Raw genomic sequence first — 140,988 nt, 5'->3', positions numbered from 1 at the left:
TGCCTCTCTCTGTCTCTGTTCTTCTCTTTGTCAAATTTTCTCTCTCCATTCTAATCATTAGTTGATTTCCCTCCTCCTTCAGCATGAACCTTAACTGACACTAATGAAAAGACTGGTCCTTTGTAATTCTTTCTCTGCCATGAAAGAGGGGAGAAGGTGATGGAAGTAGACTAGGGCAAGACAGTAGGGGAGAAAGGGAATATGGAGAAAAGAGAAAAAGAAATAATGCCCCACTTAAAGGGAGATGGGTGAGAGAGTGGTGACAAAAAATAGGAAGACAAGGGGAGCAACATGGAACCACAGGGGGAATGAATGTAATGTTTCTGGAAAACGGATGCTTGGACAAGAATGTTGACAAGTGATGCTTGCATGATAAAAATCACAATGGTCTGGACTTTTTATAAGAAAGAGGAACTTGAGTGGATGTGTGATTTTTTTTTTCTTTCTTTCTCTGGCATAAGGTGTTAATCATCGGCCCTTATGGGGGCCATTTTGCCCAGCAGAAGGTCTTTGTGTGCAGAGAAGATGGGATGCCAGGGCTGTTTGAAAAACAGATGTCTTCATTAATGGACCTAATCAAGCTGTTCTGTTGTCTCTGTCTGCTCCTCCTTTATGACGACTACGGAGAAAACAGCTGGGGTGCTTGAAAAGTCAGTTATCTGTCACTCAGGTCGATGCGTCCTGTGTGCAACACAGAAAGGAAAGCAAAGCGTGGGCATTCCCTCCCCCCATCTGGGTAATTTCTAGTAATTGTTAGCAGGTAGCTCAGGCGCCAGACATGTGGCATTTTGGCACACCAAAACTGGCTGAATTTCTGTCACCTATTTCTTAAGCTGAGGTTAAGTGGGAGACAGAGCTGATGGAAATAACACCCCTTTGTTTTAACAAATATATAAAGAACACAGTGTGATACAATTGGAGTGAAAATCATGAATAGTAGCTCTAAGTGTTGGTGTAAGTGTGCCTTTGTTGGTAAACCATTAGTGTGTCTCGTTGTCTTGTTTTGGAGAACAAAGCACTAACAGCCCTCTGTGTATGACAGCTCCACAGGTTTCTATCAGACATGAATGGAGGCCAGATGTTCCCCGCTCGTGAATAAGTGACATGGAGTGATGGGTTGTGTGCTTGTGCTACCTTAGTAATCAGCCTTTTCTTAAAGGGCTGGAATGCTTTGGGTTGTAAGTGGGTTGGTATGTAAACTTGTTCTGGTCTCAATCTCAAATAAATAAACAGTAGTGCTAGTTAGCCTAGTAGATCTGTGGGTTATGGGCATGGTTATGTTGGTTGTTGTTCTAAGGAAATGTATATTGTTAAGTGTTAATATATCTGTCCTTGATAAACACTGAATATATTTGGACAGTAAAGTGATTCATCAAGAGGCATTATGTTACAGTGTCTAATATGAACTATGAATAGACTAGTAGCACTTTTATCATGTCACATCAAATCTCACTCTCTCTTGTTTGACATGCAAACACAAATAAGCAGTTGCACAAAAATAGAAACATCAATGGCAGCTCATGTCTTCAGAGCTAATTTCCTGTCTGCTAGATGTCTGTCCACTTATGGCTGTCTCTGTCATGTTTTTTGCATCTTTGTCAAGCTAAAGTGACAAAAATCTGTTGTGTCATTGATGGGATGAGCTATTCTTTCATACAGTACAAATCCAACCGACTGTGGCGATTTTGGTGAACAGAAAGTACTCAGCAATCAGGTAGTGATGCACTGTTTGAATGTAGAGTCAAACTGTAAAAGTCAGACTATAAAATCTACTATAACATGGGTACAAAAGAAAGGGCGTTTTCGATGAATAAATCATACATCGGTCTTTAGGCAAGAACATGCTTGTTTAGGGCTATTTTGTTGAGATAAAAAAAAATCAATAAAATTTGATGTTAATTTCAGACCACAGTGTACAGATAACAAAATGATTAGCCCCCCCTATGTAACTCCATATTTTTAAGTATTTTCCAAGTGCTTTTAAACAGCAGTAAACAGCACTTGGGAACAGTGCGTCCGAGTTTAATTTTGGATGCTCACATTATTTTAACCTTGGACACAGAAACAAAACTATATCACAGAAAACAAAAGACTTATTACGTAGAAATTATTAGCCCTCTAGAACTTAGCCGCTGGTTGAGGCATAGCACAATGATGTGCTTTATCCAAGTGATGTTCAGAGTTTGTAAAATTAAGTCAAAACAGAGGGCTGTCTCCTGATTCCATACAATGTAAAAACTTCAGTAAAGGTTTGAGCTGTCACTAAGAAAGCATTATGGTAAAAACAAAAGAAATCTTGAGAAAATAATTGTTGATGCTCACCAAGCAGGAGACAGATATACAAAAGTATCACAGCATTTCCAAGTGTCGTGAACAGGGGTGAAAATTATCAAGAAATTCAAAGAGAGCCACACGGTACAAAACAAGCCTGGCAGAGCTAGGAAGTGAAAGATTTTAAAAGACTCTGTAAAGAAAGCTAGTGAGAAATGTGTCTTAAGACCACAGAGCAACTGCCAAGACACTAGTGAATGACTTAGCCAAGTCAGGAATTGTAGTCTCAAAGAAGACCATCACTAGAACACTGCACAGGAATGGACTGAGAAGAACTCCACTTCTGCAGAAGAGACACCTTCAAGCCAGACTGAAGTATGCTAAGGACAACCTGGAGAAAAATTCTGCATACTTTAGCTCTTTGGCCATAGAGATATTGCTTGTGTTTGGAGAAAGAAGGGAGTAGCATACGGCGCAAAGAACACTGTACCCACAGTGAAACACGGCAGTGGAAGTATTATGCTGTGTGGATGCTTCACTGCGTCTAGAACTGGGCATCTCTTAAAGGTGGAAGGAATCATGAAGAAAGAAGAATATGTGAAAGAAAACCTCAAGCAGTCATCAGAAAAAATGGTCTGGATTGTCACTTTGACTTCCAACACAAAGATGACCCAAAACATGTCACTTCTACACAAAGCCCTGACTTGAATCCCACTGAAAATCTGTGGGGTGACCTGAAGACCAAGGTCTATGCCAGAAGACCATCCAATCTGGAGGAGTTTGAGAGAATAGCTGAAGAAGAATGGATTCCTCAGGAGACGTGTCTGAGACTTGTTGAAAACTACAACAAAATAGGCAGCAAACAATGCCATCCCAATACATCAGTTTTTGTGACAACCAATACACCAATGCTGTTAAATTTTATCACACTGTCCTCTTACTCTTTACCCTGCTGGACCCTCGCTTACACCAATGAACTTCCTGTACCCTCATTCATGTCATAGTCACCACCATGAGAAGTCATAAAGTGGTGGTATGGTAAGTCAGGTTAGCAGGGAAATCTGTAAAGAGTTTCTTGTGCTTGATAATTGTATCACTAGATTGGGGAAGGCAATGTACTGCCCTGCTGATATTTAGTCCCACCCACTGAGTCTATAAAAATGAGTGAAAGGGATGAAACTGCCAGAAGCAAACACAGTTTTTAAAAAGTCTAAGTTCTTGACTCTAGAGGAAAACGGGCAAATCAGAAGAGACTATTTTTTTGATTCAGTGATGGGATAATGGGCCAAATGACTTATTTAGAGCTCCAACAGCCACCCAAACACTGAAAAAGAGCAATCTTGATGAAAATTTTCCACTGTCAGTGTAACAGCACCACCTGGTCTTATCTCTTCCTCAGATGGCTGTGCACATTTCTGATCCGCAATAAATTGTCATAGCTCCCCCATTCTCTCTCTCTCCTTTTGCTTACTTTTGTGTGCTTCTCATTTACAGCCTTTTCTTTCCATGCGTCTGTCTCAGTTTTGCTGGAGATTTAGAGGTGTGAAATGTGTTTCGCTGGCGAGTGGACACGCAGCAGAGTGTGGCAGTTGTGGTGTTACTAGACCTCAGGTGTGCGCGAGTTTGTACGCTTGTGTGTTGGTGTGCATGTCCCCCATTGAGGGGTGCCAGGCCACACTTTCATCCCGGCTTCAGCGGAGGTGCGGCCCGCTCCAGATGGGGCCATTGTACTGCGCCATGCATCAATAATTCACGGAGAGCCACAGAAAAGTGGCGGCGTGTGTCTGCCTGCTCAATAATTAACCAGGGAGGGAGAGAGGCATGTATGTACTGCCCAGGTCTCTCTCCAAACGCCCATTCAAATGGCCTTTGATGTTGCCGGCCTGGGGGGTCTTTGGATTTGTCAGCTCATTAAGACATCATCCCTCTTTTCCTTTTATTTGTTTTGTTATCTATGTGGCTGTGAGTGGGAGTTGAATCTGAGGTGTGAAAGTGGCGACTCACATTATGTGTGAGGCTGCAGTAATGACTGCTACGGTAGATAATGAGCTATTTTCAGCTCTGTCTCACAGTGCACCTTCTGCCACCCTCTTACTGTAGGTAGGACAGAGAATAGAGTCTTGTTCTGCCCCCATGCTCCTGTCAGACGTAGGTCGTGGTACACAAGAAGGCACGTTTTGTTTCTGTCTCCTGAATCTAGACAACTCCTTAAAGTAGATTCTTTCAGATGACTATAAATAATGCAGCCTCTGACTTCATCTTTTTTCTTTCTTCAGTCTTATCTAGCTTGATAAATAACTGTAGGATAGGATATTTTTTCACCAGGAAAAAGGAAGCAGGAGAACGAGTATATTATTTCTCTTCATGACAGGAGGCATGAAGAACAACATTTCATGGCATCCTCATGACATAAGCACACACATGCTGCCTCGCTGTCTCCTCCACACATCACTTCTTGTTATTCTCTCCATTTCACGTCAAGCCTAACTTTCCTCCAAACCCACATGCTCTTCTCTCACCCTGTCACACAACTTTTCCCCTCTCTTCCTCCCCTCTATTAAATGAGGGACTTGTTGTTGCTGCCCTGGCCTGTCCTGGTGGGTCAGATGGAGGAGGAGCCCCCCATCAGAGAGCAAGGTGACCCCTCACCCTGGACACAACCCCCATCCCCTCTGCCAGCCTATTTTACCCCAAACACACACGTGCATTGTCACCCTGACCTTCATGACCCACAGCTGCTGTCCTACATCTGCTCTACCTCGACCCTAAACCCCCAGCGGCCTGCATCTGTCCCTGCCTACTGGGTTGTTAGGACATCAGGTTTTTTTATTTTATTTCAAAGCACTCCCCTGTTAACGTTTTTCACTCTTGCATCAGCCATGCATAAAAAGCTACTTGAAAATTAGAATGTCCACCGTGTTCGTGTCAGAGAGCCGAGTAGTGATAGAGTACATTTAATGTCTGCTTATTAAATCTTTCCGCTAAAGGAGAAAAAAGCACTGCTGCCTGTTCTAGGGTTGTCCCGATACCACAATTTTAAACTTGGATATGTGTGAAATGATGAAATCAAATTATATGATATAATATAATATAATATAATATAATATAATGATATTAATAACTAACCTGACTTGCCAGGATGAGTGTTTCACTAGGATATATTTTACACCCATTTAGGGAACCTCCCATAAAAAATGTTTGGAGAAGACAGAACTTGAAGAAAAAGCTTGGAGGGAGATTGGATGAACATTCTGTCTATCACATTCATCACGAACTGAACATATGATACTGCAACTCCAGTGATTAAACTACATAGTTGAGCTTTACAGGCATGGGCGGTCAACAATACTGGAGCCACTAAGTGAGTCAAACTAATGAAGTGGAAGGAGAAGAGCAAAACATCTTTCTGACCAAGAAAATATATGAGTATGTCTTTTTTCTCATTTTTGATAAAGAAATACTGCCAAGCTCTAGCAAAGACTACCACTTCAGCTACTTCCAAGCTAATTGCCTCACTGACTGCAGCATAGTTCAAACTAGAAAAGCACTCAGAGAGCGCAGACCTCTGCCATTAGCCCTATCTCCCAAACTAAACTGAACTAAAACAATCCCAGAATCTTTAAGTTGAATTTAAATTTAAGCTTTAATGTTGCTACATCTGCATCTTCACATAAGAAACATACTGAACAGCTTTAGTTGACCTTAGCGACCATATCAGCTTGGTGTCTAAGCATAATAACATACCTAACTACAAAAGCACTCAGGGAGCGCAGACCTCCGCCAATTGCCCTATCTCCCAATATTGAAGAATCCTTTACAAAATTCCTGGATCCAGATGGTGATCCGGATCACTCCCAAAATCTAATCAGTTCTTCCTTATGCCATTTCTGACATTTCCTGAAATTTTCACCAAAATCCGCCCACAACTTTTTGAGTTATGTTGCTAACAAACAAACTAACTAACAAACTTTCTAACAAACAAACCCTGCTGATCACATAACCTCCTTGGTGGAGGTAATTACAGGGAAGCTTAGGGGAGCTTGGCTCCCCTGAAAGGGGAACAAGTTACCTTAAAAGCCTCAAATGGGATGTTTAAGGGGAGCTCTAAAAAGTTGGTTATTATTTTACCTTATGTACAGTAATTTTCCAGAAATATAGAACCAATAGTATAGATATCTCAATGTTAGGTTAATATTATGTTATTTTCTTGTTCATTACACAATAAATATAAAATTTTGACCATTTATCCTCACAAATCAACAAAATTCTGTGTCAGTTCTTGCTGTGGTCATTCATGCGTGGCAGCGGTGCACTGAAATAAGGCCCAGAGTTATGTAGGTACCTGAACTTAGCAGTGCATTTGTGGTTTTTCTTTAGGATTTTTGTGGGTATAACATCATGTTTCCTGTGATTGTCTGTTTTTGATGTATTTTTTGCTATGATTTTCTCTGATTAAACTTAGAAGTTGTTGTCGTGCCTAAATGGCAGGTTACTGACGGCATTAACTCCCTGCTGCAGAAGTGGCAATGCATGTGACTTGAAACACCAACGTGGTGCACATAGGAAAATGAAGCTCCCCCAAAAACCACAGTGTAATTTGAACACTGGATGGCAGCCATTGCTTACCAGCTTGCAGTACAACTCAACCATACCTCTAATTACTGCAAACTTATGCCAAGACCAGTCAGAAGAAGAGCAACATTTTTTCTGTCTATGAAAGCTTAAAGTGTGTTTTTTACTCTTCTTTTAGTAAAAAAAATTCTCTCCAGTTATTAAAACTGCCACCATAGCTACATCCAAGCTAATTGCTTTGCTGTCGGCAGTCATTGTTTACAAGCTTGCAGTGCAACTAAACCAGGCTTATAGCTACTGCATTATTATTTTCAAATGACGCTGATTGGACTGGTTCAGATTTGAGCTTTATAAGATGGTTCTAACTGGTAACAGACATGAAATCTAGCCAATCCATTGGCTTTTCAAGGTTAATCGACACATGTCAGGGGATAAATAGCAGCTTAAGGCGTTCACTGTTTGGTTATTTATTTATTTACAGAATTTCAGACAGTGTGCAAACCTTTGCAAACCACTGCCAACCTTTTTATGTAATAAATACAGTGCTCTTTTTTAACTTTTTAGAAATAAATGGTAAATGGACTTGAACCTGTTTGCACATACAAGATGACAGACTCTACCCATGATCCACAGTCACCCCAACAGAACAGGGCTGAAGGTGTGTTTTGTGTATGGTAGAAGTATCAGAGTATGGAACATGTGAACAATCTCACTTTTGCTTACTCCACAATAAGAAGGGTCAGTGTAAAGTAATCTGCAGTGTTGTCTAATGTAAAAACAAAGATGTGCAAAAGAGCCAGCAAGGGGAGACGCCAACTTCTTGTCTCTATCTGTCCTCAGAGACACATAAAAATGTTGATGGTGTTATTTGTGATGATGCTAAGAGTTTTACAGTCCGACCGGAACCTGCTTTCTTCTAGTATCCGTCAAAAGTCCCTCTGCGTAATGCTTGTTTTGCAATAGCCGGATGTCTGCTGTTTACCCAACTCTCACTGTGAGGTTTAATCCCTTTTGATCACAGCACCGTGTAAATACCATGACTCACTTTTTCTGTCCCCTGTCTGCCAACAGCGCAGTTTGACGGTGCTGAATGGGACCGCTCTTCATCGCCCACAGAGAGGCTGCGTCCTCCTGGGCCTAGGTCCAGCCCGCTGGCAGGAGGAGGGATAAAGTTTCGAATGCCACAGGAGGGACTGTCCATGGTGGGGGAGAGAGTGGACCCGACTCTGCCTTTGGAGAAGCAGGTGTATGTATGCGGTCTGCTGTTGAAGACAAAGCACTGACACTTATGAGTATATGTCAGTGTAGGCCACTCTCTGCTTATGGTTTAATCAGATTAAGAGGCTTACATGCTTTAATGTTAAGTGATTTGTGATAGTTAATAATTGAGTGTCTCTGTTGCTTTAAAGTTAATTAGTTTTTACAATCTAGGATAAAGAGCTTACTCTATCTTTAAAAAAATAGAACTGGCCATACAGTTCATTTCCCCTAGAATTTGCATGACTTTCTGTGTACAGCATAGATTAAGATGTTTATTATCAAAGAAATATAGGATTAATGCAAACACATTTTGCCTGAATCCATATGCTGAGCCATGAGCCATTTAAATACATGAAAACATAGACCATGCAATTATTTATTGTATGCATTTAAATACAATTTGCATATTTTATTAATCTCTGAAGTCTGTAAATGTTTCTGCATGCTCAACATGAATTATACCCTGTTATGGATGTGGTTTTAAATAACTGTAATGACAAAAGGTTGCACAGCCCACAAATTAAGAGCAAAGGCCATGTTATCGCCCCTTTTCATCTATTAAGGGTGTGGTCGTTATGAAACAAAATGGTTTTGTGTTTGAGCTAAGCAGCACTCATCAGAGCTTGAAGAGCTACAAAAGGTTAGAATAAGGACTAATTAAGTCAGAGTATTAAAAACGCACATTTACTCTGGGCTTGTAATTTCAGACATCATTGGTGTAATTTATGTGCAGTTTCTTTGCTCATACACCGCTGTTTTACTAATGAAATCCAAGCACATGACACCCCTTAAGCACACATTTGCATGTGCACAGAGCGTTGTGCTCTCAAACACATACAAGTGCACAAATTCACTTGAGGATGATAGTTTATTACTATGCCCCATTACACCCTGATGCTCTCTAAAACACTGGGAGTTTGTCTTTTTTCTTCAGCTCTGCCTTACACAGAAAACCCTCATCAGGGCCAGAATTTAGAGTTCATCTTATCTGGCAAAATCATGTCTGAGAAAATCTAAAAGGAAAATTTTAATTCGTCAAATATTTGGTTTTAAAATGAATACCTTCCAAAGCAATTACATTTCCATTAGCATCTGCTTAACTTTTGGTTTTAGAGTTAATTACCCCTGCCAAGGAGGTTATGTGATTGGAAGGGTTTGTTTGTTAGTTTGTTTTTTAGTTAGTTAGTTAGTTAGTTAGTTAGTTTTTTAGCAACATAACTCAAAAAATTGTAGGCGGATTTTGGTGAAAATTTCAGGAAATGTCAGAAATGGCATAAGGAGGGACTGATTCGATTTTGGGAGTGATCCGGATCATCGTCTGGATCCAGGAATTTTGTAAAGGATTCTTCACTATTGGGAGATAGGGATATTGGCGGAGGTCTGCGCTCTCTGAGTGCTTTTCTAGTTAGGTATGCTATTATGCTTAGACACCAAGCTGATATGGTCACTAAGGTCAACTAAAGGCCGGCTCAGACTACATGAATTCAGCCAGATTTAAGCCTGACTGCGACGTCGCAGCTCATTGTCAAAACTTGGGCTGGATTTTGAGAGTCGGGAACGACAAACCGTCTTGTAGTGTGACATAATTAACAACGCGTTCAAGACTCCTTACGATTCCTCACGACCACGATTCATCAAGACTAGCATGTCCGAATTTTTCGTACATCGTCGTCTAGTTTGACACACTGACCTGACTTCAATGATGTGAATCCTGACGTCTAACAAAAGGAGAACATATGCTCTTTATCTTTGCATTATCATTTACAAGATTCACCACTTTTATCCCCCTTTATTTCCTAAAACTATGTGAATTTTGTTTTTTTTTCACGTTATCACATGCATACCTTAAGTTCTATCTGAAGGAGAGCCGGTCCATATTGTCCTCCTCTTGATACATCCATACTTATTATCCATAATCCAATCTATCATTGCTTCTTATTTTCTTTTTTGGGGCAAAAGACCGCTACAATCACACGGAGCGCTCCTGTTGCAGAGTGATTGACACTCTTTGGCCAAAAACATCGTGTAGTCTGAGCCGGCCTTTAAGCTGTTCAACATGTTTCTTATGTGAAGATGCAGATAAAGCAACATTAAAGCTAGAGCCACTCTAGTAGATTCTGGGATTGTTTTAGTTTTCTAGTCAAAGTATAATTTTATATTCAATGTGCCGATGTAAGATGAGATACAAGATAAACTTTATTATCCCACAAGCTGCAGCCATGGACAACAGTCAAAAGCTTAGAGATTACACATAAAGAACATTTAGATATAAGACATTGAGTACCAATAAATAATTCCCCTAAGAAATCTAGAATATGAATATCATCATTGTATTACAGCTGGACATGAACAATTCACTGCCATTAAGTAGATAACCAATTTATTCATATCTTTATTTTTTTAAGAAAGGTATCCAACTTTTTGATGCATAGATAATATATTAAGATGGACAGAGCAACAGTTGCATGGTAGTTAAAATATTTAGACTACTCCCTTAATGACTATAGTAAAAGTCATGAGCCCCACCCACTTTATGTTAACAGATGGGAAATGGTTTGAACTAAAAAGGCAAAATATACTTTTGATTTCTTTTTTCAAGCAAGACTTTGTCTTGTTGGTTAGTTATCATGCAAATTCATCACCAAGTATAATTTTTTTTACATCGTTAAATTCAGTTTTTTTTATTTTAGCAAATAAGACTTTCATGATCAACAGCTTTGTTGACAAATGTGTTTCTTTGCAGCTTCCTCAGTCAAGCCCAAAACACACCAGCGCCTTCTGACATGTCCGATCACCCAAATTATTTTCGATGCACAAATCCGCACCAGCGGCCAGACGTTGGTGGATGGTCGTGCTGCTGCAGCACCTTATGCCACTGCTCCATTCCTGGTGTGCCTCGGCCATGGCTGACGGAGCGTTTTCCTGAGAGAACTGCAGTTTTGGCCATCTCTTCTGCCGTAGTAACAGCTCTGTTTGAGAGCACAGACAAAGAAATTTAGCACCATCTTTTGGCCCACGTGGCGTGATGTGCCGGTGTGTTTTTGGGTTTCGGACTAGTAGAGCACAGGAGGAAAGATGAGAAGAAATGTCACAAAATACTTCTGGTCAAGTCATTGAACTTTCTTTAAATGTAAGCACCTGCTTTGACATTTCATCTGCAAGTTAAATATTGTGGTTGGCAGAAGAGGTGTTAGTTTTGTTATCCCACCAGTCAGCTCCAATATGTGCCTTACTTGCCTTCAAATTCTGTTATCAGGCAATATGTCAGAGTATTTTGGTTTTACTTTTGTGAAGCTGAAGAAGACAAAGTTGTGTTGTCAATATTAATCTACAGCCAAGGGTTTCTTTTAAGCCTTAATACTAACACCACTAATCAGTGTGTTCTGTAGTTATGAAGTAGTGTAATTAGAGTTTTTTTTTTTTTTTTTTTTTTTTTTTTTTTTTGCAGTAAGACATTTTACAGTATCATGTAATCACACCAAGGTCACAACTCCTTTCATATCTCATTGTGTATGTTCTTATGTTTTCTTTTTCAGATGGTACCATGGTTCAATATCCCGTTCAGAGGCAGAGTCGCTGCTAACCTTGTGTAAAGAGTGCAGTTACCTGGTGAGGAACAGTCAGACCAACCGCTCTGACTACTCTTTGTCTCTCCGGTAAGACATGGACATACACACACACACACACATGAACACAGACTGACAGTATTAAGAAAATAAAACATGGGGATCTAGAGTATTGTATCCAATATGCAGCATCACTACTTAGTAAAGCTCTTTTGCTCATCTTTTTTACCCTGTGGCTGAGGCTTTACTCACTCTTTGTGCTTAGAGTGAGTGAAGCCACCTGAGCAACAGATCTCATATCGCAGTCTCCCCATCTTCCCATCTGTCTCCCCCTTCCTGCCTCCCCTCCAGCATCACCCCCACTCAAGATCACTGCGGCGCTGATTCCTCTCCCGATACTCATTTGCAGGGCACAATACTGCTTATCTGGTCAAATCTTTCCCTTGTAATTACGACCATGATCCATTGTCCCAGCCTTACACCACTCTCCCCTCATGCCTCTGTCCTCTCCTCATCCTCGTCCCCCTTCTCGGTGGCCTTCCTGCTCAGCCCCCAGCAGGCTTTCTAAGTGGTAATCAGGCAGGTAGAGCACACTTCAGTGCACACATCATCCTCCCCATAATCACTAATGAATATGAATCACCGTCTGTGGGCCACACAAGAAGGGAATACGGGAGAGGGGGGGCCAGGGTACCACTGTGTAGTGCTGACATATAAACAAGCTCATGCATTACTCATTTACATGAGTCGAGTGAGTTTGACACACACACACACACACACACACACACACACACACACACACACCCCCACTTGCTCATGCAACAAGGTCACTACCAAACCTGGCTCCTCAGTCAGCACACGAGTGGTTTCAAAAATCTCCTTAAAAAGTATACATAAAATCCATCATTCAAACATAATCACGCTTGTTTATAAATTCAAACTGGTTTACATACAAGTCAGTCTTTGGAGTCTTAACAAAGAACGGCCTGGGACTTTCAAAGTCACCTAAACTCATACACATCCAGCACAAATAACGACTTCCATACCCATTTATGGTCTAGTCAGCTATATTCACAAAATCTTAAATAAAACTCAATTTTTTATTTATTAAGTTGCACAGTGTTTATTTCTTGCACATAAAATTGTCTGTTTCAAATTCATATTTCTTTTTTTGCTGACCTCACATGCCACAGTCATCACATACCACACAAACAGCAACCCTTGGATGCAATCTTGGATCAGATTTTGCATCGGGGTCTTTTGACAAAATGTTAACTATCCTAAGAAATTCAAAGGAACAACATTAAATAGTTTTTTTCTGACTTTTCCAACTGATATGCCCAAAATAACAAAGAAAATGATTGTATATTCTGACTGACTTTTTGTTCCCAAAACACATCCAACAATTGTGATGCATGATGAAAACATCATTTACCTCATCAAAGTCTAACTTTTATGGTAAACAAGGTGTGCCATTGCAAAAATCTGTTTTATCTATCTTGAATACCTCTTGTGAGGATTATTCCTAAATGCTTGGATATGCAACATGCTAAAGCAAATTCTTGTGTGCAGAAGGTTTTTTTTATTTATGCAATCTGTAACTGCCCTTTTACATTTCTATAAACAAGGGGATTGAGGACATGGAAAGCCTTTGGGTTAAACCACAAAACATCGTGGTCTAGACAGTAGAATTAAACTATACTGATATTGGTCACTTTCCCGGTTTGGCTTTATTGTAGTGCTTCTAAATGCTCTTCTTACAAATTTGCTTTAATCTAATGTGGTATGCAAATTTAGCTTGACTCACAAAGAGACCTTCCCATGAACTTTGCCAGACTGTCCTTGGTGAGCCAAAACTACACAGTTACAATATTCCATCATGTCTGTGTCTAGACTAAAAGAAGCAGAAAGTCAGTGTTTATCAGGCTGTTGTGGCTAGTTTGCTCCACAAAAATATCTTTATGAAGGTCAAAGGACAGCTTGTTTTACAAAGGCTAATAACTCCTCAGGTTTGTAGAACTAAGTAGAATTCAAGAGCTGTTGTCATTGTGGCTTTCATTTGAATATGAGAACCTCACCTTGTGTTTATGGTAGAGTACAGAGTAATCAGTGTGACGGCTAATGAAGGCTGTTTAATTAATGGAGACAAAATGAAGAGACACTCCAAAGTGAGTTAGCGCTGAAGCAGACAGCCTTGCCAGATATTACCTCACATAAATATTTATGAAAGAGCACTGGTAGGTTCTAATGTGGCATGAGATACAAAAAAATTCCCCAAAACAAACAGGAGTGGATGAAAGCACTCATGCTAAAGCTCTGGGGCTCCAGAGGCCAGTGGGACGATTATACACTGCCTCTTATTTGGCTGTTTGTAGTCACCGAGAGCAGTTTGCTTTCACTGCTCTTCAAAATTTAATTTGGTTTACTAGAACAATGACAATTATAGTGACCGTTCCAGCCCTCGTCTTTTCCTCTGCTTCTATAATTAGATTTACATTATGACTGGCTGGCTGGCTTTTAAAGGGGAAGTCCTGCTGTGGCCGCCCAAAGGAAAGTGACAAGTGTGTTTCTCTCAGCTATAACACTGTATGTTTTTCTTCCTTCCATGTGCTGTTGTACCACCCTTCCGTCCATCATAATGTCCCTACCTTCATAATCTGGGACACAGCATTAAATCTTGTGCAGAATTATGCCCTTAAACTGCACAAAAGAGAATTGAACATAAATCCAGCTGTCTTTTTCTCTATCATTAGATGGCAAAATGTGTTGAAGGCAACATGATGTTTTATGAAACCCATTTTTCATGTCATTACTCCTTCACACTTTCTTCTTTAAGTTTCTCATCTGCTCTTTTTTTTTCTTGTCTCTTTCCTTTATCAACCCATTCTTCCTGTTTGTGCCCTCCCAGGAGCTGCCAGGGTTTCATGCACATGAAGTTCACACAGTGCAAAGATGGAAAGTACGTGCTCGGACAGAACAGCCCTCCGTTTGACACAATCCCTGAGGTCATCCACTTCTACACTACACACAAACTCCCAATCCGAGGAGCCGAGCACCTGTCTCTGCTGTTTCCTGTGCTCGTGCAGACACTCTGACTGACCCTGACCCTCTATCTTGAGCACCAGGACTTTATTGTGGGACACTTGAATGTTTTTTGAGCTCTCCTCAGCAGCTTCATCTCTTCTAGTTGGACTTCTTGTGATGATTCAACACACCTGGAGCCTAATGCCCTCAGCCACCACTGCTGTTGTACCTGTGCCAAAAAGTCTCTAACATCCAGGGGATTGATTCTCATAAATGCAATACCTGAACTTTAGGCTACCCCTCTCCCATCTCCTTGCTGAGCAAATATGGGGACTTCAGGACATTTTAAATTCTCCTTTTTTTACATTTCTTTCACAGCTGACTGAAATGCAGAGGGAGCTGTAGCTGGGAGAGAGAGTGTAAATTGTGAATGTACCGATGCCCAAGTTTACAGAAGACCTGCAGAAGATTGAGATTTAATCACTGCTGTTTCCACAAAGACGCCTCACTCACACTCTGTAAAATATTGCTGTTGTTAGGTGAAAACCTTGCTAGTCATGTTTCGCTGCATTTTCATGTTTATTACAGAACTGGTAAATTGAATTGCTGTGTATAAGATGAACACTTTACAGTGTCAAACCTTTTTGGGAAAAAAATCTAAATTTCAATATTAAAAATGATGCTATTTTTAAATATAAAAGGTTTTTACCGACAGCAGTTATATTTCAGGTGCTTTTCTACTCAAAGCCACAGCTGTTCATTTTCATACATCACATATCCATCATCCATCTGTTTTTGCTCCATCATACTGCTGCTCATTGACACCATTGATGGTATAGAAAGCTGGACAGTTTGTCTCCACCTTACTTGAGTGAAGCCAAAATGAAAAACATGCATTCAAAACATGTAAAAACACAACACAAACACTGTTCATGTCAGCACAGCACACAGCAGAAAAGAATCTTGTGTTAGTCTGAACAGTTACATGACTCCTCGTTCATTATGTTTCCTCAGGCCATTCTTCCTCTACTCTGCTAGTCTGATACACACAGAGCACTGTGGGGGCCACATCTATGAAAATGAATCCAAAAAAGTTAGCACTTCATTCTCGTTGTAATGATTATCTTACTTTAGAGACAGAAACTATGTTTGAGGAAGGGTCATTTGAGTTTTTTTGATTTAACAACAATAATAATATATTGAGGGGATGGACCCTGTGATTGATAGACAAATCTTTGTGGGTGCTTAATAGCAAAACCCCCCAAAAGTGATCAGTGTTTCTTGTAAAGTCTTATACTTTTTATTGAAGCAAGTATTAGACAGCAGTGTTTGGAAACAGAAACATCTAGGCCCAACGCTTACATCAACCTTTTTGAAAGGTCTGATCAAATGAGGATTGAAATTTCGTTTTGAGTTCTAACAAGGCCGAACTTTAGCTTGACTGAAACTGCAACGGCTCAGTTTAGACAGGTTCAACCAAAACCAGCAACACTTGAAAACATTCTTGTTGCATCTTTGGCCTGAACTTAAGACACAATTTACATGTGTCTAATATCTATATTCAGAAATACATGTGAACAGCACTGTGCAGAACTTTTAGGCATGTTTCAACCTAAAATTAAGGTAAGGCCTATAATAATGAGTAATCTTGCCTGAGGGCATCATAGGGCAGAAAGTAGGATTGACACAACCCAGATCATGCTCTGGATGTCCTTGCAATATCACCATGGGCATGGGAAAATAATATAAGCCCACACCTTTAGGGTGGAGTAAGACAGGGATGTGGCAAGTAAGCACAGCCTAGGGTACTGTCCAGCGGGTAGTAGGACTGCCCCGAGCCCTGGTCATGCTGTGAACATCCCAAGGGCACCTAAACCACCGGAGGGCCCTCAGCCCATCACTAGGGGTGAAAAAGCCCAAGAGAAATGCAGTTGAGCTTGACCGTGACTGCCCTCAAGCCCCTGGTTGTGGCACATGGGGTCTAGTGATAAATCCTTAGCACCCTACATGCCTAAAACTTATGCACATGACTGTATTTGAGATAAAGTTCTGCTTAATATAATAGTATTCTACTTGATAGTTAGCTCAAAAATGTAACTGCTGTATTTAACCATCACAAACTTGAAGCAATGGCAAATACTTGTTTTTAAATATTTACTTGATTACACACAGTAGAGGACAGGTGCTACATTTAAGATTTTATGAATCATCTTGATATGAATGATAAAATACCATCTACAGATCACTCATGGAGACCAAAATAATACGTTGACTGATCCTCTTATAAAGAATATCTCAGTCGTCCTCGTGGTCTTTGAATCTGTGTAGAGAGTTGCTCTCATTTGGGGGAGTGTAATGAAGTTGAGGCTTGTGCACTGTGCATTTTTCATTTTCTCCAAAGTTAATGAATGTTAAAGCAGCTGAAACCTCCACTATGTTCTTCCCCATACTCTTTACATTGTTGTCAAAAATAAAATTATACAGAAACTTAAGTTAAAAGAAAAATCACTTCTTCAGTCAGCTCTTATTCAAAGATGTTTATTGGTCTGTACTGCAGTCAGCTAATAAGGGCAGCTACAAATATTTGAAAGTCCATCTTTCTATATGATATTCACGTCTTTATTACTTGTTGATTGTTCATGGTAAACAACCAGAAAGCTGTATTGTATTGGTACTTGTGTTAACTTTTCTGGCCTGTGTCTCTTGTTGGTTGTTCATTGTGCTGGTAGACATTGCTTTATTTGTTTAAAGCAAACTGTCACTGCTGTCATTGTCTTTCCTGAGCTGTGGATTACATCTGGAGTAAAGAAATGTAATCAGAAAACACTGAACACTCAAAGAAAAAACTTGACAAGTGTTGGACAGCTGTCACACTTTCTACTTACTTTGGTCAAATCAACCGATGCTTGATGGTGAGGACATTTTGAGTTTTATATAAGCCATCTGGGGTGGTTTTTCATGTCTACTGCCAAAACTGATACCAGTTTAGAGCCAAATACACTTAAAACCTTCACAAATGACAAATTGGATAACCATAATTATTTAAGTCATTATTTCTTAATGAGTCTTTATTTAAGGCTTGTATTGATTGTTACATGTTGGATATTTTTGTCACTAGTAAAGGATGAGCGGCTGTTTAATTTACCTCCTGTGTCAAAGCATTTTATCTGTATTCAGAGTTTTTTTTTTGTAGATTTTTGATTCTACATAAGGATCTTTAAGTGGATCAGTGGTTTACAACCTGCAGAATGGAGGCCCAAGAAGGAAAAACTCAATTCTGCTTTACATATTCTTGATATTCTTAAATAGTCTGAACATGATACAAAAGGTCCACGAGGTAGAGTTATAGCTGCATTCATTTAGATGGTCTTTTGTTTGATTAAAATAGAAAGCACACCCAGATATCTAGATTAAATTCAGGAAATGATCAGACTTTGTACGGTAGCCTCATTTTCAGAAAGAAGGAAAAGAGACACAAAGGACTTGGCAGGATCGCGTGCTGCGCATACTCAGACGCACACACATTTGCTTTCCTTCATCCATTAACAGCAGGGCTGGGAGGGAGAGGGTGAGGACTAGGAGGAGGGGGTGAGGTGTGGCTGAGAAGGGGTGAGGCAGCCCTCATTATTTGGGCTGCGCTGCACTGAAAAGCACTGGGATTGCTTTCATTACTGAAGCAAATGAAATAGCAGAGGCTGATTACCCGCGTGACGGGGAGAGGAGACAAGCTGGATCACTCTCCATTTGGGAGAAAAGAGTGAAGGGAGGGAGGAGGGAGATGCTGCCTGGCTGTACTTCTCCAACAAGACTTGGAACAAGTGTGTTTGCGTGCATGTGTGGGTGTTTGTGAGTGTAAGCGAGAGAGACGGTGACACGGAGGGGGGCTGCTATAGTCCCATTTTTCAAACAAGGTTCCCTGGGGAGGGATATGAATAATAACGACAGAGGAAGTGCTGCATGTAAAAATCAAACAAATATCACACTCACATCTCTCTGGCTTTTTGTACAGCTCTTACCTTTTGTCTGCTTTTTACAGCATTTCTGCAAGTTAATTCTGAGCTCCATGGCACCATCCTCCCAGTATTTAAGAGTCTGATGCTTGTAATCTGTGAAATGTGTGTGTGTGTGTGTGTGTGTGTGTTTGGGGGGGGGGGGGGGTGTTTGTGTGCAGCTGTCATATCAGAATCAGTGTGTGTGTAATGTCAGACCTGGCAGCTATGCAGTGACGGCAGCTGTTAATTCATCAGACGGCCTCGGAGGATTGAACACCTGTGATCAGCACAGAGCCAGAGAACATGTGAGGAAACTACAAAACACGAACATACATGTAGAGCACACAAACAACAGCGTTTAATAGTTTTTCTGTGTTAAAAGTATAGATAAGCAAAATAATGGTGCTTATTTATGTGCATAGCTAACTGCAGGTTTGGATATAACTTTAATAAAGTGGAGTCAGTGTTCATGTAATAACATGTCTATAAGTGGTGACCACAAATAGTCAAATATTGGACTATTAGTTTGAAAGAGCCCCATTAGAGTGCCTATCCCATAGTCAAATACACCGATTTGCCTGTTTTAAACAAATAAATCATGATTTGTGGCCTATTTTGGTATAAATATCAACTTATTAATTATTCTTTTTCTTTGATTCTTAAAATAACTCATACTTTTCTTCAGTCTACTTTGCAACAGAGACAAACCACAGAATCCCTTAAAGGTACAGTTTGTAAAATTGTGAATATGAGCCACATCCTGAGTCCAGGAAGACCCTAATATCCACCATAAAAACTCAAAATGCTTTGGAACAAAGGATCACTTACCTTAACTTCCTCCTTATAGAAATAAATGACGTAAAACCATGAATATCAAGACATGAAGAATATGTTGAAACAAAGGAACTAATGGTGCTGACTTTTAAAATAAATATATTGACATTTGTCCCTTGAATCTGTGATTAAAACAACACTAAGATGTTATAAAATAATATGTGGTTAAAGGGCAGGTATGATAAAACACTGTCTTACCTCATTAAAGCTCATTATTCAGTTTCAACTGTTCATGTTTAAATAAAGCTATCAGCAACTTACTATGAGATATGAGCTCATATGAAAACACTTTTTTGGAAGTTATGTATCATGTTTACTCCATGTGCCACAGGATTAGAACGATACATTATGATAGAATATGATACAGTACAATAGAATACCTCACAATACCATAAGATACAAAAAGACATGACACTTCACGATATGACATAATGCAACACCATACCTTATAACAAGATACTATATGCTACTATATGTGCAATGCAATAAACAATACAATAAAACAAGCAACAACCCTAAAGCAACATCCCTAATGTACACTGCTCATAACAACAAAGGGAACACATACTCATCACAATGTAACTCCAAGTCAACCTGTCCAGTTAGTAAGCAACACTGATTGTGAATCAGTTTCACCTGCTGTTGTGCAAATGGGACAGACAACAGTTGGAAAGGAGAGGCAATTAGCAAGACACCTCCTAAAAGGAATTGTTTTGCAGGTAGAGGCCACAGTCCATTTCCCTCTTCTCATCCTTTCTGGCTGATTTTTGGTTACTTTTGCATTTTTTCCAGTGCCCTCACCACTAGTGGTACCGTGAGGCGGTATATACAACCCACAGAAGTTGCTCAGGTAGTGCAGCTCATCCTGGATGGCACTTTCATACGCACAGTGGCAAGGTTTGTGTGTCTCCTAGCACAATGTCAAGAGCATGGAGGACATACCAAGAGACAGGCCAGTACCCCAGTCTGTAGGAGGCCAACAACCCAGCAGCAGGACTGCTATCTGCTCCTTTGTGCAAGGAAGTACAGGAGGACTGCCACAGCCCTACAAAATGACATCCATCAGGCCACTAATGTGCATGTTTCTGCTCACACTGTCAGAAAAACTCCATGAGGGTTGTATGAAGGCCTGACATCCACAAGTGGGGCCTGTGCTCACACCGCAGCACAGTGCAGCCCGACTGACATTTGCCAGAGAACACCAGCATTGGCAGATTCACCGTTAGTGCTCTTCGCAGATGAGAGCAAGATCACATTGAGCACGTGTGACAGACGTGAGAGAGTCGAGGGTTGCCAACACTTTCGTCCATGACTGTGTTCTCTTTATTTTTTTTAACAGTGTATATTGCATATTACCCAGATTGTATCAAATGGCAAGAGCTTATACCAATATCTACTTATGTCTACTTCTTCTTTACTATTAACAGTGGTGGACAGTAACATGACAAATGTAAGTAATAATTGTACTTGAGTACATTTTTGAGTATCCACTTTCCTTGAGTATTATTTTGGGATGGGGTGGGGGGGTCACTTATTTTTACTGCAGTACATTTAAAAGACAAATATCATGCTTTGACTTCACTATACATCTATGAATGTTCTCATTACTCGCTCTAGCTTTGCTGGTGAATTTTCTTTTCTTCTTTAAGGACACTGGAGATCACTGTTCAGCCCTCTGGAGCTGATGTGGGACTAACCTTCTGGAAGACTGGCAAAGGGGGGTTCCCGCTTGACAACCACAGTCAGCAGGGACTTTAGGGACTTCTTTGTTGGGTGCTTATCATTTCTGTAGAGCACACAAGTGTCTTGTGTTTCCTTCAACTCTAAGACCCTACCCCAAACAACAAACTATGAGCATGTACTACATGTTTTCTGCCTATTTAGTGTAGCTGTAGCCCACTGCTGACTGTTGTTGTTGGTCAGAATTTAAAGACACATTCATCATTATGTAATGACCTTTAAGGGATTGTTTGGATAAGTGAATTATCAAATTCTGAAAGATTAAATACTAAGCCCTGAATGTGTGAAGATGTTTTATTCAACCAATATCTTTGTAGCTTTTTTAGTGTTAGAACTTGAAGAAGTGGAGCAAGGGTCAGGGACTAAAACTGACATAAGTTGCACAATCTCAGTCTATCTTGGGTGTTGTCTCCTCCATTTGCTGTTCCACACACCACACAAACCTCCAGGCTGCTTGCATGCACAGAGCGAGGGACACAGCCAGCTGTGCACACACGCTCAATGCCACTAGTGAGGGGCGGGACACGCATGTGAGTCTAAAAGGGTCACCGTCCTCCCTTTCACTTCTCCTCGGTCCCAGACGTGCTAATCCCTGCAGTTGTGCAAGGCGGGTGTGGAGGAGATGAATTGTGGGCCAGTGTGAGCAGGTGCGCGCATGCTGTCAGGCTCTGCCAGAGGAGAGTGCAATCAGAGAAGGTTTGGAGAGAAAGCAGCTGCTGCTGTTGGAGGATTTGAAGAGAGGGGTGGAATTTGGACGAGATTGCTTAACCACTTCTGCCATCTATCTGTTATGATGTGATGGTCATGGAGGAGTTTGCAGAGATTTATGAAGACTGTGAATGTGTGACCTTTTTAAATCTGAGAGACAGCATTTCATTTTTTTCTGGATAGAACTGAGTAAGGTAAAAGACATGAAGAATAGCATGATACAGAAACCTTCCCGAATACTAAAATCACATTCAGTCAGCATCTGAGACATCACTCACTGAGTAAGGTCAGAGAATTTCCTTTAATTCAATGAATGAACACACAAGGCTTTCAAGTATCAGCGTTCTTGAAGTTCATTCAATTTGTCATGCAAAGAAGCAGAAGGTCATCCTCTCAGGTTCCTTAAGTCAGCCTGTAATTTGCTCTTATAAGCTATAGTTTTTACATAATTCATTAGTCTGAACAAGACACATTGACCTCTCCTGTAGGATAAACTAACAAAACCAAACATCAACTGCTGGTGTTGAAAAAATGAGCCAATCCAGAAGTGAAAAAGTCTGCAGGGTCCACTTGAAGCATTTGTGCACTCTTAAGCAGAATTTCAATATTCTGGTTCAAAAAATAGTGTCAGAATTTTCATATGAACTGTACAAGGAAACTCGTCATGAAGACTAAAGCCTACAACTCAAAATCTTCGCCAATTTTTTCAATGAGAGGTGCACACAGTGACAATTTTTCACTTTAGCATTTTGTTTGTACGGTGTAGAACGTAACGATAAACAGTAGACCACACACTAACAGATTTTGTTCACCGACTATCAGTCATGTCTCTCAAAACTCCAAATCTTGCATCAGCCACACTAAATTTCTAATTTGTTCATCCCACCTCACGGTGATGCAGCAATCCATGCTTACACGTATCCATTCCTTCTTGCCGCTTGACCTTCTGCACCTGTGGACATAGTCTTACGAGCACATAAGCTGTTAAGCCAGAAAGAATGTCACTTCTACCTAAAAAAAATAAAATAAAGCAGACAAATGTGTGTTTATATTCGTTTGTGCAAGGCCTCTGTGCTTAGGTTGCAATGAGTGGTAACATTGTGCAAGGAAGACAACTTGAAGCATTTTAAGACAGCTCATGCTAACTTTGACACCTCTTAGCTCTAATTTTTGCCTTGAGAAAACTTTGGGATGACATCATGTTAAGAGCAAAGACATGGCACCCTTTTGTGGGCTTGCATTGCTCCGGCCTTTTTGGAGAAAACATTTTCAAAAAAATATCTTTAATGTCGAAGTGAAAACAGATGTCTACCGAGGAATGTCAATTAAAATATGTAATGTAAAATAAGTTACTGCATTAATATTTACCTTCTTCAAAGTCAGTATTTAGTACACGAATCTTTGGCTGCAATTACAGCACTGAGTCTGTGTGGATAGTTCTCAATCAGGCTTGCACATCTGGACACTGTAATTTTACTCCATCCTTATTTACAAAACTGCTCAAGCTCTGTCAGATTGCATGAGGATCAGGCGTGAACAGGCCTTTTCAAGACTAGCCACAAATTCTCTATTGGATTGAGCTCTGGGCTTTGACTCGGCCACTCGAGAACATTCACCTTGTTGTCTTTAAACCATTTCTGTGTAGCTTTCACTGCATGTGTTGTCTTTGTCTTGCTGGAAAATAAATCTTCTCTCAAGCTGTACTTCTCTTGCAGACTGAATAAGATTGTCGTTCAGATTATATTTTGCCACATTCATTTTACCCTCTATCTTTATAAGCCTTCCTGGACCGGCTGCCAAGATGCACCCCCACAGCATGATGCTGCGGCCACCATGCTTCACAATGGGGATGGTGTGTTTGTGGTGATGTTCAGTGTTTGGTGTCTGCCAAACATAGTGTCTTGCCAGATTCAATTCAATTCAGTTCAATTTTATTTATATAGCACATTTCATACAAATGTAAACTCAATGTGCTTTACAGAGGATAAAAACACACACAAAACCGAAAAACAGCAACAAAGATACACCATTGAGTCAAGAAAAACAGAAATTTCAGGCAAAATAATTAATAATGTTGGACACACCTTGCACCAATGTGTACAACATTTTGCACACACTAATTTTATGATCTCAAAAAAGGAGCAAATCCATGAACAAGTTTGCACACGATAACCTAACGGCCAAAGGCTTGAGAGAAAAGCAGTGTTTTATGGCCACTTTTAAAAGGAACTAAGTGTTTCAGCAGATCTCAGGTCAGCAGACAGTTTGTTCCAGAGGACAGCACCATAGTAACTAAATGCACCTTTGGCCAAAAAAGCACCATTTTGGTCTCATCAGACCTAAAAAACTTTCTTCCACTTGGCCATGGAGTCTCCCAGTTTCTTTAGGCAAACTATGTTTGAGATTTGATGAGTTCTGACTGGTGAAGAACCTGGGCAACTTGTTGTATGCTGAGTCTCTCCCATCTCAGCTGCTGAAGCTTGTAACTCCTTCAGAGTAGTCATAGGTGTCTTGGTGGCCTCTTTCACTAGTCTCCTACTTGCAAGTTCACTCAGTTTGTGAGGACGGCCTGATCTAGGCAGGTTTAAACATGTGCCATGTTCTTTCCATTACTTGATGATGGATTTAACAGAACTACAAGGGATGTTCAGTGCCTCGGAATATTTTTATATCCATCCCCTGACTTTTATTTTTTTAATAACCTTTTCTCTGAGTTGCTTGGAGTGTTCTTTTGTCTTCATGGTTTAATGGTAGCCAGGAATACTAATGAACCAGTGACTAGACAAATGACCTTCCAGACACAGCATCTTTATACTACAATCCCCTGTGACAAATCAACAGCACTCAGCTGATCCCCATTTCACTAATTATGAGACTGCAAACACTAATTAGCTTGATCTCTGTTGAATTAGGTCAGTCACTTTAGAGGGGGCGAGTATTTAAGCCATCACTTATTGTACATTACACTTTTTATTAAGTTGGCATTATTTTGTATAAACCTGTTTTCATTATGTCATTAAAGATGTTTTTTGTAACATTTTAGTTAAAAAAGCCAAGTTGTATTGAACATGACTGATTCATAAAATTAATAAAAAGGTAAAACATCCAATGCAATGTACAGAACATCAGAGAACTAAGTTAGGACCACTACTAGTGGCATGGATTTTAGAAAATAAATTAAAGCAGTTACAACTGCAATGACCATCAAGGATGTTTATGCTAGCGTCAGTTAAATGGGGTGTTATAGTAAATGAGAAAAACCAAAATGGTTTGATTGATTGACTGAGGCTATAAAAATTAGCACACATACTGTATATCCTGAAAGATCTCTCAGGCCCTTAAATGGGACCCTTTTAATGAACTGGACCTTATTCCAAACTAATAGATTAGCCCTGCTTTAGACCCTTCTTGTGTTTGTCTAAAAACAACATTTTTATAACCAGCTCAAAACATTATGTCTTTATATTCATTACCTGGATGTGCGATCAGTTTCCTCAGAAGAAAAACACAGTCTGACTGAAACAGACAGTTTAGTCTAAATGCAGAGATAAATGGACCTTTCTGCACTGTCAGATTCATTTCTGATCACATTAACCAATTAAATGATAAGCAAAAAATATGCAATACTTTTACCATTACAAAATGATAAAGATCATGATAAAAGTAATAAAAAATGGCTGCCAGCTTAACGAGTTTGCACTTTTGACCAAAAACTAATTTAAAGATTCTACCAGAGGGAAAACAGAGTGGAATTTTTGAGTATTTTCTGGTGTTCAAGTGACAAACAGAGGATCTATCTTTAATTAAAGTTTAAATGAGAAATCATTTTAAGCACTACAATCCTTCAGGGTACAAGTTGGGCTTAAAATGCCCCAAATTTCAGGCTGTCCCAAAAAGATTTTTTTAAATGCTGCTTTAGGAGAAAGAGAATGGCAGTAGGAGGACTAATCCAAGAAGCTAAAATGACTGTTGGATCAAAATAGATCTTGGTCACTGCAGGATTCCTGCTGTAACTCCTATTGAGTGTACTTGATCAGCACTAGAAAGGAGAATTGATGGCAGTGGGGTGCTGAGGGAGATGCTGGGAGGAGTGTCCACCAATCCAAGACCCAGCCAGCTCCTTCAGATACTCTCCTTCGATGTGACCTTCTTCCCAGCTGCTCCCTGGATAAAGCCCTCTGATCTCAGGAAGCTTATCACCAAAGTCCGCCCGGGTCCTCTCTCTCTTTGTTGCTCCTGTAATTACACTGTATTGAATCGCAGCGCTGAGTAGATATAGGTAGGGGACCAGAATCATTACACACCATCAACAGCAGGGGAGTGAATGGCTTCAGCTCAGGGGGGGCTCGGCCTCAAATGGGACCTCTCGCTGTTCTCCGCCTGGCCCTGCTCCACCCCCGAGCTGCTTCGAAATAGGGACTCGAGGATGGCAGAAGTGTTTCATACTGGCACATTCGGGGAGCTTGGACCAGATGGAGTCTTTGTTCTGTCCCTCAAACACACACGATAGCTCAGAAATACTCACACGTGTACACAACAACATGCATGCATGCATGCACTCTTCCTCCCCACACAGCAGCATAAAGCCAGGATCATGATGACAGGGGGTGGTGTGATTCTCTTGTCCTCTGTCGTGTTCACATTAGTCATATGCAAATAGGCATTGTGCTTAGAGAATGACACAAATCCAGCGTGTCTAAATCCTCAAAGAGAGCCGGTGACGGCTATTTAGTTAACATGATTTATTAAGGTGTCTGACCCAGTTAGCACATACCATTAAACGCTGTTTGTTTCAGGTGTGTGGAGTGAGAAAAGCTCAGAGCTGGGATTATGGCACAGAGACCAAAATGAAACTATTACTGTTGGATTTAACATGTTTGAGCTATGGTTGGAAGAATGATGAACCCAAAGTGTCTAATGGTACAAAAAACAAAAAAAGTTCAATATGTTGTTAGTTAGTGGGACTGAATTCAATTAAACTGCAGGGGTTTTTTTTGTTTAATTGTTTATTTTTTACAATTTTCTCAAATATCGTTGCTGTCAAGCCATAACCTCTTATCTCCAAAATCCCTACTTTTCAGTAAATGGAAAAAGCACCATATTTTGACACTTTTTATTGGTTTGACAGTTGTAAAAACCCACTGAAAAATGTAAAGGCTGAGCAATAGCACTGATTTATGAAAAAATAAAAATAATGAAAAATGGAGATAAGAGAAAATGACCCCAAAATGACTTATTGGTTACAATTAAAATTCAGATGGCATTCCTGGTAGGCATTTATTAGCTTTTTTTATATTTGTCTTTCTTTGCAAACCAGAAATAAACATTAAGATAATGTTAACCCTTAGAGGGATGAGTGACTGGACCCTACACTCTTCTATAAGTGGGTCAAAAATGACCCATGTTAGAACCAGTGTATTTTTATGCCCCTTTTGTCATTTTTGGTTAAGAAAAATCAGTTGTGTTATATTTGTGTTTTATTTTGTTCCACACAAGAATGATTTCATGTTTGAAATATTTATTTTATCACTTTTTAAACACTTTTAACATTATAAAACATTTCGAAAATTGGAAAAGAAAGTTACGAAACAACAAAGAACAATATCAGAGTTCATTATGTGTGTGTGTGCATGAGTGTATGTGGGGTGTGTTTAAAAGAGTATAAGCCTTTGCACACCGGGCCCCTTTTTTTCTTGTCTGAATTGTTTTTTTCGGGCAGGTTTGATTTTATGCGAATTTTCGCATCAGTCCAAGTCATTTAAATGGGGGAATGGTTGGCTCAGATTAGCGCCTGCTGCTTCCTCATCACTCGCTCTCTCACCCCTGTCAGACCCCTCCACTCTCTCTCGCTCTTTAGCACCGCAACCTCACTTTAAAACACCGTAGTTTCCCTGTATAAAATGTGAGTGTAAACCATGGAAATATGACATGGTTGTCCTTCTAGAACTTTGTCCCATCTCCAACAGGATGAACTGCTGAATCCCACACTGTGCATGCATCAGCGTTCTGTCAAACGCTGATGCATGCACAGCGCTGATGCATGCTGATCGCTCCGTCTGAAAGCGTCTTTTAAATAGACTTTTACCTGCTTTTAAGCAACTTTTTACATTGTTCCTTTTGGATGCTGACTTATTTCAAAGTGATCTTGTATTGTGCAAGCCATCATTACTCATCAGTTTCCTGGATCATCAGTTACTGGAGGAACAAGCACAGCTCACCCTCGCCTAACTGAAGGAGGGAAACCTCACAACTGTTTCTCTCAAACTTCTAACTATTGCTGTCAAACTTTCAACAATGGCAGTGTGTGGAAAATTTCAGCAGGCATACTCACAACTTAAAGATGACAACGAACAACTGAGGCTGGATCTCCGTAAGAAAGATGAGCTAATTCTGGACCTCTCCACGGTGGCTTTGGCCCAGGCCGACCACATTGCTTTAAACATCCTCGCAGTACCTGCTACAGCTCTCTGCCTCAATCTCCGGTGGGTCCGGCCACCGTCCAGTACCATGATGCCACTCTAGCATGGTCCAGCTCTGCTATCAGCAATGGTCACTCAGTAGTCTCCGTGACCCTCGCCGCTTTGAAAGATGACGACTTGATCACCCTCGGTGCTAAACCCAAGTCAAAAGCTTGCTTAACTCCCTTCTTAGAGCAGCCATGGGCAGCTGTCAAAAACAACAGAAGAAGCAGACCACCTTCCTCTTTGCCGGAGACTCTCAAACTGGGAAATAAATTCCAGGTCCAAAGTCAAAACTTTCTGCTACCCTGGAGCCTGTGTTAAGGATATTAAATCATCCACTATCCTCCTCTTTCAGAAACATCCAGAAACATACACCATTGTCGTCAGCACAGGATTTAACAACATTAAATTCCAGCAGTCTGAAAAGCTAGAGGCAGACATAACAAGCCTCATCAATGACATGCTAGACAAACAACGCATCATTTCCCGCCTGCTGCCCCCTCCCTGCTTTGGTGATGTCAAATTTAGCCAGGTCCACTCACTTCACATCTGGCTGAAAGGTTACTGCAGGTTGAGAGGAATCCGCTTTGTGTACAACTTCATAACCTTCTTGAACCGCCCTGAACTTTTTAAGCATGATGGCCTTCATCCCAATTATAAAGGCACATAGCTCTTTTCCAGGAATATCAAACTAACTCTGTTATCCTCTATGGGTTCATCATCTTCACCCTGACTTCCAGTAAGACCTATTATTCTGCCTGTTGCTTCTCACTGTAGTTCTGCTCCTGTTGTTAAGCCAAGTGTCACAATACCAGTTATAATAAGCAACAGGTACCCAACCAGCTTAAGGCACCATACTAAGACCTGTTCCAAACTTCCCAGGAAGGTAAATCTAAACAACCTAATGTAAAAGCACCCTTAGTCATCTATCAAGTCACATCACATCTCAGGTTAAAAACCTAGGAGTACTTTTTGACAGTCGCCTGAAATTTGACAAGCAGATTAGTACGGTCATCAAATCCAGTTTCTTTCGACTCAGGATCATTTCCAAGATTAGGACATTCATTTCACAGTCATCCATGCCTTGATATCTTCCAGACTGGATGACTGCAATCCACTTTATTTTGGCATCAGTCATCTATACACCTCTTACAACTTGTCCAAAATGCTGCAGCACGACTCCTCTTTAGATGTAAAAAAAGAGATCACATCACACCCATATTAGCATCACTACGTTGGTTACCAGTTCAGTACAGAATCCCTTAAAAATTCTCCTGTTTGTGTTTAAAGCCCTTCATGACCTCACCCTGAGCTAAATTAAAGAACTCGTAACACCTTACAGTACAGTTAGACCCCTCAGGTCATCAGCTCAAGGACTAGTAACCATCCCATGATCACATCGTAAATTTTTTGGTGACAGGGCTTTTTCAGTAGCCGATCCAACACTGTGGAACAAGTTACCATCACGTATACGCTCAGCTGATTTTGTGGACTGCTTCAAAAAATACTTAAAGACTCATTGTTATTCTCTTGCCTTTCCTGATAATTAATTCCTCCTGGATTTTTGTCCTTGTTTCCCCCTCGTTTTATGATCGCCCCATTTTGTGTATGTGTGTGCATGTTTTCTGTCTGAGACAGCTGATGTCCCTATGAACTGTGGCACTGTAAATTGGTGTGCACGTGGTATGCCCATATGTACTTGCATGCTTATGGGCATTTCACTATCAATTTGTCTTTGTCTTAAATGCACTTGCCATGTCATAATGTTCTATTTTGTGATTTTAAATATTCTCTGTTTAATTTTTCCTGTACAGCACTTTGTTACAAACTCTGTTTGTTTTGAAAGCGCTCTATAAATAAAGTTGACCTTGACCTTGACCTTGACAGATAAAGGCATAAGGTTGTTCTCACAGCCACCTAAGAGACTGAATTAAAAGATGCTCTCCATCTCTCCAACTTAAAACAGTTGTGACGTATGAGCTGGTGTCATATGAAGCTCTCTGTCAGGATGGATGGATCCAGTGAGGTTTTGGAGTGACAGAGCCACAGGCTCATCCTCATCCTCCTGTTTATTTTTGGCACCTTACAAACTATTTAACACTTTCAATTAATTTTCACTGTGGGTATAAATAAAACGCAGCAGATTCAGTGTGCAAGTTTTGAGTGTGTGATGTTTTTTCGGATAAAGGATCTGAAAAATTGCATCTACAAAACAGCTGACTGAGTGTGCAAAGGCCTTACATGTGTGTGGGTGTTTGGTCAATCATGACTGTTGTGTGAAAGAGTTTGTGTTTCTTGTTATCCATCATCAAATTTTTCTGTTTTTTATTTTGCAAAACTTGCTAGCTAACATTAGATAGATGTACTCTACTGTAAGTGTTGAGCGTGTATGTGTGTCCATGTCTGTGTGTGCACATGGACACACACACGCAAACACACACCCACACACACATGCGCACAGTCACACAGTACATACAGTAATGCTAGCTAGCTAGTGTTAATTTGTTATAGCATGATAATAAGACTCTTTTACTCCCTAGTCATGAATGTCACATCAAACACACATTTCTCAGGTTAAAAAAATGAAGATTATAGTTACATGTATCGGACCTTGCTGTGTAAAATAATCTATTTAAGGGCTGACACTTGTGATATAGTCTGTGTGTTCAACAAAATTTGTATTCCTGTCATTTTTGACCCACTTATGGAAGAGTGGGGCAGTAACACAAAAACTAGAATTTCATAAAATCTATAAAAGATAAATTAAAAATGTGATGATATGATATCAATAACATGTTTTTTGAGGAATAACTGGAATATAAAATGATAACTTTTCATAACAAAGATATTGCAAGAAAACAACCTCCCTGGGTCATTTTTGACCCACTTGTGCATCCAAGGGTTAATAAATATAAATTTCTAGACATTTGTAGCTGGAGAATGATGGTATGAAATGTGTGAAAATGGATTTCTGGGACTAAACATCAGAACTTAACATTTGACATTTTCTATCTCTCCAGATGGCATACAACTATTCTCCTTCCAAGATAATCCAAGAAAGAGAGTATTTCAACATTTCTGACAGGAAGCAGTCAGTGACCTTTAAGCTGGAAATGCTCGGCTGGTACTCGGTGTCCTCTCCGTCTTTTTCCATCAGATTTGCTGGAGTGGAGCAGACACACATGCCATAGCTGAGGTGAGGATGAAATGCCAGTCTGTCAAACTCTGGCTGCTCTTTGCTGTGCAATGTGGCATGAACAGCATGTGTAGCAATTTGACCATCCATCACTTAGTGTCACTTCACTTATTTACCTGTTATTAATTTAATTCATAATTTGACTGTTATGTTACCAATATCATGCCAATGTATTACTATTACAAGTAGGGCTGGCCCAAATAGACAGTTTTTACAAAAATTTGATTGAGGCATGAATAAGCCTCATTCAACTGCCAATCTCACAGTGTGACACCTGCTTATGAAACAAGGATCCTTTCATTCCAGCTAAATGTTTAATTTTGCATAGATCTGTCTGCTGTCTCAAAATAAATCAGTACCCATAGCCTGTTTTTTAAATCAACTTGTTAATAAATGTAATTCTGAAAATAACTCATTTACTTGTTCATGTTAATGAGAAGGAATCTCTTAAAACATTCATTCCACATTTGGTTTGAGTTGTAGCATCAAATGATTCACTTTGACTTAGAGATTAAAAACAAAGTCATGGGGAGTCTAGCAGTCTAAGGGGCTACCTATGTATGTGGGCGGCCCAGGTTCGAATCTGACCTGTGGCCCTTTACTGCATGTCTCTCCCCAATCTCTCTCCCATTTCCGACACTATGCACTGTCCTCCTCTATGGAATAAAAGCACGAAAGGCCCAAAAATAAATGTAAAAAAAAAAACAGAAGAAAATACGTGTTTGAGTCTGTCTACATTGTCATTTCTTAGTTTGCAACTTTATTTGCCTTTAGTTGACAATTAGTTTTGATTTTAGTTTTAATTTTGACTACACCGATTTGGCCGTGTAAACCCTGAGACGCTGACTCCCTTGTTAGTAACGCATTTTATATTGTATATAATGAACTTCTATAACATAAATTATATTCTATAAGTGGCCATGCTTTTGAGCATGTTTACATTTATCTACTTTGTTTTCATCCCTGTAATGAAGCACCACTGGATGAACAAAGCATCATATACACCAGTAATTCCCAAAGTGGGACCACTTACCCCCAGGGGCAGATCGGCAAGGCTAAGCAATGCACAGGTAGAAAAAGTACATGACTATTGTACTCAAGTAAAAGTATAGTTACAGGGTTCAAATTTACTTAAATAAAATTAAAAGTTGGGGTCTCTGAATCTACTAAAGTAAAAGTTAATAGTATTTAATTTGAGGTTTGCGTTAAGTACTGGGTACTGAGTAGCTACTAGGGCTGAAGGAGTTGGGGGTTGAGTTATCTAATTTGGATTTTTTTTTTTCAATATTGCATTTTCAGACAGGCATTTATTTATTAAGTTTCTTTTCTTATGTGCTTTTCATCAAACCCAAGCATTAAATCTTTCTATACTATAAGAACAAATATAAGATACTGTATATTAAACATAAACTATTCTTGTCTGTTGGCTGGGCATACAGTGCACTTAGAAGATATTCACTTCACTTTTTCCAGTTCTGTTATGTTGCAGCCTGATGCCACAGGCAAAAATAAAACATTTTTATTCTCATCAATGTCCTCTCAGTAACCCATAATAAAAACGAATATCATGAAATATAAATCAACATAAATATTTAGACCCTTTACAAAACCACTTGGAGTCCACCTGTGGTAGATTAAATTGACTGGACACAGCTGACAATGCATATCATAGAAAAAAAAATGAAAAGGGGTAGGGGATCTGAATACACTGCAAATAAATGTCCACATCTCCTGTAATTCACACAAACTTAAAATATTATGCACACTGTCTCAGTGCATATTAAAGTATGCTAACGGTGTTTAAACTACTGGCTTCTTCGCGGGCAAAACACGGCAGATGCGGCACTTCAAAGACCCAAACAATTAAGTTGCAAACTTTGACATAACCTTACTTATTAAAACTCACAGAAGTCTATTTCCATAAACAATCGTTACACAACTGTTTTATTTTGTTTACACATCGTTTGATCACAGGTTTTTCACTTTACTCGCCTGAAAATACAAGAAAACATCAGCCTAGCTTGGCATCATATAGTGAGCATCTTGGTCTACTGAACAGCGCGTGCGCAACCATGCATCAGAAAGACTACTCAGGTGACCCAAAAGTGCCTTTGTGAACTTTACTCGCTTTATTCAAAATGAATCCTGCTAATTCCCAACCAGTGTCCTTGTGCATTAATCTGTCAGGCTGTAACTGAACTGAAAAATGTAGTAATTCATAAAAATACAACATATAAGAAGGGATGTTCCTTGAGTCCCCAACACGTATATAAAAGACACAAGTCCCTAAAGTCAATCTGACAAGGGCAAGGGTTTCTCTTAAACACATTCTCTTTATATTTGTGTTCATCATGGTTGAAATAGAAGCCAACTTATTGTTAAAACCTCAAGGTTTCAGGCTGTCTTTTATGACAAAGATTGTAGGTTCTCAGACAGTTTTGGAGACTTTCTCCAATGATGAGTCATATTCAACAATAACAGGAAGTGAAATTCATGCAGACTTCCTTTCATGACTAATATCTACCTGACCTCACTGAGCTGGTAACCCTGAGTTAAAATAAATATCAAGAGTTTCTCTGCATTATTCATCACAGCCTGACCCAGGTCTACCTGTGAATGGGAATATGAGACCATCAATCACACCTCAAACCATTAGGATATTAAATGAGTGCAGCAGGTTAAATTGCATGACATTTCTCTGCTCCTGTCTGAATCTCAAATGATCTATGACAAATCAGAGAGCTAATATATTAAAATATGTATGACTGAGGTCTTTTTATGTGCACCCTAGACTGAGCTTTGCCTACACTTACCAGTTAGCTTGTGCACAGAAAATACCTAATAATGTGTTTCCTGCATGCCAATTTATGCAGGGGATCAACAGACACTCCGTATGTGTGTGAGGAAGCAGACAAGTCATTGATTTTAATATAAAACATGACACGTGTGAAAATCTCATAAAAGGGGAATAAGATTTTATTGTATTTGCTATATAATGGTATCAGGCACTACACCACCTTAGGAAGAAATGTAATTTACAGTCTACCACCATTAAATAATTCACAACCAACACTCCTATTCACTAGTGGTTAGGTGATGTGTGAGTGGTTTCTACATTATGCTGATGAGAGGAGAAAACGTCCATGACTGCAGTTATTACACACGTTAATTGATCTCAGAGTGCAGCTGATGCTGACCAAGGAGAGCTGAGAGCAAATATGAAACATGAGTCAATCGTGGGAATGAGCAACCATCTAGACAATCTTTCCTGCACATAGGCAGATTAGAAATCAATGATAGTAACTTTTTCACCCTGCTTTTTATGGAAGCCCTAGCTGAAATACATTCATACATTCTTTTACTTCAGCTTTCCTGTAATAATGATTTATTTTGAAGTGTTTTCTTGAGATCTTGGCTTACTGCAGAGGTAACAAGAAAACAGCGAAGGTTTAGTGTCTCATAACCCCGTAGAATGATATGTTCATTTCTTTCTTTATTTTTTTTAGATGTATTGTATTGATTTGTACAGTTTCAGTTGTCTATCTCAGTGTTAAAATTTCACATTAGGAAGGTTTATTTGGCCTCTCCTGCACATTTATTTAGTTGTTATTTTCTTCCAAATTTGCATGCATTGCATGACTTGTATTCATTGGTTTATTGTGTTTTCTCTTTGTTGTTTTTCTTCATAGTTCATATGTGCAATACATTTAAAAGAATTAACTTGTGATAACAGGAAAACCAACACTACACTGAGTAAGTGGCATAAGCAGGTGTAGATCTTCAGTAAACAACCACATTTTACTCATATCACAGAGAATGAAGTAAATAAAATAAATGGATGCATGCACTCTAGATGCTTGGTTCCCAACCTGGGCTCTGGAAACCCTTTAGGGGGGCGCCAGAGATTTTAGGGGGGTACAAGGTCCTGTCTGCACCTACTAAGTAGAATCAGGCTGAAACACTTACGAATAGTTCATATAAAGGTTTTTGGCTACTTTTATTTTAACAGCTATTTTGCTTGGATTCAAACAACAAAAGAATGAAAATTGATGTAAATTTTTCACTGTGTGGGCTCAAATTTTTTTTAGATACAAATAGGAAGGGGGGGTCAAAGCAAAATAGGTTGGGAACCGCTGCTCTAGATAGTTTTTATTCATTAGATTGCTTTCCTTCAGTTGAATGATGAGCATCACAGCCTCTAGAGGCCGCTAGTTTAAAACAAAAATCTTTTGGTCTTTCTTTCTCTCACAATACATCTCAATCATAGCAAAACAATAATTATACCTTTGTACCGTAGTGTTTTAAATGCACACAAACTATACTGAAACATGCTACTAGAAGTATTGCTATTGCAAATGTTTTCACAGAAAATAAATAGTTTGCAAAATTAAGTTGTGTTGACAAAATGCAGGTGTTTAAAGAGTTCTTGCATAAAGCACATGCATCAAAGTGTCCTGATTTTATACTTCTTTTTCTTTTGATGACAAAATAAAACAAACACATACACAATCTTAACAGTATTAACCCGTTAAAGCCTGAATACACAATTTATAGCCAGAAATTCTCATTTTTTGGAAATGAAATGTTTATTTCACTTTCTACTGAAATCCAGGAAAAAAAAAAATCCAATTTAACATGTATATATTTTTTTGTATCTCATTTGATACATTGGGTGTTTTTGGTAATTGATAATCCACTATGTATCAAATATGATACAACAGGCTTTAAGGGGTTAAAGTTAATTATGTTCCGTTGTTGCATAAGCAAGTTTTCACAGAACTGGGTTAAGCCAAGAGATTTAGTCCGGGCTTAGTCTGGTCCATGCCCTAGAAACTGTCCTGTGTATTTCATTGGTATTTCATCGCTGCGTTGCAACATCTCAGTCACTCTCGTGCTGTGAGAAATATTATTAAGGTTTGAATAGTGGCTTTAAATAGTTTTCACTGTGTTCAGGTCTTTACTTTCTTTGATAGAAAAAAATCCTTCATCATATTTATGCTTCAACATCCATAGTGCATAACCAAGAAGTGGCAGAGACAGCAGGAGTTCATCACCTCTGTTTCTCTGTTATAAGGCCTTGCTAAGGTGCTACCAATCAGAACTTGCTGAGCGGTGGCAGAGCCCCCGCCTTCACCAGCACAGCTGACAGTAGGTCTGCAGGTCCTGATGGGTGGGGCACAGCTGTGGCTGAGGGATCTCCATGCTTGCTGTCCAAGTTCACAGGTGGAGGACCCTTTCCTCTACCCAGAGTGGACTTCCCAGCCACACTGCCCCCTCCTCCACCCAAGCTGGTTTTGCTGTTCTCCGCTGTGGGAATGATGGTGCCAAGGTGTGGGTTTCCCACCACAGGAGTCCCTGTAGACTCCATACTGGTCTGACAGCAGCAGAGCAGCCTGAAGAAGGCTGCCCTCATCTCTCTGCTGGACAGAGTGTATATGAGTGGGTTAAGGGCAGAGTTCAGCACAGCCAGGGCAATGAACCAGTCCACCTGGTAGAGCACCGGGCATTTATCTGGACTACATCCGACATCCAATAGCAATAGCAGAAAGAGTGGGGTCCAGCACATGACGAACACACCAAGAACGATAACCACAGTCCGCAGCAAGGCCAGGGAGCGCTCTGAAGGCCGGCTGCTCACTCTGCGGCCGCTGGAAGTCACCAGCCGGTAGATCCTGATGTAGAGGATGATGATGGCCACCAATAGAGCACTGAACACAGAAATACAGAAGGCCACATAGCTCTTAGCGTAGAGCGGCAGCACTGTGGAGCAGGAAGCTCGGTTGTTGAGGCAGTTCCAGCCCAGACTGGGCAGAGCACTGAGCAGCACTGAAACAAGCCAGCAGGCCGCAAGGAGTCCTAGAAGTCTGCCACGGCCTGCTGTCTCACAGGGACGCAAACGCACCATCGTCATGTGCCTCTCTATCCCAATTGCAAGAAGGCTGAACGTGGAAGCACTGAGGGCCACGAACATGCTCCCCTCTCTGGCCAGCCACTGCACTGGAGTCAGGAAGAAGGTGTTTCTTCCTGAGGTAAAAATGTTAACCACATATGCCACACCAGCCAGCAGGTCTGACAGTGCCAGGTTTCCAATCAGGAAGTACATGCGGCTGTGGAAGCGTTTGTTCCTCCACAGAGCAAGCAGAACTGTGACGTTCTCCAGAACGATCAGCACGCAGATGAAGAGCAGCACAGCCTTTTTACAGGCCCCACCAGAGCGGGGCCGGTCCCACTTCCCAGACTGGTTATAGTGGCTGACGATGACAAGGTTCATCCCCTCTTCAAATATGTTCACCATGGTGCCTGCCCTCTTTCTTGGCCTTCCTCGATCACACAACAGAGGGCGCCACAGTATTCCACACGGACATCTTTGAGCCGCTTGAAGGACCTGTCAGTCAAATGCAGATTAAAAACGGAGATTAAGTAATCAAATTCATGACCATACATGTCCAAAAAATGACCCAGATTAACTTTAAGTATTTTATTGAGATGTTAACAAATCCTTATGAGAGCTTATAAATATTAAACATCACAACTACCTGGAAATTAATACAACAACCATAAATTACGCATGGCATTATCTTCAAAAGTAACGAAATAAATGAGATTAAATGTATTTCTTGCCGAAGTATACTTATAACCAAGGAGGCAGCAGCCACTTAGTGAAATAAGTACGCATGAGCTGACATATCAAACAGTAAATAAAGTTAAATCTACAAAATAAAAAGGATTATTTTTTAGATAATGGGTGTTTTTTTTACCCACCTGTCCCTTTTAAACTGCAGCAAATCCGCTATTCGTAATTCCTATGCCGAAAACGTATCCTTTTGGAATAGTTGCTTTTCTCTAAATCGTGTGCCAAAAATGTTATTCTTTCAGTATACTTGCATGTTTTAATTTAAAGTGTTATGACTCGTAAAGGAACGTAGACGCAAAATGTCCAAAGTAATCCATTAATTATGCTTTAGTATGCATGTAATGCCGTGGTTTATCCTCATAATTACGCACAAGCATGCCATCCCTCATCCAATAGCAGACACTCTTTAACTAACAGAACTTTGATGCTGAGTCTTCAACGAAGTAAAACTTTTTATTGTAATTTTAACACTATTCAAAATACAACAAATCTCCTTTTTTTGTAGTTCTTGCTCTGGATACGTTTCTGCACCTTAAATGGGGGAATTGTTGGAAACTGCTTCATCAACTAAACGATAAGAAAAAGCGCACGACACAGCTAAACTCTGCGCATTATGGACAATTCTTTATCAATGAAGTTACCTGCTGGGGTTCTTGGTCTCATCGAAACATCCCTGTGCCGTGGAAAAGTGCGCAGAACATTGGAGGTGTTTTCGTCTCCTGCGTAACGATGCGTTGGGGGTAAACTGTGAACACCCCAGAAACACTGTCTTCAACGTGAAATCAAACGCCCATGTCCTCTCCTTTCTTCGCGTGTAAAGTTTCCAGTCACTGAGGTTTTCCTCCAAACGTCCACTTTGTGTTGTGTCATGAACTTTATTGCGTCCTCCCTAAATTGTGACTCTGTCCTTCTCTGTGCGTCCTGCTCTCACCCTTCCCTCCCTCCCTGCCTGACTCCCAGTCGGTGGGGCGGGATCTTCCTCACCTCCCCGTTTAATTTTTACTGTTCATTATGAGTCAGGAGTCGAAGCTAGAAGCCGTGTCACTCTGCCAGACATTCTCCCATTGCCCATATTTGTCACTTTATATTCACAGCTTTGAATCTATAGGCTTAGTCTTAGAGACTTTGGATTATTTGGCTAATTTGGTGCATTGTGGTCATTTGAAGGATTAGTTTTTGTTTACTGTTGGACAGAGAGCCGCTGACTGTGTCAGACAAGAACACCTCATTTGTCTGTGTCATAAAATCGCAGCACTTGTCCCAACATAGTTTTCTGCCCTGAGGCCTTAAGTGCTCCTGGAGTTGTGACACTCCCTCACCCTATTTCATTTGCTCTTCTCTCTTTGCACTGGTTGTCTCTTAACTTCATATTTTACTCTGTCACATCTTTTGAAGGATCCTCAAACAGATTCTGTCCAAATCCAAATCATCTTATCTCATCTCTGACCACTTTTCATAAAGTGGATGTTTGTTTGTTTGCCTCTCCGTGGAGTTCATTCCCTCCACTGACAGGCCAAGAAGCTGCAAGCTGTTATGTTTCTGTGATTTGATGACTCATTGTTTTTTCATGCTCAAAGAAAAGATGACTGGGTTCCACTTTGCTCCTTCAGAGTGTGAGATAGGTCAGACCTCTCCCATTGGAGCCAACCAGAGCTGATGGGAAGAGAAGAGTCACGCTTTCCTTCTCCTTTTATGAACTTTTATGAAATGCCGTTCTTCTAAAAATTCTGTCACTGATAGAGAGAGACTAAGAGGCTGCACTCCCTGGAGTGAATGGATTCATACCCTCTGGAGTGAGTGTCCAGTTCAAATTAGGCTGGATCACAGGGTCAGGACCTGGCCTACCCGCAGAGTTTCCTGGGCCCCTGAAAACCCCAGAGAGTGGGCCCTCCCTGGTTGTGATTTATTGATGATATCAGTGAATGTGGGTTGAATCGGTAGCATTGGTGTTGGCATCCTGGCTAACAGTTACTTCACTTTGGAGCTGAAAAGCCATTATTCTGATGTTGATATTAGTGATACATGCTACTTTTTTAGTCGTTTCACCACTTACCCATCCATTATTGCCACTTCTGTTGCCACTTTTAACCATTTTTTCTGCTTTTTTTCCACTACAATTTTTACTCATTTGTGAAACTTTTTTGCCACTTTAACCATGTTTTACCCGTTTCAACCAATTTGCCACTTCTTGACTGCTTTTTGCCTTTTTTGCCACTACTTGCCCATATTTGCATTTTTTTTTTTTTTGCCATTTTCTCCCACTTCTAAAACATCTTATTATTTTTTTTCCATACTTCCGCTGTGTTTTGGCCTCTTTTTACTAGTGTTTGCCAATTTTTTTCCACTTCTTTGCCTTTTTTCCACTTTCAGCATTTTTCCACTTTTTGCTGCTTGTCCACCATTCTTTTCCATTTTTTCCCATTTTGTGGGATTTTTTTTTACCTTTATGCCACTTTCTTGCCTCTTTTCACCCATTTTGGATTGTTTTTGGCCTTATTTGCCAATTTTACCACCTCTTTTTGCCACCTTCCCCTATTTTTAACACTTTTCCTCATTTTTTGCAGCTTCTTTTTGCCACTTTTAACCCACTTATGTCATTTTTTGCCCATTTTAACCTATTTTTGCCACTTTTCACCCATTTGTGTGTCTTTTCAAACTTATCCCATTCTTTTCAACAAATTTGACCCTTCTACTTTATTTTCTGGCATTCTGACATCATGGCCTAGCTATGAAGTCTGACATTATTTCTCTAATAATTTAATTCAATATGCCCATCCATATTGTTAGCTTAATAAAAGTAACTCTTTTAAGAAGAGGGGTTTACATTTTAAAAAGGAGCCATCTTGTCCTGCAGCATTAATAAACACATTTTATTTTGCTTTGATAAGAGTGGTTATTATACAGGTTAAAATAAATTCATCATGACCATGATTCTGCTGACCTCCATGGGCCCACAATTTGACTGGGCCCAGAAAGCTCTCCCTTTTATCCCCCTTATGGGCGGCCTTGGTGAGGACCAGAGACATCACACATTAGATGATCAGTTGTTGCAGTTTCTAAATTAGAGGCACATTAATGAATAAGAATGAGGTAATTTTGTTACACCTCCACAGAATTCCAGTTTGATCCCTGTGGTTATTTTTCAGGCTTCCTACTGTTGTACTATTTGATGATTAAGACTATTGTGGAAAAACCCTACTGGCAACAAGCATCCTTTTAGCCCTGCTCATCTTTCCCCCCTTCCCCCTCTCCTTCTAGCTACACACTGTGTTCCAAAACTGAACCCACGTTCCCATCAAATTCCCAGAAATAATTATTCCAACCGCTGGATGGTGCAACAGCTGGAAACCAAGGGGTAAGGGCTTTTACTTCAAAGTTAGTGTTATGCTGTGCCTTTTATTACAGTTTTCCCATATGACAGTCACTGAGTTTAGGTTCCATGGTTTCAAATTCAGCCTGGGAGAGTGAGACAGCAAGAGGTCAAAGAAATGTCACCAGATGGAAAGGAAAGCATAAAAAGAAGAGAAGAGAAAGTTACAAAAGATAGGAAACAAAATGTGGAAAATTAGGAGGTCAGTCAGTCATATGGTCATTTTTTTAATCCAGGCTATATGTTGAATACAACTAATGGTGGGATGTTAGTCAGTCCATTTAAGTTATGTAGCTGCAATGACCAGGTAGCCTATACATTTTATATGCATTTAAGCAGAGATTGTAAAGAATTACAGATATAAAATTCAAGGTTTTACAAGGGATAACAGTCCGAAATAGTGTCATTCCCAGTCACTCTGCACTGTAAAACTAAATTGTAAAAGCAAAAAAATGAGTCGTGTTAACTTAAAAATCCCAAAAAACTTTTTCAGCTCTATTTTTCTGAGTCTAAGGAGCCCATTTTAGGATTTAAATAAAGAGTTCTCAATCAGTCTAAGTAATTTTTTTCATTGTATTCAAATTATTTGACAATCAGACCTGCAGAGTTTTCCCTGAATGCCTTTGGGCACTAGACACTTTTGCACCAAGAGTGAAGTCGCCCTCTCAGTTAGAAGAGTCCTGCCCATGGGGGCCGAATTCAATTTAGCAGCCCTTTCTTGGTCAAAATGCACTTTTTAGTCTTTTTAACTTTTTTGGTCAGTCAAATCATCTTTTTGGTTGAATCATGGTTCAGAATTGAAGTATGTGAAATAAGGGGAACTCGTAGTAGATGAGAAACACGTAAAATGAGTATCTTAACTTGAGTATTACTAAAAATAAATCCTTTCTACTATTTAAAAACATTTATGTAGTTAGTTAAGACAAATATGTGGAATATTTTCAACTTGTTTGATTTTACAGCACACTTTTTAAACTATTTGAAACACTTGAAAATGACATACTGTTAAGTGTTGTAATATAACACAGCACTGACATGACGTGACATGTTATATCTCATGGTAATTTCATGTGTTAAGAGCCTGGCCGCAGACATCAAACCTCCTGAAACACATTAGCACTTAGACTTCCATAAAAGCATGCACGTTGCCTATGTTTTCTTTTAAATTTTATTTTTTTAAACTGAGGTGTCTTTTCATTAAAACTAAACTTCACAGGGTGTATGCACTATACACTAAATGAACATATCATTTTCATGGATAAATTCTACACTTTGAGAGAGAAAATATGTTCAAAAGTGCCAAAATATTCCAGCCTTGCTGCATTGGGCTCCTGAAATGCTTTGAGTGTGGCTTCCGTCTGTTGGAAGCACAAGCTGGAACAGATCTACACTTTTAAAACAGGTTTTCTCTATCACTACATGAAATAAATCAAAGTTAAACCAATATTACTGTTGTCCTGTATGAGGTTTTTTCAAATTGGAAATAATCACACATTTGGTTTGCTATTATCTCTATTTACAGATTCTACAGAGAGATGTTGAATCTGTACTTAAGCGTTCTGGCTTCTGTTTGAACAAAATTTGTAGCACAGAGAGACCAGACATTAAATTACCTGACTATCTAAAATGCATCTGAAAGGAAAAATCTGCATTATGATGTTATTTATTTTAGGAACTCTGATTCACCTTGGGTATTTTTAAAGAAGATGACGAGATTGTATGTTGTGTGCTTGCAGCAGTGCTTGTTCAGAGTAGCTTAAAGTTATACTGACCATCCATGTCTGACTGCATGGGATGAAAGTGTCTCTAAAACAGTGCAGAAGAAAATATGGTTTCGGGGAGCTTATGTGTTTTCTTTCCTTTTTTTTTCTATTTGCCCATGGCTGCTTTGTTTTTCAAACTGTCCATCTCTTCTGTTTTGGATTCTTTGACTCTGTTGGTTCAGAAAGGCTAAAATAGCACAAAACAGGCCGGGAACTGGCACTTTGATGGATGGCAGTGCAGGCAAATGGAGACTGACAGCATAACAGGAGCTGATAAAAAGAACAGGAGATGTAAAGCGACAAGACAGAGCAGAAGATGAAGGGTTGTCTCTCACACAATCCCTCTGGTATCACTGATTGTGAGAGGTTACATCTAGTCTGGCCTTCATGCATACATCAGCTAAATTAATGAACGACCTCCAGTAATGTTGACTTTACCCTGAGCTGCCAGAGATGTACAGCCACTCTGACAACCCATTTATAACTTAATGAAAACACCCCAAAGGCCTTTGCTCTGTTGTTCCAAGCTGGATACAGACTTCCTGGATGTTTGGTTGTGGAAAAAGGAAATGTGGCTACAGGTCACCAGATCATGAAAAAATTAACCTTTTTGCCAAGTCTTGTGGAAGTCTTTTCACCGTTGTGTTTTTGCATATGTGTGTGTGGCTGCTGTTTGTGTGTGTGTGTGGCAGCGTTGTGAGTCAGGGCACTCTGACGTAGGCTCAGATGTTGATGGAGAAGTTTTGGAATGTAAAGTGTGGTGGGAACGAAGGAGGAGCCACGGTGCTGGAAAAGAAAGGCCTCTTGGGCCATCACTCCACTGCCCTCCACTCCTGCACTTACCCACACCCACTGAAAACTTTCTGCATGAATCAAAAAATGAAGGTTTTCTCAGATTAACAAGTGAAAAAAGGCATCATACTTCAATTTGAAATAGCCACACATCTGGGGGTCCCACCTCTTGACTAGTTTTAGCAGTCACACATTTTTGGGACCATCAGCTCACCTTTTTAAACAAAGGAAAGATAAGAAGCTTATGTATTAACTCTTTAATTTAACAACTTGTACACCCTTTCACCGAATAACTCGTAATGATTCATGGGCTCTTAAACCACTTGTTTGTTAGATATGTTTGGATGTGGTTGGCCAGAAATTACTGATAGCAGTGGTACAAAGGAAGACAAACAAACAAACAAAATATCAACAGCTCTGAATGTGAGAGAAAATGTGTGGAAAGCTTCAAACCAAAGGTAAACTCAAAGACAATTAGAAATTAGGTGTTTACTTTGAAGAGTTTTCTTCTTCTCGGATATTTCTGCTTGGTTTATCTAAATGAATAGAGAAAATCTATTAACTTATTGTTGACTGAATACTGTGCTCCAAATTTATCTATTTTACATCTCGTTCATCATATCATGTCATTGAATTTCAACTTTTACTCCTATCATAATTACTATAGCCAATGAAAACCAAAAACAGGACTGTTATCTGGTGCTGCACACTTCTTATCCTCTGCTGCCATGTTTTTGATTAGGACAGTCCTCAACCTTATACTTGTACAGGGGGAGTTGTGTTCAAAATAAACAAATAAATTATTTCTTATGGTGTACCCCAAGTTTCTGTCCTTGGCTCCATAATTCTTTTGTACAAATTGATACCAAGACTACTGAATGCTACCTATTAAGGTAGCATGGCGGCGGTACGTACTGATGCAGCGGCCTGGCGCTCCATCACTAGCAGCAAAACAAAGCCCTACACTCATACCAGAACTGACAGTCTGTGTATAAGAGACTGCTTCTTTGACTACTGCAACGGAAGCCTGCCTGCAGAGTTTGCATCATTCCTGACAGAGATTATCTGGAGAGCATGACACCAACAGCTGGGTGGGGAGGAGGCAGAGAAGGCGTTGTGCCAGAAGGTGGAAGCGGGGCAAACTGCAGGCTAGGCTAAAAGCAACCCCACACAAACCTGCTGTACCAAGCATCTGCGCGGGTCGCACAAGATTTCAGATGCTGAGTCAGATCATGACGGTATGGGCTATGAAAACAAGTAGCAGAGCCTCAGTGAACCGATCTCTAATGTTAAAACCGGTCCAAAGACAGGTTCATGCCACATTTTTACCAATCCAGGGCTCCACGGACTGATGCACTCGGACCGCTGACGTCAAGATCGGTTAACAGATCCATATCGGATTATCTTTACACCACTACTATCTATCTAACAAGTCATCTGATCCACAAAATTTTAGCATCCATATTCATTGCTATGCAGATGACATCCTGTTTTATATTCCTGAGCCCTGTTTAATAATTTGCAGGTAACTTTAAGAAATAATATACCACATGCTTAAAATGAATGAGTTGGATAGGGACTACAAAGAGATGAAAATTTGGATGGACAAACAGAGTTTCTTTCAAATATCAATGCAAATACAACCACTAGACAAATGTTTTTAACCAAAAGTATAGCTTTGACAAAAAACAGTTAAATAATGTCAATATCAAGGTCCTAACAATTTTTTAACAGCATAACAAAAAAATAAAAATGACCAAGACACCCCCCCCCCCCCAAAAAAAAAAAAAAGATATAAACAAGTGCGTAGTGTCATGGCAACAACCCTGAAAAACAAGTACTCCTGTTTAGACATTTGCTTCCTGTCCCAAACTAGCAAGTGGCTGCCAAGGATTTTATCTTCTGTTGCTTCTCTTTTTGTCCAAGATGCAACACCACCTCAACCAGACCACTCTGCGTGGTCTGATACTCTCTAGTGTCATCAGATGAAAGTTCTTTTTTATAAGAAATACACATAGCAAAAACTCAAAATAAACTTTGTAACTAAAATCAAACAGAAACCAGATTTTGTTCACACCAGACCTGTGATGGGAATTTCATCTCTTTTTAGTGATCATTTGGCTCACCTCAACAGGAAGAACCAGCTCTTTTGGCTCACAAACACTTCTTCATTTTGGTACCAGTTTGGCATGCGGTTGATATGTGTGATGGTATTTTACTCAAATTTCCTTATGCAACTGTGATCTGGATCTTATCATTATAAATTACACATAAAAGAGCCGGCTCTTTAAATCAGCACGTTTACGTACAACACTTCACTACTCAAACAATTCATCACAAGGTAGCTCACAGTCATGTAGTCATTCTCTTGCACACCTGCTTGCCTCTGCTGGTCGAAAGAGTGACCTCCTCTCTTCTTATCAGCCATGGCTGTAATTCCTTGGTCGAGGAATAAAGCAAACAGTGTTTTTGCTTTATGTTCAACAGCCATCAGACGCAGGCCTCCTCTTAACTAGAAAAAATAGGAAACAACAAGCTGAAATATGTCAAAGCTTAGACATTTGCATGCTATCCATATCTTGACATCCATCACACATTTCCTTGTGTAGCAAGTGCTACGTCTCTGTCTGAAGCTGTGACCAGAGACCTGAGTACTGATAGTGTATCTGGAGCACTGATGCTGTTGAAGGGTTATCAGTGCTGGTCTGAGGTCTGTAAGGGCACTGGGTAGCTGTTTGTCTGAGAAACAAGCCTTCTGTTCCTTTCAGATAACCTTTTTATCTTCATCCACCTCAAAATAGCACCATCAAAGGATGCACAGATGGAAGGATGAAGGGATTGATGGAGGACAGATGGATGTGAAAAGCACTGTCATGGTTGGCCTTGTTAACTGATCAGTTCAGAAAACGTTAATATTCTTTCTCTCAGCCTCAGTTAAGTTCAGAGAAATTCTTTTAGTAACAGGGCAGTTTTGTGAAAACTGTTTTACCAGAGTATCAGAGCTTGTCATCATTTTAGAGATGCCTGTTGAAGATAAGCAAACCTCAATGGAAGGAGATTTCCTGGTTGAATGCAATTATCAAAAGAGAAGAAAAGAGAAGAATTATCCGTGAGGAAGGGGAAGAAGATGAAATGATTTCTTTTCTGTCAAACAAGGAGTAACATCCTGAATGAACACTGTCTGAGTTCACAATATTAGGCAGAATAATGAGGACAACCTTATTTGAAGGTGATCAAGAAATGAAGATGGTTGCAGCTCTTAGTTTAAGTGTTGGAAGCTATGTAGCTGGTGAATGTCAGGTACAATAGTAACTACATTAGACATGTTAAATTGTTTTGTCAGTCTGATTAAAATGGACTTTTAGAATGTAGGCAAATATGTAAGTCTGACAGAAAATGTTTTAAAATGAAGTTCCCAAAGTCAGACTAACACATCAATAAAACCAAGTTGGAGCTTGATTTTCTATTCATGTAAATACCTAAATTGAACCAGACTAGTATAGCTGCTAAATCCTTTGATCCCAGAATTAGAAATTGGTTCAAGAAATTCTTCTGTTTTTTTTTTTTTTACCAGTTAAGGCCTAACCTGGAATGTCACAGAGACTGTTTCATATCTCCATTGCATGGCACATTTATCTGGGAAGGGCAGGACTTTTCAGAAACATTTTCAGTGATTGGACAAACTGTCTGTCACATCCATGACAGGCCAATCAAAATGACAAGGCAAAATGAACTCGTACATGCACAGCTCCAGTGTTATCTGGAGCCTCACAGGTTGGCACCACCGTAATGTTTGAACAGTGAAGCTTATCGTTGGCAAAAATCCATGACAAAACCTATTGTGAAACATGTAAAAAGCAACTTCTCTGCTAAGACAAGCGCAGTGTGGCTCTCTTCTCTTGTTTTAATAAAGAAATGTGGTTCAGGTCTGCACTTTTCTACAGCTACCAGGCTAACAGTACAGCTTAACCCCACTCATAATGATTTCAGTTCTAATAGAACTGGACCACACCTGCATGTGATGATTAAAGTAAGCTCTCTGAAAAACACTTCTCCATGCTCATATTGAACAATATAACGCAGGAGAGGTCACATGTTGGTGTTAGAAATCACAGTTTATTTGATGTCATTTGTTAGTTGTAGTTGACAGTTCTGCATGAACATGTTTGAATATGTCTGTCCCCCCACGCAGCCAAATGCTGCGATGCTTTAAGTTCCACAATAAAGTGGGTGCTCTAAAACTTTGTCAGTGAGTCAAAAGGCACAGGCGGCAAGGCTAAGCAACACCACTTCAGAAACCACAATGCATAATACAGTGGCAGTTTAAGTCCACATGTTGTCTACATTTTGGATTGCAGGGGAAAAGGAGTACCCACTGTTAGGAGAAGAGCCCTGACAGAACTCTTCCCTTTTGCAACATCCTACCTAGGTGAGATTCTGGTTTACAGGTTTTTCTGCTGTTGCCTCAGTTAAGACAAAAAAAATCAAAGCTAGGCACTGAATTCCAGCTGAGACTCAAGAAGATCTGTAGCGCCAAATAAGCCCTTGATAACGACAGGAATTATGCAGGATTGGGGGTATAAATCTTAAGCATGTTGTTCATCTACAGAGTCAGATCTGTAAAACTCTGTTTAAGGGCATGATAATTGTTATCAAAGGTTTAACAAGGTTTAATGTGGTAGTAAATTCAGAAATAAAGGAATTTGTTCGCAAATATTGTGACTGCCAGTTGTACATTTTAATATTTTTATAAAATGTTGATAAGTAGGACTAGGGGGTAGGGGGTGGGGGTGGCTGAGAATGTTGTCATCTGCCAAAGGAGGACCCGACAAGACAAGTTTGGGAACCACTATGCTCAACCAACTTTAATTAAATTTTTAATTAAATGCTGATCAACTAAAAGCATTTATGATCTGCATTTAATTGGAACATCACTAGTTTATGACGTATGACTTAGGCTTGCGAGCTGTCCCACATTAGCCAGGACGTCCCGTATTTCCAGCAGAATGTTAGTCCTAAGACAGGTGCCCCTTGTTCATATATTGATTTTACTTTTCTGTTACTACAACATGACACTGCCCTGATCCAAGATCAGATCATCTGACAAAGCAAGCCCATTATTTACTGATCAAGTCCATCAAGTCACACCCTATCATCCAGTCACAGCCTCCCAGTGCTCATCTACTTTACTTACAGCATCAAAAGCCACAAATCCTGCTGAGGTTTATGTTATGGATGGTTTCTTCGGGTCGTGCACAAATGTGGATGAGGGAACTCATAAACTATAAGATTTTGCAGCTTTAACAAGAAGCAGGAAGCAAAGAAAAGGTGGGTTAAACTATTCATTGGCAACTTGATGCAGCTTTTATAACATAATGCCATTCTAGAAAGCCACAGAGGTGAGCATTAGCGTGACCAATATCAGAGTGTTTGTTTTTGTAAAATAATACACAAGACAGATGATATGACTTTTTGGCACTTGTTTCATTTCCTTTTTAAACATATGAATATATTTAAAAATTATTTCAGATAGAGGTGTATGATATTTTTTTCAGTGTAGGGATATTTTATGACAAAAAAAGAGGTTTATTAACATAAAAATACAGGTAAAATAACCATACCTCCCATGTACACTACCTACATGGCTGTGGCACTGCACTCCAAACTAAATTTGATATTTGTGAATTAATTTTACTCTCATCACCCTCATAAAAAATTCGGTACATAGAGCCCATTCTATCACCATTTGAGGCATTGGGCTTAGGATGTTGAACTGCATACATGCTACATGTAGCACAAGTCACAAAATCATCTGCCTTCAGATGACACCATAAGCTAGAGGTATGGTGTGCATGTCATTTATACCAAAAATAAAGCTTAAAGTGTGTACCAAAGCTCGACTCTACAATGCATGTAAACATACTGGCTGTCAAACATCTTTAACATCCCTATAAAGCTCTGGATCCCAAACTGATCACAGAGCTTGTTATAAACTCTTCACCATGGTGCCCCTGTCTTAAAAGTGTCACCATGCCTGTTCTCACAGTGTCACTCCAGAGCTTCCTATGACAGGATCTTGGTGGTGTTGTTTATTTTCTTTACAATAGAGGTCCTAAACACTAAATAGCCTTCAAGCCTTTGCTTTGCCAAAATATGTCAAAAATAACTCTGACCTCAGTCGTGTAAACAATCATGCCCGATTTTCTCAGAACTGCTCCTCTGAAGTCTGGGAAAGCTTGTATAAGTGTGTAAGTGTATGTTTGTGTGTGAGTGTTTGTATGGCTGTGTGCATGTGTGTGAAACCTAGATTAATAAGTTTGTGCAGTAAATGAGTCAAGCGTGGGCATGATTTACTGCATGTACTTGTGTTAATGTCTCTCTTCCCTACCAGAGCAATGACCCTCCATTCAGTAACAAACTTGAAGTCCTCTTAAAGAGTCCTATAGAGCAGAAAATGTGCAGGAATTCTTCATTGTGTTTTTGTTTGGGATGTTTGTATATCTTGGCTGCCTGTGCTTTGTCTGTCTGCTGTTCTATAAGAAAGGGTCAAAGGTACATTTCCCTCAAGACCAGGACTAACAGGGACATAGTCCAGTGTTTGATGCACTGATCCCAATCATACACCATCTACAACCCCAACACTCACAACCAATCTCTCTCCCCGTGTCCCCTCCGGTCCTCCCCCCAGCCCGTCATTTTCCAAGCTTTCTAAAGAAATGGAGCAGGAGCCTGAGAAAGAAGTAACCCACGGACAGAGACAAACTAGACCCAGTTTCCAAATGCCATCAGGACAGATTTAGAAATACTTTAACTTTTCATAGAACAGCTCATGGATTTGGTCTTCTCCTGCAGCTTACGGCTCCAAGTCACAAGATTATACATAACTAGCCTTTACAATTATTCATAGCATTGAACTTGAATCCCCTCTCACACTGAATGCTTGTGTACATATTTAAAGGTAACATATTTACAACTTGTCCCACAAATCATCAGTCTTTGGTTAAAGGAATACTTTTACATTTTTGTAAATAATCTTAGTCAACTTCATACCACAAGATATCTACCTCTTCCCCCACATAACCAAACCATACCCACTATAAACTGGAATACTTTGTACAGATTAAAAATTCAGATGCAATCATTGTAAAATAAGCAAGCTTTAGATGTGATAGGTAAACTTACTATCCTTGGACCAAGACAGGTCACCTGTTCTAAACTAATTACAGTGCCTATAAAAGCATTCATCCCATTGGATGGTTTACCTTTTTATTGATAAGTCAATCATAATCAATATAATGTGGCTTTTTGATGAAAAAATGACAATAAAGCTATAATGTCAAAGTGAAAACAGATTTCTAAAAAGTAATTTCAATAAAATAAAAATATGTAATGCAAAATGAGATACTGCTTAAATATTCACCCCTTTTAAAGTGACTGACCTAATTCAACAGAGGTCCACCCAACTGGTGCTAGGAGTCTCACAGTTAGTAAAATGGGGATAATCTGAGTGCAGTGATTGTGTCTCAAGTGATTGTAGTTTAAAGACACCTGTGTCTGCAGGGTCCAGTCACTGGTTAATCAGTATTCCTGGCTACCATTGCACTATGAAGACAAAAGAAAACTCCAAGCAACTCAGAGAAAAGATTATTGAAAACTGTAATTCAGAGGTTGGGTACAACAAAAAAATTACAAATGGAAGGGGTATGGCACATGTGTAAATCTGCTTAGATCAGGCCATCCTCTAACCTTGCAAAGCAGATGGATACACCCGATTCCTTGTTTCTCACTGGCAAATCCATCTTGCAAAGCTCCCGTCTGAACCGTTTTGGCCTGGTTAGAAAAGGACAGAACCAATCAGCGACGAGGGGCAGTGCTTTCAGGCGCAGCAGAGTTGTGACGTAAGCAAGCAGCAACAAGAGGCCAGCACAATAATGGCTAAAGACATTAGCGCGGATGCTGCTAAAGCACCAGTTTTATCAGAATCTGATGGCATTTCTTAGTTTAAAGAAGAACAAAGAACAGCAGTGAGTTGTTTTCTTTTCAAAATCGACAAAAGTCGTGTACTGACATGTCTACATACGTCATGGTTTGTGCTATGCAGTTCTATATGGAGTTTACTCCTTTGGCAGGGGCCCAGCTCGGTTGTGGCTATGTCACGTGTTCATTGTTCTGATTGGCCCGTAAAGATTTGACAGACAGAACGTTCATCCAGTCACCCTCCGAGTTTTTTTCAAAGGCTCTGCCCTTTCCGATTCGCTGTATATCAATTGTTTTCCTGGCTTGTCAGGTTAGCCATCCTCACAAACTGAGGAACTGTGCAAGAGGGAGATGAGTGAGACAGGCCACCAAGACACCTCTGATTACTCTGAAGGAGTTACAAGCTTAAGCAGCTAGGATGGGAGAGACTCTGTACACAACAACTGTTGCCAACTGTTGTTGTTCTTCACCAGTCAAAGCTTTATGAAAGAATGGTGAAGAGAAAGACACTGTTGAAGAAAGCTCATATCAACTCTCGATTAGAGTTTACCAAAAGGCACGTGGGAGACTCCATGGTCAAGTGTGAAAGTTCTTTGGTCTGATAAGACAAAAATGGTGCTTTAGGGCCATCAGACAATGTTTGGCAGACACCAAACACTGCACATCAGCACAGTGAAGTACGGTGGTGGCAGCATCATGCTGAGGAGATGCTTTGTAGCAGCTGGCCCAGGAAGGCTTATAAAGATAGAGGGTAAAATTACTGTGAGACAATGCAACATATAGGACAATCCTGGAGGACAATCTTATTCATTCTGCAAGAGAACTACAACTTGGAAGTAAATTTGTTTTCCAGCAAGACAATGACCAGGAGCATTCAGTGAAAGCTACACAGAAATGGTTTAAAGACAACAAGGTGAATGTTCTGGACGGGCCGAGTCAAAGCCCAGATCTCAATCCAATAGAAAATTTGTGTCTGACTTGAAAAGGGCTGTTCACACCCAATCTTTGTGCAATCTGACAGAGCTTGAGCAGTTTTGCAAGAAGAATGGAGTAAAGCAGTTATGTCCAGATGTGCAAGCCTGATAAAGACCTATCCATACAGATTCAGTGCTGTGATTGCATCCAAGTGCATCTACTAAATACTGACTTGAAGGGGTGAATATTTATGCTGTCACTTATTATACATTACATGTTTTATCTACTGACTCTTTTTTTATAGAAATCTGTTTTCACTTTACAATAAAGAGCTTTAATTGTACTTTTTTTTTTTATCAAAAAGTCTAAATCATATTAACCCTGATTGATGTACTAAATCAATAAAAGGATTAAACATCACATGGGGTGAATACTTTTTATAGGCACTGTAACTTAGCTAGCTGACAAAGCATCTGTTAGATTCTTTTGTAATATCAGTAGTCCTCAAAGCGGGTTGGTAGTGGGCATGGCTTAATCTGTTGGCTGAGGTTTGATTAGTCCAACTACTGTTGGGTCCTTCGAGACCTGTAAGCATTTTTACCTCCAACTTTATGTTCTTTTTGGGCCAACCTCAGCAAATTATAAAATTTAAACTAGACCAGTATGCAAACACTGTCTGGGCTGGTTGCTCATAGGGAGCCAATTGCAGTCAGTGGAGTAACAAAACCCACATTCAACCAGCCCTCTACTCTAGACCCATTCTTTTTTTGATAAAACTAACTTGTCCATGGTGCAAAGGTCTGAACTCAGGGCCTGATTCATTAAAGGATTATGAAAAAAATGCACTCTTAGCTGGGATGTGAAGCAGTGTTTCTGTACTGGTGCTGTTTTATAAAGAGCTATTATTCAGTCCTTTAGGGGGAAGTTTTAAGCAAACTGGCCTCATTGTAAAAAGTGTAAGGAAGCTTTGCTTTAAACCAAAACTTTTAATTGGCCCACAGCAAATTCTAAATATAAAATGAAATATGGCCCACATTAGAGACCTGAATCTTTTAATTATGTTGTACACTAGGCAGGGTTGCTGTAATAATTATTTAAACAAACATTTTGACGTTAGTCTTGTGATATGATCTTTTTCTTGACTAAAATGAGACAGCAAAAATGGTTATCATATTGACAATAAAAGTAATAGCATCTTGATTCATAACAATTTGATGAAAAAAGACAAATAGAAAATAGAAGCATTAATGGTGCTTATTTGCTTCACTATCTGCTGAGTCTGAATGTCCCCCATAATTGTCAACAGTTATATCATGTATATCTTGTCAACCATGAATCAAAAGCTGTTCTTCTTAGACATTATGTTTTCTTTAACCAATAACTTAACACATCAAACCAGTTTGACTGGTTTAATGACCTCAGTTCATTTAGAAGAGACTTGATGCAAGTTTAACAATGGTTTATTTTACAAGTGTCTGAAACTGTGAAATGTCTTTGGCAAATAAACTTCATTACAATGTTTTTTTGGTCTTGAGGGGTTAGTGAGGCCGATAACACAATAGGATACCCCCCATGGTGACTAAACACTGGCAGCGGTGATGGAAGAAGTAGGAAGAGGAAAGGACTATTGAGAAGCTTGACCCAGAAACCAACGGCATGACTTTGAACTAGTGATGAAGGTATGTAGGTTGCACAAGGAGCTGGACCTGGACAATGTTGAGATGGCTTGGAGGTGGCGATAAAGGGATTCAGGATGGCACAAAAGAGCTGGATCTTAACACAGATGAGATGTAATGGAGGTGACTGGGGTGGAGGAGGGTTGCAGTGGTCACACTGCAACAACAGACTGACTGTGGAGGAGATAACAGATTTTAAGAGATGACACCAGCAGGATTATTGGGTCGGGAACGGCTATGGCGTAATGGGATCAGCTCAGAACTCAAGTAAGTATTCAGTCTTCTTTCTTGAACTTGCACTAAGCTTCATTACATTAAAGATGTTAAAATGGCCCAGTCATTTTTATATTTTTCTGTATGTGGTCCTCTCTTTAAAAAAAAAGTCTGGACTAGCTGGTCTGTTTTGTTGACCTCATTGAACATTTACACTGTTGGCCTTCTAATAAATTGAAAAAAGTTTCCCCTCCCCTGTTAGTTCAACATCTGGAGAGAATTGTGCTCAGCTAATGGGATGTAATGAGATGTAACAAGAAAAAAAACAGATAAGACAAGAGAGGACTGTCATGCAGAGAGACATTTAGAGAGCAGCTAGGACTTACTTTGTACTCTGTCAATAAAATACAGCTATTTTAAACACCTTAAACAGTGTGCAAATGTTTCAACACTGTCAAAAGTTGAGAAACATTTCTACTGTGTGCTATTGTTTCTCCACTTTCCAACATAATGATAATGGTTAAAATTTTATATGAAATTAGTTATTTACTCTCACACTGCCATAACACAAATTGATGTGATGAATACAATACTGAGGATTGAAGCAAAAAATGTAACGTCTGAGTTACTTTTCAAAGTAACTAGTTACTTTTACAATGCAGTAACTCAGTTACTTTTTGCTAACACTACCCAGTAACTAGTTACTGGTTTTCTGTAACTTGCCCAACACTGTTTACGTGTTGATGATTACAGGTATTGTTAGTACTAGTATTGTAAGTACTCACTTTATTTTATGCTACTCTAGCGCCCTTGTATAAGCAAGCTGCCTTCATTTAGTATAAGTAAGCACACAAAATCACTCACCAGCTGGCCTTTCCAATTAGTCTCACACTTTCATGTGAAAAAAATAACTTGCCAGGAGCTGAACTGAGTCATTCTCCCAACAGTTGGTATTTAATGTACAAGTGCAGATGGATGTGGTCAAAATATTTCTTAAATGTTGAAGCATCAGTTTTTTCTCCTCTTTTGATCCAGATGCAAACTAAAATAAAAAAAAAAAAAAATAAAAAAAAACTAATACATTGTCAAACAGTGCATTTCCTACCTTTGTTTATGGTCTTCTATTATGTGATTACTGACTCATTTTCTATTCATTTCACATTGCAGGGGAAGATTCAATCATCCAGTGTTTTAAACAGAAAAATACACAGTGAAACCCTTTAATACTCCTTGTCAGTATGATACTGTGTTAGATTGTGTGGGTGTAATTATTGCAGTGCACATTCTAAGTACAGAGGTATTTTCCCAGCATGTGACCCTGCCATAGTGGCTCTGTGAACTGAATGGAGTATGTTTGTGAATGAATTACTGTGTGAATGGCCATCAGTCACAGCAGGGCTCACAGCCCCTTGCTGACACTGGGCTCTGTGGCGTGTGTGACGCGGTGATGCTCCGCATAAAGAAAAGCTTGATAGAGATCTGCAGAGGTAGTAAAGGCCACCATGGTGAGCGCTCAACCAGCAACAACAGTAAGACAGGTCTGCAATCAGGCACGGCCATCCTAAAGCTCCCCGGCTCCAGAGACACGCTGGACAACATAAAGGCTAAAAACACACACTTCACATCTCATTAGACAAGGCGGCAGTGACAGCTGACTGAGGGCCAAAAACAGGTCAACTACACAGAGTTACACCAACAAAATGCTGAATCTGAATAAGTGAAAAAAGAAAGAAACTTTAGACCTGCTTTAGGTTAATAAATAATGCAGTGAATACATCTGAAAGTCAAGCGATGTTGGACGAAAACAAAGTAATATAAAGCTTATAGTTACTGTCACTGAGATGCTAGTATTGTACTAGAACTTTCAACCTAAGACTTTATCAGACTTGAAAGTTTCAGTGTAACTTTGTTTAGACTCTATAGTAAAATAATAACTTTGCTGCTAGAAAGACATCAAAATACTAGAAAAAACAGAAGGAAGAATCTTACTTTAATTATGATGAGTATAGGGTGATTTTAAGCTAAATCTTCATCAGGCAACAAAACTCGTGTACTCATTATTATTCTAGCAGTATTGTAATTAATGTCTTGTGAGAATAAAAATATGGATTGTCTTAAGGGGAGTTAGCACCGCCCCCAGGTTCGGTTGGCCCTCCCCGAGAAAGAAAGATCCACCCTCCTCTCCTGGGAGAGCCACAACCATTAGGCACGTACATTTCCTGAGAGGAGCGTGGCCATGGGCGGAGTCAGGCAGCTCATTCACATTTAAAGCTACAGACAGGAACAGCTCGTTCTGAGCAGGTCTGAAACAGAGGGGTTTTTTAGACATGCAAAAATCCGATACTGGAGCGTTTTTTGTTTTTTTTTCAGCAACAAACTTCACAGGCATATTTTGAGGACCTTTGAGACCAATTTAAACTTGGAACAAACTTGGAACATGCATTTGTGGGATAAGCAGCAGAGCTGAGTATGTGGGTTGTGCCCATAAAAAATTAGTTAAATCTTCTCTGCCAATGCCAAGCAGGTTATTCTGCCACTGACTCTTGTTTGTTGTTTGATGGACTGAATCATTGAAGTTCAAACAGGAACCCTAAGAGTGTGTGGAAGAACCATATACAGTCACAACAGCCTGACACCTCCTCCTCCTCATGCTGGTCACCAGCCTGGTCACTCACTGCTGTAGGATGGCATCCCATTCTCCAGCCAGCATTTGTCACAGTCAGCCAGTGTGGTTGTGTTGGTCACTCTGGCTGGAACAGCACGCCAAGGCTGATCCCACAAGTTTCAGTGCGGTCGCGGTCAGGACTGCTGGTAGGAATCCTCTCCTCTCCTAATCTATGGAGGTAGTCTCAGATAAACCCCACTCTGTTGGGCGAGCGTTGTCTTCTTGGAGGATAGAGTTCAGTCCCAGACTGTGGAGGCATGAGATTGCCTAAATCTGGACTCATCGCTGAACACGACTTTCCTCCACATGTTCAGGTTATAGTGCACGTGTTACCGGAACAAGCACAAATGGGTCTGACAGTCATGGCAGCCCTATGAGACCTTGGAGACTGGCTGTGTGCAGTCTGTTCAGGATTGTCTGGGCAGAGAGACGTGGGCCATATCATCTTGCAAACCTCGACTGCCAGGCACTGAATGTTCCTAATGACACCATTGGGAGCATAGTTCGCAAGTTGAAAGCTACAAGAACAGTGAAGAGGGAGTCTCTTGCGCGTCAGCCCCTCCACAGGTGGAGGTCGGTGCCCACAGAAGGGAACAGTAATGTATGGTCAAACTCTGACCCTGATGAAGACTCAGTGTGTATCAAAGCGTTAGTCCTCTGCACCTGATTAAACTGCATTAAGTAATTTGTGTGCTCCAGTTTCTTCCTTGGATTTGCCTGTGAGATAGATCCATTGAAACACCTTTGTACGTTACAAGAACAGTGATTTCACTACCTGGATAGGGCAGAAATAGTAAGCTATAAATGGCTGCAACCAGATATCTGAGAAGGCAGGTTGTGAAAAACTCTCAAGTGACTGCAAAAGACCTACATCAAAACTTGAGGACATCAGAGACTGAGGTTTCAGTGAATACAGTGAGGCACGTACTGCACATAGATGTTTCCATGCCAGAACTCCAAGACATACACCACTACTGACCCAAAAGCACAAGAAAAGTCAGCTTCACTAAGCTCAAAATAACAGAGGTTTTGGGATTCTGTTGTGTGAGGCAATGAAACAAAACAGGAACTTTTTGGCACAATGGGTCAGCGGTACACTGAAAAAAGTAAAACAATGCTGTTGTAGGATTGATGTGATTTTTCGTTTTATAACAGCCTAAAATTATTGATTTGTTCATTAAATCTAAATCTTCTAAACTATCTTAATGGTTGAACCTATATTTTTTTATTTAAACTGGCAGCTGGACACCAAGTTAAATTGGATCAATGTATTTTTATTGCATTAAGCCTGCTGTGCGCATGCGCATTCATAAAAACATCCTGTAGGTCCCGAGTGGATTCAAAAAACACTTGATGCAACAGCAGCCGTCACTTTCTGAATGGCTCTCCCTCTACACTCTGTCACTATGTGTCAAAACGTGTCTGTTGTGGCCTGTTATGCCTGAATAAAAGTTAAAAATGACATTTTTTATGTTAACCTTCCTTCTTCTGGTTAAGCTTAATGGGTTACCCTGCTGACTTTTGACTGGGATATTGACCGTTCGAATCCCAGTCAGGTCCCAAACTTTGGATTTTCCTGCAAGAATCCTATACTACTGTTTTTTTCAGCAATAAACTTCACAGGCATGTTTTGGGGACCTCTGAGACCTATATAAACTTGTCTTAAAGGGCAAAATATGTCCTTAATACACTTCTGCTCTCCCATTGGGCCAAAGTAGCAAGAATTTTCAGGGAAAAAGTGTTGAGTTGACTTTTTAGACTTGTGGGAGGCATGGTGGGGTTAGCGCAGTTGCCTCACAGCAAGAAGGTCACTGGTTCGCTTCCCAGTCTGGGCCTTTCTGTGCAAAGTTAGCATGTTCCCCCAGTGCACACGTGGGTTCTCTCCGGGTATTCTGGCCTCCTCTGACCTCCAAAAAAATGCTCATTAGGTTAAATGGTGACTCTAAATTGTCTGGGATAGGCTCCAGCCCCCACCTGCCTTTATAAAATGGTTGTATGAACTTAAAAATTTTAAGTTCAAATCAGTGAAATATTTATATTGGTTGATTAAGGGAAATTTTTATTTTTAGTTTAGGTCAATCTAAAATAATAAGATTTGCTAAACCTTTAAAATAGTTTCTATGAACTTAAAAAATTTACATTGACCTAATTTTTAAAAAAATTCATTGATTCAATTCAAAATGTTCAGTGTGACTGATTACTTCATTTTTTAAAAGTTCAACCAATGTTTTACTTTTTTCAGTGTATGTCTGGAGGAATTCGCATGAAGTATACGCTGAAAAGAACACTGTGCCCACAAAGCATGGTGGAGTCTCTGTGATGCTCTGGGGCTGCTTTGCATCCTCTTGCACTGGAATCCTGCATCGTGTGGAAGGCAAGATAGATTCACTGATGTATCAGGAAATCCTAGGAGGAGACATCATGCCAGCTGTGAGGAAACTGATGCTTGGGCGACTTTCCCCAGCATACCTCAAATTCTACCAAGGCTTGGTTGTAGAAGAAGTCCTGGAAGATTCTCCAATGGACATCACAGTCGCCTGACTTGAACCCCATAGAAATCTCTGGTGGCACCCAAGGGGTTGGGTAATTTTGAGACTGGAGAGGACATTATAAATTGCATTTTCAGTGGGATTTGGGGATAGCACTTGAAGCATTAGTTGTGTCAATCTAGCAAAAAGCAGAAAGTCTGTAAATTTTCACAATAACCCTGATTTGCAATGGGTGTTAAATAATTTTGATTTCAACTGTAGTTATATGATAACATGTACTTTAATATAATTTAGATTATATGTTTTGTGACTTTTTAAATTTAGCATCTTTGAGTGCTGATTAGTGTAATATCAATCATTTAACTCATTCCCACTGGCATTCGAGTGTTTATAAGAGTGCTCTCTAGTGTATTTACATCTTGTTCTTCTTCATAAAGAAAATTGAAAAAGACAGCTGATAAATGTCAGAATCTTCTTGAAATTGCTCAGGGCTGTGAGCTGGTGTATAAGGGCCTTTGTATGCGTTGTTGAACATGTCTGTTCCATCTGTTTTGTATGTTTTGTGTCCACCCCCTCAAAAGATGATTCACCTCAATGTGATATCTATAAATAAAATGTACATTTTAAGTCCTATTCCTACTGTCTGTTCAAGGCACAATATTTACATCCCTGTGATGTTTTGCCCTCAGGATGAGAGTCCCGGATCTATTTATGAACAATGTTATCCCACTGTGCTGCCATCAGAGATGTAACAGAGGCATCACAGAGGTAGGGCATGATCACAGCACTGCTGTGGATTCACACTCTGGAAAGAGTTTTTTCCAGCATCTCTCTGGTGTTATTTTATTTTACAGTAACTTCATGAACTCTGGCAGGTAATGTCATAACTTTTCTGATGTTGTCACACATTGCAATAACTTTGACAAGGCATGGCCAAGAAGACAATCCTTATAGGTAATTATAATGTCAGTTTAAGTAATAATCATTCCCTTCTCCATACACAGTAATTTGGAGAGGTTCTAGGCATCTGGGTGGCATGTGTTTTCATAATTCATCTGTGGAGTCAGACACATCCTCATCACAAAACCAGAAACCCAAACAGCAGACTTTCTCACCTGCAGTGCTGCGGTCCACATGTGTTTATAAGTCTAACACATGACAGTCCAGCACGCTGTAGAGATCATAACCTTCACCTCAAACCCACCGAAACCAGTCCTCTCACATCTGTCTTTCTGTCTCTGCCAGGTTGTAGTTTTGGTTTCAGATGGGTCCAGCAGCTGCATGCTTCAGCGGTGGATGAGAAAGGTTGGCTGTGATGGTCATGGGTTGTTTATTCATGGAGTGTAAAGTGAACAAGGGGACAAGGGGAGAGGAGAGAGGGCTTTGAGAGGTGGACAGGGGTGACGTGGAGAGAATGTGGAGTGAAAATAAACACAGAGGGCTGCAAACAGTGGAGTCAACAATGGTATGTTAGATCCTGAGGTTTATGTGCCCTCTGTATAAACAATAAAAAAAAAACCTGTCTGCTGTCTGAGATCATCTTTTCCATGCTGTAGACCACCTTTATACCTCCACAACATCTTTCTGACAGCTAAAAAATTCTATCACATGCAGAAGCTCATGCACACACACGTGCATACCAACTACAATGTTGCCCTTGCCTCAGACCCCTTTCCCTGGGGTCTAAACCAAAACAATCAAACCCCCAGCACAGGAAAGGACAGGGAGCATATGTCTCCAACAAATCCATTGCTTTATGAGCCACCAATGCTGAAAAAAACCTTAACACTAATATTTCTCAGTCCATGCTCTTGCTGTTATCATCAGAATATTTTGAATGCTTGAGCCTGCAAACGAGATCTTATCCTGTTCATTTAGTGTTTATATATTTCATTCTCACCCTGCCTCAAGGTGACAAATCCCAGCAGTGTTTGGTTCCACAGCACCAGGCTAAGGTACACCACAGGATAAAGTTTGATCAAGATGGATTCAAAGAAAACATCCAAACTTGTATTCCCAAGGAGGTTAAGGCTTGCTGGACCTAATGTTTTCTCTGCAGCTCTCACTCTGATGGATTGTTTTCTATGGATGCAGACCAAAAGATAAAGACGTGACCTCTCAGCAGACTGCCAGCTCTACATGAGCGTCACCATGGAGGCACTTGTTCACTTGGCATTCTTGCTGCCTTGGAAAAAATTTCAGTTCAAATATAGCCTTAAAGGGTTGAAAGAGAAACAGCCTGTGGGGAAAATTAACAAACTGCCATTGTTGAAAATCACAATGGAGGAAGGCACAGCCCCCCAAGGTTGTTTTGTTAGGCTGTGTTTGTGTAATTTTTTTTTTCTTGCTGTAATTACCCCAAAGAGATGCATTTTGTTAAACATTTCCAGTAGTTGATGGAATGCACTTTAATTATGCAACTGTATTTCTTGTATTGGACAGAATATTTTGACAGCATGTACACCAAAGTACAGTTTACAGATGAAAGGACAGAAAGGCCAAAAAACTTCAATGTCATCCATGTGCACCCTCTATAAACACATTGTCAAGGTTTGTCAATTTTCAAGAGAAGTTATCATGATGAAGAAAGCTCAGCTGCAGGAAATTGTTGGTATAAGCACATTATCAGTAAGGCTTTAATAAATCCTTAACTCTTTGACAGGGGTCTGGCTACAGACAATACATTTCTGACGGCAACTCTGACTGACCGTTCATGCCACATATCTCAGAAAGGATGTACCGTAATAAGCCGATACAACACATTTACACTTTTATTTATTTATTTTTTTTATTCCATGTATAACAATAAACTAAGTCTGGCAGTTACATTCATGAAATAACCACTTTGTAAACATAACAAACTAAGCAACATTTAATGAATAAAACAGAAAAAAGGGTCAGATGTCTATTCCAGGACTAAATTGTGTATAGACCTGTTTTAGAAGTTTTAGAAGTAGTTACAAACGCTGGTTCGATTAGCTTTGGTAGCTTTAGTTGAAAATAAAATAGCTACGCTAGCTAAATATTACTGCGTAAGCCAATGTTACTATAGCTTTATCAACATGAGCTTTAGTTAAAATAGCTAAAGGTAACATAGTTACCTAGATAATGTATCTTTGTAGCTTACATAGCTGCTTTTTGAGCTTAGCTTTAGCAATGTAAGCTACATGACTCCATTAACTCCATAGCTCTGTCATCTTTAGTTAACTTAAGCAAAAGTAGCTAGAGCTAACTTAGCTACGTAAAAATCCTAGATACATAGCTGCTTTCTGACAGCACATTTAACAAGTTTCTTGAGTCACAGAGCAGAAAGTCATCCATCCAAACATCTACAAACTGATGCATTTTCCTCCAACACTGATTATCTACTATTTAGAAAGTTAAAGAGGCCACCTCCCCCAGACATAAATTTTCCTGTCATAGAGCCATGCAGAAGGAGCATCATATCTGAAGCTCACTTTACCCATTACAAGACAGACTTTGGGCACAGATATTATTTTCACATGAACAAAATCACACAAGTATGATGAAAACAGGTTCAGCACTGCCTTATGAATGAGGACATGCCAATGATTTTGTCTACAAGTGGCCAGTGAAGCCTAGGATTTATCAACCTTAGCTTCCTGTAGTGCACAGTTTCCCGAAGATTTAAACCACTGGGAAGATGCATGCACAAATGAAACATCACCACAACTAATCAGAGGCAAAAAGTGGCAGCAACAAGTCTTTTCTTGGCAGTACAAGAAAAACAAGACTTATTTATGAAGTGAAAGCCCAGCCACACCTTTAAAAGTTGCTCAATATGAGTTAAATGTCAGAGCATCATCAATCAAAGCCCTAAGGTGTACAAGACTATACAGACTCAACCACATCACCCTTAGATGTGGTAATGGAACACAGGTCCAGTGGCTTCTTCTATGAGCTTAAAACAACATGAGTTTGGTTTTGTCAGGATTCAAAACTAATGTTATCTCACACAGAGCGTCTTGTACAGCAAAAGGTTCCTGCACCTGACAAAGAGCTTGATGCTGTAAATGGAAGGCATGTAAATGAAAATTTGCATTTGGTATATTTGAGCAACACTGTTGATATAAAGTGTAAATAAGTGCACTCTATTTGTAACTTGAAGATATTCAGGGATAAAGCCTTCAGCCTGCACACACTGCAGTCTGCTGGATAGAGAACTGTCAAACTAACAGACTGATTGTTCTACTGAGGTGATGTAACAACTTCAGTGTTGATTTCACTGTTTCATAAAGAAACTCCTCAAAGGAGCTTCAATATTTGTCATTTTATCACTTTTTATTGATAACACAACATAGAATAATGCATGATGCAGTCCCATACTGAGTATTTCTATGTTATCATACAGGCTTAACTCAGAGCATTGAAAAGCAGTGACCGTTGGGCTGTGATGTAATATTTCAAACCACTCTGAGCGCATGTGATTGTGTGCAGGTAAAAGGAGGGGGCTGGTTACGATGGCAGGTTAACTGTGGATTCAAACAGAGGACTGGTTGTGTGTGGATCTATAGCACATGTGTGTACCCTCCTCAGAGAGTCCTGGGTGTGAAAGGCCCATGTGTCTGGGCGTCGGTGACTTAATGACACCACTTACTGGTCTAATTCACACTCAGGTTCTTGTGCATGTTTGAAAGAGAAAAAACATGCGAGGGAAATCCTTGGGACAGAGCATCAGTTGTGTCCATCAAATTAGAGGTGAACACTTTTAAGGTCCATGTCTGACCTCCTTTGATCCTTCCTCTGGGTCAAAATAGAAATCTGTTTATCCTTTTATCCAACAGACATCATTTGGCATGTTTTCACGTCGGCAACATGGAAAGTGACACCTTTCGCAAACTGAATATTCTACCCACATGACTTTGCTCTGGAGTACTTCTGAAGTGAATTAGGGCCTAAAATGGTAAATCTAAGAGGAGTTCAACCAGAGAGAGGGAGATATGGGGGTTGGAGGGTGGAGAAGGACCAAAACAGGACAGGGCAGAACCCGAAACATCTTTCCACCCCTGTGTTTTTATTTGAGCTCATTACGTCTCACAGGAAATGCCCTCCACTGTTTCCATGAAAACCTCTTCTTCTATGGTAAAATTCCAGCAGACTATTAATAAAGCAAGTACAGAACGCATTGTCAGCAGATTAGTGTAACTACAGCACTTTTCCTGCTTTTGCTTGTACTCTGGACTGCTCTGATAATTCATTAAAAAGGATTACCCAGTCTGTTGTTGTCAGTGCACTTTCTCATACAATAAATAGCTTTGGAAAACACAAAAAAAGCTTTTCCAGTTCCTCCTATTGTAAGTTTTCTTTTCCATGACTGCATAAGAAGAAATTGCAGTTTGATAACTCACACTTGTGCAACATTGTTCTCCCATGAAACAACTTGTACTTGTGATTCAGATCCTGTGCTCCAAAAACACAGCCCAGCCAAGCTTCACATATTAACCACTGTGTGTTCACACGCAGAGCGCCACAATACACGGAAACACAAGCCTCCTGAGCCCCTGCATGTCACCTTTGAATGTAACACTCATTGCAGGCTGAATTATTAGCCGCCATAAAGCAGACCGCTTTCAGGCTCGGTTCCTCTTTTGTGACAGAGGCTGTCAGCACACAAACATATCAGTCTTTGTCTTCTTTAGATAACCAGTGAGACCTCTCTGCTCATTTTCTTCCTATTGTCATATTCATCACCCCCCGGCTTGTCACAAAGTACATTATTATGTTTTCATTATAGCCCAAGAAGCAATTTAAAATAAAGCATGGAAACAGAGGAGAAGACAGCAGCGTCCTGGGGGAGGCGTGCTGTCGACTGCATGGCCTCCTGTGTCGTCCTGTCTCTCTGCAGTGTGTTGGTTCAGCGGGGGAATCTGAATGGAAGCTCTAAATCCCAGTTAATCTGTCAGAGCGCTGGGAGAGCTGGGCACTCCAGCGATGCTATCTGGTCATCAGCTTTGTACTGGTCTGCTGCCGGCTTCCCCGCTGAGACACAAACATCCTGTTTAGAGAGGGAGTGGGAGAAAGAAGGGGTAAGAGTCGGTAAATTAAAGAGTAAGAGTCAAGAGTCAGTAAATTAAAAAAGAAAGGGTACTGTCCTAAAAATATGCAGCAGAACACTCACAGGAACTAGCCAGAGAGGAGGGTTTGACATCAGAGTTTCCTAGCAAATACTCAACTATCTTCATTTTTAAGAAGGAAAGTGAGTCATGTCAGTATGCATGCAGAAGCCTGAGAGCAAACGGAGCAGACAGAAAATTAGCACAATTATGACTCCTCCGCCATGCCCGTAAGCTCCATTATCCCAGCTTTAGCTTCACAGGTCTAAATCAAAACTGGAGCAATAATGTTCTCAGAGTAAACAACTTGTGGCATAACATTTTGACATGTAGTGCCTGAGTGTAGCTTGTGCAGGTTGTTGAGAAAGACAGGCTGAAGGGAAAAATGTTTGTTGAAGTGCTTAAAACCTGAATCAACCTGAGCACAGGACAGCATTGCCCCCTTGTGGAATGGCATTTAGAGACCTAGAATGCAATTATGCCTATTTATACTTAAATCAGGCAAAATAGGAGGGAGAGGCTATAAAAAAATACCAGAAAAGGTAAACTTAGCTGCAAAAGAGGCATTTATGATGGACTTTTTAGTGTACATTGCAAAGAAAGTGTTGTGGTCAATGCTTGAATAAATATGTAATCATGAAAGTCGGCTATTCCTGTCAAATTGCTCTGACACAATGATGTTTTATTAATATAAAAAATCAAGATCATACATTTTAAATAGATCAATAAATCAGTGTTTCATATGTTTCTGTTTTCTGGACCGGTGGTCTCCGCATGATAAACTTGCTCTTGGGAAACATTTTTCATAGACCATATATATTTAAAAAATAAAGACTGTTACAAGGACAGATAAGACAATAAAACTTAATCAAGTGATTAAGCTTTATTTGTTTTGCTTCAATTCATAAACAATGTGGACAAAAGTATTTGGCCACACCTGTTAATTATTCAATCCAGGTGTTTCAATCAGTCCCATTTCCACAGGAGTATAAAATCAAGCACCTCCCCATGCAGTCTCCATTTATGAACATTTGTGATACAAAATAGGTTGTACTGAAGAGCTCAGCGACTTCAAGCGTGGTGCTGTCATGGATGCCACCTTTGCAATAAGACAGTTTATGAAATTTCATCCTTGTTAACTGTAAGTAATATTATTAGAAAGTTGAAAAGTTTAGGAACAACAGCAAATGAGCCACAAAGCTAAAGACCATCAAAAATCTTGAAGTGGGGCCAATGACTGCTAAGGTGCATGGTGTGTAAAAGTTGCCAACACTCTGCTGATTCCATAGCTGAGGAGTGTGGCGGGAGCTTCATGGAATGGGTTTCCATGGCCGAGCAGCATGTAAGCCTCACATAGCAAAGTTTAATGCCAAGTACTGGGTGAACTGTGGAGCAGTGGAAACATGCTCTGTTTAAGTGCTACAGTCTGAGTTAAGTGGCAGATATCTTTGGTCATCCAGGTCCTAAAGTCCTTAATGCATGGTATAGTTAACAAAACTGACAGAAGTCAACAGTTTTCATTAATACGTGTAACTGAGTATCATCTGCATCACAATTAACATTTATGAAGGAATGCTTTCTTATTACATCACCTGAAGCTGTGGTTCCCAACCTTGGGTCTAGGCACCCATAAGGGTAGCGCCAAAAATCTCAGGGGGTACAGGACCCTGTCTGCTCTGATGTTTTCAAAATTAGATGAACATATACAGTGCTTAACAAATTTATTAGACCATCTGTCATATTTGTCTCAAAGACCATCCAGCATCATGAAGTGCTTTAATGCGGACTCTTTCATTTTCAGTCAGCTCTCAACGTTTTACCATTTTGGACAGGAATGAGGGATTTCAAAATGAATTCACACAAATTTGAGCCAGCTCACTGGGCTTCTCTGAGAAGTCAGAGATGAATCAAGCACTTTAACTTCTGGACTGTGTAATTAAAAAAAATCTTAACTCTTGTTCACATACATTAACAACTTTTAGAGTCAAAGATTTTTAATTTTTCTCATGAATAAATTTTATTTTCAACTCAAGAAATTCAGGTTTGTTTCTTGAAAATGTACCTATTCTCTTCATTGTTTTTTTCAAGAATGGCCCTAATACACCGCCATAATAATCGATAGTTTACACAAAGATATTTTGTCATTAACAAGTGTATTGGAATATTATGTTGGGACTTTATCAATGAAAACAATTCAAACTAATGTGCACTTTTCCAAGTTGGTCCTGGGGGGGCTTAGCTTTTTAAGGGGCCCTAAGGAGAAAAAGTTGGGAACCACTGACCTAGTGGAAGCATATATGAGGTGAAAGTGCTCGGATCAAATACAGAACCTTGTAGAACTCATCGGTTAAAGTGTATGCATAGAAGGACCATCACTAACCTGTACAAACTGAGGATAGATATGATTTAACCCAATTTAAATCTGCTCCTGTAAAGATAAATTGTTGACGTCTCTATAAAAGGATAGGAATGGGAATAGGATGTGATCCTTGGCCCAAACTCCAACTTAGATAAAAAGAGAAAGATATGTCACTATAAAAAGCATAAACTGGACAATGTCACGTATTGTTGTTCTGTTTATAAAGAATGTGCATGATCAGACTGAAACTAAAATCTGGTAGAGCTCATGACTGTTTTTTTTTATAATTATATAATCTCTACATGATGCCTGTGACTTACAAAAATATGAGCTACAGTGTGACTTTTAACACATGTGTAATGATTGACTTGTGGTTAACTGAATTTCCTCTATACAGTAGGACTGAAATCTTCTTATTGTTGAGTACATTGAAGTTTTCTCTTATCATTTGCATTTTGTAGTTCTAATATTGTTGAATATTAATTTCCAAAGACAAAACATTTTATTTTGTAGGCAGTAGTGTTTTTATAAGGTGTTACACAATACTTTCTGCACGTTTTTGTGCGGTTATGAGGATCATTTTGTCATCATGGCTGAGCTGCAGTAGGTCCAGCTCTGCTGATGACCATGTGCTCTGTAATTTACCACTAACCAGCCTACACACAGACATCACTGTCAGGAAGTAAGAGAGGAATGAGGAAATAAGTCCTTCCTTCTATTATTTTGTTTTCAATTAAGGAAAGAAGAAAATATGTTAAACATTATTCCATAAAAGATTTACTCAACAAAATATATATCTCATCTTATATGCAAACAAACTAGTTAGTTTCATGGTGTTGTGTTTTTTTAATTATTATTATATTCCCTTTTTCCAAGTATAGTAGGAATATTACAATTATGTGCTAAAATCTAAAATTCCTCCTTCTCTTACTGCTGCTGGTCCTGTTATAATTTAGAGTTTTAGATTTTTTAGGGGGGATTTAAAGTATTACACTGATCACATTCAAGCCCATAAAGTACTGCATGTCCTTTTATTGTAAAGATTTAACATGGCCAAGTCATGCATAGGGATGTGAAGTGTCACATGGGGTCTTGTATGCCTCATGGGATCTTATTGTACATTTATGGATGAGATTTCAGGGTTGTTGTTGACTCTTGTGACAGCCAGTTGCCATGGTGATTCCTTGACGAGATCAGAGATCAGTCATGGGTGGATCTAGAGAAAGGTCAACCACAGGTCTGACTGGTCCACACTGAAAAACCCTTCAACATAAACAAATAATTGAACAGGAAGTTTGTTCTTATTTGCATAATGGTTGAGTGACCACTATTTACACGTAATCATATCACATGCAAGCCACTCAGTACATCATCACACAAACACCTACACAAGCAGTGCTGGGTTTTTATTCTGTTTCTTGTGTATTGAGTTTCTGCTGGATCAAAGCAGCTTGTTGTGAGTGGAGGCCTGGGCCATCACAGCAGATACCTGCAGCATCAGCCCAGGGGTGTCTGTGAGTCACCTTTTGGCAAAGGTCTCAGCTGAAAACTGGTAAAGAAAAACCGTACTCATGTAGAACTGCTGAAGCCATTGGTGTCTGCATTACAGACAATTTTCAATTGTATAAAAATGTATCTGCAAATGTGTCTGTATTTTTCTGAATATATGCTTACTTTTAAGAGCAAAATAGGGCAACGGCTTCTGGAAAGTGACTATCACTGTGTTAATGTGACTGAATGATAAAGACAATCAAGATGGAATTGTCATGTAACACTTGATATAACCTGAGAAAAAAGGCTGTACCATAAATGTGATGCAGTAAGTGAAATGAGAGATATGACTGACAGAGAAGAAAGAAAGAAAGAAAGAAAGACAGAATGAAACAAACAAAGAAAAAAGAAAGAAAATAAAAGATAAAAACATTAAGTAAGATCAAGAAAATAAGTAATGCTAAATGGCATAAAAGTGTGTTACAGCTTGTCTTCCATTGTCCTGTTTCCTGTGTGACACTGCAAAGTTCTCTCTATGAACACTTCTAGAACATGCCCACACTGTGGACTAATAACTAATACTACTAGATCAATAGTAATCCACTCTCTCATTGCAATTGAGACCTGAGTAGAAAATAATAAGTGGAGCACCATCTTTAAAAAAAAAAAAAAAAAAAGTCGATCCATTAAAATTTTGTGAAGCAGGCAAGGTTGGACTTAATAATTTTTAGGGATGTTTTCACCTTTTTACCTCCAACCAGGCTTGCCCACACAACTGGCTGGGCCCCTAAAAATCCCAGAGAATGGGCCCTCTGCAGTTGTGATTAATAGATTATGTCAATGCATGTGTGTTACAGCTACACATTTTGCACGTTTTGCGACTTTTGCATTTTTCTACTTTTTGTCCAGTTCAGTTACTTTTTTGCCACTAAGAACCCATTATGCCACTTTTTTTCTCATTTTTGCCCCTTCCTTATTCCCTTTAAACCCATTTTTAGACTAATTTAGGACACTTTTAATCAGTTTTACCATTTTTTACCCTTTTTTACACTTATTTTTGCCACTCTAAACCCATTTTTGCATCTTCAATTAACCCTTTTCAGGTCTAGCCACAAATTCTCTACTGGATTGAGGTCTGGACATTGACTCAGCTACTCTAGAATATTCATCTTATTGTCTTTAAACCATTTCTGTGTAGCGTTTGCTGTATGTTTTGAGTCATTGTCTAGCTTGAAAATGAAACGTTCCCCAAGCTGTTGTTCTCTTGCAGACTGAATAAGATTTTCCTCACGGATTTTTCTATATTATTCCACCTTCATTTTAATCTCTACTTTTACAAGCCCTCCAGAGCAGGCTGCCAAGAAGCATTCCCACAGAAGGATGCTGTCACCACCATGCTGCACAATGAGGATGGTGTGTTTGCAGTGATGTGCAGAGTTTGTTGTCTGCCAAACAAAGCATCATTTTGATCTCATTAGACCAAAGATCTTTCTTCCACTTGACCATGGAGTCTCCCACATGCCTTTGGCGAACTCTAATGGAGACTTAATGTGAGTTTTCTTCAACAGTGCCTTTCTTTTTGTCACTTTACATAAAGCTTTGAATGGTGAAGAACAGTTGTATTCAGTGTCTCCCATCTCAGATGCTGAAGCTTGTAACTCCTTCAGAATAGTCATAGCTGTCTTGAAGGCCTCTCTTACTAGTCTCCTTCTTACACGGTCATTCAGTTTGTGAGGACGGCCTGAGCAAGGCAGATTTACTCATGTGCCATGTGTCTTCCATTTCTTGATGATGGATTTAACTGAACTCTGAGGAATGTTCAGTGACTTGGAATTTTGTTTTTCCATCCCCTGGCTTAGACTTTTCAACAATTTTTTCTCTGAGTTACTTGGAGTGTTCTTTTGTCTTTATGGTGTGATGGCAGCCAGGAATACTGATTAACCAGTGACTTCAAGGCATAGGTGTCTTTATACTTTAATCACTTGAGAAACATTCACTGCACTCAGGTGATCCCATTTCACTAATTGTGAGACTAATAAGCCAATTGGCTGGACCTCTGTTGAACTGGATCAGTCACTTTACAGGAGGTGAATATTTATGCAGTCACTTATCTTAAGTCACATATTTACTATTTAATTCACATAACTGCAGAAATCTGATTTCACATTAACATTAAAGGTCACATAATATGCAAAATACACTTCTTCAGGCTTTTCTAACAAAAATATTTGCCCCTGGCCTGTCCACAACACCCCCAGGTACAGAATCAGAAACCCCCCCCACCACCATCTTTCAGAAAATGTGTGTTGAAACAAGCAGATTTCACCCTGAAGATGTCATATGAGGAGTTTTCACCATCCCTAGATTCACTTGACCCTCCCCACATCCATTTCCTGAGAGGGGCGTGGTCAGGGGCGGAGTCAGACAGTTCAGTAGCATTTAAAGCCACAGTCACAGCTCGTTCTGAGCAGGGCAGAAACAGAGTGGTTTACAGACATTCAAAAAAACCAATACTGGAGTGTTTTTTCAGCAACAAACTTCACAGGCATGTTTTGGGGACCTCTGAGAGCAATATAAACTTGTCTTAAAAGGGTAAAAATGTGACGTTTAAAGAGTTTTTTGTTTGTTTGTTTGTTTGTTTGGGCCAAAATTCCAAATTACATCATGATCGATTTATTAAATCAATTAAAAGGTAAAACATCCAAGGAGGTGAATACTTTTGATAGGTACTTTAGGTCGTACAACAACGTCACATTATAAATGCAACGCTTCTGTACTATTGAAACAATTGTGTTAGTGAAATTTGAGTGTGAAAGTTCATGATTTTGACCTTGTAAAGTGCTTCAATAAAAAAAATCCCAGTTCAAGATGGACTTTCTCAGTTTTCTTGATATTTCTGTCATGGGATGCATTATCTATGGAGGAATGAATCTCTGTTCTCCTTAAAGTACTAATATTTTTATTTGAAATTTGACATCTATATTTATGTTTTAGGACTTAGGAGTGGTTTCTCAAAGTAATTTTGAGTAATTTTGACTAATAAACTAACAAAGATAAGAAGTCATAAAAGCCCAACAGTGTTACACTGATGGTTGATGTAAAGACATGTCATGTTTAAAGGCTTGTTTTGTTCTTCAAGTCTGTTTTAGTTTTGTTTAAAAATGATACCAGAGAAGTTCCTCATAAAAACAGTGCTGCCACTACAGCTTTTCCTCATGCATGCAGTTTAAAGTTAGCAATGTTTGAAAAAAATCACACAAAAAACAAAGATGATATCTTGTAATAAATTCTTTCTTCTTTTGTGAAGGAAACATTGTCAGCCTCTTGCCTTCTTCTTTTGTATAACTCTTTTTATAGTGGCTGGTAAAGTGAAACACATTAAACAAAGTAAACTTTAGTGGCTGTAAAATAAAGTGCTACATTTGTGCCATCTTTCTCCTCATTACAAAACCCCAAAGCACACAGTACATACCACTAACAAAGCCTTCCAAAAACCTGCAGTTTCCCCTTTGTGAGCAGCTCTTTCAATATTCACACACATCACACACACAGCGTTAAGACCTTAAAATGAAAGGAGACAAAACTAGGTGTCCCTGCCTGTATGACCAAACTAAAATCTTTCACTGGAGGTTATAAAGAGAGGAGAGGGCTCATTAAGGGGGAGGAGATGGCTGCTGATTAACACCCAAATCTCTTACAACTATTTATCTTATGTGATATGTTATAGGTTAGTTAAGGACCTTCAGTTGTCAGACAGATCTTGAGCCTTATCTTATTATTCTTCTTATTTAATGGCCATGTTTATCTTGTATATCTAACTCTACATGTGTGAAGGTCAGCAGCTTTTTGTTGACTTGTTGACTGCTCACTGGACCAATTGTGCTGCTCTGAATTGATTTCCAGTAGGTTTAAATCTATTGTTTCAGACAGTATGTCCTGCTTTTCTGCCATTGTTGAAGCCCTTATTGTGGTGTATGCAACACTAAACAACAAACACAGCTAAACAACAACAACAGTCATTGCACTCATGAATGACTGCAATCCTGATCATCACACCTCTACATTTATGCAGAAGTGTGATGATGCACTGTCAAAGCTATTTCTTCGGCCTGTCTAATGTTTCCATCAAATGTATCCATGCAAAATCCCTCTAAAAGCTGGTAAATAGGCAAAACCTGACACAATTAGAAAACCCAAAGCATGCAGTTGTGCTCTCCAAACAAATAAATGTGCTTTGTCTGATTTTCTTTGTGTGCTTGGGTCTTTTGTTGAACACAAACCCTGTTCTTTTCTCTGCAGTACCTTTTGGCACACAATCACTGAGGTGACACTGACAACTGGAGGGTTGGAAAAAGGTCTTTTGATTGACATACATTTAAAAGTGTGCTCTGTTTACAAAGAGATAAAGTGCATACTTCTTTGCTGTGCATTGAAAAGAATTAAAAATTAAGAAAATTCAAATAAGCACATTATTATGAGCAAAGAAAAGGAGAACAAGGAAAATATTTTGGATATAATGTAAGGCTTTAATAAATGAGCTCTTGTTTATCGGTTGTGAATAAAGATTTTATCAATGAGCCACAACTTTATTATCTTAAAATTCCAGTGAGGAGATTTTAACATGCTTAACTAGCCTATGGATGGATGGCTTCATATGACCTACAGAAGCAAATGAAACCATCAGTGACAAGATAATAATTTAATTTAATTTTAAATTTAATAACTGTTATGGTTACTGCTGGGCAGGTGTTACATGAGATGACTTTTGGCACCCTAGGGAAACAGCATTGTTTCCACATTTTCACTTCTCCATTTCTAAGTGATAAACTGGTCATTACATTAAAGGTGTAGTGTGTAAAATTAATAATAAATATAGACCCTGGATTGCAATGCCTACTTCTGGTATTGATTTTGGCAATTAGCAGAATTTTAAACTGTTATTTTGTCCCTTCTGTGGTACTGTGTACACTCCAAAAAATAACATGGGTGTCTGCTACACAAACCTAAGTCTAACGTGTAGCTTCTATTATATAAAATCAAGTTTTATGGTTGAACACTTTCAAATTATGTTGTTTTAACATAACATGCAACAACTTTGAATTTACTAGACTAATTTATGTTAACACTACCTAATTCCAATGAGTTAAAATTGCAAATCACCTCTGCTTACAACTCCAGACCAGTAGGTGGCAGTAATGCGCAACTTTGCTTTGTTGGATCAGCACAATTTATTCATGTAACTGTACTATTTTAAAAAATAGTTGTAACTACCCTATTAAATTAAGTAACTCATAATCATATTGTGGCGATCCAGGAAGTAGTCACATGGAGCAAGGACTTCTGGGATTGTTTTGTGCAAAATAATTTGCTCTTCTACTGTTCTGTAATGTCCATGTTTCATTGCAAAGTTATGATTATGCATGTTTTGTTTACTGGTTCATGTTTTAGGGGGAAATGTTTTTCCAAGTATGACACCATGAGTGAGGGGGTTAATGCTGCAGACTAGGATGTCTGTACGTTCCTTTATAAATGTTTTATGCCAAAGGGGGCTGCTTATACTTGTTGCAGGGAGGTTCAATAAGGTCATTCAGCTTGTCTTGAACCATTCCTTGTCATAGCTTGCCATATCATACTTTGTTTTGAAATTTTTTTTTTTTTTTTAATTTTGCCATGTTATCATACAAAGTTAAATAGCTCGAGGAAGATACATCAGTGTGTTACATTTACCCTTACAAATCAAGTTGGCCTGAACCATGGTAATTAAGTAACAGTAACGCATATACATCATGTTGACCCAACATATTTACATTTAGGTCACTCAACAAATTTGTTTCTGGCTAAGTTAACGCATTTTACTTGGGTGGAACCACTTTTCATGATTTTATTACGTTCACTGAGCAAGTTATTTTTTTGAGTGTAGAGACATGCAAGATGCAAAAATTTAAGATGGCTGACTCCATGGAGTGAGACCCCCCCCGTGTATGAAAAAAGGCATCAGGCCTTCCCACAGAGTTGGCTTGGCCCCTGAAAAAACCCAGAGAATGGGCCCTCCCTAGTTATAATTTATTGATGATATCAATGTCTGTACATTTGATCAGTAAAATTAGTGCTAGTGTCCTGGCTAATAGTTACACCTCATTTTGGAGCCAAAAATAATGGGTCAAGCTGTTGTTTTGTGCTGGTGTTCAAATTTTTTTTTATTAATGCTACTTTTTTAACCCCTTTCATCACTGTTACAGCCCATTTTGGCACATTTGTTTCCCCACTTAACCCACTTCTCGGCTTTTAACCCCTTTTCACGTCTAAGCCCGTCTTTGCCTATTTGAACCATTATTGGCACTTTTCACCATTCTCCATCTATTTCTACCCCCTTCTCAAGCCATATTTCCTTTATCCCAATTATGCCACTTTTAATCCATATTTGCCACCCTTTGACCACTTCTCACCACTTATTCCCGTTTATTTTTGCCAGTTCACCCAATTTTTCCCATTTTCACCTTTATGTAATATTTTTTATTTATTTATTTATTTTTTTTACCTTTAAGTTATTTCAATTCCTTCCACTTTATTCTCGGGTATCCTGACATATGTGCGCACCATGGCTTAGCTATGATCTTGGAAATGACTTTCCAAATGGTTTAGGTCAGTGTGCCCATCAACAATATTGACATTAAAAACAAAAAGGTAATTAGAAAAATGCTATATTGAACTTCAGCATAACAAAATAAATGTAATTCATATTTGTTGGTTTGATAAGGGTGGTTATTATTCAGGTTGAAAATATAATGTGGTCATCACAGATTAACTTTACACTTGAATTTTCTTCACTGGTCTTTATGAGATGGAGAAGCTGACACAACCCAGTTTTTCACTGTCACTGTTTGTGTGACCATGCATTTTGATAAAAAATGTTTTCTTATTCTTTGCATGTCAGCTGTGCATCCCCAAGTATACATGTCTGCCATGTGAGTGGTATGCCTGTGTTTGTATGGATCATTGCTTGCTTTGTTTTGCCAAAACAAATACCTTTAAGTTTAGAGCAGTCCAATGACAGATGTATAGGTGTTCCTTCAGCAGAACCGCATTGAATACAGTTACTATTTTCAAAATTTACAATTTTTGTAGCTGTGTGAGGGTGTTGGAGAGCCTGTTTGGAAATTTAAATTGCTTTAATTTTGTCTTCGTAAAATTAAATGGCTGTCTTGAGTTGTTCCATATGCCCCCACCCCATGATATGACAATGTCTTTTTACTGAACAAGCAATGGTTAAAAAGTCCACTTTAAACTCAATAACATCAAGTTAAGGTGAAATGATATACATCCACAGTATGCTGTTATTTCTGCTCTTTTCATTAAAAAAACATCCATGTATCTACACTTGGACCAAAAAACTCAATAATATACAGATGTTGTAAAACTAATAAGATCAGTGTTTTCTCAGTATTCTTTATTATTGCTATTATTTGAGTCATTAAACATGTGAAAACCTAATTCATTTATACATCTTTTTTGCATATTAATGTAGGAAGAGACCTAATAATACAAATAATGTGGTCAACAATATTCACACTCATATAGCTTTTTTTACATATACATTTTTATTTGATTGAAATAAAAATGTTTCAGCCCGTCTGTTTCTAAATGAGATAGATAATATGAGCGTAAATATTGTTGAGATAGATAATATAAATCATTTTCATATGATCGGTGTTTGTTGGGGTTGATCTGTGTCACGTATGGTCAGCATAACTGCATTAACTTTGACTCTGATGTCTCATGGGAGCTGTAGGCAGCTTGTAATAGACTGAGAATAGTCTTTTATGTTCCTCTGCTGTAAGCGTGACTTGTCCCCTCCCCACTTTACATACAGCATGTTTCTATGGTCTCAATAGCTCTCCATAGACATGTTGAGTGGTGACATGTTTGCTTTCATTTCAATTTTGCATACAATCACAAATTGTTGTTGAAGTAAGCTTATGGAGCGCATTACTCTCAAATAAGATAGAAAAAAATGCCAAAAGCGTTTGTTTAAGCTTTCTTGGTTTTGCTTAGTGTAGTTTATGTAAAATAAGTGTTTTCTTTCCAAAAATAGATCCTGATACTATTAAGTCAAATTAAAACATTAAAATGCTGGAAGTGACGAGAAACTTTATGAACGATCACAAAGCTAAAGGGAATTTATGAAATACAAGCTATATAGAAAGACAAATGAGTGTAAAATAATAGTAAAAAGTGAATTTAACTCTACACCTAAAGTGTAGCACAGTCGCTGTTGTTGAATTGTTGCGGCAATAAACGGAGCTGTGCAGCAGACCTACAACATCCGGGCTATAGCCAGCTTGCGCAGAAACGGAATGGCGGAGGTAAGTGAGCGAAAACGAGGAATGTAATGACCCGAATGATACCGAAACTGCACCGTATTTAAGTCTTGTGTCACCCCGTAAGGTACACGCGACTGTCCACCGTTTCACTATCCGGTGAGCACCGCCTTAAGAGAGCTACAACGGGGGCATTTTAACCGGGAAGCGGAGAGAGAAATGGAGAACCTCTCCAGCGTATCGCCTCTCTCTCTCCGCGTTCTTGGCTTTAAAGAGCCATTCCCTCTGCCTTGATAGTAAGCCGGGGAGACAATAGGGAGCCCGGCGGGGTTTGACACGGTGGTGCTGAACTATTTCAGGTGTGTCCCGGCGACGGAGTGGATTGAGTTTAAAAGTTCGAGGAGATGTCACGACTTGGCGGCGGTAAAACTCTTTCGGAAATATTGAGAACTAGTTATTTCCTTCTTGCTACTCGTAGTGAGCCGGGGAGGAAGAGACGTTCAGCACCAAGTCACAGGAAAGCGCCCCTGGTCAGACAGACAGCGCCCGATGGGTTAGGAGAGGCACGTTGCATTAATATGCAGGTTTTCAGCTATCTTTTTAAACTTATTTGACTATGAAGCTGGCTTTAGCCGTCCAGTATAATTCCGTGTGCGTTGGCACTTTGTGAGAACTTGGGTGGGTTTGTTGACATCGTTTTGCTGCCTGTCCTGAAAGCTACTATACGAACTTTTCCACTTCTACATGTGGCCTCAACTCACAATTATTCATTAAAGACACAGCCTACGTCACTCTCTGACTTAATTAAGTTAGTCAAGCCATGTTCTTTAAGCCTTTTCAAGTGTGTTGACGCAGACGAAGAATATGTAGCCCTTCGCATGAAAATTATTATTTGCTCTGTTTTGATTTAAAGATATCAAATCAGAGCAAAAACAAACATGAAGGAGGAAGTTGTCGGTGTATGACCTCAAGGAGTCACATAAATAAATACAAATAACATAAAACTTTAATGGAGCACCCTACTTGGGTATTGATGTATGACCCTGAGAATGACACTTTTGTCCTTACAGCAGGTCCCAAGGTCAAAAGGAGCAGTTTCAAAGTCAGGAGTCAGCTGATGTGTAATAAGATGAACCAGGATCAGCCGCTAGCTGATCCCTCATGTTGTTTGTGGGAACATGTGTGCACGTGCAACACAGGTGCACGGAGGAATGTGATCCATTGCAATGCAACCCCGTTTTCTTCAACATGACTTAACATCAGTGTGTGTAAAAGTACTCTGCATGTGTCTGTAGGTTGGTGAAGAGTCCCTGAAGATAAGCGTGAAAGTCTAGAGGAGACTGGATGAGGATCAGAGATGGAAGCCCTCAGCAGGAGAAGCAGGAGTTTCAACAGGCCTTAAAGGAGCTAGAGGCCATCTTTCCCCCCATGAAGATGGCAACACAGTCCCGCACTGTACGCTCAAGTTCAGCCGTGCCTGCAAACATAAAAGTTAGTTGTTGTATTGAATCCACATCTTATGAACTATTCTGTAAAATATTCAACTTAGGAAACTAAAAAATCTGGAGATTCTACTGCATTATTTACAGCTCAGCTTAAGAGTAGCCTTATTCTTATTTTAACAAACTACTGCTTTGATTAAAATCAAATATTTAAAATCTTTAACTCACTAAAGACTTGTTTAAGTTGATTTAAATGCTTTTAACATTCAAGGTACACATACAAATCATTTGGAAAACAACGTGAACAACAGGGTTTTTATTTAATCGGTTAATGACCGAAGTCACCCAGCATGCCATGTAAAAGAATACAGGAAAGTATGCTTGACTACAGACAAAAAAGCAACGGTAACATAGATGAATGGCATTGTTTTGGTGCAGCGTTTTATGTAGAGATATCATATGCAACCCCCTTTTACACTAAATCAGAATTGTAACATTCATGCTGCATCCTCATGCTTCTTAAATGCTCCAGATTCAACAGTTTGGGATTCTTCCACCTATGAGGTGACATGAAATTTAAATCATAATATAACAACAGTGTGCAGTGCTACATTTCCTAAAATCATTTAATTAGCTGTTTTGTTGCCAGTATTTTCTGTATATTTTATTTAGGTTAGACAAAAACTGAGTGGTTACAACTTTGATAAATAATGGAAGCAAAGTCAATGTGTAAAATGTAAACAAATGAAACTTCTTTCAGGATTTGATATAAACTAAGCAAATATTTAACCAATTTTTGCTAATTCTCTTGTGGAGGATCCTTGGAGTTCCCAGATTGGAGCAGATTTTTCAAACTATTGCAACACAGCATAAATGAGGGTCTAAAAGTTGGATGTCACAGCCCATAGTAAGGCTCTTTGGCAGAGGCAGAAGCAGCACTACAGCAGAAGCGTAAAGTACTACATGTCTCTCTGTATAGCGTTACTGTTCTCTTTTCTGTCCTTTACCATTTCACTGGAGTGACACAAACACCTCGTCTGTTTAACAGTCAGAGCTCACAAATACTACATTTGGTACTTGCATCCTTCTATGCCAGTTGGCACAAAATGCAAAGCATAGGAGACTGTGTTATTTTGTCTTTGCAAACTTTTGACACATTTTTTCTTGACTGTAAAAAGAGAGAACTTTTGTCAAGTGATCAGAACAAACTTAATCTGAGAGAAAAACTATTCAGCACTTCTATGGCTCTTTTGAATTGTTTTATTTTGGAAATACCTTCACTTAATTGTCCTTTAGTGGTTCTCAACTGGTCTAGCCTAAGGGCCCACCATTACCTCAATGACAAAGCACAACCAAATTTCTTAACTCTTTCAATCTTAACCAAATGTTTTTAATGAAAAAAGGGCGGTTTGGACTTGGGATGGATCAAAAAATATGCTGGAACAAAACGATGGAAACATATCCTTCAAAATAAAAGCCCCAAAAGTTTTGTCTCGTTTTTTTCCATGACGCATCTGCCACCCACTGAAAATGGCTTTGCGACCAACTTTTGGGTCCCAACCCACCATTTGAACACCAAGGCTTTAGATCATTGAACAGAAAGATGTGTATAGGAGTTTCCTTTCAAGAAATGAGGAAGTAACCTAATCATGTCCTCCACCTGTTGCTGTGAATCCCTCTGCAGGCCGCTGAGCTTCCTTTGGAGGAGCTGCTGGCTCTCTACGGCTACACAGTGTCAGATCCAAAGAAAGAGACCTGTCACATGGCTGCTAGCCTGCCAGACATGACACTGGACAAGGTGAGAGCAACACTGAAGACACAGAGAACCATCTTTCTCCAGTTCTGAGTGTATTCTGTTTGCTTGTGCTGTTGTTTTTGCTAATCTTTCCTGTTCCCTGTTTTTGTTGTACAGGAACAGATAACTGAGGATCTCTTTCCAGGGGAGGAGGAAGAAGAATCATCAGCTGATGATCTCACCCCGTCCGTCACCTCAAACACCTCAGATCTACTTCGCCGCCTCCAAGGTAAATCACACAGAAGATGTAAATTAAAGGAGAAAAACATGACATTCAAAATATATCTCTTCTCCCCTGCTAAACAAAGAGTACACTTGCACACACTGATTATTCTTATAGAGGACTTGCCTGAAAACAGTGATCACTGGTATATGTTCTCGTTGTATAAATCTTAATCAGTGCTTTGATTCAACTGCAACTCAGTACTTGGATCAAAAAGTATTTTTCAAGAACCTGCTGAATCCACCAAATACAAAAACTTATTGTGTGGTATGTTTGTCACCTTCAATAATTCATAAATCAAGGGGAGATTACTGATATACTTAGACGAGAAAAAGGAGACAGAGCTTGTTCCCCCCTGAAGCTTTTATCTGTTTTGCACCTTTTATTGGGTTAGATATAAATATTGCATATTACGGTACTATATTAGCAATAACAGTTAAAGGAGGCGCATTGTATGTTGTTAGGTCGAAGCTGTTTGAGTCCTTTAGTAAAAGATGAGATTTAAAGATGATGTTTAATGTTTGGTCAGTATATTTTTCCACACAGTATGTGTACCATCCTCACAATCATTGCCTGACCCTCTTCTCTGATGTTTTGTTTCTCAGGTGGAGACAAAGACACATCAGTCAGCTCATCAGATGAAGACTCTGACGATGCCTCTATTCCCTCCAATGAAGAGAAAAAGGTAGACCACAGAGGACTATAGTACGCATCTTTCATGAAAGACTGTTGACAACAACAAGCAGGCAGAACTTTGTCTGCACTAACAGCTTCCATCAATAATATTCTAATAATTTATTCATCTTTAGAAACAAACATGTGCATGAAAGTACAACTAATAGTCCATTAGTCAAAACATTTAAACTTGAGCCACAAATCTGCTTGAGATTGTGTCTAAAACCAATCAGTGGTTAGATTCCTTGGCCTTATACTGTACTTTGTTTTCAAATCTGCATCATAATGGTTTTATTCCAGCAAACTTAAAAATACAAAATTTCCCAGTAACAATTATTGAGATTTTATGCTTCTTGAGATGGCAATATATATTCAAATACCATACTTATTATATACTTATTTTTTTAATGTGCTACACTGTATCCAGTAGATTTGTTTTTACCTTAATCTTGACACCAATTTATTGTCTATTTATTATTGTGTTTTCTCAAAACAAACTGTAAATCTGTGTTGTTTTCGCCGGTTTTTCATCTTTTATCTGATTATACAACAGCTAAATCATGTAATGAGGAAGCTGTTTGTGAAGTACATCACAAATCAAAACAATCTAAGCCAATGTGATAATATTACCAAATTACATCATGTAAAAACCCACTTTTAAAACCTGTTTAATTTGTTGTTTGTAATATTTCTCATATAGAAAGCTTTCTGATGAGTGGAAAAACCGTAAAACTCAATTTTTTAAGATTAAGAGTAAGATAAACTTTATTGTCCCCAGGGGGCAATTTGTCATAGACATAAGTGCAGCGCTGCTCCCAATCAATACAGTCATCACGAAGAAAAACAAAGGAGCAATACACAGAGACAGACAGTGGTCTACAGTGACCCAGATAAAGAGAGAGTTACAGGTGGAATTTTGTATTGCACCAGCCTTTTAATATTGCACTGGCTTCAGTGCGATAAGCAAATTGAAATATATTGCACATACCCCTAGCGTAAGATGGCAGAATGCCTGAAGAAAGCACATAATGACTGATTCATGACAACCCAGTAGGAACCAAAACAAGTGAAGACATGCAAATTATACAGGAATATAAATGCAATGGGATACTAATGAAAACGAAATGGGCAAATTAGAATTAGGTACAAATGTCAACAAAAAAATGAAATACCAATGTCACACGCAGTACCCAATGTCACAATGAGATACCCAGTCTCACAATGAAATACCAGTATTACAGTAAAATACCAATGTTACAATAAAATACCAATGTGGCAGTAAGAAACAGAAGTCACAATAAAATAAGTGCAAGAGTTTGACAACACTCATGACTAAAACTTATTGCAGATTGTTTGTTGAGTTTACTTTACTTTTACCTTCTTTCATTTTCATTTTCTAAAAGCCTAACTAGGGACAGGACATGGAAACTAGCAAGAGCTATAATCTCTATATGTGAAACATCACTTACTTTTAGCTTGTTTGTAACAGGCTGAAGTTTTACTATGTAATTTGTATTGTCCCTATCAAATAAACTTTATAAAGAAAGAAAGAGTAGAGATGGAAGTAGGGAGGAAGGAGAGCTTGTAGCGATTACTTTTATATCTGATGGCTCTGCACCGTCTCCCAGAGGGCAATAACTCATATTCTGAAATAAGAATATGCTAGTGGTCTGTAACCATGTTCGACTGGCTACTGTGGCTAATTTAATCCAAAGAGGCATAATGCTTTCTGTGGTTAGGTCAGGTCAAGGTTGGTTTACGTTTTTACTTCAAGCAAAACCCACCAGAGTCTGGATAAAAGTGGGCCGAGACCTACCTTTTCAAGTGGGCTCTGAGCATTTGTTTGCTCTACACCAGGGTTTGATCGTCAGCTTTAACATCACCAGAAACTAACCTCACCTTGCTGGCAAGCCAACTAATTTTGGGACTTGTTTTATCTGAACCAAACAGATTAGGTGTGAAAGCATTCTAAGTGAAATAATTTTTTTTAAGATTTATTTTTGGCCATTTTGTGCCTTTATTAGATAGAGGAGGACAGTGGATAGACTCAGAAACAGGGAAGAGAGTGGGGAGAGACATGCGGCAATGGACCACAGGCCGGACCCGAACCTGGGCCGCCCATGCACATGGTGCGTGCCCCAAACCACTCGACTATCTGCGCACCCATCATAAGTGAAATTACAAGCTTTTATTTGCACATGCGTGGTCAGATATTTTTTCTGTCAAAACTTCCTGGCAGCACTCCACTTTTTTATTTTAATTTTGGATTATGTTTTTAAAATCTTTTTTTTATATCATGGTTGGCTTGGAGTTTAAGCCAGGATCTCTTGAACACAATGTGTCATATCATCTTCCCTCTCCCTCCCATCCTACTTGCACAGATCTGTGATGAGTGATCTGAAATGAACATGCATTCCCAACCTGCTGTTCAGACTGAGTTCAAACAATGAAAGAACCAACCTTTTCTCCATTTGGGTTCACAAATGAAAGCGGCTCTTATCTAGCCATTCAAATGTTTAGATAAAGGTTAGATAAAATAAATAGATAAACTTATGCTATTCAAATCGTCATAAAAAAAAAATCAGATCTAAGTAAAAAAAAAAGAAGGGTTAGGCCTGAGTCGCATTTTCCTTTCCAACCTTATCTAAACCCAAGCATGCTTTAGTTTATGCAGTTTGATTTGAGTATGGAACAGACATTTGCAAAGAAAACCTGTCACAAAACAATAGACCACATCTCAACAAACCTATTATAGCCACATGTAAGTCAAAAGATGTTTGGTTTTGATTGTCATTAAAGATTGATTGATTGCCAAAACATGCCACAGAAAGTACAGCTTTTGTTGCAAAGAAACATCTTGGACTTAAGACCAGATTCCTGTCATGTCCCACTTTTGTGGAGAATGCTACTGCACTGAAAAGACTGACAAATTTTACATGATATATGTCACATATCAGACCTTTGAAACACTCTGTCTTTGATGTTTTTACCAGGAGATCATGGTGGGCTCTATGTACCAGGCCAAAATCCCTCCACTTTGTCCATACACCTGCCAGGAGAGAGGTAAGCAACTAATACAATCATGCATTGATGCTAGAGGAGACAGGTTTAAGAGTACATCTGTCATGCTGTGTGAATTTGCTTAAAATCTTTGTGACTCTGGGGTCTTATTTATAAGTGAGCCTTAAAATAGAGCCTGAAACTGGCATAAACTACTTCCCAAGGTATGTGATCTATAGCAAAATGAACCTAAAAAATGGCCATTCGTTCTATAAGTATGATGTAGAAATTCAAAAACAACAAAGGTGAAACAACTGTGGGTTATATTTTTATTTCTGAAAACAAATCCTCATCAACACATGGTAGAAACTGTATTCCGAATAAAGACTGTGCTCACCTTAGAGAAGTGTTTCCCAACCATTTTTCCTTGAAGCCCCCCCCTACATGCACCTAAGAAAAGTGGAGCCCCCCAGGACCCAAGAGTGAAGAAAAAGTGACACCAAAAATCAACAAAGATTTGAACTGTTTCAATGATAAAACCCTAGAAGAGATCTATGAATGCTTTTATTATCTAAAGACCTATGCATAAACTACATACTAACTGTTTTACCGTGGTTTTAGTCAATATTTGCACATCTATTTTTGGCAGCCTCAAAGCAGACAAAGCCTCGCGCCCCCCCTTGAGATCTTTGGCACCCCCCTGGTGGGTCCCGGACCCCAGGTTGGGAACCAAGGGCTTAGAGGAAACATTTGACCAACATAACTAATGGTGAAACACTTTGCCTTCAGTCATCCACATGTGGAGCTCACTCACTCCCTCTCTAGTCAGTCTTTGCTGTTGTACTGCATGCACTCCAGTCCACCTCCAGTGTGTGCAAAAAGTGTCCCTCTGTATGCTCTGCTTGAGATATGAGCCAGGTTTATTTTGGCAGAGGCCCCAGCCAAAACATGTCATTTAACGCTGAGAAGATTAACACAAACAGGAGAAAGAGCATGCAAAGCATCTGGCTAACTTCAAAATACAGCATAATGCCCAGACTTCTGATTTTAAATCTTATCATTTTATAAACCACAGGTCATCATTTTGTTAGAGGGTCGCAGAGGTAAAACAACTGCATGAATGAAGAAAAGTTCATTTTTGAAGGGGGAAACCACAGCATTTTACATGAAACCATACAACCTTTAACTAAAATCTTTTAACTCCCTACTGTACTCTAACATGGTAGAAGCAAAGAAAATCACAGCAAATCAATGAAGTGAACAGCAAATCAACTTTATAAAGGTGTAAAGTTATCAGTTGTTTACATACTATCACTGCATGAACTCGTCTTTCTTCTGTAATTACTTGATTCCTTGTCTTCAGCTGCATTGCTCCAGAAACCATCCAGTGGGTGTGGGCATGAGAGCAAACCGCTGTGTACCAGTTGTGAGGCAGAGACTACTTTTTTTTTCAAAAACATGTACATATTCATCGTCAAAAAAACCCAAAAAACCTGCGGGACATTTTGTTATCAGATTCTCACCTTCAATTTAAGTGACAACGGGGTTGGTTGTCACACTTTTTACTCTCGTGTGAATTGCTTATCATCAAAACATCTTTCAATAGTCATTACTATATTGGATCAAAGATAAAGGCGTTGGCTTGAAATGTGTCCCTCTCTTTCCTAAGTTATTAAAAAAAGGTAATTAGACACTCTGACACGTTGTGACAACCAACCCCGTCATAGGGATGAATCAAGAAAACAAGAACTCCAAGAAAGCAGAATTTTATTTGAGAATTAAATTGCATTGACAGGTTGACAAATTCATAACTTAATGCATCTTAACACAAAATATGCGAGGAACATCAACAGTAATATCTTTAGGCCAGCCTATAAGGCCTAAAGCTACATAAAGACAAAAACAAATAAGCCTAATAAACGTAGTCTACACAACTAGGCTACACATATTTACTATCACGTGTGATAACCCACACCAAAGAGAATATGAAGACCAACACCAACTGGAATTTCTTGCTAGCATCAAGGCTAACAACAGTCTAACAACAAGTTAGCTAGCTAATAACAATCTAAACTAGCCTATAGCTTTCCCTTCACACTTTTTATGGGTAAAAATGTTTTGTATAAACCTATTGTGTAAAAACCCAGAAGGAAAACACTGAGGAGATGAATATTTACAATTTGACATGAAGAACACAAAAAGTCCCCTCACCTCAAGTTCATCTGTCCTACTCTAGAGAAGACTATGTAGGTGAGATTTGGTCCCAATTCTGGAAATTTCCATACCAAATTTTGGAGGCTTCACCCTCTGGTGGCAAGATATAATGATTGTGACAACCAACCCTGTTCTTCCTATCTAGGGCGCAGATGACTGAAGAAAGTAGTTTGAAGTAAAAATCCAAACATCAAATAGGGTGAAAGCAATTCTGGCCATAGCACAACTAATTTAAGAAAATATTTTCCCTCACCTCTCACAGGGTTAAAATCATGGTTCGAATAAAGACTGCACTGTGATCCGGCTGCTTCACACTTATTTATTTATTTATTTATTTATTTTGCATATTTGTGACATGTTTCAGATCATCAAGCCAATTTTAATACTAGACAAAGATAACCAGAGTAAATACTAAATTATATTTTCAAAATGATGAGTTTATTTATTGAGGGAAAAAACATGCACACCTACCTGACCCTAACCTGACACGCCAGATGGATTTGTGTCACACGTCCATCTGGTAAAGCTTCCATAGATGGCGTTTGGGAAAGGGCCGAGCCTTTGGAAAAATCCCGTAGGGTTATTGGATGAATGTTCTGTCTGTCAAATCTTTATGGGCCTATCAGAGCAACAAAAAATGTGATGTTGTAGCCCCAAACCAAGGTGCACCTCCACCACTGTGCGAAATACGGGGGATCTAGGGGGGTCTGAGACCCCTTAATTGACACAAGAGACCCCTTAAAACCCTCAACTGCAAAATTTGGGGGGGTTTCTTGAAAAGTATTTATAACGTCATTTTTTCACTTGCTATTGTCACTACAAATGCCATTTGAAAGCACGTCATGTTTGTTTTAATTAAGTTCATTGTAAAGAATTTATTCACATATAAGAATACGGAAGAATAATGTCTCTGATAAAGCTTCCAAACGTGGGGGGCACTGTTTCAAATGCTCCTCAACAAAATGACCTCGCGTAACCCTGCCATACAGCTTGTGTATTTCTTACCGCTTTGGTTACTCTCCTGAAATTGTGGACTCAGTGTGCTTAAATTCAGTGAAATATGTCAAAGAGAAAGCAAAGTTCTTTGCTTGAAAACTTTGGATTCACATCTAAAAGACTAAACCGAAACAGTGATGAAGATGGAGCAGAGACATCCTGAGCTAATTCTGGCGAGGCAACTGTTAGCACATCTACTGGTGGGTTGGGGTCTCCAAAAAAATCTATTAAACCCAGACTTAATTAACTGATTGTGATAGACCTGCTGTGCTTCATATTAAAATATATATTTCGCTATACGCCAGTTGGCTAGGTTCATAAGTGCGCGTATGCATGTGTATGTGTGAGGGCGTGCCCGCACGAGAGGGATACGCTAGTGTCCTATTTGGTCACTGAGCAGAGTTGTGCTGTGGTCCTGTAGCTTTGTGCAGCTTTGTTGATGATGATGCTAGACTGGGTGATGTGTGTTTCATGTGCGTGTATGCATTACTTGTGGTGTATACTGCATGTTGTGTAAGACTTCAGCCTGATACTGGAGCACTAGTTAAGGTGGACCCCCCGATTGTGGCCGGGTATTTCGCACACTGACCTCCACCAACAAGTAAACTCAAACCATGGTGACTGTAGACATATATGTACACAATTTGTGTCGTTTTTGAAAAGAAAATAACTCAATACAGTTCTTTGTTCTTCTTTTAATGAAGAAATGTCGTCAAGTTCTGATAAAACTGGCGCTTTAGCAGCATCCACGCTAATGTCTTCCGCCGTAATTGCATCGTCCCCTTGTCGCTGCTTGCATACGTCAAGACTCTGCCGCACCCAAAAGTATTGCCCCTCGACGCTGATTGTTCCTGTCACTTTCTAACCAGACCCAAACAGTTCAGACAGGAGCTTTGCAAGATGGATTTGCCAGTGAGCAACACGGAAACGGGCGAAGTCATCTGCTTTGCAAGGTTGACCTGACCGTATATGGAAAAGTATTTGCCATGGCGAGTGCTGTTATCCACAAATGGAGTAAACTTGGAACAGTGGTGAACCCTCCCCGGAGTGGCAGGCCTACCAAAATTACTCCAAAGGTGCATCAGTGATTCACCCAGAAGGTCACTAAAGTACCCAGGACAAAATTTTAAGACTTGCAAGCCGAAACACACCAGCAAGTCCACTGAATGGCTTAATACAAAAAAAATATATAAGGTTTTGGTGTGGCCTAGTCAATGTCCAGACTTAAATCCAGTTGAGATGCTGTGTCTTGACCTTCAACAGGCCTTCCATACTTGAAAGCCCTCCATTGTGGCTGAATTAAAACAATTATGCAAAGAAATTCCTCCACAGCGTTGCAAAAGACTCACTGCCAGTTATTACAAATGCTTGTAGTTGTTACCACCAAGGGTGGCACAACCAGTTATTACGTTTAGGGGGAAATTACTTTTTCCACATAGGGCCAGATAGTTTTGGATGGCTTTTCTCCCTTAATGGATGAATTTATTATTACCTGCGCCAAGGAGGTTATGTGATTGGGAGGGTTTGTTAGTTAGTTAGTTAGTTAGTTTGTTTGTTAGCAACATAACTCAAAAAGTTATGGACAGATTTTGATGAAATTTCAGGAAATGGCAGAAATGGCATAAGGAAGAACTGATTAGATTTTGGGAGTGATCTGGATCACCGTTAACCTGACACGCCAGATGGATTTGTTTCACACATCCATCTGGGAAAGCTTCAATAGGAAACGTTTGAGAAAAGGCAGAGGCTTTGAAAAAGGTGTGATTGGGTGAACGTTCTGTTTATCACATCTCTATGGGCCAATCAGAGCAACAAAACATGACGTAGCTGCTATCGAGCTGCGCGTGCGCAGCTACTGAGGAGTAATGCGAAACATGGTGACTATAGACATGTAAGTACTCGACTTTTGTCATTTTGAAAAGAAAACAACTCACTGTTGTTCTTTGTTCTTCTTTTAACGAAGAAATGTCGTCAAGTTCTGATAAAACTGGTGCTTTAGCAGCATCAACGCTAATCTCTTCCTCCATAATTGCACCAGCCCTTGACGCTGCTTGCATACGTCAAGACTCTGCTGCGCCTGAAAGTACTGCCTCTTGTCACTGATTGGTCCTGTCACTTTCTAACCGGGCCCCAACGGTTCAGATGGGAGCTTTGCAAGATGGATTCACCAGTGAGCAACACGGAAACGGGCGAATCCATCTGCTTTGCAAGGTTAGATCACTGTCTGGATCCAGGAGTTTTTTAAAGGATTCTGTACTATTGGGAGATAGGGCTAATGGCGGAGGTCTGTGCTCTCTGAGTGCTTTTCTAGTTGAAAAACTGTATTTTGTATTTTCATTGGTTATCTTTGTCTATATAATATTAAATTGACCTAAAAGTGGGTCAGACATTCTGTATATTTAAGTTTACTCTGTTATGGTGAACACGTAATAAATTCTGGTTGTTTTCTAGATATTTCTGAACAGTTTGGGTTTGTGATTTCTCATTCATGAGTTGGTGGTGGGTCCTGTGGCTAGACAAGTTGAGAAATCCGGGATCTGAAAAATTTAAATGTGACTAATGACAATGTGACAAAAAATTCAGGAATAAGGAGGGGAATAAAGAGGGGGTAAGTACTATTTCACTACACTACAGTGAGAGAATTAAGCAAATTCAGCCTTTACAGCTGTCGTTTAATAATAACATATTCTTAAAATTTATTTCAGCTAGCAAACTTCTCTTTAGTGATTTCTTACAGTGTGAGAGAGAGGTTGCTGAACTCTGACGTGGTGTGAAGAGATCAGTGTAGGCCCTGTAAACATAAAACTGCAGAGAAACTGACGTGCTATAATGACTGGTGGTTGATTGGACACTGTGCAGGGAGCACATGAATGCAGCAGCAGCATGGTGTCACTTCACTTTTCTTTTGTGTTTGACTGTTCCTGTTATAGCAGCCAAACAATGTTGGATAACTGCCCTTTCATTCAGAAGCACTTTGCATTTTCATTGATTTAGTATGGATTCTATGCACTGTTTAAGCAATAAGATACCAGGCCAAGTTATTGAGTATCTTTGTGTAGAATCTTCTGCATTGTTTTTTCCCTCTTAGTCATCTTCTGCTGTATCTAACTGTTCTACCCGATAACCTTTTAATTATTCCTGCATTTGTCTAGCCTACAGCAGTGAGGATCAGCTCCTCTGGAGGCCTGGTGTTCTTCCCATGCAAGAAGTGGAGGATTTCTTGTTGTATGCACAGAGATCACGTGGCCAGGAGGGGGCAGCATGCTTACAAACACAAGGGGACTTCGTCCAAGACAATGAACAGGTGCAGTAACTTAAGTGAAATGTTCATGATGTAAGAAAGTGCAGTTGAAAGTGATGGTTGAAAACAAAGAGATTTCTGTTTGTACGTGGAGTTGTTTTGAGACTCTGTCTTTGTATCATACCTTCTCTTAATGCTTAGCCCATGTCATGTCTATGCCAATGATAGTGCATCTTGCATGTGCCAATCTTTGTTAACAGCCCCTCTATATCTACATTGAAAGAACAGGAGTCTGCCACTTGTCTTTGTCACAGTGTAATCCCCCCCACCTTTTGTTTCTCAGGCGCTGTATGAACTGGTGAAATGCAACTTTAATGCAGAAGAGGCACTGAGACGGTTACACTTCAATGTGAAAGTGTTTAGTGGTAAGACGCTTCCTGTTGTATCATTTCATTCCCCTATGGTCCACTTGTTACTGTTTTTAGTGTTGGTTTATTTCACAACTTTTTCTGAGTAACTTTGCAGAGCTATGAAACAGATTTACTATTTCATAATGGCTGAGCTCTAAGGTTAGCAGTGCAATGACTAAATGTAAGAGGAGATTATAATCTTATTGATCAAGCAGGGCAATAGGTTGTCCACTAGACTAAGGAATTAAATTCCCTCATGACGGGATATTTTCCCAAAAATCAGTGCAGTAAAGTCTTGGATGCAGGGCATAAATGCTTTAATCTCCACGGCTTTGGAGCCTGAGGTCAGTCCTTACAACCTTAACCTTACAAATACAGTACTGTGGAATCTGAGAAAACACTGCAAAGATTTTTTTTTTTTTTTTAATAAATCAATCAAAGACCAGCTGCTAATTTTAGAGCTCAGTGATCTGACATCCTGATATCTTGTTCAGCCATACTCATAGATCTTTGCAGCAGTGTGGATTGAAGATTAAAAAAAATTGCAAAGCTATACAAGATAGCCACAGCAATACAACTACTTTTTAACAATTCCAGACAGATTTTTTCTGGAGCTGGATTTATCAGAACAAAATACAGTTAAAATCCAGATATTAAGAGGGAATTCAAAGCCCTGGTTTACTCTAACCTAAAGCTCAAACCTGTGCAAACATTAAATCAGTTAAAAGCAAACATTCATATAAAATGTGTTTTTGTTCTCACATATATCTTGTATTCTATTTCTTTAGAAGATCTTTGTGCCTGGAGCGAGGAGGAGTGTAGGAACTTTGAGCAGGGTTATCGAGTTTATGGGAAAAACTTCCATCTCATTCAGGCTAACAAGGTGAGTGTTTATGGCATTGAAACCATATATAAACACAGAACAGTTGAATCTTTCCTTAAAGTTTTTTCCATAACCTGCCTCATGAGCTATGAGCTGTAATGAAAAACTACATTTTTCTCTTTCTCAGGTACGAACGCGCTCTGTGGGAGAGTGTGTGGAGTATTACTACATGTGGAAGAAGTCTGACCGTCATGAGTACTTTACCCAGCAAGCCACCCGGCTCAGCCGCAGGAAGTACAACCTGCAATCAGGGAGTGTGTAAGTAGAGCAAGGATACTAATGACTGCATTTATCCCAGCCGAGCTAAATTTGCAGGATATATGTCTATAAGAGGAGAATTCACTCCTAAAGAAAATCAGGCATGATTTGTTAACTTGTATATAAACCTGCAAACACACTGCTTCTAGCAAAGTGTGTACCCTCAGCTTCTTGGATGTTGAATCTGAGACTACTACTTACACTGATATTCTGACGCCCACCTCAGTCTTTCCCTGTCAGATTTGTGCTATAGAGGCTATTCTTGGCTGTGCTGTATGTTACAGAGAGGATGGAGAGCAGGACAGTGAAGCTGGAGAGCTTGAGGGAAGCAACAATTCTTCAGTCTCGTTGTCTCAGAGTTCTACCAGGCAACTTGAGTCTCCATTACCTCCACAGTCAAGCCTGGAGGTGGACAAACAAGGTAATATTTAGAGGCTCAAATACGGGCACCTGTTGCTTCCATGTAGTACATTTTCTCTGTTATAAATGACCAACATAGCTAATAGTAAAACAAGGGTGACAGACATAATGCTCTGGAAATTTGTTCATATTATCCAAGATTACAGTAAGACAGAAATGTCAGCAAAAAATTAGAGCATTTTGAAAATGGAGCATAGTGAAGGAATCTTAACACAAGGTGTCTTCGAGATTTAGTTTGGTTTTCTGCAACACTGAAACCAGACAGAGCTGTGTATCTTCACCCATCTTGCTGTATATAAACCATTTACACACCATCTCGGACACATTTTTAAGTTACATTATTTTCTGCTTTTTTCTTTTTTGTCAGTTGACTATCATTTTTATTGTTTGTTGTTTATTTTGACATCACATACTCATGAATCATTTTTATGTCTCACCTCCTTTGTTTCTCCGTGGTGCTTTCTTTCTTTTTGTGCGTCTTGTTGTGTTTGCATGGCTGTATGCATGTCTGTGTCAACGCTCTGTGCATGCACATGGTGCTCCAGAAGAGGAGGGCCGTCCCCGACGCAGACGGACTCCCCGCTTTCTATTAAAGCCATGAACTTGGTCCAGAAATGCCACAGAAAGCAGGCTGGGCCTGCAGGTAAAGAAAGTATAACAAGAGAATCACAGAGTATAAATGATATGATGATTGGGATAAAATGTCTCTAATTTGCTTTTAGCCTGTGATTTAATGCTGATCAAAGTTAAAAGTTACAGAACAAACGTGTAGGAGTTAAGTATTCTTTGTCAGTGATGCTAGTCATCTTTTAGGCGATGTGATATGATGTTCAAAAGTATTTAGTCAATGTCCTCTTTATTTTTCAGTCATGCTTTTGATATTTATCATTGTGACATTATCAGAGGTTCTGCAGGGTCTCAAAAAGTATTAATCGTTGATAAATCACTTTAACCAAAATTAAGGCTTTTAAAAGTATTTTGTTGTTTTTTATTTTCATGTTAAAGTGTAAGTGAACTCCTGGCTCAGAGCTAACTCCGCCCACCTCTGTAATTCAAAAAATGCGCAGAGAGTGAGCAGTTTGGTACTGAGAGGGGGGAGGGGAAAAGGACGTGGGTTTTCCAGATGAGGTGGGAGTGACAGTGACATCCGCTTGTCAGAGAGAGACACAGACAGAGTCCCACAGCACTGCTGCCTCATAGCAATCTTTGAGGAGTCCCCTGAATCAGGCTATAGTGTGGTGGTGGACTGTGGTAGTCCTGAGCGCTAACTGTTCGGGCCATTGGCTTCAGCACCGGTGTTACTACAGCCGTAGCCATAGGAGCTGAAGCAGTGCAGGTGCACTGAAAAAGAAAAAGATTTTTCTAGGCAGATGTCCGTTTGAGCTAATTTAAAATATTAAAATGCAGATTTTTATCAGTTTGGTGCAAATTTCAGAAATAACAGCAGCACTGATGTGTTTTATCATTGTTCAGTCAGATACTCAAGTGTACAGATGAAAAAAATGTTTAAGTGTTCACTACCTCTTTAATTTAAAGCAGTGGTTCTCAACTAGTCTGGCCTCAGGAACCACCAGTCTGTCTTACAACAGATCGCAACCCAAGTTTCCAAAAAAATTTCAACCAAACATGTTTAGTTAATTGAATATGTTGCAATGCATGATTTGACCAAAACACCTGAAATAAAAAAGAAAAAGGATAAAACTACAAATTGTACACCCTCTTTCCTCATCATTATGTGTCAATTTTTGCCCATTTTCCTGAGAAAAAGTAGCCATTAACTGCAAGAAGAGGAAATAGATCAGTTGGAATATTGATCAAACATTTAAATGTCTAATTTCACAGTAAAACAGGGTAAAATAAAAGGTGTCCATGCATGTCCATTAAAGACTTCAGGACTTTTGCCACCATTTTTTTTCAGACACCTGTATGGCGACTCACTGAAAACTGCTCCGCGACCCACCTTTGAGTCCCAACCCACCAGTTGAGAGCCACTGATCTAAAGAAGCTATTTTTTTGCATTGATATTTTAATTTCTCTCTTTTAGATTTATCTATCAAGTAAACTAATTTATATGTGACTGAGTCATACAACACAACAGAAACTGCCACACAAAGTGATGCAGAGCAACCTTAAATACAAATGCTCAAAATATTAACGTTTTACTACTGTGTACATTTATGACATCTTTAATCTGACTGGCTTATTTCAGATTCACATTATGAGAGATAGTGAGATATTGTGGTAGAATGTTGTTATCATATGCTTGGAGCATTCACAGCCCACCCAGACTAAAGGAAAATGTGAGTGAAATTAATACTACTCATTTAAAGTGAACCTCTTAAGTTTAAAGCAAGACCTCCCGTTAAGCTGCCTTATGGTTAACAGGTTTATTTTTCAAAGTATTATCACAAATTTATTAAAGAAAACCTAATTTCTTCATACTACAATAAGAAAACTACATATATTTTTTTTTCTTTGTTGTAACATTTTTGTCTTACTGTCAGCACAAAACATACCGAAACTGCAATGCTAGTGTAGCAGTTTGAAATTAAAGATGCAATAGAGTCTTAAAATGTATGAAGGTCTTGAAAACAGTCTTAAAAAGTATTGAATTCAATGTCAGATTTTCTGTATAATCCCTGTTTATTGTTAAAATAGAAACTACAAACAGGATATTTTGTAGCAACTATTGAAACATTTGTTTGAATATTGTAAAGTTAATAGAAGTTTACAGAGGAAATGAATGAAAATGAATAAAACAGTCATGTGTTTTGTACCATGTGTTGAAAAATTGAGCTGGCAAATTGTTCACAAGTGGTTAGCAACTTCAAAAACGAATCTTCAAGCACAAACAAACTTAAAAATCTTCCACCTAAACTACATTAGGATCCAATTTCACATTAGGCAGTTTCCTAATAATATTGCGGACACCAACCAAGAACATTTCTACTTATAGTACAATGATTATATATTTTCAAGCTAATTTAGATGGCAACAAAGATCAATTATGCAGTATGTAAATATACTATGTAGAAAAAAAGCACTAATAGATGTCTGGACATCAAGTGTAATCTATTTTACTCCTGCATCTGTGCAGATGGTGATCTGGTGATGGAGCTGTCAGACCTGTGTAGTAATGGATGTCCTCAGCAGCTGTTTTCCTGTCCTTTCTCTCTCCCGCCTATGGACCACCTACGGGATCCCAGCTCAGACACTTTCTGTTCCTCAGCTCCAGTTCAACTCCTGTCCCCACCCTCCTCTCAGAGCTCCCTGTGGGCCTGCGGAAGTCCTCCGTCCTGCCACGACAACCCTCACCTCCCAGGCTCATGTTTCTATCAGCTCCACATGCGTGGTGCACCTTTTGTCTCCCAGGGTGTTGACTGTGGCGCAGCAAGAGGTGGGACTGTCTCCCCCTGTGGGCTGCAGGTGGAATTAAGCCTGCCATCTGCCTCTCCTCCCTCACCTGCTGTCCCCCCGTCACACTTTCAGGCGTTTGGCAGCCTGTTACACCCCTCTCCCGTCCAGCATCCCCGCTCTCTCACACAGTGAAGGCTCATGAGAAAGTCTGGTACTCTTCAAGGCGTGCCCTGAGTCCAGGTTTTTGACATTCAAAGACATGAAGTGCATTTACTGAACTTAGTGAAAAAGGATAGACCTACTACTTGTGACGGGGTTACATGTCTGCCTGGATCCTGTTTTTCATGTACTGAGACACTTGAACCCCCAGTCCATTCTTAAATCATGTTCAAAATTTTAATTTTATGTGCTCATAACGTGTTCAATGACGGTTTATTTCCACAAGCTGGTTCAATGCAGTTAATTGGCTGTTTTGATACACGTTTGCTAAATCCATATGAGTGCAGGTGGTGGGGCTGCAGTGATCATGCAAACAACCAAAACATTATGATTATGATCACTTACCGGTTGATGTTTCCTTTATTTATTTTGTTAGGACTGAAAAGTTGAATTGCTCAGATGTCTACATAATTCTTCCAGCAAGAGCCAACCATGTTTTCTTTGTTCTGCTTATTGCTTATAATTTTCCACTGTACCTAATTGAGATCTGTCTCTGGAGAGTAAAGCAAGAACCTGCTTGTGTGCAATTTTAATAACGGTGTAAAACAATGAAATGTTTCAACCATTAGAAAAAGAAATAATTTGCCGCGCACTGAAATTGAATTTACTTAAACTTAATTATGAGCAAACAATATGTTTCGCCTGTAGCTTCTTCAGGTTAGAGAATTCTATTAAACATGAAGATTAATGTCCTCTGTAAAGTACCTTTTCAGACATCAGGTTTTTTTCATCCGTGCACTTCAGTATTTTACTCCACCTGTCTAAAATTTTGGATGAAATGTACATTTTTCTTGTGGATTTTTGTTTAAACTTGAAGAGCAGAATTGTAATTATTTTTCTTATTTGAGATTTGAACATGAATAGGTGAAACTGAGTTTATAGGTTTTGTTTTTACTTTTACTTTTGTGGAAAATTTCCTTTCTTAAATGATCGATTTGCATTTAGATTTATACAGTTGCCGCACTTTGTGACCATTTTTCATAACTGTTAATGATTTATGAACAGTAAGATCTGTTTGACATACAGTTTGTGCATAAAATCAAACACAAGAATTCAAAATGTACAATGTTAACATTTGTAAGTCACCCATACACCTCTCTAGGTTACACATCTCTGATAATGTCCATTCAGTGCAGCATGGACCGGTGCAATACATACAGATCAGACAAAGGAATGATTGTTAACATCTATAGGATTAAGATACAGCTATTTATTGAGTGAGATCATATGTATGATCATCTTATGGTTTAATTGTGCAGTCATTGAAAATAAAACCCCCTGACCTCTGTCAAACATAATGGAAAATTGAACACTGTCACTTTTGAACACACATCAACATTTCTAATATTTTTCATTGTGCAAATGCCATAAAGATCTGCAATTCTCAAATTTTCTCAGAGGCGTACCTAAATTATCAAGGCCCTTCCTCATTTTTGTGTGTTTATGAATGGATATGTGGCAATTTTGTTTGCATGCCAGTGTACTTTAGCAACAAAATAGTTACGGGGAAGGAAACAATGTAGCCCCACATTCCTCCCTCTGTGTTGCTATTTATTTCTTCTTATTTTCTGTATATGTTGCAGATCCTCCCATAGTTCCCGTTAAAAGCCAAGCTGGTTCCTGATAAATGTTTGTTTTGTCTTTGTTTACATGAGGGGGGCAGGGTATTCAGAACAAGATCATTAGGGCAGGAAAAGGTGCTGAATCACTGCCTTTTGTTAACTCTTTGTTTTTTGTTTTCACTTTTAGCAATTTCTATATTTTACTGCTTCTGTAATGTTTGTTAATAATTATTATATTTTGTAAAAATAAATAAAAGATCAAAAGGATTATGTGTTAAATATTAAAATGCACTGTGCTCATTCAAACTACTTTGAAATCTAATCAGGAGGCAGTATCTTATGGCCAGGGGAAGTATTGTTAATAATCAACTATTTTCATATTGGAATTTTGGTAATTACATGAATAGTTAATTTGTAAAACACAGGATCCAAACTACATGCCTAAACTCTATTTACATAACATTTTGAACATGTAAAGGCCCCATAATTATTTACCTTTACAGGATTAATACTGTCTGTCCCTTTAATGTTGGACATATAGATCACAGACCCGCCCACCCTGTACACATAATACTTCTGTGTGCCATCAACAGCAAGGAAATATGGAATATTTTGCTGATTGATTCATATAGGCCTTTGAGAATTTCTGTTGAAAATGCCTCATTTTGACTTGCTGCTGTTGATGCTTTAGTCTTCATACCATTTAATTTACTCTTGAGTCCATGAATCTGTAAACGTAAGCACATATGCTCTTAAATGTGTGCATTTACTTATACATCCACTTATACACCTTGCAACCTGCACTTAAAAGAATGTACTGCAGAGTTTTCTGAAAAGTGTGCGCTTGTGCACATGTTGGTGATTTACGAGTGTGCATTAAAAGTGTGCTCACGGAACAGTGCTTTTCAAAGTGTGGACAAGTGTGTCATTTAAAGTATTCACTCAAAGTGTGCTTTATGCACACTATGATTTAAATATGTACATGTATAGTGTGCAATACAAGATATGACCCTGTTAACAGAAAGTGTGCTTTCAAGCACTTTAGTACGTGCAATTGAACAGAACAATAGAATGGATGACCCAAGCATGCACATCTCGTACAAACACAGAGTACACTTCAATAATCAGAGTTTAATGGCAGCTGAAGCTAATACACAGGTAATCCAGAAATATGAAGCAAACAATTCCAAAAGGAGGCTGGCAAAAATGACAGTATTGAAAGAAAGAAAGAAAGAAAGAAAGAAAGAAAGAAAGAACACAGGCAATGGTCATACACAAAGAAATCTCATGAGAAAACAAGGCTGGAACGAAGGCACATTAGGAAACACAACAAACTGGCAACATGACGGAGGATACATAGGGATTAAAAGACACTCAAGGTATGATGTCATATGATCAGATGCAGGTGAGTACAAGGTAAGAAAACACAAGTAGCAGGATCTGCAAGACAGAGAAAGGAAAGAACACAGTCACCACAGTCACCAATCAGTCTCCCAATTGAAATCTTTGATTTTGTAAATTTTAATATTTGAATTTGTGAATTTTAGTGTCTAAATTTGACTTTTTCATTTTGACTTGCTTTGGCAATAAAAGTTACCATTTCCATGCCAGTAAAGACTGAAATTGAAAGAACAAAAGAAAGCAGGAAGTAAAAGTCACTGACAAAACCAAATGAAACACTACAACATAAGCCATCATGCACTTGCACCCTTTAAAATGTATACTTAAAGAAGACATTGAAAGCAAGCTCTCAAACATAGGCGCTTGAAAGTTTGTACTTTTGAACTGGAAAGACTGAATTTGAACATGTAAATTCGTCAAGTTGTACTACATTTGAAAGTGTCTCCACATGCATGTAAATGTTTACTGTTAAAAAAGTGATCCTGTGCTCTTGAAAGTGTGCCCCTGCAAAGTGTTAATTGAAAGTATGCCCTGGAAAGTGCAAATTTAAATGTATGGAAAATGTGCACTTATGCTCTAAGAAGTGTGCACTGGAAAGTGTGCTTAAAAATGTACACATGGACATTTCAAAGTATATACATAAAATAATTTTGTGCTTTTGAAAATGTAGACTCAAAATGAAACATTTGAGAAAATGGATTTATGCACTTGAAAGTGTGCTCTTAGAGGTTTCACCATTTGTGCCGTGAAACTTCTTTTTTGTTGTAGTTTTGTGTTGGGCAGTTCTGAATGTGAAACACTCTGGATAAAATGCATTTTTGCACTTTTGCAGTGTAGAGTGCACTCTAGTGTGCAATCAAAATAACACATTTGAAATTAAGTATGTGTGCACCCAGAGGTGGGATTAGAATTTGCATTAATGCACCTGAAAGTACTCACCCGGGAGTTTGCAGTAGAAAGTTTGTCTTTATGCACACTTTCCTCTTCTTTGAGGGGAAATAGCTTGTTACCTATTCAGTGTTCAGCTTTTCTGAAAACTTTTAGGGTTAAATGCTCTGGAGAGTCTTTATGTAATTAAAGTAATGAAAAAGAAAACATAATTGTCTGAGATGTGTTGACATTCTAACATTAGACCACTTAGTTTGAAAATGACAATGTGAGAAAAATAGATTAAATCTTTTCAGAATGTAAAAGCAGGAGAAGTAGCTGTCCTAATTTAAAAATATCAGTTGTTTTGTGTTTTAATTCATTGATTATGGAGCATCAATGAGAGCTTCATTAAGAGAGCAGTTGCCTTTTTTCATGTTCCAGTTTCTTTTATTTGTTGAATTGCGTTTGCTCTGCAGTTGTACTGTGTCACACAGTAAACCTGATTTGAGGACTGCTGTTTTTGGAGCAGTAGATTTTCTCTGCGGAGACATTTAGATTTTTTGAGAACTTCATTAATAGTCATATGTGGAGATTATCTTTTCTCAATTCTGTGCTTCACATCATATTTTCTTTTTCTCAGAATCCTCCTTTCTCTTAATGTCAACATCATCTTTAGAGATCTTTAGATCGAGAAAATATCCATCAATAAAAACAGTCAAGACTTAACTTTATATAGAGTTGGAAAAAAATTGGAAATTCAGACTCTGATCTGAAAACTAGAGTAAGAGAATGGGATTCAACATCCATGGTCACTGTTTATATCATTTGTCCCCCCTGCTACTGCCCTCTGCTGGTCCTGAGGCTGTGTCAGCCTCCAGCTATGTAGGAGCAGCAGCCCGGCTTCAACACACAGTCAGCCCTTTAGATTCACTTGGAGGTAAAAAAGTGAGTTTAAACACACACACACAGAACAGTTAGTTGTGTTGGATGCAGTAAGATTAGCACAAAGTACACTGTCACTCGTTTACCAGAAAAGCAATAAAAGAATGATTTAAATTCTACATTTAGAAATTTTAGATATAAGCAGTGACTTGAAAGGATTTTGACAGAAAAAAAATATTCAGGTTTTCTTTTTCTTGTGTAGAGAAAAGCATTAATGATTAACTACTTCATGTTTATTTCAGTGCTCAGAAAAACATGTTGTTTAGTGTGGCTTTGAATTACTCCTGAATGTGGGAAAGTAAGTTAGATGACTCATAACATGAAGACTGCTTAACTGCAGTGGTGAAGTAGTAAAATACAGTGTAATGAAAAAAAGCCAGGTTTTGGTTATGAATTATTTGAAATATGAAATCAAATTAAATAATACCTGTTTTTGCAAGTCTAGAAGTACTTACAAATAACTATGGCCCTTTAAATGAAAATCTAATATTGTGAAAATATTAACTGTCTGAGGTCTTCTACGAGTAATTTTTCAGTTAAACTACTGAAATAAACAAATATTCTCAGTTCAGCTAGTACAGTTAAACACACTTGTCTGCAGGACCTCCTCGGTCCTAATGGAGACCACTAAAGAGCTCTCATCCAGCTTTCTGCTGTAAAGTCCCTTTACTTTCTTAGTAATGAATAAAGAGTGTGATTATTTTAATTCTGTATAGAACTTTAAGTGATGTGAGGGAGTGTTGACCGTTTCTTCTGTCTATGTTAGATAGCAGGAAGTGCATGGAGGAGCTCAGAGCCAAAGGAAAGCCCTCATGTGACACTATTGCAACTATCCCTTTATCTCATGTGACCTCCTGTTCCCCTGGACAGCTTTCATTGGATGATTAGGAGCTACACTTCCAATGACACATGCTACTTCTTTAATAAATACAAAATTACAAATGAATGTTCAAGGATACTATAATGTACTATAAGCTTTCTCTTTATTCTTTCTTCAGCTGAGTGCTTGAAAATGTATGTATAGGTGTATTTATGGAAATATTTGCACTTTATCTATGATGTAATCTATCTTAATTTCATACATAGTGGTATTTTCACCTTTCCTCTGCCACTTTAGGGAAACTTTAAATGTCTGTCTTTTCATTTCCCCTACACTTCTGCTTCTTAATCCTCAAATTTCACATGTTAGTCCCAAAAAAAATGTTTGTGCTTGTATATTGTTGAAATGACAATAAAATACGGGATTAACTACAAAACAGAATAAAGCAATATGAAAAGAGTACATTTTGAGGTCAATATAGCCAGTGCCAGTGACTGAAAATTCATCTTCAGTGTAATATGTGATTTTGACACTGAAATAAATTTACAGCAGATACTGAAAGGAGTGAATACACTTGAAACAAATTAACAGCATTAACCACATTTCAGTTTGAGCATGCCGTTTGAAATACTGTACCTTTAATGTTAATAATGGAATTATTAATTCATAAAAATTTTCTGAAATTGGAGAATCCTTTGATGTGAAAATATGATGTGCTTGTTTTTGGAACAGAAAACTGTTTAACTAGAAAGGAATATTTTTTACTTAATCAAATCAGTATTTGGTGAAATAGTTGAGGGCAGTGCGAAGCAGGAGGCAAGGTGGAGTGAATCATTCCTTTGAAAGATTAAGACATTTTGCAGCTACGAGTTCTAGATAAGATGCAGTGCCTATAAAAAGTATTCAACCTCTTAGATGTTTTACCCTTTTGTTGATTTTATAAATTGATCATGTCAACATAATTTTGCTTTTTTGGCCAAAAAAGAAAAGAAAAGGGAAAAAAGGACAGAAAAAGACCTCAGACTGACAGGACTCCAGCCAACTGGTGCTAGTAGTCTCAGAAATTAATGAAATGGGAATCACCTGAGTGCAGTGAATGTGTCTCAAGTGATTGTAGCATAAAGACACATGTGTCTGGATGGTCCAGTCACTGGTTAATCAGTGTTCCTGGTCACCATTACACTATGAAGACAAAAAATCCAAGGCATCAAACATCCCCCAGAGTTCAGTTAAATCCATCACCAAGGAATGGAAGGAATATGGCACATGTGTAAATCTGCCTAAATCAGGCCATCCTCACAAATCAAATGACCATGCAAGAGGGAGACTAGTGAGAGAAGCCACCAAGACACCTATATGACTACTCCGAAGGAGTTACAAGCTTCAGCAGCTGAAGCTTGTTGAATAATGCTCATATTTCATCTCAACTAGTTTGTCAAAAGTCATGTGGGAGACTCCATGGCCAAGTGGAAGAAAGTTATTTGGTCTGATGAGACCAAAGTGGTGCTTTCTAGCCATCAGACAAGATCTTACGTTTGGTGGAAAACCAAACACTGCTCATCGGCACTGTGAAGCACTGTTGTGGCATTATCATGCTGTGGGGGTGCTTCTTGGTAGCCTACCCTGGAAGGCTTGTAGAGGGTAAAATGAATGCAGTAAATATAGGAAAATCCTGGAGGATGATCTTATTCAGTCTGCAAGAGAACTATGGCTTGGGAAGATTTTTTTTTTTTCCAATAAGAAAATGACGAGAAGCATACTGTGAAAGCTACACAGAAATGGTTTAAAGACAGTGACCGAGTCAAAGCCCAGACCTCAATCCTGGGCTGGTAATGAGCAATCTGTGTGCAACCTGACAGAGCATGAGCAGTTTTGCAAAGAATAATGGAGTAAAATTGCAGTGTCCAGATGTGCAAGCCTGATTGAGAACTATCCACACAGACTCTGTGCTGTGATTGCAGCCAAAGGTGCATCTACTAAACACTGACTTGAAAAGGGCAAATATTTGTAATTTATTACACATTGCATATTTTTATTAATAAATTGACCCTACTTTGTAGAAATCTGTTTTCACTTTGACATTAAAGAGTTTTTTTTGTTTTGTTTTTGTCAATAAAAGTTGAGATATAGTGAACATGATTGATTTATAAAACCAATAAAAGGGAAAAACATCCAAGGGTGAAAACTTCTATCAAATATACAGACCGGAGACATTGCTCATCTTGTCTATGAGCATATTCTGGACAAAAGGTTGTATATTTTCTACATTTACTCCACAAGCCATCGACTCAAGGATTTGTTTTAATGATCAGATCTAAACAAAGTGGATAAAATAACAAATCTGCCATGTAATGCTATTAATTTACAATACAGGAAGATATCTGTGCAGCTGTTCCTGGTAGAATATCAGCCCTGTTTCTCCTTCTAACTTTGTTAATTCCAAATAAAAAAGATGTTTTAAAATCTTTATGGTAGTCATGCTGAGTGTATGAGTCACTGTCAGAAACATCCAGAAGGGGGCAGAAAAATCTCAGTTACAAATGTATTTCTCACACTGGAACACATCTTTGTGCTGTTTCTTTTTCATGTCACATGCTTTGGTGTATTTTATCACTGTTTAGACATACCATAAGTTGCAGCTGTACACTTTAAGTTATGCATCTAACACCTCAATTTGCATAAGTGAAGACAGACGAATGAAACTGCAGGAAACATTGTTTGGCTGCAAAGTGAACTGTACTACAAAATAATGATAATAATAATAATAATAATAATAATAATAATAATAATAATGTCACACAAAGAGCTACTTCTGTCATCAAAACAATGACTTTAGTGCTCTACTCATGGTGGCTGCAGCCAGCAAAGTGGAGGTCTGTTATTGGCTGCTGGTGTGGAAATATGGCACTAACAGTTTAGCTTGGAGTCATGCTGGTGTAAAGTCATGCTAATGTTTCTACAGTCCCAGCTGGACTCATTTAAGTGTTCTTACTTTTGTCGTCCTCTTTGTATTTTTGTAGTCACCCACAGAGTGAGCTCAGTGTGGGTCCACCTCCCACTGACATGAGGGTGGTGATTAATCTGTTTAGACTCTATTAAGAACCTGTTTGCATTGCATTACATTCACCTTTAATATACATCTCCCACAGGGAAGGAGTTTGCACTTATGGGATGTATAAGCTCTTAACAAAGTTCGTCAATTGAAGTCTGAGTCTTCCTGGGGGGCTTTCATAGAGAAATTGTGTTGCATGATGGGATGAGATCATTCAGGTTAGTGGTTGATGTGAGGATTTTAAAGATGGGGGCAGAATTAAGACCTTAAAAAGCTACAGCCTTATTGTGTTGATTTATAATCTTATGTTTAACTGTTCTTGATTATGTGCAAACGAATTCATATGATGAGAAGACCTGTCCACATAACTGGCTGGGCCCCTGAAGAACCCAGAGAGGGGGCCCACCCTAGCTGTGATTTATTGATATCAATGCATGTGTGTTTGATTATAAGTGTCGCTGCTAGCATGCTGGTAAACAGTTTTTGCCACTTTTTACCCATTTTTGCCCATTTTTGCCACTTTATCCCTTTTTTGCCCTCTTTACCACTTTCAACATTTTTTTCTATTGTTGCCACATTTTGACCACATTTACAATTTTTCCCACTTTTTGCCACTTCTCACCCACTTCTGCAACATCTTTTTGAAACAGCCATCATTTGCCTTTTTTTTGCGAATTATTGCCCATTTTCACTCATTTTTGCCAATCTTTGCCAGTTTTTTGCCAACTTCAGCCTATTTTTGTAGCTTTTTCCTCTATTTGCTCATTCTGCCACTTCTTTTTGCCAACATACCCCTTCATGTTGCTATTTTTGCCACTTTCACCAATTTTCACCACTTTTATCCAGTGCTGGCCCTTTTTCATCCATTATTGTAATTTTCTGTCCCTTTTTTGCCATTTTTTGCTACTTTTCGCCAAGTTCTGCAACATCTTTTTGCCTATTTAAGCCACCTTTTGCCATTTTTCTTTGTCCCTTTTGGACCCTTTTCTCTCATTTACACCACTGTTGCTGCCTCTTTCCCATTTTTTTCACTTTTCATCCATTTTTGCCACATATTGCTGCTTTTTATCTGTTTGATGCTAACTTTTTGCCACTTTAGACCCCTTTTGCATTGTTTTTGCTACTATCAGCCCTTTTTTTCACACTTCTTTTTCCCACCTTACCCCTTCATATTGCCACTTTCTGCCACTGTTCATCAATGTTTGCCGCTTTTAACCCATTTTTGCTCTTATTGAACATTTTCCCATTGTTTTTTCTGGCCACTTTTTGCCAATATATTTCAAATTGTTTTTGCTGGCTTGCTCCATTATGCCACCTTTTGGCCATTCTTCCCCCATTTCTGCCTTTTTTTGTTTTTTGTTTTTTTTTCATTTTTAATCCATTAATGCCTTTTTTTGCCTATTTCAACCCTTTTTGCCATATATGACCATTTTTCCCCTTTTAAAAGTTATTCTGTTCTTTTTCAAAAAACATGTCTTAGTTTTTTCTACTATATTTTCTGGCACAGTGATATTTGTGTACATTATGGCCTAGCTAATCTGGCATAACTTCTCTAACAATTTAATTCAATGTACCATCCCCATTGTTAACATCACTAATAAAATGGTAATTCTGTGTGAAGAAAAGGGGCTTACATTTTGAAGAAGGCTTTATTTGTACTACAGCATGAATAAATAAATTCATTTGTGTTCCTTTGATAAGAGTGGTTACTATTCAGAGTAAAAATAAAAAAATGGATATCACAGTTTAACTTTACAATTTACATTTGCTGACCCCCATGGGTCCCCAGTTTTGCTGCGCCCCAGAAAGCTTTCCCTTTCCCCCCTTATGAACGGCCTTGATGATACGATCAGGTGGAATGGCAGTCGTGTTTTCCTCCCCGTCCTTCTCCATTATGAGGTACTTTATCACCTGATGCCGCAATTTCTATCTTTTTTTCTGTCAGGCACTCATTTCTTGACTATTACTCACTAGTCAACAAATACATCCAATGACGACTTTCTAAGCCTGTGAAAGAATACGTGGATCAACCCACTTGGAGGTTTTCTACTTCGCCCTGCACGCCTGTGTGTAAAAATTTTGCACTTGGCGCAGATCAGATAGCCAGAGAGGAGCCAGTCGAGGAAGTGAGGAGGAGGGACCAGAGCAGTGGCGTGGTGTGTTTGTGTAGAAAGAAGAGTTTATTCTGGATTCTCCTGACGCCTCCAGCGCTGTGAAAGCCGAGTATCTCTGCACTTTCTGTTTTGGTACCCATCGCAGTAATGCGCGCGGAAAGACTCGCGACTCCAGCGGTGACTTTTTAACGCGCTGTCTTTTTAAGAAAGCTCCACACCTTTTGGTGTCAATGTCAGCACAGGTAGTTCCGAGGATCCCGGAAGAACTCGTACTGCAGGTTGCCAGATTGTTTGCATAGCCTGAACTTTTATTGCAAATCGAAGAGAGCGCCCATGGACTTCCTAACCTTACCCAAAAAGTAGTTATCCTCTCGCAAAGTTCCATATTTAGAAGTAAACGAACGAAGAGAAGATGAAGGAGCTAAAGAAGAAGAAGTTGTACGTGGTGATGGACGTGCTGTGTGTTATAGTCGGTAAGTTATCTCTAACTATACGTCAGCACAACCTGACTTATTATCTGGGAATTACATTTCAGTGATGTCAGCAAGCTCAAGATTCTATCTTTGTAGTGACAGCAATTTCTTGCCAGTCGGTGGGTGTGTTTGTCTGCTTGCACCCATGGCAGCAACTCAGGAATCTGGCTTATTTGTGTGTTTATTTACGCTTTAAAATGAGAGGGAAACGCGTTTCTAATGAGGGGAAGAGTCCCAGGGAAACACGGAAGCGATTTTATCGGAATCTTTCTCAAAAATGCTAATGACTTCCATGCTAGAGAGTTTTTAGAGCAGTCAGTCATCTGTTTGCATGCATTGCAATACTGTTCAGTCCAGGCAGCAATGTGGCGTTAAATGGCACCGTGTCCAAAGAGGAAATATCATTCTTTTTTCCTCCCACAGCGCTGCTGCTGCATGCTCCAGACTTACCAGAAAACTTTGCAGAATTTGACAGAGCCTCAGGAAGCTGAATGTTTGTTTATGGAAATTTGATATGCATGTGTGCTTTGCTTATTCCCATTTTTCTTCTATATTTTGTCTGCCAGGAATCTTCCCAAGAATGTCACCACTTCCCGCAAACAGTGTTTATCTCAAGAAAAAGCTCATATGTCTCCACAGACTGTTGTTATACATTCAGCTTCAGTTAGAAACCATTTATCAGGGAACAATATGTCCTCTTTTTTTCATTTCCACTACTGCAGTAACATGATCACATCATTACAGTACAAGTTTGTCTCTCTTTGCCCCTCTGGGCAGTAATTACAATAATGAGATGGTTGGAAAATGAACCACTTTCATGACAAGTTGTGGTTTCACTTGTGATCATTCATATTTTGCTATCAATCTTTGATTTGACTGAATATAATATGACATTATGACCACACTGCTTTTCATTAAATGGTAGTAAAACATTGTTTTAATTTATTATTGACTGAAAATGCAGATCAGATTAATTAAACCATATTTAATCCACCAATTCATACTTGAAATTATTGTATGTCTCATTAGAGGATATGAAATTTGCCAATTACAAAGGATTGTTTAAAGACAGCTCAACTGTTTGTATTAATCCAACTTTAAAGAGGTTAAACCAACAAAGGGATTCAGATCTGATACAAGCAATAAAACATAATCCCAATATAGATAAATGAAAATCAAAGTAAATAATGTCATTTTAAAACCAGCAGGACTTTATGGCTGTTTGCATGCCACTTGTAATCCTCCAGGAGTATAATTCTAATCCTATCATAACATCAAGCCCAACAACTCCTCCCTAAGAAGAAGAAGCCATTTTCAGCAGCAGCCTCCCTGATAATGTGTCTGTGTTGAATGTAACACTGTGGTGAGGCTTAGTCTGCATTAATGCCACCAACCTTTGACTGACAGGTGCTACGTAACAGCTTGCTGTGTTCATCCCCTGTTCTGTGAAGGTGGTGCGGTGGGAGGCAGAGCACAGAGAGTAAAGGACGATGGCTCATGCATGCGTTGATCGGCTCTGATGTGCAGTTTTAAGCCCCGCCTCCTCTCGCTGAGCTTTTCAGGGAGCTTAGGGGTGTATTTTTTCCATGTGAGGGAACATCCACAGACTGCTGAAGTTGATAAGCTGAGCCGTTTTGCTGTCACAAGTCTGGGATTAACGTCTGGGCTGGGTTTGCTTGGTCGGTAGCTCGGTCAGGTCTGGGTAGAAGTATCCCACCCTGATGCCACCCACGTCTCTCAGCCAAATACTCGTCAAATCAACCTCAAGCTTATGTGCGGCTTCCCCAGCCATGCAGTAACAAGCTGACAAAGCTTGTAATTATGTCCACCATTAGTCTATATGGAAACTTAGTTTGGTTTTGTTTGTGTTTTTTATTGTAAAACCAAACTTCCGTGTAAGTCAACCAATGTTGATGTTTTTTCTCTCCTATAGACATCAGTTTTCTTCTTTAGCTTTTCTTCTCACCAATAGAAACATGCTTCTCGTCTTCACTCACCTCTGATTATGAATCTCCTGTAAGGTAGTCCTGATATTGAAACCAGTATTAGTAACAGGCCTTTATGGTGCTGATCTAAAAAATAATTCTGGTATTAGGCCTAATATGGTTCTGATCAGTGTTAGATAACTTGTTACGTTACTGCAGTACATGCTGAGGGAAAAAAAATGCTTTAGAGATCTTTGACATGACAAAAAAATGAATCCCTTTTGACGCGTCACACATGTCAGCGATTTTGTCCTGAAAGTGTGTAGCCCACTGTGTGCCTGCCTTTGAGTGTGTCAACTCTACAGTCAATTTACAGCTTAATTTAGGGCCCTTAATCTGTTACTGTGCAGATCAATAACAGACATTATAACCCCAGCAGCTCTTAAATATGATCACAAATGCCAATGGACTACATAGATGCTAACATTACACCAATAGGGACCTTAATGACATTGTATTCAAATACATGTACTTTAATATGGAGCTGACCCCCCCATAGAGGTATAACAGCCTCCGCTCTTCTTCAAAGGCTTTCCACAAGATTTTAGACTGTGTTTGCTCATTCATTCTGTAGAGCATTATTAAGGTCGGGCACTGATGTTGCACAGTAAAGCCTGGCTTGTGATCTCCATTTCAGTTCATCCCAAAGGTCCTCAGTGGGTTGAGGTCAGGGCTCTGTGCAGGCTAGTCAAGTTCTTCCTCACCAAACTCTTCTTATAGTCCTTGCTTTGAGCACTGGGGTACAGTCATGTTGGAATAGAAAAGGGCCTTCCCCAAACTGTTGCTACAAAGTTGGAAGCATAGCACTGTCCAAAATGTCTTGGTATGCTGAAGAAGACTGCCCATCACTGGAGATAACAGGCCTAGCCCAAACCCTTAAACACACCCCCATAGCATTATCCCTCCTCCACTAAACCGGAAATCCCTGCATGCAAGGGCTACCATTTTATAGAGCAGCGAAGAAGAACCAGAGGACCCACTGCAGCAGCAAAGAATGGTGGCTGCCTGACAGTTTTTCTCTGAACGAGTCTGGAACTCGTGTGACTTTTGGGGACTTTAATGATTAAATCCACACCAGTAAACCAGATGTTGAAGTCCTTTTATATCCATTTTAATCGACCTATGATCATTTGCAACTGCTAGCCCGAATGCTAACCGCTATATTGTTTACCCTTTGTAAGGGTTTATCAGCCAGTTGCAGGCTGTTCTGTAATCACGTCATGCTGCCTGGATAGAGCATAATGGAGAGAGAGATAGAGAGAGCCTGTGAAGCAGCTCTCTGTATTATTTTGATATTTAGGATTAAAACTCAATAATCAGCAGGAAAACAACTTTAGGGTCACAGAGATGCTGTATATTGTGATTCTATTTGTTGATTCTATCTGTTGAGGTCTTAAATGATTTACTAGTCTGTACAGTCAGTCCAAAAATTTCACACTGGTGTCAGATCAGTATTAGGTATTGGCTGATACCAACACCTTGAAATCGGAATCGGAATGGAAAGGAAAGGTATCGGAACATCCCTACTAAATAATAATGACCCTTATCAGAGCAACAAGAAATAATTTTGTTTATTCATGCTATAGTGCACTATATCCTTTTTAAAAATGTAAACCCCTTTCATCATAATTAGTCCAAAATGTGCACAAATGTCTGGATGCCAGAAAATAAAGTAGAAGAAACTGACATAACTTTCTTGTAAAATAGAATAATTGTATAAGAGACAAAAAATGGTTGTAAAGCATAAAAAATGGGTCAAAATACGCACAAAATGGGCTTAAATTAATTTAAAGGCAATAAAGGGTAAAAAGTACCAACGATGGGCAACAAGAATTTGCATAAATGGGCAAAAAGTGGCAAGGTTGCAAAAAAAAAGTTTTTTTAAATGGCCAAATAGTTGCAGAAACAATGCAAAAATGTGTGGCATTGGCAAAAATGGGTTTAAAGTGTCAAAAAGGGTCAAAAAGCAGCAAAAATGGGATTAGGTGGCATAAAGAAGTGGTATCAATGGGCAAAAAGTTGCAAAATCAAAGCAAAAATGGGCAAAAACTTTATTAAAAGCGGGTTAAAAGTGTCAAAAATGACAAAAAAGTGGCACTAATGATTAAAAAGGAGCAAAAAGGGGTGAAAGGTGGGAACATATTGGCAAAAGCAACAAAAGAGTGGTAAACATGAGCAAAAAGGGGCATAAATAGGCAAAAAATGGAAAAACGTAGCAAAAATTAGTGAAAAGCAGCAGAAATCTGTTAAATTGGAAAAAAAAGATGTGGCAATTGTTGATGGAAAAAGTGGTGAAATCGGTTAAAAAGTGGCGTGAATAGATAATACCAACATCAGAACCCAGTAATTGCTTGACATACTATTCAGCTCCAAAATGAAGTAACTGTTCAGGATGTTAGCACCAATGCTACTCATCCATCACACATACATTGATATTATCAATTAATCATAACTGGATAGGGCTCATTCTCTGCGTATTTCAAGGGTCTAGTCAATTCTGTAGGCAGGCCTGTCTGATATGAAAAAGTAGGAATGGCATCTGTCCAATACTGATACCGATATTGATAACAGAAGTATCATCACACTAATTCATGTAATGGGAGCAATACTACTTTCCACTTTAATAGTGCAATAAACATCAAGGCTAGCTAAACATCAGTAATCTGTGTTTTTCTATCCATTTTACGTACATTTTTGAATTGTAATTTGTATGGGGGTACTCTGCCAGTACTTGGCCAGGCTTTTAGAATATTTCTCATCTCATGTTTTTAGCATGTGCAGGGTACATTTGTCTCTCACCCACAATGTTGTTGATTTTGAACTGAAGGCCACATAAAAGCTGCAGATACAATAACTTGTGGTTTCTCTGGTATGCTCTCACTCACCCACACCCTGCCCTACCCAAAAAAACTAAAAGCGGTCATCACATAAATGGATGAGCTTGTGAAACCCAAAAACAACTGGACCTTTAAAGGGGTTAGAAATCTGATGCAGAATTGTCCATCCAGAGTAAAGAAAGCCACTGATTTTTTGGATGTAGTCAGAGCGTCTTGGCCTTGAGTTTTTTGCTCCTGGTAAGCTCTTGTCCCTCCTCCTCCATTCTTTCTTCACTGTATCCCTCCCTTCCTCTGTCTGTGTAAGACTACACTCAGCACAAATAGACGGTGGGTGTTGGCTGCGAGTACAGAGAGGAAAGACCGGCCTTTAACCTCTCCCTGCCCACAGCTGCTTGTATCTGTAGGTGCAGCAGTGCAGGTGGAGGCGGTTTAGGCGTAAGAGGAGCAATGTGACTCGGTTGCTGCTGTAGGTGACATGAATGTGAACGAGCTGTGAGTTATGAGTGATGTGTTGTACTCTTAAGAAAGACCTGTGTATGATTAAATGGCCTGGAGGGAAGGCCTTGGTGCAACATATGCTCACGCAAACTTTTGTTTTTCCACTTGTGGACGCTTTGTTGTGCTTGAAAGTAGGTTAGGATAAACCAGTTCTTTTACAAGACTATTATGTCATTGGTTACACACACCAAAGTCTACAATAGGCCAAAGGAGACACTGAAGCTGAACATTTTCTTTTAAGATGTTGGTACACAATTTTGCTTGAAAGGCAAGGTTATAATATTAAACTCTTTTTTCATGTGGTATTAACTAAGAGCTTGCAGATGCTGCACAAATATATTGGATCTTTATGTTAGAGAATGAGGAAGTGTGAGTGAGTATTTTTATTTTTTCCAAACCCTGAAATAGTTTTCATTTATACATTTTGTTGTAGCGTCTCATTATTGGCAGTCTTATTAGCTCAATGTCGATTGGACGGTGTTGCTGAAGCCGTTTTGTTGCAGGGTCTCAGGAGAACTGGGCCTCTTATTGCGGTCGTGTTGGGAAGAAGGATTGATCCCAGTTCTCAGAGAAAAAGGCAGTGAAGACGTTTGATGGGAATGGTTTTCCTCAGGAGAGCTGTGTCATGGAAACTGGAGCCCTCTGAACAAACAAGCTCATTCCTCTGAGAAATATGAGCCATGTTTGTTTCTTCTTCTCAAGGTTTTATTTTTGTAATTGTCATAATTGCATGGGGATCTCTGCTAAACTTGAAAGTCTAACATCAGTCTTTCAGTTAAATGGATGTAGATCATTTGTAGTGGTTTTATTTGAAAAGTTGCATTACCTCATTAATTTTGAGACATTTTAACTGCAGGAAGGCCAATGTAGTGTATGAATGACCTCAACAATTTGTGCTCTTATTGGAAACAGAGTAATGAGAGGAAGATGTTAAACACTACTACAAAATCAGAGTATGATTACCATTACTTAAACCGGTCTGAGGAGTTTAAGCTAAACTTTGAACAAAAAGTGAAGACATTTGTGTTTGGTAGATTATTTCTTTGTTGTCACAATGCTTTTTGGCAATAAATCTTAAACTGTTGGAAAGCCTGTTTATTTTTCTTTTAAATGGTGCTACATGTATAAGGAACATGCATTTGTGGGATGAGCAGCAGAGCTGAGTATGTGGGTTGCACCCATGAAAAAATTGCCAAATCTTCTCTGCCAGTGCCAAACAGCTTATTCTGCTGTTGCTGTTGGCTCTTGTTTGAACTTCTGGTATCTCCAGGTGCTGTGTCTGTTCCAAGAATTGGCATGCAATGTTTGATGCTACAACTTCAAGCTGTCAGGCCTGTTTGCGCTGTTTTTGGCTACACATGCACTGGAAAACTGAACATGTGTAGAAATGTTATGTTTAATGATGAGTCCAGATTCTGCCTATGGAAGTTGGATTGTAGGGACAAGTGTGGAGAAGACGTTGAGAATGCTATGCTGATTGCTGCTCCAATAGAGTAACATCTTTTGGTGGAGGCAGTTTGATACAGTGGGGCGGCATCTCCCCCACTGGATAAACGAGGTTTGTCATCATTGGTGACAATCTCAATGGAGCGAGATATTGAGATGAGACACTGCAATCAGTGGTAATCCCATATCTCTGCAGCCTAGGACAGAACTTTATCCTTTGGGATGACAGTGCTCAACCCCCACTCAGCAGGGTTTATCAGAGACTACCTCCAGAATTTGGGAGTGAAGAGGATGCATTGGCCTGCCAGCAGTCCTGACCTCAACCCCATTGAAAAGTTTGGTATCCACAAAAGGAAAATGCTAACAGGCATTCCAGGGGTATAAGATTTATTTCTAAGATGCGTTGTTACAACAAAGAAATAACTAGAAAAGAGAGCGCAGACCTCCGCCATAAGCCCTATCTCCCAATAGTGAAAAATCCTTTAAAACACATTCCTGGATCCGAACAGTGATCCAGATCACTCTCAAAATCTAATTTACTGATTACTCCCTCCCCGGTGGGGTGGAGACCCGGTGAGGCAAAGCACTGGCTTTGCTACATATGGAATGTCATGGAGGAAACACCCATGGTCTCACCAGACGACTGAAAGTCATGGCAGAGGGTGAATATTCCTCTATTCCTCCCAGCATTGTGAGTATTCTCACTACAATTCGCTGTCTTTCTCTCCAGCACCAAAAACATGCTGCTGGGATTGAAGTTACTCATGTCCGCCATCTCCTGGTGTAAAGTGGTAACAGCACAGACCTCCGTCATTAGCCCTATCTTCCAATAGTAAAGAATCCTTTAAAAAAAATTCCTGGATCCAGACGGTGATCTGGATCAGTCCCAAAATCTAATCAGTTTTTCCTTATGCCATTTCTGACATTTCCTGAAAATTTCATGAAAATCCGTCCATGACTTTTTGAGTTATGTTGCTAACAAACAAACAAACAAACAACCAAACCCACCGATCACATAACTTTAAGTGGCATTTTTTCACAACAGCAGGCTTTTTTGAATAAAAATAGAAAATTTACAGACAGGGGAAATTTAAATTTAAACACACCACAAACTAAAGAAACCCCTAAGAAGGTTAGGGTTAGGCACCTGGACCCTAAAAGTCAGGGTTTCAGTGGGAGGGGGATAAAATAAAAGATAACACACCACAAACTAAGGAAAACCCCAACAAGGATTAGTATGTCACTGCCTATCCCACGGTCGAGGTCGCTCCATTGTAGAGGTCTGCAACAGATGTCTGTAGCCAGATGCCCCTCACATTTTGTGCTAGGTTCAGTTCTTAACCTTAAAAAGTAAATAAGACATCAGACCACCAGCAACTCAATTAGTTATTTTTATATAGTTTTAGTGACTAAAACCACAGTTGCAAGGTAGTTGTGTGATTAGGTGATAAAGGACCTAGAGGTGAAACAGCCTTTATTTTACACTTTCCATGAACTGTAATCCCATGCAGAAGTTAAGTATAAGTAAAACAATACTGAATCACCTTCATGGGTTAGGTCAGAACCTGTGTGGCCTGCTTCTTTGATCCCCTCTAAAATCCAGACTCTTTGATTTCCACTCCAGATTTGGCCGACCTCCCTCCCACCACTCTCACACAACCTCCACTTGCCACCCCGTCTCCTTCTGCACCGCTTGCAGCTAAGCACGCGTGAACGATGCACAGAGCGAAACTGCGGGATTAAAAATAAAGAATGAGCAGGAGCAGGATTTGGTGTGACTGGTGAGCTTGGGCGTTTCTCTTGTGAATTAGAATTCCAGAGGCCAGTGCCGGTGGAGGTTGTAGGCTCAGCACATACCTTCCACATGAGTCAGTTGGGCTAGGGGTGAGACAGTCAGAAAGAGGGAGCTTGGTTGTTTTGTTACCGCAAACCATCTTTGAAAGGTCTAACATCACCTATGTTGTAGAGCTTTGGTGGTATGAACCTCTCGCTGTCATTCAAACAAGTGTGTTGGCCTATAAAGAAGGAAACTAAGGGAAATATAAAAAAAAAAGGGGTTGTTCACAGTGAACAACTAGAGGCCTGAAGAGTAGCACTGATTTAAGTAAAGACACAAATAATGGTGAGAAAAAAATGGATTGAAAAAGGCAGAGAAAGACGCTTGATGCCCTTTGCCTTGGGAAAAAACAAGAGTGGAATAAATGAGATGGAGGAGTGAATGTTCCAGCTGTGACCCTGAAGGAAACTTTGAGACCAAACAGGGCAGCCCCAGGGCATGAGAGCACCCCTAGCACACATACAGGTTTAACACGCCTCGAAAATATGCATAATTAAACCTCAGACTGTATGTTTTTCAACTTGTGTGGAATAATTGTCCCTCAACATGGTCTTGCAGGTGCAGCAGGTTGTGTCAGAGAAACCAGTGCTGGTGGGTGTGAGGCACTCTCAAACTATCGCAACAACTTCCACGCAGGCGTCAGCTTTACTTTAGAAAGACAGAAAGGAGGACAAAAATGTGAAAAAAACAACTTGACAGAGAGAAAACGTGACAAGCCTCGAATCTCGACTGTGGTCCGAAAAGCTCTGGCATAATTGCACATCTGCCAGCTAAATAAAGCAGCGTCCCATTGAGGCCTCTATATTTACAACAGAAGGAGAAGTGTGTGGGAGGACACTGCATTTAACAGAATGACTGACAGGAAAGATGGAGCAGCAGAGAGAAGAATGAATGACTTTGAAAAAGAGGAGGGGAAAGAAAGGAGGATGTGAATCATCTGTGGTGAAAGGAAGAAGAGAGGGGTTTTCTTCTTTCGCCTTACACTGACATCTTTGTCACAAAAGTCATCCTTTATGCTCTTCAGATCCTCTTAAAACACAGCCAATGCTTTTTGTAAAGCTGTTAGTTTCAAATTTAGCAAGAGGAGGCGATGAGATGTTGATGGTAAAACTTGCTAATTCACATCTAATTATATGGGAAGTATCCACCTCCCAAAAACGGAATTGTTGGCTCTAAATTTTATTCCTCTGACTGTTTTATCCCCCTCAGACCCTCATGACACAAAGCCACTGCTCATTACTCACCATTTTGTTGCTTCATTAGCAAGTGGAGGCATCTGCTGAATGCTAATTTGCAGCTAGGTAAGCAGGAGCCCCTTCAAAAAATCAAGTCAAGTCAAACTGATTTATATAGCACAAAAATGAGCTATGAGCCATGATCATTTTCTTTGTATGCTTATTTAACACCTCTAACCCCCTTGACATGAGGCCATTGCATACTGTGCAGCTCTTGGGAGGAAGGGCTACTGCTAATACTCACTGAACAAGAGGCCTCCACATTTTGAATATAAACCCATCGCCCCTGAATTTTTTCCTTATAAAAAATGTGTCTTTATTGACATGTCTACTGCTAATAACTCTGCTTTTGTTGCTTTTAAAGCAAGGCCATTCCACAGGGTGTCAATGCTAATAATTTGCAGCCATTTGTTGAGAAATATTTCACCTGCCAAAAATGGAACAATTGCTTTAAAAAGGTTTCTCTTATGAGCGTTGTAAAACTCTTCAGACCATCATGATATATGACTTTTGGTTAGCACCTTGCTTTTTATTGCTCTTTTGACTGAATTAAGCAATGAGGAGCTTATCATATGGGATTCTAATTTGCAAGCAGGTAAATAAGAAGCCTACTACTTTAAAAAACATGTAAGCTTTGTCTCAGAATGTTTTTGTCTTGACTTGTTTACAGTACCTATAAAAATGTTCCCCCCTTTGATGTTTTACCCTTTTACTGATTTTATAAATCAAGGAAGGGCAATATTATTTGTATTATTTCACAGGAAATAATACAAAAACCTATTTAATGTCAAAGTCAAACAGATTTGTACAAAGTAATGTCCATTAACTAAAATGTGTAATGTAAAATAAGTGATTGCATAAACATTCACCCCCTTTAAAGGGAACCTAATTTAACAGAGGTCTTGCCAATTAGTGCTAGTAGTCTCACAATTAATGTAATGGGGATCACCTTAGGGCAGTGAATGTGTCTCAATTGATTATAAAGACACCTGTGTATGGCAGGTCCAGTCACTGGTTCATCAGTATTCCTGGTTACCATTACACCATGAAAACAAAAGAACACTCCTCAGAGTAAAGATTGTTGAAAAGTTTAAGTCATGGGGGATGGAAAGAAAAATAAAAACTTATAAATCTGCCAGGATCAGGCCATCCTCCCAAACTGAGTGACCGTGCAAGATGGAGACCTGTGAGAGAGGCTATTAAGGTACCTATGACAAGCTTCAGCAGCTAAGATGGGAGAGACTCTGCATACAACAACTGTTGCCCAGGTTCTTCTCCAGTCAAAGCTTAATGGGAGAGTGGTAACGAGAAACCTACAAATGAATCTTGATGAAAGTCTGCCAAAAAGAATGTAGGAGACTCCATGGTCTGAAACACACCATCTCCACTGTGAAACAGTGGTGGCAGCATCATGCGGTGGGGGTGCTTCTCAGCTGCCAGCCCTGGAAGGCTTGTAAAAGTAGAGGGCAAAATGAATACGCCAATAAATGGTTGACTACTGACTGAAGCAGTAGTGCGCATGTGCGTTTTCAGAAACTGTCGTTTTCCCTGTTTACATGGAGATGGGGGCATTTTGAAAACGTTTCGCTCTGGAGCCTGTTTCCAAGTTGTTCCATTTACAGGCACCAAAATGCCATTCTCATGTAAACAGACAGCCAAAACACTACAAAAGATTTGCATTCCACCTGGAAACGTTGTTGTGTAAACAGAGCCTCAGTGTTGTGTTGAGTAATTAAATGTGTATGTGTTGGGGATGCAAATGCTAATACCCAAAAATGTAAAACTAAGTATACAAAAGGCCACAGCCTCTCAAATATGGAACTAATGCATCAGATTTTTTTTCTGTAGACTTGATTAACATGTCTGTTGCTAATAACTCTACTTTTATTTTTTTAGCTTTCTAAGAAAGAGCATGCCATGGGGTGCAAACTTGTCAAAAATTTAACCACTTCTTCTAAAAAAGGTTTATCTTATGAGTGTTTTAAGCTCTTCAGACCCTCTTGAAATGTGGCAATTGCTCATTACTTTATTTTTGATGCTCTTTCAGCAGTATTAAGCAATGAGGTACTAATGCTATGGAATAATTCGCAGCCAGTCAGATGTGAAGCCTTTAGCCTTACCTACCTTGCAAAAGCATGACCATTTACAGAAAAAAATCCTCATCTGATCCTTTTATACCCTTTAAAACCTCTTGACACTTTTTTGTTTCTCTTTTAGCAAGGTGGGCAATGTGATGCTAATGTTACTGAATATTAATTTTCAGCAAGTTAATGAGAATCCTATCCTCCCAAAACTGAACCATTTCTCTTGAAATGGGCCTTTGAAAACCTTGGACAGGAAAGCCTGAGTCCTTCATAATGCACCTTCAAAGAGGATTCAAATTTAGGGGCTCTGGTGGGAGATTTCTAACTGGTGGATGAAGATAAGCTTCCTGGCTACATGACAAACTGGCAGTTCCCCCTCTGTCTGCAGACGCAGATGTCTAGAAAGAAGGTTCTCCTGTATCATGACAACAAATCTCCATTACCTTCTGTTGTTTTCCATGGGAGAAGAGAAGGGATAGATGTTTAGGTGTGACTAATCTGAAGGACACTGCTTGGTCTTCAGATGCAGCTCTGAGTGCAGTGTCAGTCTGGACTGTGGTATTCTAGAGACCTACTTTGTCTGCCCAGGTGTCTATTTATTGCCCATAAGCTGTGGCTGAAGCTGTGTGTCTGCTTTTTAAGAGAGAGGCATGTTTGTTTCTTGCAGACTTTATCCACAGAGGCTCTGCTCATGAGACACACATCCACACACTCAGGATGTCCCACTTTATCCTCGCTATGAGAGCAGACCAGACTCTTGCATCATTTTATTTGCGTACTTTTATTCACATCCAAACTAGTAAAAAAGTCAGCTGAACTCATTAATCCAAAAAAAAAAAAAAATTCACCCCTTTTTTTTTTTTTTTTTACAAGTCAGGGGTGGGTTATTTAGGGCCAGGTGCTCTGACTTCACTCAGTCTGGCAAAATCCAAACTTAGAGAAGCAGATCAAAAAAAACTTTTAACGGACTTTTCACATGGCTAAATAAACACATTCAAGTGACACTTGAGGTTGCAATGACACTGATGTACAAGCAAAAGTAAGTTGGTCTTTTTTGAACTCGTAATGTGAATTAAAGGAATGTTTCATTAGCTCCTGGTGCCTTTCTTTGAAACTTTTCACTTCATGTTTCTTTCACTCTGCTATGAGTAATCACTCTGCTCAGGCAAGAGTTAAAAGCCTCATAAAACAGTTTGAAGTTACCAAACCACGCGACTCCACTACAGAAATAATGATGTCCTTCTGCCACCTTGAAGTGACATTTATTATTGCTGTATTAAGAAAATAAACCTTTCCTGTCTTTGACCTCCTTATTTTAACACAAAACTTGATGTTATTTCATTATCAGTATCCCGGCAGTTGAGTCTTTGCTTTTGTTAGCAGATCTAGGGCTTAATAACCTTACAAAGCAGATGGATTTGCCTGTTTCTGTGTTTCTCAGTGGCAAAACCATCTTGCAAAACTCCCACCTGAACAGATTGGGCCCTGTAAGAAGTGACAGGACCAATTAGCATTAAGAGGCAGTGCTTTCAGGCGCAGCGGACTCGTGAGGTAAGCAAGCAGCAACAAGTGGCCGGTGGCAGGAGAGGTTAGCATGGATGCTGCTAAAGCATCAGTTTTATCAGAACTTGACGGCATTTCATCGTCAGAAGAAGAACAAAGGACAGCATTGAGTTCTTTTCTTTACAAAAACAACAAAAGTCGGAGTAATGTCGTTGGAGTAAAGTAGTCTACTGACATGTCTAGTCGCTATGGTTCCTGTTATACAGTTCTCTAACAAGTTAAAAGGTTTTTTTTTTCATATTTGTTGATGCGAACGCCATTATGCTCTCAAATATGTTTAACCCCTTAAAGCCTGTTGTATCATATTTGATAAATACTTTTATGATACCTCTATCTAATTGATATGACCATGAATTACTAAAAACAAACTTGTGAATACAGTCTGATAAATGATAAAAATGACCTCAAGTGAATTATGAGTTATCAAAAACACCTAATGTATCAAATGAGATGCAAAAAATATATATGTTAAATTTTTTTTTTGTGAACAACTTTTTTATTGAACCATTGCGGATGCAACATCTGTTGATATCCATATATGTTAAATTTTATGGATTTTTTTTTTTCTGATTTCAGTAGAAAGTGAAATAAACATTTCAGTTCCAAAAAAAATGAATTTTCTGGCTAGAATTTATGTTTTCAGGCTTTAATGGGTTAAGGTATTGGGCTTGCCATGTACTTTTCACTCCTGACCATAATGGACTAAAAACACTGCAAATGTTGAAAACAACATTTTGAAAATTTCCAGCATCAGGGTGGCCAAAGAAAGACAAATTTAATGAGACAGAATTTTCCTCTTTCTTTGTGTCTTTTTCCCCCTCCATTACAAACTGAAATATTGGCAGAGAAATTCTGCAATTTAATGTAATATTCCAGAACTTTTGACTCAGCGACTAATTCCTGTAAAAACCCTGAATCCAGTTGTGCCTGTTGATCGAGGTCCAACCATTTTTCTCTGAGGTTGAAAGGTAAACCACAGGCACTTTTTTCTTGGGATTTTGCTGTTTCTTTCAAGCTGGAAGCAGGATACAGATGTATGACCTAAAAGCAACATCAGTAACTACATATGACTGGTGCTACCCTGAGACAGGATGTAAGAGACCCAATATTGTGAATTTGGAACAAACAGGATTTGGGTTGCTCTAAGAGGAAACTATAAAGAGTAAGACTTTATACAATAAGCTAACCATGTCCTGACATGGTTGAAGGATGTGTAAACAGGGAGGCAGAGACGTCTGCTGGTTGGTGTACGATGGGAAGTTGTCATGCAGGGACAGGTGTCATCCAGCTGCAGCTACTAATACACAGAGCAGGATATGTAGTCAAAGCTGGGGAGGTGGAATAAATGAACCAGTCAGGTCTTAGCTATGGAAATTGTCTGGCACTAAAATTAGTTTTATATTCATAGTTAGCACCTGTGTGGTTATAGTGATCTTCATACATTTATAGAAATAAGATAAGTTATTTTTGGGTAGTGGGAAGTTAGACTGATACCATTCTTTGTGATATTTTCATTTAGATAAAATGAAGCCTGCTGTTACGTGAGTTAAGCTTAAAGACTGTAAACAGAGACGAACGGTTAGCCTGTCTCTGTTTTAAAGTAGCAGAATTTAAAGAAAACTGATACCACTGTCATGTCAAGATGTAAACTGTGCAGCTATTGCCAAAAGCAAGCTAAGTTTAGCATAAAGACTACAGACAGAGAGACACTTTTAGAGGGTAATAAAAACTGCTCATTAGCTAAACTTGGCTAATAGCTGCTCAAAGGTAGCCAAACAAAGTTTACCCCTGGCACAGAGGGTTTAAGGAGAAAATTGATATCACTCATCTTTCTGTTCAACATGTAGCATGAAAGTTTATAAGTTTGGACTGTATTCAATCTATTTAGAATATAAAGCAACAGCTAGCTAACCCTAACCACTTAGCTTAGTTTAACATAAAGGCTAACATGGGCAAGGAAGCATATAGTCACTTCAGTCGACTTCCTTTGTGTCCTTATCCCAACTCTCTGTGATACAGCAGAACAAAGAGGATTTTTACCTGCCAATCAGTGGAGCTCAGTCAACATCACTGAAAGTGGCATCACACCATCCAACCAATCAGCAGTGGCCCAGAGCATCTCAAACTTCCCGTTTCTTCCAGAACTCAAGCAACAATAAGAGCAATAATAAGAGATATCGCCAACACATCTAGTAACCATACTAAGGGTATTTTCTTGGCAAATGAAGTATTATAATGTTGGACAACATTACTCAACAGTGTAGTAGGATGTTTGTGAAAAAAAGAGTGATCCAGTGGTTGATTTTAATAATTCATAAATTAGATTTTTTTTTTTTACCTGACACGCCAGATGGATGTGTTTCACACATCCATCTGGGAAACCTTCAATACACAGCATTTGGGAAAGGGCAGAGCCTTTGAAAACTTAAAAAAATAAAACTCGGAGGGTGATTGGATGAACAGTCTGTCTGTCACATCTTTATGGGCCAATCAGAGCAACAAAACACATGACGTCGTTGTCGCTGCCGAGGTGTGCATGCACAGCTACCAAGGAATAAACTCCAGATAGAATGGCATAACTCAAACCATGGTGACTATAGACATGTCAGTACATGACTTTTGTCGCTGTTCTTTGTTCTGTGAGCCTTAACTCTGCTTAGATTAATTCAGAGATTTAATATTTGTGATGTTTCTTACATTCTTAATGGAATTATTAAAGAAATGAATGGTATAAATACTGTAGAATATACATTTTAATCAGTTTTACAACTGTTTAATAGTCTAGTTAAACATAAACAGTGTAAGTTGTTTTTATTTTTATTGTGAGCCTCATCACTGCTAAATTTTATGTAATTATCCATTATATGTGATTATTATTATGTTTCCTGTTGGAATTATAAGATAGTGGTACCATTATTACTTACTCAGTATTCTGAAGTTAGTCATGTGTTGTGTCTAAAAGAGGTCAGAATCTAAAGGCGGCCTCACCATGTCTTCTGTAAAATGAATATTTTGAATTTACACAACTTTTTAATGTGCAATTAAATACTCATTAGACTCCATGTGTTTATTTCCCATTACTAACATTTGAATATGCATACACTTTAAAATCATAAATGGGCAGAGAACCATATATAGTTCTTCAGTTTGTTGACTTTGATTTTCACCATAGTAATGAAAAAAATATTTGTGACACAAGTAAAAAAGTATTGAGACCTTCACCAATATTATTCTAGGGCTTAAATTTTGAAATTCCAAGTATTTCAATAAGAACCATATAAAGAACGAGGGAAAAATCCTGCCTGGCTTTGAAAAGGTAGCCCACAAATTCACTTTCTGGCCAAATGGATTTTGTCTGGACGTTTAATGTAATCCTATGACCAGTTAGAGCATAGAAATTGGACACAGGGATACAGGTAGCCTGACTCTGAATTGCAACAGAATGAATCTATCAGTGCTTGAATCATTTTTTTGTGTTTGTTCGTTTTGTGTAAAACAGCATTTTTAAAATGTTGAAACCTGCCAACAATGCTTGATTAGATAAACACTGTTTCTTAGGATTGTGATTCCTCCCTCTCTAAATGTCATGAATAGATTAGCTTTCCGTTCTGTTTGTCTGCTCCTTATGCAGCTTCTCCAAGGTCAGGCTACCAGGAGTCATGCACGCTCATGTGTTAATCCTGTCAAGCTCTATTGTTTATTCTCCTCTCAACACAAAGCTTCTGTTTTACCCTTCTTTACTGAGCCAATGAGACTCTTTGTCTTCATGGTGTCTGTGAGAAACGTGAAGTTGGCATGTTCTTAAACAATGTCAGTACTCATCGCCTCAGACTGTGCAATGTCAGAGACACACTGCAAAAGTGTCATTGTGTATTGATTATTGTAAATTAAAGCATATGAAAAGAAAAGTCTACACAGAACATAAGTCAGCTGAAAACATGAAAGAAAAGACATTTAATTCAATTTATTACAGCAGATTCTTGTGATGGCAAGCACTGTATAAGATTTTTTTATATAAAATCGGCCCAAAAATGAATGATACAGGACTATTATTTCTGTATGAAAATACATAAACATATCACAGAGCTGTGTGTTTAATCTTTGATATTTGCCACTGTTATCAAGGGAAGGGGTACCTGCCTAAGGCTAATGCTGTAAGGGTCCTTCACATGGCAAAGTTTGGTAAGACCTGGTCTAGTCTATTGTAGTATAAAATTTAGGGCAATGATCTCTTCAGCCAGTATTAAACACCATAAATTCTTTTTTGTTTTTTTTGTTGTTGTTGTTGCTTTTCTTCAGTATTCAAACATTTACTGTTGGCTGTTGTTCCATATAAATCACAAGAGTTGTCAGGGTTCAGTCCTGCTGAGTCCTGATCTACCATCCAGTTGTATATTTTCCTTTAGTCTCGGTCTCCATCAGTCAGTCTCGCTGGAAGTCCTCCTGGAATAATGTCAGCTGCAGACTTTTGCTTCAAAGAATGGGAGGGGTGCGCTGCTCTTTTACACAGGAATGCAATACTATTGCTGAGAGCACTTTTCAAGTGAGCCCACTGCTTTTTCACCTTTGTTTTTCTTGCATTTAGACAGCATTTAGTACAGCATTTCCATAGTGGCCTCAAGACTATCTGTCTGCATGTTATTGAAAGTGTTGGTGTTGGATAATCAGGGTGTGGAGAGCACATTCCTCAGCTGGGATGAAAATCATGATCATTTCCATGCGTTAATTAATTATTAGCACATGTAAAATGACACAAGTAAAGGTATAGACCAGTCACAAGGTACCAGAGCCAATGTTTTAGCATGGCTTCTTTTTCTGTGTAAAATGATCTTAAACCTCAGAGTAATCAATTTAGAGTGACAGAATGGAGGAATGCAAGAAAAGCTTCACAAGCCTAGCCATGTTTTTGACCACTTCCTGTAGTTACAACAAAATGTCTTTGCACTAAAAATAAATAAATGATTAAAACACTAAAAAAAATGTTTAGCCGTAGACTCAAAAGTGTCCTTGTTTACAGGTTATGGAAAATTGTAGTGGATAAAGTGTTGAAAACTCCCCATGGCTTGGAAAAAGGAAATTAGTGCACACAGAAACTCTTACCCAGTTGCTTTAATTATTATTTGCCTCAATTCTTTTACTCAATACAATATGTGGCTTTCCAAAATCTGTGTTAAACAAAGACCAGACACAGAAAGTTGATCCAGGCTACTTTGATATCTTATGGCCAAAATATGATTATCAGAGGCTGACTTGTGGTAAAATCAAAGTATTGTGGGCTGCTAGTAGATTACTTAGTGGTATTTTAATGGGAACTATTTTCTCTTTTGTAAACGTGAATTTGTGGCGAATGACACATCTTTTTTTTTTTTACTTTTAAGCTTAAAGGATCTCTACGTTTTCAATCTGTTTTTTTACTTTTTAAAGTTAGATAACATGTAGAGGAATATCATATCTTTAAGATGCATAAATATAGTCAGTGTAGATATAAAAAGTAGAGGTAGAAATGGTGAATCAACACTATTCATTTTTATGTTTGTGTACACAAAATTCATGCCACCCCTGCATGAGTCAGTGCCCAAGTTGGGTTGCCCCAATCAAAAAAAGTCTCAGTACACCCCTAGTTCAACTCTTAAAGTGGATGCTGCTGGATACTCCACTGTCAACTGTAAATGATATTATCGGAAAGAGGAAGTGTTTAGGAACAACAGCAACTCAGTCACAAAGTGGAAGACCACAGAAAATCACATGCAGCCTCCATATTAAAGTACACATATTCGAATAGAATGTCATTACAGTCCCTGTTGGTGTGAGGGGTCAGGTGGTTGAAAACATTTGACCATAGAGTGTCAATCAGCCTGATGATGGACATGGAATCAGGCCAGTCCATTGGCTTTATAGAGTCGTATTTGACATTATAACAAAGAACTTAAGAAAGAGGCATTTATGAGGACTGCTTTCAGTAGCTACTGTAACTATGACCTCTGCTGATGGCCCAGTATCCAAGCAAGTAGGAACATGTTGAATAGACAGAGTGACAACTGTGCTAATGGTGTCTTCTGACCACTGGTTAACAGTTACCTGAGCTAATCTGATGCTTCTGTTGACTAATGTTACTAGTATGTGTATTGTGATCTCAACTGTATACACCTCATGAACTTTCAGATGTTTCTTTTAGAAGTATACGTTTTATTTGTCATCTAAAATCCAATTTTGTTTGGTCATAAGGAAACAGAGAGGGAGAGTTGGTGTAAATATTTCTTGGATGGATATTTCCAAACACCTCAGGGATCTATCCTGCAGCATTCAACAGCTATTTTTACTTTTCTTTTTGCATACAGCCACATCATTCAAATGTTGTGTATGCTGTTTGCTGTAATTTGTGTACAGTCCTGTGTGTGTGTTTATTCATTGCTGTGTCTCTTGGCTATGTGTGTGTGATTTTTTTTTAACATATACCCACATGCTGGTGCATATAAATACTATTTTGCTCTGTTTATTTTTGTAGCTCCTTGCTGTGCATTTCTACCCTGACGTTTACCTACTGGATGTAGTTTCTCCCTTTCGCTTGTTTTCATGGTTGTGATTTTAGACCACAAGGACCCAAGAGAGAGAGAAAACAATTTAGCAGTCCTTAGAGAAACATTTTTACTTCCTTGCTTTGAAATGATGTAATGTCTGAAAATCTGCAGAGACTAGGATAAACTTGTTATTCTGAAAAGTTTTTTTTTCTAAATATAGGTCTCCTTTGAATTGGATTAGCTTTGCTCCTGCAGTCATTTCAGCAAAAACACAGCCTCTCCAAACACAGGTTTGGATAATGATCTATGTCATTAAACTGTTGTTCTTCTGGTTTGTTTCTCTCTGCAGCGGCTCTGCCCTTCCTCATCATGACCATCGTGTTCAAGCCCTACATAAGAGGAGTTTACTGTGATGACGAGAGCATCATGTACCCCCTAAAACCAGACACCATCACCCATGGCATGCTGGCAGCCGTCACCATCTCCTGCACTGTCATCATTGTAAGTCTTACCTTAGCGTGGCCAGAAATCATGGAAAGTTAGCAGAACTGAAGTCATTTTACAACATCCTGGGGTGTTTGCTCCATTACCAAGTGGCATTAAAGAATTACTCCACGTGTTGATGTATAAAAAGGAAAAGCAATTGAATTCTAATGATGTGAAAAATTGTAAAAAAAAGTTTTTCCTCCATTGCCCTTTCTTTAGATCTGTTCTGGAGAGGCTTATTTGGTCCACAGCAAGAGGATTTACTCTAATTCAGAGTTCAACCAGTATGTAGCTGCTCTCTACAAGGTTGTGGGCACTTTCTTGTTTGGAGCATCTGTTAGCCAGTCGCTTACCGACCTTGCCAAGTTCACAATCGGCCGCCCGAGACCCAATTTCATGGCCGTTTGTGCTCCCAAGGTCTGCACAGGATACATGCAGAAGATTAACTGCACCGGCAGGCATGAGGACGTCACAGAGTCCAGGTAGGAGGATAACTGGACATTTAATCTGTATCATGATAAAATTAATTCTTTTTAAATGCTTTTTTAATGCTGAGTGGACGTGCAGTCAGATGCTTTATTTATTCCACTTTCCCGTTAAGTTTCCATATCTTGTGTAACATTTCCTGTATAATCAGTAATTTATGGTTGTTTCCAATGATGCTTATCTTATGCCACAACCCCCTATAAGAGGGTGTAAAGGGGAGAGCTTTCTGGGGCCCAGACAAATAGGGGCCCATGGAGGTCAGCAAAATCATGATCCATTGTAAAGTTAAGCTGAGATAACCATCTCTTATATTGACCTGAGTAATGACCACTTCTATCAAAGAAACAAAAACATGAATTTTATCTTTTAATGCTGTAGTACAATGTGTTACAATGTCATTTTGTATAGCATTATCAAAATTCAAACCCATTTTCTTAAAACAGATGAACCTTTTTTGGTAATGTTAACAATGTGAATGGGCTCATTAAAAAAACCTATATGGAAGTAATGTCAGACTTCAGAGCTAAGCCATTATGTGCACACACGTCAGGTAACCATAGAATGAAGTAGAAGGAACTGTAATAACTTGAGGAAAAAAATGATTAAATAACAGGCCAAAAGTAGCAAATAATTGGATAAAAGTGGCTAATAAGTGTGGTCAAAAATGGTAAAAAGATGTTAAAAAGTTGCAAAATAGGTCTTAAGTCGCAAAAAATGGCTTAAAGTGGCCAAAATGGGCAGTAGAAATAGTGAAAAGCAGTTAAACAGTGGCAAAAATTGATTAAAATTTTCTAGAATTATATCATTGGCTTAAACCGCCCAAAAATGGGTGGTAAAAATGGGAAAAAGCAGTTAAAAAGGGGAAGGAAAAAGTGGTGACAAGTGGCAAAAATGGGTCTTAAGTGGCAAAATTTGTCTTGAATTGGCAAATAATTGGTTTATAGTGTGCAAAAAAGGGGCAGTTACAAGTTGAAAAAGCAATTAAAAAGTGGCACAAGTGGGTTTAAATTTGTTAAAGATGGCAGAAAAGGGGATAATCAGTAGCTTAATATGTGTTAAAAAGGGACGAAGTTGATAAAATGGCTGAAAGTAGCAAAACTGGGTTTAAAGAGGCAAAAAATTTGCTAGACCTGGCAAGAATGGGCGGTGAAAAGCAGTTTAAAAATTGAAAAAATATATTTAAAGTTGCAAAAGGGGGCATAAATGGACAGGTAAAGTATCCAAAATATGCTGAAAGTGGAAAAAAGTTGGGTTAATCTGGTAACAAATGTAGCAAATGCGTGGATGAAAAGGGGTTTAAAAGTGGCACGAATAAACATTTTGAGCATCAGAACCCAACAATAACTTGACACTTATCAGCTCCAAAATGATGTAACTATTAGCCAGGATACTAGCACCAATGCTACAAATCCAACACACATGCATTGATACTATCAATAAATAACAAACTGGGGAGAGGCCATTCTCTGGGTTTTTCAAGGGCCCAGTCAACTCTGTGGATTGTCTTAAGCTAAACAATACTGTCAAGATCACATGAAAACAGCCACAAGAAAACTAAGTCAATAAAATGTATGGCTGCTTAGGGCTTTGACATGTTTGGGAATGAAGTTCTAATGTTTTTTTTTTGTTTGTTTTTTTTAACAACAAACCCTAAACTGAAGTTTTCCTGTGATTCCTTTTCTTTCCCAGATTGTCCTTCTACTCTGGCCACTCTTCCTTTGGGATGTACTGCATGCTCTTCCTTGCAGTAAGTTCTGTAAACATTTATATCTCTATACAGTAAACATAGAACTATCTCCATGTGATGTCCCTGCTGTTTATCTCACTGTGAATCAGGCAGAACAGCTCCCAGATGGCATCATCTGATTAAAAGCTCCAGCATTTGGATCTCTACTCAAGGCCTTTTTGTTGCGAGGGAGAAAAGGCCCATAGAGACAGTTTGTGTCTGTGGACATGAAAGGACAAGGCAAGGGTTCAGAGGGAGAATGAGTATACTGAGAGAAGTGATCTGGAAGCCTCTGCTGCCTTTTTCCCAGCAATGATGAAGGCAAAAGCATGCGCTGTGTTCTGCCTTCCAGGACCGAACAGTTCATTACCTCTTGGCCTTGTCTCTCTGTGTTAAAAGCCAGGCGCTAGAGTGAGACAGCGAGCCTCAGGAGGCCAAACCATCAACATTGTTCACTTCAAAGAAAACTTTAGAGAAATGACTTAATTCTCCAAGTGAGTTCCCATTTTGCCAGGAAAAAAGGTGTAAACAAGTGTGGTAAGCTGTGATATCCAGCCTTGCATGTCCAACAGTGGTGAGTGCAGAGTGCAGTAGGGGGGACTCTGGTGTGATGCCAGTTTTTGCACCTTCAACAGCAGCCCAGCAGAAGCACGGAGAAGTCTGTTCTGTTGCCAGGTTCATAATTTTTTGGCAGGTGCTGGTTTCCAGGAAAGAAGAGGTTTCAGTCCATAGAGGGCATAAATAAGAGCCATACTCAACACCTTTTTACAGACATACACTTTGAGGAGTAGCAGCTGCACACTTATGCAAATAAACACACTTTTTGTCATTTATGGTTTGGATACAATCGACACTAACCCATAATAAAACCGTGCTCTCTGTTTCTCTGTGAGGAGCTTTTTGACTGTTTACTATATGAAACAGACTGAAATTGATATTGATTATGACATAAAAAAGCAAAGAAGACAGGTTACACATTGTTGTTTTCAGTGGGGTAGGGGTCGAACAAAGTAATTAACTGTACACTGCCAAAGGAGCCTTTATGACATTTTTCCATGACAAAGATTTACAGTTAATGGTACACTAAAGTGTTTAAAGTAAGCGGAATATTTATTATTATTATTATTATTATTATTATTATTATTATTATTATTATTATTATACTCATATGTTGTAGCCAAGGGTACCATAAGGGGGGATAAAGGGCGGAGCTATCTGGGGCTCAGCCAAATTGGGGGCCCATGGAGGCCAGCAAAATCATGGTCCATTTTAAAGTTAAACTGACTGATAACTGCTTTTATCAAAGAAACAAATACATTCTTCATTCATGTACACCTTAGTATAGCCTTCCTCAAAATGTAAATCCCTTTTCTTTAAACAAAATCAAAATGGATCCAAAGTGTGAAAATGGGGAGAAAATGTGTTAAAAACTGGATTTTAAAAGTAGCAGATATGTGTTAAATGTGACAAAAAAATTTAAAGTGGCACAAATTGGTTAAGGAAGGCAAAAAAGGGTGGAAATTGACAAAAAGATTGGTGGAAAATTGGTTTATAAGGGGTTAAATAGTGGCACAAGGAAATAATTTAAGCACCAGAACCCATAATTAGTTCACACACTTTCTCGCTCCAAAATGAAGTTACTCCATGGCCTAGGCAAATCTACATGCAGGCCTGGCTGTAACTATTTAGTGATCTATGCATTGTGAGCACTGCAGACTTGTGAAACAGTGTGCCCATGTCTCTGTGTAACACTTTGTCCCACTGCTATTTGTTATTATGGCATTTCCCGATCCCACCGCCTTTTTTGTTTTTATTCCTGCAAAGAAAACTGTGTCAACTGAAACAAAGTTTGATACATTGGCATTAGAGTTAATAAATATTAAGAGGCAGTTTATTTTTAGAAGTCTGGAAGCAAAAAACCTTTTGTTTTTCTCTCCATAGCAGACAAGATTTATAGCCATTATATCAGAAATATCCAAGTTAAACTACCCATGGGCTACCTGAGTGTGAAATGATGCTATGTGCTTCTGTAGAAGACAAAGGTTTCTCAGATATCAAGCACTTTTTTAAGAGAAACATTGATTAGTCATGATCTCAACCCAAAAGTACAACAGGTCCCTCAATCCTAGTGTCACAGCAATGTCTCTGATATGTATGGCCTGCTTTAACCATGGAAATGGCTACTGCGCAGTAAAACGAAGATTTTCAGCTGTTGGTGGTGAAATTGAATGCTGCTGTTGAATGAAACAAACTAAAATGTATTACAACATTATCATTACAAAATGTAAACACGATAAATATGAATGTAGAAAGAAAATACATGTGTGGTTTAAAAGTTTGAAAACAGTTCCAAAGTGATAAAAGGAACCCCAGTAGATCATAGGATGCGTAGTTACTACATCCTCGTAAAAAAATATGTACATAGTCTTGCACCTTTGCCTTTTTCCCAGTTTTTGAATGCTACGTTTGCACCAAATCAAATATTTGATCGCCACAAGTACAGGGGTAGCTGGCAGGCTTGCTTTCTGGATCTAAAATGTTGATATAAGGATTCTGAGAAATGTCAATAGAGGATTAGATTGGCAAATTATTTCTGGAACCAGAACCATTGAAAAAGTGGGTGAGCACTGTTGAGCTCTCTTTCTCAGGGACTGGATATGGACCAATGACAGGTTTTGCAGTCTGCATTGTTTTGAGGCGTGGTCACATTTATGAGGAGATGCAAGTTGCTCTACTTGTGCAGGCCTCTGCATAGGGTTTGTGCTGTAGACCTTTAACATATGCTGATTTGGCTGTTTTAGTAGGGCTGACTGGAAATTAGCCTGAAAGTGCATTTCCATTTTCACCCTGTGGGCCTCAAATTAAATCCAGGTTGCTTTATTTTATGGTCAATATTTACAGTATATGTAAGATTATCCATGGGAAATACTTACCATGTTTACCCTGAAACCAACCATATCTTAGCCCTTTATATTGTCATAATCTGTTATCTTTTTTTCTATGTTGTAGCAAGCTAACAGTCTCAGCAAAAAAACCCTGCATGAACACAATGTCCTCTGTGTTTTTGTCCTTCTTTCATCAATGTTTCTCCCTCTGTTTTCTTGTCCAGCTTTATGTGCAGGCCAGACTGGTGGCTAAGTGGGCCAGACTTCTCCGGCCTACCATCCAGTTCTTCCTGGTGGCCTTTGCGGTGTACGTGGGTTACACCCGAGTCTCTGATTACAAACATCATTGGAGCGACGTGCTGGTGGGGCTGCTGCAGGGAGCGCTTGTTGCTGTACTCAATGTGAGTCTCCAAGACAACGTTGTTCAAGGGCAACATATGCTTTATGTCCATCATATAATACATAATGTCAGCTGTGATCTGGAATAAAGAAGCTTTAAATGCTCACACAGCCACTTTAGATCAAATTTGAGTCATTAAATAAAAATAGTATGATGTCATCAGCGAAAGCCTGAACCTTTTTTTCAAAATCACACCCATATAGGGCTCATTTAACTTTCTTTTTTTGATTGTTTAGTTTCTGTGAAGTCACTCCAGCCTGAACTGAAGACATCTTAACTTTAAATCTTCCTTCTGTGGTTTCTTAAATTAGGAAAAGCAAACATAGGTGTAACTCCAGATTATAACAGTTATTTTTAATGGAACTCTTAACTCATTGATACTCCCTTAAAAGCTATAGACGACTCCATATTTCAGCTTTGTTTCAGTCTTGAAGTCAAAATTCATTTAAACAGGAAGAATAAGGAGGGTGAGGTGTGACATGAAACAACCCCCCTCACTCACACTGGCATGCTGCATTCGCCTCACTTCAGCCAGCTGGGCTCCTTTATTGTTTGGCCTCTTCCCTGTTTGGAGCTAGGCGCTGTCAGCATCGCCTTTTGGAATTTGTGGAGTGGTACAGTGTGTGATTCTGCATGCATATGTGCGTGTCTGTGTGCATACATGTATGATTAATTGTGCAGTGAGCCTGTGCCTTTGGCCTTCACCGCACTGTGTGCAATTAGAGACCCTCCTGGGCATGGTGTTTTACTGCCTACGGGGGTTGTGCCTTCTCTCTGTGTGTTCCCCTCAGATGTGTGTGAGTGTGTCACTCACCAGCTGTGCACAGACCTGTCCAGACATGTGTAATCACAGTTTCCAGCCCAGCCCCTCACCTCCTACTTATCCCTTACATGCAAATACTCCAATCTCTGGGAAAATTTTCTCCAAGTGACCAAATCTAACCTCCTTTTCTTTTCCTCTCTGCAGGTACGCTTTGTGTCAGACTTCTTTAAAAAGCGCCCACCGCGTTGTACCAGGAAAGAGACAGCTGAGAGTGAAGAACCAGAGAGGAAACCCAGCCTTCAGATTGCAGACTCCGACCATGGCAACCATTATAACTATCACCATAATCCAGGCCCGGTTTGATAGAGCCTGACACCGGGACAGCAAAGGCTGCAGGCTGCAGACCCCAAACCTGTGAGATAGGGTCTCAAACCAGGCTTTCAGCCTCAGCAGTGTTTAAGTTCAGTAAATAACCCTAGTGAAAGGTTTTCCTGATGCTTTTGCAGACTCCTGATGCAAGTAAAATTTTAGTATTTTAATATTTTTTTTGTATTTAGGCTTTTTTATATCATTTAAAGGGGGTCAAACTAGTGATCTATAGGGGTCCGTAGCATGCAGCCTCTGAGCCCTACCTTCATTATCAACCACTCACACCGCTCCCCCCAACCACTGGACTGACTGAGGGGGATGCATCCCATTCCCAGGTGCCGGAGCCCTCTTTCAGAGACACCATAATGGCCTCCTTTTCTCCTGTAAGAGAGAGAGGAGCATATTATTTCAAAGACATCATTATTGATGTTGAAGCGTACGTGAAAAAGCTGCATTAAGTGAAAGACTCCAAACCCACAGCAACAAAGCTATGATATATCAAGACACACAAAGAGTCCTTTCTGACAACTGACAAATGTAAGTCTCCTTTTAGATTACCTTACTGCCACCATCACCTGAGGAAAAAACACTCTCTTTGTCTTGATGTACGCTTCACTTTTTGACTTGATGCTTTTTAGTTTCTCCATTTGTATTTCTGAAGGAAAACAGTTGGTTTCTCAGGCTGTGTCCATTGGACATTGCAGTTCACAATCTTATGTGTTGGGTCAATCAGCCTAAAGTGCCTGAAAAAATGTGTAGATATTGTAATTGATTCCCAATGTGCATGGCAAGTACTTTCATCACAAAGGCCCTTTTGTTCAAAAATTATTAAATTGCATTCAAAAAATCAAATTGGAGCAAACCCTAAAATCAGATACAGTCAGGTAATGTAATATTAGATTTATTTCTGGATAAAACTTTTATCAGGCTGGATTACAGGAACTAAGTCCATGTTTAGACTTTGCATTAGCAATGTATTTGGGCATTCAGATACCAAGTGACTGCACTTAAGTGCATGCATCCATACTATTCACTGTTACAACCTGTCTGCTAAAAAATCTCTGTAGTCTTTGTGCAATGAAGCCATTCAAAATAAAATAAATGCAAGCAAAATAGCCTCAAGCAAAGAGGCTGGTGGCACATCTTTAACAGCTTTTCACATGTTGTCAATAACATGCTTTTAAAAGCCACAGTGATAAACAATTTAGCAAATAAACTAACATAAAGACTCAATTTAAGAGGGAAAGTTACAAGGGGGTCCTTAAGTGTTGTTAATAGATGAGCCGGTTGTACAAACCACTTTTAATTTTTACAGCTATTTTTATTTAAAGTCTCTGTCATAAGATGAAATTCATTTTTGATTGTCAAATTTTAGTCATTTTTATCCTTTATAGTTTTAGTTGACAAGAAACTCAAAAGCATTTTAGTCCAGTTAGCCAGCTCCCATTCTAATGATGGTTTCTTTTTTTGTCATTTGGGAACCAAAAGATCCGTTCATATTACCAAACTGAGCCAAAAAGTCCAGGTCACCAAAAAAGCTGGAATTGCCATCACTCCATCGGCAGGACAGGTATAAATAAAGCCATTTGTTTTGTTCACTAGCACAATATCCTAGATCATCTCAGCAAGGTCTTTAGTGCTTGCCATTACTCAGTGAATCTACAAAACTAATTCAGTCTTGATGAAGCAATCCCAGATGACCTCCATTTACAGTCTTAGTGTACTGGAAACAGTTTCAGTCCACATCCATATGTGTCCACATAAAGCATTAAGAATTACCACTTGGTTTATGGATACCCAAATCAGATATATACCTCTGTTAATTCGTTGTATAAACAGGATGTTAATTTGATAAAACTTCAGATCCAACAATGCAATATTTTCCAAAGTAAATTGATGTTTTCAACTATTTTATTTTAAACATCTCACCGTTAAGCCCATATTAGGAAATGTCTGCCCTCATACCTGCATGTTTAGACAGTGTAGTTTAACAACAAAAAGGTCCTGCGGATGTGCTTAGTAGTTTATATCACTTATTTCCACAGAAAATGTAAAAAAAAAAGAAAAAAAAAGACTTTTTTCAGTACACTTTCAGTCACTTACATGTGACACATTAACTACAGCAGCCACTTCAGGCATTTATAATAGGATAACAGCAACTACTGGAAAAACTCCTCACTAAAGCTTTAAGCTGCCATAACCCTACAGTCACTCTTGGGTTGGGAAAAAATAGTCCAGTGAATTATTGCACCACAAGGCATCAATATCAGACATTACATTTCAAATTTAAAGCAACCATTAGGATCCTTTTTGTGATGATTTTGGCACCCCCATGGATGAATTATGTAGTCCTGTTAAAGCACTGGCTGTCTTGTAAAGTCATTATCTGTATAAATGATCCACTTCTGTTTAAAAAAGAGGGAAAAGTTGATCCTAGATTGCAAGAATCTCCAAATCTGCATTATTCTTATCCAACTGAAACATTTTGAATATCTGGGCCCAATCGTTCTCCGCTTTCATGGAGCTTTAGTGGTGTTTTTGTATGATTTATGGCTTTTGTATAAGGACAGCCACATTTATTGTGTTACATTTGAAGGAGAAACACAAGAATGTTGTTAAAGGCACAGACTGTGTATTAGCTTTCCTTTGGTGCAGCGTATTTTGCCAAATTTTATATCCCAAGTTGCAACCAGATCATACTAGAAGAGCTAATCCTCTCTATTTGCCATTTATCATGTTGACATAAAGGCTCCAAAACCAAGAAATATCATCTGCAGGCCCTAACACTCTGCTTTGAGGGGATGTTTATTGATATTACCTTACTAGAGGCATTATTCAGAGGTAATCCCATGATCAGACATCACCTGACTATTCCTTTCTGTCTGCCTTACAAACAGCCACACAAACTGGTCTGTGTATGTACTCTGACAAAAACAATATAATGTTTTAAAACTGACTTTACAGGCTTGTCATGCCTGGTGTCTCACACTATTTAAGCTAACTCTAATTCACTACCAGAGGATTGTGACGCCCAGTACTGGGCTCTCTTAAGTGTCATGTTATGTAACTACCTGAGTGTCATACTTTATCTTTATTTCCAGTGCAGATTGGTGAGATTCAATGCCGAGTGTAGTGATGCTTTTCTAAAATGTATAATTTAAATGTGGAGTTTTTTAATTGGGTTTCCCCTGTGTTGAATGGACTGCAGAAGTTGAAACCATACTTTAATTTCTGTTGAACTCTCTGTTATACCACTACTTTACTGTCAATCAAATATTAAGAAAATTTGCCTCCATCTATTCCTTCTTATAGTTTTTATATGTCTATTACTAAACAAAGAAGGATAATACAGAGCTCATATGGAGACATGGACAGAAAAATTAAGTTTCAGGTGCACATGGGAAACTTTTTGTGTGCACAAGAAAGCACCAGTGTGCACTATAGAGTTTTATTCTGTTTAATAGGATGAGCTTTGTGGTCTCTTGCCAACTTTGTGCCTACTTGTTAGCACATAAAACCTTTTTTCTCTTAGCATGAAGACTTTCCAAATCAGAGGTTAGCTTCCTGTGTGCACCAGGAACTTTTTATTATTAGCTGTTTCAGCTCATGTCTCTTTAGAGGCTACGTAGGATAAGACAACCATTTTGAAAATGGTGTTTAATTTATTCTAAACACAAGAAGTTTTCTATTTAGTCTTATGAGGTTGGAGTGCTGTTAAGGCTATTGTGCAATCACCCCTGCTTGCCACTTTGAGCCACACATACTGTATATACAAATACTATGTTTAATAATGTGTGAAGGATGTATATGCTTGTATGTTGTTATTTCACATGTTGCTACAGTTTATTTTCCTGTTTGGTGTGCTCCAGCCTGAGCCCTCTCATTCTGGTGCCACACAAACAGATTGAGTTCCAGACCCAAACATAATCCAGATGCCTTAGTGGGGCTTTTAAAGGGCTGTTGTAATGATAAAGTGTTACATTCTTTACTCTGTTTTTGAAGTTTGTAACATTGCTCCATCCCCACTTCAAAGTTGCTCTGGGTTCCTTTTCCCCTTCCTGTGCTGATAGATGGGGTTAATTTGCGAATAAGATCTCCTGTACAGTCCTTGTACGACACGCAGACCCCTGACAACACATCAAACAGACCGCAAACCTGATAGGAGGGTAGGACAGGATAGAATCTCACCTGGTAGTGATTGTGAAACCCTGAAGTTGAGATTGGAATGAATGAAGGCGGGGTACTTTAGATGGGGGTATGGTTATGGGGTATCCCATGGTGAACCTCTGTCCCTGTGGACTTCTACACATTTAAAACACAGATTTACAAGAAGAAACAGCTGGAAATGGTTGTGGTGAAGTGCCAAGTGAGCCCCCTCCCCTGATCCCCTACATCTAAATCATGTGCAGCCACACTAACAGCCCAAAATGAGGATGTAGAAACGTCATGGTGTTTGCAGCTGGTGATGTGGCTCCATGTGTGTTATTGTGCTTCATTGAATTAGTGCGCTTAAGTAGGCACGGGTTGTCCAGTCTTCTGTTTGTATAATTAATGTTTATTTTTTTGTATAAAGATTTTATCTATAGGCTCTAAACCAGAGAATTTTATTAAAGATATTATCCACATTCACATTCATTGTGTTGTTTTAATGTGTATAGATGTTATGATAATTCTGGTCTTTCCAAACTACAGGAATTTAAAAATTTGGTAAAGATGGCAAAAATAAATGTGTCCTGCATTGAAATATGATAAACTACATTTTTTCAGCATTAAGATTTCAAGATAAGTTAGGGAGTTTACTGCTACTTGAATGCATGCATTTTTCCTGGAATGATATTTAAAAGGATCCCTGCATGATTAGACAAGTTCATCTCGTTGGATAGATATTTGTATCTCTCATGCATATTGAACAAAAAAAAAAAATCAGTAGATATCTGCATTTTGAGTAATTTGAGTTTATAAATTCACTAAGAGGCCACCATGTTTTGGTCCACACTAGTGCTGTGACGTCACAGTGCCGTAGCGCTCTTTACCATTCCTATGCAGTAACCACTATCAGACTGGCAGCCAGTGTTAGGACTGCATCTCAGAAATGCTGCACGTCTCACACAAAGAGGATTTTAAGATTTGAGGTCTCTTCTAT

The 140,988-nt window shown here is 39.1% G+C and overlaps 4 protein-coding genes across 6 annotated transcripts in view; 3 read left to right on the top strand and 1 right to left on the bottom strand.

Annotated features, from left to right (window-relative positions):
* shdb (Src homology 2 domain containing transforming protein D, b) overlaps positions 1-17,820 on the top strand; it is a 36,266-nt gene extending 18,446 nt beyond the window's left edge. For both annotated transcript variants that reach the window (XM_041791153.1, XM_041791154.1), the window contains exons 5-7: positions 7,915-8,089; positions 11,640-11,759; positions 14,578-17,820. In XM_041791153.1, the coding sequence (XP_041647087.1) occupies positions 7,915-8,089; positions 11,640-11,759; positions 14,578-14,764 (482 nt within the window). In that variant the 3' untranslated portion in view covers positions 14,765-17,820. The remainder of the gene's footprint in view (positions 1-7,914; positions 8,090-11,639; positions 11,760-14,577) is intronic.
* A 16,762-nt stretch (positions 17,821-34,582) lies between these two features.
* s1pr3a (sphingosine-1-phosphate receptor 3a) lies at positions 34,583-39,189 on the bottom strand. Its single transcript, XM_041791158.1, has 2 exons — positions 38,900-39,189; positions 34,583-38,009 (listed from the first exon to the last, which is right to left on the bottom strand). The coding sequence occupies exon 2, from the start codon at positions 37,917-37,919 to the stop codon at positions 36,720-36,722; it is 1,200 nt and encodes a 399-aa protein (XP_041647092.1). The 5' UTR covers positions 37,920-38,009; positions 38,900-39,189; the 3' UTR covers positions 34,583-36,719.
* Positions 39,190-78,369: 39,180 nt separating this feature from the next.
* Positions 78,370-99,814, top strand: mier2 (mesoderm induction early response 1, family member 2). 2 transcript variants are annotated; one of them, XM_041791152.1, is made up of 12 exons: positions 78,370-78,405; positions 79,656-79,851; positions 81,487-81,600; positions 81,715-81,826; positions 82,426-82,505; positions 85,489-85,558; positions 91,858-92,009; positions 92,290-92,371; positions 93,145-93,239; positions 93,367-93,497; positions 93,782-93,918; positions 97,015-99,814. In XM_041791152.1, the coding sequence occupies exons 2-12, from the start codon at positions 79,705-79,707 to the stop codon at positions 97,464-97,466; spliced, it is 1,572 nt and encodes a 523-aa protein (XP_041647086.1). In that variant the 5' UTR covers positions 78,370-78,405; positions 79,656-79,704; the 3' UTR covers positions 97,467-99,814. The 2 variants fall into 2 exon arrangements, with proteins under 2 accessions (XP_041647086.1, XP_041647085.1); XM_041791151.1 differs by lacking the exon at positions 78,370-78,405 and adding an exon at positions 78,741-78,783.
* An 8,301-nt stretch (positions 99,815-108,115) lies between these two features.
* Positions 108,116-140,553, top strand: plpp2b (phospholipid phosphatase 2b). Its single transcript, XM_041791159.1, has 6 exons — positions 108,116-108,727; positions 129,080-129,231; positions 129,436-129,698; positions 131,392-131,449; positions 134,538-134,714; positions 135,681-140,553. The coding sequence occupies exons 1-6, from the start codon at positions 108,667-108,669 to the stop codon at positions 135,837-135,839; spliced, it is 870 nt and encodes a 289-aa protein (XP_041647093.1). The 5' UTR covers positions 108,116-108,666; the 3' UTR covers positions 135,840-140,553.
* Positions 140,554-140,988: the final 435 nt, after the last annotated feature.

This window comes from Cheilinus undulatus, linkage group 7, assembly GCF_018320785.1.
Source record: "Cheilinus undulatus linkage group 7, ASM1832078v1, whole genome shotgun sequence".
NCBI lineage: Eukaryota > Metazoa > Chordata > Actinopteri > Labriformes > Labridae > Cheilinus > Cheilinus undulatus.
The sequence above is the reverse complement of the archived record's forward strand: the minus strand, read 5'-3'. Positions and strand labels throughout refer to the sequence as shown.

Coding starts and splice junctions, on each gene's coding strand:
- mier2 (XM_041791152.1), top strand. CDS start 79,705: ATGAGGATCAGAGATGGAAGCCCTCAGCAGGAGAAGCAGGAGTTTCAA. Junction 92,010..92,289: donor TCGTCCAAGACAATGAACAG/GTGCAGTAACTT, acceptor TTTGTTTCTCAG/GCGCTGTATGAACTGGTGAA. Junction 92,372..93,144: donor CAATGTGAAAGTGTTTAGTG/GTAAGACGCTTC, acceptor CTATTTCTTTAG/AAGATCTTTGTGCCTGGAGC.
- s1pr3a (XM_041791158.1), bottom strand. CDS start 37,919: ATGGTGAACATATTTGAAGAGGGGATGAACCTTGTCATCGTCAGCCAC.
- plpp2b (XM_041791159.1), top strand. CDS start 108,667: ATGAAGGAGCTAAAGAAGAAGAAGTTGTACGTGGTGATGGACGTGCTG. Junction 108,728..129,079: donor CGTGCTGTGTGTTATAGTCG/GTAAGTTATCTC, acceptor TTCTCTCTGCAG/CGGCTCTGCCCTTCCTCATC. Junction 134,715..135,680: donor CGCTTGTTGCTGTACTCAAT/GTGAGTCTCCAA, acceptor TCCTCTCTGCAG/GTACGCTTTGTGTCAGACTT.